Source organism: Schistocerca americana, chromosome 8 (assembly GCF_021461395.2).
Source record: "Schistocerca americana isolate TAMUIC-IGC-003095 chromosome 8, iqSchAmer2.1, whole genome shotgun sequence".
In the NCBI taxonomy this organism is placed as follows: domain Eukaryota; kingdom Metazoa; phylum Arthropoda; class Insecta; order Orthoptera; family Acrididae; genus Schistocerca; species Schistocerca americana.
In genome coordinates, this window is record NC_060126.1 from 121,248,788 (window position 1) to 121,370,683 (window position 121,896).

The window sequence follows — 121,896 nt, forward strand, 5'->3', positions numbered from 1 at the left end:
AACATTACTGATCGCATTTTCACCTACATTGAGCAACTCTTCAAAATATTCCCTCCATCTGCCCAAGGCATCCACAGGATTCACCAGCAGATTTCCTGACCTGTCCAAAATACTTGTCATTTCCTTCTTACCTCCCTTTCGAAGACTGCTAATTACACTCCAGAATGGTTTTCCAGCAGCTTGACCCATAGTCTCCAACCTGTTTCCAAAGTCTTCCCAAGATTTCTTCTTGGATGCTGCAATTATCTGTTTGGCTTTGTTTCTTTCTTCAACATAACTTTCTCTATCTACCTGAGTTCTAGTAGATAGCCATTTTTGATACGCCTCCTTTTTCCTTTTACAGGCTGCCTTGACTGTGTCATTCCACCAAGCTGTTTGCTTCATCCTACTTTTACACACTACTGTTCCAAGGCATTCTTTAGCCACTTCTAGTACTGTGTCCCTGTACCTTGTCCATTCCTTTTCCAATGACTGTAATTGACTACATTAAACTAACTGGTATCTTTCTGAGGTCGCTGTTATGTACTTGTGCCTGATTTCCTTATCCTGAAGTTTCTCCACTCTTATCCTCCTACATATGGACCTGACCTCCTGCACTTTCGGCCTCACAATCCCAATTTCACTGCAGATTAAATAATGATCAGTGCCACAAAGAATCCCCTGAATACACGTGTGTCCCTCACAGCCTTTGTTAAATTGCTATTTCACTTCATTTACGACGCAGCAACGTATTTAAAAACTTAAAAACTGTGTCGGCGACTGCTGCGCAAACACCGTTTTCACATACGCGTACACCATAACTATTCTACCACGCACACAGTGGGGTTACACTCATCTGGTGTGAGACGTTCCCGGGGGGTTCCACTGGGGCCGAACCACACAATAACCCTGTGTTCGGTGTGGGGCTGCAGTGAGGTGGGTGGACTGCTGTGCCTGTTGTGGGGTTGTGAACCACTGAGGGCTAAGGCGGGAAGAAGCCTCACCGTCGTTTCTAGGTCCCCGGTTTAATACATCCTACGATTGTAATATCAATGAGCCACAGTTGCAATTGGTCAACCCATTCAAATACCTGAGTGTAAAAATTTGTAGGGACGTGAAATGGAATGATGACACAGGGCAAAAAATCACATACACACTTCAAATTCACACTAGCACCATACAGAAGATGGAAAAGGAACTAGAAGAACTACAATATGCACTACAAATACAGCGTAAACAGTCTACAAAACAGTCGTTCGATTCATCCTAGAATATTGTTCAGTTGTGTAGAACCCGTAACATGTAGGACTCACAAAAGATAATGAACGTATACAGAGACGGGCAACACGAATGTTTACAGGCTTGTTCGATCCATCGGGAAGAGTCACGAAGAGGCTGAAAGAACTGGACTGACAGACGCTTGAAGATAGACGCACACTATTCTGTGAGGACCTACACAGATAGTTTTTAGAACCAGCTTTCAGTGATGGATCTAGGAATACGTATCTCTACCATATGGTTTAAGAAGACAAGGTTAGACTAAGCACAGTACTCACAGAAGCATTTAAGCAATCATTCTTCCTGTGGTCCATATGTGAATGGAACGGTAAAAAGCCCTAGTAACTGATGCAGAGGGATTTACCCTCTGCATACACGTCACAGCGGTTCGCGGTAAATAGATGGAAGTGTAAAAGATATTAAACTTGATTATTTTTTCTTTTATAGAAAACGTAATATACGTAACTACCGTCGATCACATTGCATTCAGTAATGTCGTAGGTAAAAATAAAGCCCCAAATCAATGATGTATTTATAAAAACTTCCACAGGACACTACCGAAGGCTTGTTTCTGTAAAATTATACTCGTAACAAGTCGAGTGGGAAGAGAGCGATTAGATACTCAGTATAAGTTTTTCCCAGCCAAATAAAAAAGTACGATTTGAGACCTAAAAATTAATTTTACGCTACTAAGACCGTCAGATCTCTCGGAGCCTTCAACAAATTGACGGTAATTTGTACAGTTACACCTTATGTAACCACTGGGGTCGTTATGACGCTGGCTCGCAACGCAGGTGTGGCGAAGAATGCGACGAGAATTGGATTAGCCGTAGGCTGTGGGCTGTTGCCCTAACAAAGCTTTTAGACAAAATAGCTGCCACTCTGTTTCACACAAATTCTATGAAGCTATTCAGCCCTTGTCTGCTATTTCTGTCGAAATATCTACACATCAGAAATGTTTAAACCTTCTGGACATATTCAACCGCGTCACATAATAACAAAAAGAAAATACTTATATGACTGGAAATGAGGAAAGTATTAACACTTCCTTTAAGGCAGATCTTATCACACCAAAACCATGAAGATGGAACTTATTCAGACTTACTGGTGGTTCAAAAATGGCTCTGAGCACTACGAGACTTAACATCTGAGGTCATCAGTCCCCTAGAACTTAGAACTACTTAAACCTAACTAACCTAAGGACATCACACACATCCATGCCCGAGGCAGGATTCGAATCTACGACCGTAGCGGTCGCGAGGTTCCAGATTGAAGCGCCTAGAACCGCTCGGTCACACAGACCTGCTGACTGGTGATACTAGCACTAAGTATTTATAGTAATGGAAGAAAGAAGCTGAACGTCAACTTACTACTTCTGCCAACTGATTACGGCCTGACCTACGACATACAATCTTCTATACTGTCGTATTCAGTTGGTTCAAATGGCTCTGAGAACTATGGGACTTAACTTCTCAGGTCATCAGTCCCCTAGAACCTAGAACTACTTAAACCTAACTAACCTAAGGACATCACACACATCCATGCCCGAGGCAGGATTCGAACCTGCGACCGTAGCGGTCGCGAGGTTCCAGATTGTAGCGCCTAGTGTCGTATTCAGTTCTTCCCCTAAATAGTACGGAAGTTCGATACTGATTTACACATTACTTTTTTCCATCATTCATGGTGTGCCATTTGATTCATCACTGCAGTTGCAAATATGTAGTATTTTGGTTTAACCGTAGGCAGCAGCACCAACACTAGATGTATAATATCTGCAACTGCTGTCATTGCGTGAGCGGACAACTTCCAATGTGATCATCAAGGGCAGAGCTGAACGGCATGGTTTCTGTGAAAGGAGGTTTTAAAAAGTGCGGATATTCACAGGCGACTGGTGGCAGTGCGCACCGTCACGAGAAGAGCTCTTGCGACACGACAATGCTCTTCCCCATTGTTGTTGTGGTCTTCAGTCCTGAGACTGGTTTGATGCAGCTCTCCATGCTACTCTATCCTGTGCAAGCTTCTTCATCTCCCAGTACCTACTGCAGCCTACATCCTTCTGAATCTGCTTAGTATATTCATCTCTTGGTCTCCCTCTACGATTTTTACCCTCCAAGCTGCCCTCCAATGCTAAATTTGTGATCCCTTAATGCCTCAGAACGTGTCCTACCAAGCGATCTCTTCTTCTAGTCAAGTTGTGCCACAAATTTCTCTTCTCCCCAATCCTATTCAATACCTCCTCATTAGTTACGTGATCTACCCATCTAATCTTCAGCATTCTTCTGTAGTACCACATTTCAAAAGCTTCTATTCTCCTCTTGTCCAAACTATTTATCCTGAATGTTTCACTTCCATACATGGCTACACTCCATACAAATACTTTCAGAAACGACTCCCTGACTCTTAAATCTATATTCGATGTTAACAAATTTCTCTTCTTCAGAAACGCTTTCCTTGCCATTGCCAGTCTACATTTTATATCCTCTCTACTTCGACCATCGTCAGTTATTTTGCTCCCCAAATAGCAAAACTCCTTTACTACTTTAAGTGTCTCATTTCCTAATCTAATTCCCTCAGCTTCACTCGACTTAATTTGACTACATTCCATTATCCTAGTTTTGCTTTTGTTGATGTTCATCTTACATCCTCCTTTCAAGACACTGTCCATTCCATTCAACTGCTCTTCCAAATCCTTTGCTGTCTCTGACAGAATTACAATGTCATTGGCGAACCTCAAAGTTTTTACTTCTTCTCCATGAATTTTAATACCTACTCCGAATTTTTCTTTTGTTTCCTTTACTGCTTGCTCAATATACAGATTGAATAACATCGGGGAGAGGCTACAACCCTGTCTCACTCTTCCCCATATGAGTTGGAAAATCCCGGCTGCTATCGCTGAAATGACGTTCCGTGTAATGCCACAACAACCGCATTGTCCTGATATTGCCCCTTCTGATTACCATCTATTCGGTGCTATGAAGAAACCTCTGCACGGACATCATTTCGCAGACTTCCAGGAACTGCAAGCAACTGTCCTGCGGTGGGTGGAACAGACGAGAACATTAGTCCGAGTGAGGCCTGTAGAAGTTAAAGGAACCAAGTTAGTAGAATACGGTGGGCGGGGCAGTATCTGAAAACCCATTGCGGTGATGGCAGCAGTGGTTCTCTGCCTCTCACGGGGACGAGCGTGGCCGTGTTGCAAGAGCACTTTACGTGGCGGTGCACTCTCATCGTGCACTGACACCAAATACCTGTGACTATCCATCCTGTTTACACTGAGGTAACAGAAGTCATGGGATAGCAGTATGCACATATACAGAGGGCAGTAGTATCGTGTACAAAATGTGTAAAAGGGCAATGCATTAGCGAAGGTGTCATTCGTACTCATGTCATTCATGTGAAGTGGCTTCCGACGTGATTATGGCCGCCCGGCGGGAATCAGCACACTTTGAACGCGGAATGGTAGTTGGACCTAGACAAATAGGACATTCCATTTCGGAAATCGTTAGGGAATTCAATATTTCGATGGTTCAAATGGCTCTGAGCACTATGGGACTCAACTGCTGAGGTCATTAGTCCCCTAGAACTTAGAACTAGTTAAACCTAAGTAACCTAAGGACATCACAAACATCCATGCCCGAGGCAGGATTCGAATCTGCGACCGTAGCGGTCTTGCGGTTCCAGACTGCAGCGCCTTTAACCGCACGGCCACTTCGGCCGGCTCAATGTTTCGAAATCCACAGTGTAGACTGTACCGAGAATACCAAATTTCAGGCATAGCCTCTCACCATAGGCAATGCAGTTGCCGACGGCCTTCACTTAATGATCTAGAGTTGCGGCGTTTGCATAGAGCTGTCAGTGTTAATATACAACCAACACTGTGCAGAATAAAAGCAGAAATCAATGTGGGACGTAGGACGACAGTGCGATGAAATTCTGCGTTAACTGGCTATCCTATGCTAACAGCACGACATCGCCTGCAGCGCCTCTTATGGATTCGTGACCCTTTCGGTTGGACCCTAGGCGACTGCATAAACCGTGGCCTTGTCAGATGAGCCCCGATTTTACTTGGTAAGATCTGACGGTAGGGTTCGACTATGGCGCAAACCACACATACCCACGGACCCAAGTAGTCAAAAAGGCACTGTGCAAGCTGATGGTGACTCCATAATGGTATGGGTTGTGTTTTCGTGGAATGTATTGGGTCCTGTGGCTCAACTGAACTGATCATTGGCTGGAAATGTTTATATACGGCTACTCGGAGACCATTCGCAGCCATTCATGGACTTCCCGAACAACGCTGAAGTTTTTATGTATGACAATGAGCCATGTCACAGGATCACAATTGTTCTCAATTGGTTTGAAGAACATTGTGGACAATTCGTGCGAATGATTTGGCCATCTACCTCGCCCTACATGAATCCCATGGAACATTTGTAGGGCGTAATCGAGAGATCAGTTCGTGCATAAAATCATGCACCAGCAACACATTCGCTATTATGGACGGCTATAGAGGCAACATTGCTGATACCATGTATCACGGAAGTTATTCTCTGATTTCTTAAAACATGTCACATGATCCTGTCCCTTATGCTTGTCGGTGTTTTCGGTATACTCCTTTCATCGCTGATTCTCCGGAGAACATCCGGATTCCTTATCAGTCCACCTAATTTTCTACATTCTTCTGTAAAACCACGTCTCAAAGGCCTCGATTCTCTTCTGTTTCAGTTCTCCCACAGTCAATGACTCACTAACATTCAATGCTGTGCTCCAGATGTACAATGTTGCAGCCCTGTCAGCAACTGTGATAAAATAATATGTCAAAAATCCGCCTCAGTTGCGAAATGTTTCTGGTCTTTACCCAGGTTTCAGCTAGAGTAATCTAGCCTTCTTCACGGTCAAACATAAAAAGCTAAAGTACCGTGGTACTACGTCAAGCTACGTTACTTAGCTGAGGAACAGCCGCGGCCCACTGCGTGGAAAGCAGTCGGCTAGCCGCGGACGCTACTTTGGAGCTGACTGTGGCACGTGGATATGTGCCGAGCAAGACAGCGGATCACGCGCATGCGCGCGCGGAAAGTCAAAGGTGCCTCCCATTAGCTGTCTTTATTTTATGTACTGGGAGATTACCTACAATGTTAAACCGTAAGTTTGTGAGAGAACAAGGCACTAAGTAGATAGAATTCCTACGAACGTTAACTGTAGACCGAGACCTTATTAACCGATAAGAAATTTACTTAGACGTTAAGTTCAGCTTGTTAGATTAAAAACCACATATGATCACAGCTATGTTGTATGATTCTGCACAATATCATACGGGGGATGAACAAGGTTACATGTCCGTAACGCGAGAACTTCTCAGGGTTATGAGGAGGTGAAAATAAAATAATTTCCATTATACATGGAGTAATACGTCAATTTGTTAACTGGAAATCTGACTAACGTTGTTATGTTTTGGCACTACAATACCACTCGTTACGAACATATAACCTTGTTCATCCCCTGCATGAGATCGTGGGACCATACAACATAGCGGTGATCGTATGTGGTTTTTAATCTAACAAGTTGAACTTAACGTCTCAGTAAATTTCTTATCAGCAAATTGGGCTCGGTTTACAGTCAACGCGCATCAGGATTCTATCTACTTAGTACCTTGTTCTCTCACAAATTTACGGTTTAACGTTATAGGTAATTTCCCAGTACATAACATAAAGACAGCCAATGTCAGGCACCTTTGACTTCCCGTCTTCCCGTGCGCGCATGCTCTTGATGCTCCGTCTTGTCCGGTACATGTCCGCGTGCCACAGTCAGCTCCAACATAGCGTCCGCGGCTAACCGACCGCTTTCCATGAAGTGGGGCCGGGCCTGTTGCTCAGCTAAGTAACGTAGCTTGACATGGTAACACGGTACTTTAGCTTTTTATGTTGGACCGTGACTTATTCTGGCATGTATTAGTTTCTTTTATGCTTCGGAAGAAGGCTAGATTACTCTAGCTGAAACCTGGGTAAAGACCAGAAACAATTCGCAACTGAGGCGGATTTTTGACATATTCTCATAAATTTCTTCCTCAGATTAAGACTTAGTTTAGATACTAGCCTACTTCTCTTGGCCACGAATGCCCTTTTTGTTATTGTCAGTTTGCTTATTCCTCCTTGTTCCGTCCGTCATCGGTTATCTTGCTGCCTAGGTAGCAGAATTACTTAACGTCGTCAACTTTGTGATCACCAAATGTTCTGATAAGCTTCTCGCTGCTCTCATGTCTCCCACTTCTCATTATTTGCCGCACTACACCGGGAAAACCAGTTCTAAAGCTAGAGAAGTGTAACGAAAAGAAGCGACCATGGCACGTCCCGTGAAGTGATGTGGAGAACCCATAAAGTACCTAAGTCACAATGAGCTGACAAAAATACGTCTCCTGGTAAATACTGATTCAGTGCCTTATGCACAGTACCATTAGCTCGATCGAAAGCACGGAGAAAGTCAGTCGATAGCTGAGAAAGTGTACGCCAAACTATCGGCGAACAAACTGGCAGCTCACCGACAGATAAAATGAAAACTTTAACTGGCACTTACGTTAGAGACAGCCAATGAGTCACTGAATGCTAGTTGCAAGAGCTGGTGAAAGTCGTGAATAGGAGGGCGGCCTTTAAGCCTGCAGGATCTGATTACATTTCGTCTGATTGCATTTGTCTGATTACATTCGTCGAGGAGATGTTAACGACGTACCGATGAGGTGATCTGCTGCAACGCAGAGTGAGTCCCGCCTGCAATCCTTGGGGCGTTTCCTTCCCGCAGTCGCTGTCAAATCTGCACAGAGCTCTCATTTCTCATTTCCCCCATTACTAAAATATCCTGAAGCGCTACACACGCACAAAATAAAAAAAAATTGCAGCATCCGTTACCTCGTCACTTAATGTATGATGAGATAGTCATTAGACAAACATTATTCTCACTATTATTATTATAACTATTATTATTATTTTAATGTTCTGGCACTTGACTTTTTGTTATTCGCCTTCTTAACTCCAAACACAATTTTGCTAAACCTGAATTAGAGTCACTAAATTTTGTACACTCTTTTAAAAGTTCTTCGTTCATGATCGAGTCAATCTTGTGACACAGAACACATATTGGAGATGGCAGGATCGAGATCTTATGCAGATGGGTAGCTTAACAGTGTGGCAACAGCTTCTCTTCTTCGTCCACGAGGTACTACCGAGTCGTCCATGAGGGTTTTCCAGATCCTTCCCTCACATGAAATTTTATTGGGTCGTTTTAATTCTTCTTGAAGTGTCTTGTTAACAATGCGTTTTCCTGCAAAACACGGCATGTTAGGCGTTCAGTGTGATTCTTGTGCCATTTTTGTCTAGAAAACCTGGCTCCTCTTTACCCTGTAATCCACCGTAAGATGGTAGCCACCGGGTAGTACTTGTCTAGTTTTTATGTTGTAGACATGAAATTGTTTCTTGGACTTTTTTCACTTGAAAGATTTTTGGAACCTGTGTGTTGATAACTTCTCTGCCGAATGTGTGCTCATAGATAGTTAGCTGATTTCTTGCAGTTCTAATGGCTTCAACTTCACTTCAAAATTTGAGTTATGTGGATCGAAACACTGACAGAAAAAAAATAGTCGTACGTCAACGTGTCTCTCTGCTTCCATTAATGAACCATTTATGTAGATGTAGAACCACTGATCTTCAGGATATGAAAGATTTATTGTTTCCCTTGCTGTAGCTCTCATTATATCGAGCTGCTATTGCAACTGAGGATGCAGAGATGGAGACAATGGGAAAATAAATGTTTCAGCGCCGACTTTCGGCAGTTGACATTGTGATCTTATGTCTTCTTTTACTTTTTGGATGAAACAAATTTGTGTTTTCTACTGTATTCTATTACTGTTATATGAAACATTTAATATGATTGAATAGACGAATCAGATTCTCGTACTCAAGGACTACTAACGTTTGGATAGTTATTTCTGTAGGTTCTAATCCAGAATGAAATTTTTACCCTGCTTAGTAATGCGCGGCGATACGAAACTTCTTGGAACACTAAAACTGAGTTATGTCTCGGTCGGGCACACAAAATTTTAATCTGCACATTCGTTTGCAGAATGAAAATTTTATTCTGGAAAGATCCTCCAGACTGTCACTCAGCGAGTGCTATCTAAAACTAAACTCCATTCGAACAGGCCTTGGAAGGCCCAACGGTACCGACCGGCTTCCGTGTCATCCTCAGCTTACAAGGGTCACTGGATGCGGATATGGAGGGGCTTGTAATCAACACACGGCTCTCCCAGCCGTGTGTGAGTTTACGAGATCGGAGCCGCTACTTCTCAATCAAGTGGCTCCTCAGTTTGCCTAGCAAGGGCTGAGTGCACCCCGCTTGTCAACAGGTGTCCGTATAATGGACGAGATCGATGGAAGATCATAACGTATAGTAATCCACAGCAATTGGCGGAAAAAAGTGAAGTTAAAAATTGGCCAACATTGGAAACCCAGCCTAATGCCGATAACAAACTATTTCAAGGTGCAAACTCGTTTTACACAGGCATTTCTGTATCAGGGCTTGAACCTAAAAACAACTCTAAAATCAAAGCGACAGACCCGTCATTTATGTAAAAAAGTGTAGTTTATATTTTTCAAATAGGAAGGGTAAAGTTGCATTCAAAATAATGGACTTACTTACAGCACGTCTGCTCTTCAACTCTATTTATATGTAAAAAGTTGAAAGAGAGGATAGCAAGAAGACATTAAGCACCGTAGAGTGTTGGATTTCCAATGGAGAGCCGAGGCCTTAAAAGATCGGTGGCCGTCTTTCTCTTCCACAATGTTTGGTACAGAGTTGGAGAGTGAAGACCTAAGCTTATCTGAGCAGTGATCAGCCGCAGTCTTTTTGATGATAGGAATTTTTCACATCGTCGGTCGTGTCACTGTGAAATATTTAGCGTCAGTTCAGTGGGTAATTAGAGATAATCTGCAGTGGTCAGGACTTCTATTTCTGCCACTTGTTCAGAAGAACTACCATTTTGGCAGCACTTGAAGCCGCGTTAGAGTTTGTTACGCTGAGACTGATTCTCAAGTCAGCTTTCCAGTGGGAACTTTAATTATTTTTCGTAACTGATTTGCACTAAGGGTTAACACACCGTGTGTCAATTAGAATACCATTTACTCCTGTTAGTGTGGAATTCAGCTACGCTTAATTTTAGCTGTGAACACCACTTCTGTTTTCCAGCTATTTACAATTTATTTTATTTGGTTACTATTTTCGCCAACCGCTGTATTGGGGACTCGAGTTCAGTTCACTTAATCACGTAGCAGTTTATCATCAGTCTACGAACTTTTTTGTGACTTGATCAACAATAAGCTTTATTCGTTAAACTTTATTGTAGTTAGGTATATTCCCTCTTGACTTGAAACAGAAACTTGTACACTTATACTTCGCCAAGGATCTTTCCATCATTTCCAGTCAGATCAGCTGTCTTACTTGGCTAGCACTTGGATGGGTAACCGTCGGGATCCCCGAGAACTGTTCGCAAGCGGGGTGCGTTCAGCTCTTGTGAACACAACTGAGGAGCTACTTAACCGAGAAGTAGCGGCTCCAGTGGTGAAAACTGCCAAGGGCCGGGAGCGACTTGTGCTGACCACATGCCCCTCCATATCCGAATCCAGTGACGTCTCTTGGCTGAGGATGACACTGCAAACGGTCGGTACCGTTGGACCTCTCGAGGCCTTTTCGGAAGGACACTTATCCTCCCAATTATTGATTACAGCGATGTTATTCCGCAAGACCTTTCTCAGGAAAGGTCACGCTGCCTAGAACTGGTTATTAATGCCTATCTTCATTATACCTGCGATGATGGGACTCTTTGATCATATTTCACAATCATATGCACAGCTATCCTGACTGCATGTTGACAAGCGTAGAGATTTCCATGCCCTCGTCTTCTCTACTTTTGTATCACGGAACACTTCCGCTAATCTCTCTCCTCACCCTAAACGCTCTAACTGGAACAACACGAGAGAAACACCCATTCCCAACAGACCAAATCCTTTCAGTCCCAATCCATTGTTCAGCCTCTTTCCTGAAGTCCTTCTCAATAGCAGGAACCTAACTCTGGAATAACCTTCTGCATTATATGAGAGAAGTGATTAACATCTCCAGTACAGGTACTGCCAGTATTAACTTTATTATTCCCCCCCCCCCCCCCCCATGAACCATAGACCTTCTCGTTTGTGGGGAGGCTTGCGTGCCTCAACGATACAGATAGCCGTACTGTAGGTGCAACCACAACGGAGGGGTATCTGTTGAGAAGCCAGACAAACGTGTGGTTCCTGAAGAGGGGCAGCAGCCTTCTCAGTAGTTGCAGGGGCAACAGTCTGGATGATTGACTGATCTGGCCTTGAAACACTAACCAAAATGGTCTTGCTGTTCTGGTACTGCGAACGGCTGAAAGCAAGGGGAAACTACAGCCGTAATTTTTCCCGAGGGCACGCAGCTTTACTGTATGATTAAATGATGATGGCCTCCTCTTGGGCAAAGTATTCCGGAGGTAAAATAGTCCCCCATTCGGATCTCCGGATGGGGATTACTCAAGGGGACGTCGTTATCAGGAGAAAGAAAACTGGTGTTCTACGAACCGGAGCGTGGAATGTCAGATCCCTTAATCGGGCAGGTAGGTTAGAAAATTTAAAAAGGGAAATGGATAGATTAAAGTTAGATATAGTGGGAATTAGTGAAGTTCCGTGGCAGGAGGAACAAGACTTTTGGTCAGGTGAATACAGGGTTGTAAATACAAAATCAAATAGGGGTAATGCAGGAGTAGGTTTAATAATGAATAAAAAACAGGAGTACGGGTAAGCTACTACAAACAGCATAGTGAACGCATTATTGTGGCCAAGATAGACACGAAGACCACGCCTACTACAGTAGTACAAGTTTATATGCGAACTAGCTCTGCGGATGACAAAGAAATTTGATGAAATGTATGATGAAATAAAAGAAATTATTCAGATAGTGAAGGGAGACGAAAATTTAATAACCATGGGTGACTGGAATTCGAGAGTAGGAAAAGGGAGAGAAGGAAACATAGTAGATGAATATGGATTGGGGCTAAGAAATGGAAGAGGAAGCCGCCTGGTAGAATTTTGCGCAGAGCATACTTAATCATAGCTAACACTTGGTTCCAGAATCATGAAAGAAGGTTGTATACATGGAAGAACCCCGGAGATACTAGAAGATATCAGATACATTATATAATGGTAAGACAGAGATTTAGGAACCAGGTTTTAAATTGTAAGACATTTCCAGGGGCAGATGTGAACTTGGACCACAATCTATTGGTTACGAACTGTAGACTAAAACTGAATAAACTGCAAAAAGGTAGGAATTTAAGGAGATGGGATTGGATAAACTGAAAGAACCAGAGATTGTACAGGATTTCAGGGAGAGCATAAGGGAACAATTGTCAGGAATGGGGGAAAGAAATACAGTAAAAGAAGAATGGGTAGCTTTGAGGGATGAAGTAGTGAAGGCATTAGAGGAATAAATAGGTAAAAAGACGAGGGCTAGTAGAAACCCTTAGGTAACAGGAGAAATATTGAATTTAATTGATGAAAGGAGAAAATATAAAAATGCAGTAAATGAAGCAGGCAGAAAGGAATACAAACGTCTCAAAAATGAGATCGACAGTAAGCGCAAAATGGCTAAGCAGGGATGGCTAGAGGACAATTGTAAGGATGTAGAGCCTTATCTCACTAGGGGTAAGATAGATACTGCCTACAGTAAAATTAAAGAGACCTTTGGAGAAAGGAGAACCACTTGCATGAATATCAAGAGCTTTGATGGAAACCCAGTTCTAAGCAAAGAAGGGAAAGCAGAAAGGTGGAAGGAGTATATAGAGGGTCTATACAAGGGCGGTGTACTTGACGGCAATCTTATGGAAATGGAAGAGGAGGTAGATGAAGTTGAAATCGGAGATATGATACTGTGTGAAGAGTTTGACAGAGCACTGAAAGATCTGAGTCAAAACAAGGCCCCCGGATTAGACAACATTCCATTAGAACTACTGAGAGGCTTGGAAGAGCCAGTCCTGACAAAACTCTACCATCTGGTGACCAAGACGTATGAGACAGGCGAAATACCCTCAGACTTCAAGAAAAATATAATGATTCCAATCCCAAAGAAAGCAGGTGTTGACAGATGTGAAAATTACCGAACTACCAGTTTAATAAGTCACAGCTGCAAAATACTAACGCGAATTCTTTACAGACGAATGGAAAAACTGATGGAAGCCGACCTCGGGGAAGATCAGTTTGGATTCCGTAGAAATGTTGGAACACGTGAGGCAATACTGACCCTACGACTTATCTTAGAAGAAAGATTAAGGAAAGGCAAACCTAGGTTTCTAGCATTTGTAGACTTAGAGAAAGCTTTTGACAATGTTGATTGGAATACTCTCTTTCAAATTCTGAAGGGGGCAGGCGTAAAATACAGGGAGCGAAAGGCTATTTACAATTTGTACGGAAAGCAGATGGCAGTTATAAGAGTCGAGGGGTATGAAAAGCAGTGGTTGGGAAGGGAGTGAGACAGGCTTGTAGCCTATCCCCGATGTTATTCAATCTGTTTATTGAGCAAGCAGTAAAGGAAACAAAAGAAAAGTTCGTTGTAGGTATTAAAATCCATGGAGAAGAAATAAAAACTTTGAGGTTCGCCGATGACATTGTAATTCTGTCAGAGACAGCAAAGGACTTGGAAAAGCAGTTGAACGGAATGGACAGTGTCTTGAAAGGAAGGTATAAGATGAACATCAACAAAAGCAAAACGAGGATAATGGAATGTAGTCGAATTAAGTCTGGTAATGCTGAGGGAATTAGATTAGGAAATGAGACACTTACATTTAAGGAGTTTTGCTATTTGGGGAGCAAAATAACAGATGATGGTAAAAGTAGAGATGATATAAAATGTAGACTGGCAATGGAAAGGAAAGCGTTTCTGAAGAAGAAAAATTTGTTAACATCGAGTGTAGATTTAAATGTCAGGAAGCCGTTTCTGAAAGTATTTGTATGGAGTGTAGCCATGTATGGAAGTGAAACGTGGACGATAAATAGTTTAGACAAGAAGAGAATAGAAGCTTTCGAAATGTGGTGCTACAGAAGAATGGTGAAGATTAGATGGATAGATCACATAACTAATGGGGAGGTATTGATTAGAATTGCGGAGAAGAGGAGCTTGTGGCACAACTTGACTAGAAGAAAGGATCGGTTGATAGGATATGTTCTGAGTCATCGAGGGTCACCAATTTAGAATTGGCGGGCAGCGTGGAGGATAAAAATCGAAGAGGGAGACCAAGACATGAATACACTAAGCAGATTCAGAAGGATGTAGGCTGCAGTAGGTACTGGGAGATGAAGAGGCTTGCACAGGATAGACTAGCATGGAGAGCTGCATCAAACCAGTCTCAGGACTGAAGACCACAACAATAACATCAACAACAGTTCACTATCAGTAATATGTAGTCACACTGGCACTTCAGACGCTAAAATCATTTTAATACTATTTATCAAATTAAAATTGAAGGAAATTATTAGGTAAAAACGGTAAAACTCCCGTCTGACGTAAGAGAGGACTTGCTTGGCCAAGCAAGATCAGGTTAAATAAATAAATAAATAAATGAAATGAAAATATTATTTAGAGTTTCAGCACCTACGACCATTTTTAGGATGTTTTAGCTCTGATTACAACATCAGACGCCATTTTATTATTTTATTTTTTTAAGTGACAATAATTGGAAAAGTATAATCATCTGCATGATAGACAATGACGCTTTCAGTCAGTCATTTTTCTTTTATTGTCGCAACCTGCCAGTACACAAATAGATCTTTGGATTAAAGTATCAATATTTCAACAAATAATGCCGTGGTCGGTCTGACTGGGGTGCATTTTGTGGAGTTCTTAACCAGTTGAAGATTTGTCGTTGATGATGATGTACCATTTATATTTGACAACGGACGTGAGGTAAACGATGTGTACGTTTCTCCAGATAATGTTCCAGTTCAATCGAGGAGGTTACAATGGGCTGTTGACTTCAGGATATTGTAAATGTCACTGTTGGTCAGTAATTTGGTTTGCCCACTTTTCTGTTTTTATAACTTAACTCATCGTAATATCGCCTGGTTTTCTGATATAAAATGTCAATTATAGCAAGGTTTATCGGTTGGGTGGTTCTATCTTTCTGTTTCACTACCAGATTTAGGAATGGTCTTGGATTTTGCCTTCTACTTCTTCATGGGATAATTGCACTACATTGGAAGCATCAGTGCGTTAGGACTGTAAGTGAATACATACAAATTAGGACACCTGGGAAGACGTCGATTTTGATACTATGACGGCATATGCCACCTGGGGGATAGTAAATGTATTGATAATGGCTTCAACGTTGTCCACCAACACATAGCGTAGTGGCATAGCTATCAGAGCGCCATCTAACTTTTCACAGGTAACGCTTACAACCAGAAGTGTCATTGGGGTGCAAACGTGTGTACTAAGCACGCAACCATGCCATGGAGATGCATTCGTGTTTGCTACAGTCAACTGAGTGAGTTTGAAACGTGTCAAGTTGTGGACTTCCGAGTGGCAGGATGGTCTTTTCGGAAGATTGCCACACAAGTTGGACATGCTGCGTCAGCTGTGCAACGATACTGTTATCAGTGTTCATGTGAACATTCTCACAACCACAGATGAGATTCTGCACACGCAGCACAGACGGCCGGCAGGATCATCATAATGTAGGGGTAACTGAAATTATACAGCTACCACAGCAGAGATACGAGGCCCATTTGTGTCAACGCGAACTACTGCAAGCCATTTATTGTCAGTGGGACTAGGGGCACGAACATCTCTGACTCATCTTCCACTGACGCCACAGCATCGACGTGCACGGCTCGAAATCCCTTGGGCTGACGCACTGTGGTCTTCAGCGATGAAAGCAGATTCTGCCTGCACACAAGTGATGGTCGTTTGCACGTACATCATAGACCTGGTAAGTACTGTCGCCTAGAGCACATTCGTCCAAGACACACTGGTCCTTAAGGTTTTGCGATAAGCTACAACTCTTGTACACCTGAAGGGGATGCTAACCAGCACTCGTTGCTTGCAGAATGTTGTTAGACCCTTTCCTTTGTCGTTCTTGCAACAGGAAGGTGATGAGTTGTGCCAACAAGAGAATGTTCGCCCACACACTGCCAGTGAAACTCACCGTGCTCTATAAGACGCGCAGCAGCTTCCCTGGTCAGCACGATCTCCGGATTTGTCTCCAGTCGAGCACATGTGGGGTATGACTGGCCGAGTATTAGCTACCTCTACGATCGACTGGATGCCACAGTCGGCGCCTACATTGCCATCCATGAAGGTTACGCCACGTTCCTCGTACCTCAGAACCATTTGTGCTGTTGATTTTAAACGTAATCATTTCATGTACTCTATACGCACTGTTGCATCCATTAACCTTGAGTGAACAGGAAACATCTAGAAGGGCGTACCAATATTTTTCCTTCAGTGCAGGTAAAACAGAGTGATGTTGAGCGATCGTAGTGGGGATATAGGAAAAACCTCAACAACAAAAATTGGAGAGAGTACTAAATAGTGGAAAAGTTTAAATATCGAGGTTCGATAATAACAGCAGATATTCAAGTAAAGATGGTAAGTGGAAATCGGTGTTATTAGTTCTTGTAGAATATATTCAAGTCCAGAGCACAAAAACTCAAATATAATTCACTACAGAGTAATGTATGGGTAGGAAGGCTGGGTATGACCACAAAAGAAGGAAGGCTGATTATGGAGATGGGAAAGGAAGATTTTGAGAAAGATATTTGGGGCTGATAGAAATGAAGGGAGTTGGAGAGTAATGACAAACACAGAGGTACAGACAGTTTTTGAACAGACAAATACTCTAGTGAAAAGCAAGGGGGCAAGAATAAGATGGGCTTGTCGAGTATAAAGAATGACAGATAGGCGGCGTGTTAAGAGTTGGCCCGAAGGGAGAAGGAAAAGAGGAAGACGCAGGAAAAGATGGCTTCACGATAAGGAGGAGGACCTCAAAGCAGTGGGGGTCAGGAATAGGAGAAGGAAAGTGATCGACAGAGAAGAATAGAGCCGGGTGACAAAGGAGGCCAAGCGTCACATCACTCTCGATAATAACGATCACGACAGCTTGGACAGCTTATTTCTGCGTTGTCATGGCTCCACGTCGATCTACGTCACTGCGCTTTTTCTATACAACCGACTGGCAGCACTTCACTGTCATGAGTTACGTCACCAGTAGAGGGTTATATGACTGCCTTGTACTAGTTACACGCAATCTTAAGCGCTTCAGAGACCAGTGAGGTCTTTTAAAGGGGTAACGAATGTTTTGATAGGTGAGCTTATAAGTGGAGCTATAATTTGATATAATTCTTCCACTTTCCAATAAATCCAAGATACACTATATGATCAAAGGTATCCGGACACCCGGCTGAAAACGACTTACAACTTCGTGGCGCCCTCCATCGGTAATGCTCGAATTCAGTATGGTGTTGGCCCACCCTTAGCCTTGATGACAGCTTCCACTCTCGTAGGCACAAGGTGAATCAGGTGCTGGAAGGTTTCTTGGGGAATGGCAGCCCATTCTACACGGAGTGCTGCACTGAGGAGAGGTATCGACGTCGGCCGGTGAGGCCTGGCAGAAGTCGGCGATGCGAAACATCACAAAGCTGAAACTTCATGGCAGATTAAAACTGTGTGCAGGACCGAGACTCGAACTCAGGACCTTTGCCTTTCGTGGGCAAGTGCTCTACCATCTGAGCTACCCAAGAACGACTCACGCCCCGTCCTCATAGCTTAACCTCTGCCAGTACATCGTCTCCTACCTTACAAACTTTACAGACGCTCTCCTGTGAACCTTGCAGAGCTAGAGAACTTGCCCGCGAAAGGCAAAGTTCCCGAGTTCGAGTCTCGGTCCGGCATACAGTTTTAATCTGCCAGGAAGTTTCATAACAGCGCACACTCCGTCGCAGAGTGAAAATCTCATTCTGGAAACATCCCCTAGGCTGTGGCTAAGCCATGTCTCCGCAATACGCTGTCTTTCAGGAGTGCTAGTTCTGTAAGATTCGCAGGAGAGCTTCTGTAAAGTTTGGAAGGTATGAGACGAAGTACTGACAGAAGTAAAGCTGTGAGGACCGGGCGTGAGTCGTGCTTGGGTAACTCAGGTGGTAGAGCACTTGCCCGCGAAAGGCGAAGGTCCCGAGTTAGAGTCTCGGTCGGGCACACAGTTTTAATATGCCAGGAAGTTTCATATCAGCGTACACTCCACTGCAGAGTGAAAATCTCATTCTGATCACAAAGCTGTTCTATAGGAGTCAAGTGAGGAGTGTGCAGACCAATCTATTACAGGGATGTTATTGTCGTCTAACCACCTCGCCGCAGGCCGTGCATTACGAACAGGTGCTCGATCATGTTGAAAGATGCAGTCGACATCCTCGAATTGCTCTTCAACAATCGAAGCAAGAAGGTGTTTAAAACATCAATGTAGGCCTTTGCTGTGATAGTTCCACGCAAAACAACAAGGATTGCAAGCCACCTCCATGAATAACACGACCACAACATATCACCACCACCTCCGAATTTTATTTTTGGCAGATGACGTTCATCGGGCATTCGCCATACCCACACCCTGCCATCGGATCGCCACATTGTATACCGTGATTCGTAACTCCACACAGCGTTTTTCCGCTGTTCAATCGTCCAATGTTTACCATCCTTACACCAAGCAAGGCGTCGTCTGGCATTTACCAGCGTGATGTGTGGCTTATGAGCAGCCGCTCGACCATGAAATGCAGGATTTCTCACCTCCCGCCTAATTGTCATAGTACTTGCACTGGATCCTGATGCAGTTTGGAATTCCTGTGTGATGGTCTGGGTAAATGTCTCTCTATTACATATTACGACCTCTTCAACTGCCAGCAGTCTGTCTCAATCAACGGACGAGGTCGGCCTCTATGCTTTTGTGCTGTACGTGTCCCTTCATGTTTCCACTTCACATTGGAAACAGTGGACCTAGGGATGTTTAGGAGTGTGGAAATCTCGCGTACAGATGTATGACACAAGTGACACCCAATCACCTCACCACGTTTGAAATCCGTGAGCTCCGCAGAGTGCCCCATTCTGCTGCATGTCGATGTCTGATGACGACTGAGGTCGCTGATGTGTAGTACCTGGCAGTAGGGGCAGCACAATGCGCCTAATATGAAGAACGTATGTTTTTAGTGGTGTCCGGATCCTTTTGATCAAGTAGACTCTGGACCAAGAGGCACATATTACAATCCGCCATTCTACCTACCACATTTGTTATCTAAGACGTCATGGCTTCCTGACTTTCATTGCTTACATATTCTGCTGTCACAATCATATTCCGCACATCAAGACGCTTCATTCGAACCCAAACTCGATAAGATAAAGTTAGTGTTGTATGAATTCATGTAGACGATACGCAAATAATAAGTAAGTAGACCATGGTTGAAATACTTGAGGCTGGCATACATACATACATTCCAGACACGACGGTCACAGGGGCTTATAGTTCGAGAGAGGCAGACTGCATGCCAGGAGGCCGGTCCCTTCAGAGGACGAGTCAACCTTGGCCGCCTGTGGAGCGGATGACGTTTGCCCAAGTGAAAGGGGAGAACAACACCGTGTTAGGCTTAAAAGCAAATTCCGCTACATTGTGTGGGAGCGCCCAGCCTACGCGTTCTTTACAAACATAGCACGCAGTTTCAGAGGTTTTCACAGGGAGACAGCAAACGCCAAACGCCGATGCTACAGATTTCTGGATTGGTCGCCTTAAACGAAACGTCATTCTGCCGTTTTAGAAGAGCAATGCTGATTGACAGACGATATTCCTGACGCCTTGAGCTGAAGGAGTACCTAGCAACATTCTAACGGATAATTATTGAAGTTGAGTAGGCACGGCTCTCAGCCATTCTGCCAAGTCAATAACAATCTTAAACTCTGTATAGAAATTTCATTAGCGAATCCTATCCTTAAGAGGTAACTTCACATTCCGAAAAGAACCCAGAAATAACTTGTTCAGTTCATAACTAAAAGTGCCATTGTGATTTCTCAAAATTCTTGCAAAATAAATAATAATTTTCGTTGGTGTCATGTTTTTCGTACACTAACTAGTACTACTCCAGTACCCAAGTATCCCACTAGTTACGTAAGAAATTTTGTGAATTTTTGTGCCATTTCCTTACAGCGGGCGACTCCAGAAGATATTTATTGCTGAAATTTTTTCAGGCATTTCTCTTTAGAACGTTAGGAGCGTCTGACTTCTGTAATAGTGTGGGGGTGGAAATTGCATCTTGCGGGAGCCACAGGGTAAAGGGTACATTGCAGATCAATCCGTTTTGCAGAATGACAGAGTAGCACCCACACGCTCACAGTTATTGCTTACTTATTCTGAAAGAAGTGATTCAGACGCCTTCTGACTGCAATTACATACCACTGGATGCTTATTGTGAAGGCCTTTCTGGGCTACGAATATCCAATGGGAACTAACGGAGCGACCCCATGCACTGGAAAATTTACAGTGAGTACTGAAAGATATTTGACACTCACTTGTCGAATTACAAGGGTCATTGGACTGTACCCCTATCTGAAATCATAACAACAATCAACGAACAAAGCTGAGTCAATAAACTGAGGAAGTAAACACAATATGTTCCACCACTTTGATAAGCTATTAACTTTAACTCAATTTCCTTTGTTGCCTACTCACATCCAAAATCCGCAATCAATTTTCAGAGAATTATATAAAATCGAGAGAGCTTCGGAAAAGGAGGAAATTCCAGATTCCTGCTTCCCGATTAATAGATTTCGTAAAATGGTGTATACATATTTAAGGTTGCGTATTGTCAGAGGCGCAGCTCAAATGTGTACACGTGCCGTACGGCCAGAGTGGGTCACGAGCCATAGGGCAACAACACGCGTAACAAAGCATTCTAATTTGGTTCGCGCAAGTGCTGCTTGTATAGTAAATTGCCTGTAACGCAAGGTAGCAGCAGGAGAAAAGGATTCTTTTGAAACTCTGTGGCCATAAACATGAGAGGCCGTACCGCACCTGTGCTGCGAACTGATAAATGTTGGGGGACCACCATGCGGGTGCTGGCCCCTTGCGTCGCCGTAATGTCCGTGCTGGTACAAGTCGCTCTGTCAGTAAGAAAGCCATGTTCTGATGAAATGAACGTAAAATATCGAAGAACACTCCAGTCTTACGTATAATGCAAGAAAAGCGTATGTTAACGGGACATATTAACATCGAATATAAATTTAATTCTTTTCTGAATGAATTTGTCTGAAATGTAAAGGGGTTGGACAAAAAATATACAGACACCCCAAGAAATTCATGCTAGAACGTATATACAGATGTTAGCCAAGCCTGTAGGTTGTGCTGTTGTATTTGACCACGAACGGCACTTGTGCAGCGTCCTCAACACGTTGCAAATGTCTGTCATGGTCAGAATAGTGTTGTGTGCAGTTATAAGTTCACCATGACGGAGATAATTAGAACGTGGGGAAATGGTTAGGGCTTCTGTAACTACACTACTGGCCATTAAAACTTCTACACCACGAAGATGACGTGATACAGACGCGAAATTTAACCGACAGGAAAAAGATGCTGTGATATGTAACTCATTAGCTTTTCAGAGCATTCACACAAGGTTGGCACCGGTGGTGACACCTACAACGTGATGACATGAGGAAAGTTTCCAACCGATTTCTCATACACAAACAGCAGTTGACCGGCGTTGCCTGGTGAAACGTTGTGATGCCTCGTGTAAGGAGGAGAAATGCGTTCCATCACGTTTCCGACTTTGATAAAGGTCGGATTGTAGCCTATCGCGATTGCGGTTTATCGTGGTCGTGCACCCACGTCTCGATCCCTGAGTCAACAGATGTAGACATTTGCGAGACAACAACCATTTGCACAAACAGCTCGACGATGTTTGCAGCACCATGGACCATCAGCTCGGAGACCGTGGTTGCGGTTACCCTTGACGCTGCATCACAGACAAATGAGTCTGCCATGGTGTTGTCAACCACGAACCTGGGTGAACGAATGGCAAAACGTCATTTTTTCGGATGAATCCAGGTTCTGTTTACAGCATCATGATGGTCGCATCCGTGTTTGGCGACATCGCGGTGAACGCACATTGGAAGCGTGTATTCGTCATCGCCATACTGGCGTATCATCCGGCGTGATGGTATGGTGTGCCATTGGTTACACGTCTCGGTCACCTCTTGTTCGCATTGACGGTACTTTGAACAGTGGACGTTACATTTCAGATGTGTTACGACCCGTGGCTCTACCCTTCTTTCGATCGCTGCAAAACCCTACATTTCAGCTGGATAATGCACGAACGCATGTTGCAGGTTCTGTACGGTCCTTTTTTCTGTATACAGAAAATGTTCGACTGCTGCCCTGGGCACCACATTCTCCAGATCTCTCACCAATTGAAAACGTCTGGTCAATGGTGGCCGAGCAACTGGCTCGTCGCAATACGCCAGTCAATACTATTGATGAACCGTGGTTTCGTGTTGAAGCTGCATGGGCAGCTGTACCTATACACCCCATCCAAGCTCTGTTTGACTCAATGCCCAGGCGTATCAAGGCCGTTATTACGGCCAAAGGTGGTTGTTCTGGGTACTGATTTCTCAGGATCTATGCACCCAAATTGCGTGAAAATGTAATCACATGTCAGTTCTAGAATAATATATTTGTCCAATGAATACGCGTTTATCATCTGCATTTCTTCTTGTAGCAATTTTAATGGCCAGTAGTGTAGGATAGAGGAAGTGTTTGGTACTTCAAGAAAGATTTATACCGAGTTCAGGGACAGTGGAAAACACTACTAAGTCACAATGCAGACTAAAGTGTGTGTTCAGTGTTTGGTATGTATGATCACTGAAGACGGTTGTGACGAAAAAAGAGAAAGTCACTGACAGAGCTGAATGTCACACTCGCGTACCCTGTCAGTACCAAAGGAGCACCAAAACAGGGAGTCGCAGGGCTAGCTGGGATTTCAAAATCTCTCATCAGTGATGCAAATGACCGTAACAGGAAAACATTATGCTTAAGCCATAAGATCTAGACTATGGAGCAAAGGAGGAAAGTCGTTTGTTCCGACGAGTCTTGTCTCACACTGTTTCCAACTTCTGACCAATTTTACATCCCAAGAGGGAAACACGGCGGAGGTTCCATGATGATTTGCGTAGTCATATCATGGTTCCATGGTTATCAAGATTACTCTGCTTCGTCAGATTACTGCCAGGTATTATGCGATCACTTTGGTTGATCAGATCCATCCCAGAGTACAGTGTTTTGTTACCCAATGGTGATGCTATGTTCCAAGAAGACAGGGCCTCTGTTCACACAGCTCTAATAGTCCAGTACTGGTTTTTTGAGAATGAGGATCAGTTGTCACATCTCCTCTGGCCATTGCAGTTACCAGATCTCAATACTATTGAACCTTTGTGAGGTACTTTGAGAGAAGGGTGCGTGATCGCTATGCACCTGAACTTGCCACTATTTTGCAGAACGAAAGGTGCAACATTCGCTTGAACTTTATGCTGAAATATGAATAAAGTCATTTCGGGAGCACTAACAAACTACACACTAAAATTTCTACGCTCTGCTGCACGGTTGTACTAAATATATATGCTTCTTCAATAATAATATCCGAACAGATACCAGATTATGTAACTTGCACAGGCCATCTCGTAATCTAGCAAAAAAATGGTTCAAATGGCTCTGAGCACTATGGGACTTAACATCTGAGGTCATCAGTCCCCTAGAACTTAGAACTATTTAAACCTAACTGAACTAACGACATCACACACATTCATGCCCGAAGCAGGATTCGAACCTGCGACCGTAGTGGTCGCAGGGTTCCAGACTGAAGCGCCTAGAGCCGCTCGGCCACACCGTCTGGCGTAATCTAGCACTTTGACTGATCAACTCTGATGCGTGAATCAAACAAGATATCAGGATCAAGCCGAATGTCTGACCCAACATAAATTTTGAAGCGAAATTCATAAATGTTTGCACATGATGAATAAGCCGGAGAATTACTAAAGTGGTTGCAATAGGCAGCATTACTTCGAAACTAAAACACAATTGAAACTGTCGTTTCAATCGCCTTTGAAGCATGGCTCGTTATAGGGACTACATCTCTGGTTTTTGTTCTTTCTGTCGTCATTCTATTCCCTCGCTCAACAGATCGAGGGAGAGCTGGCCGCTCTTCAGTAGAAAGTATTAATAGACATACAGACACGGTTTCAATACAGATATTAAAAATATAAAATATGGAGATTCCTTGCATTTACTAAAACGGGATGGCTGTAAATTGCAGATTTTATGTAAAACGTTGCTGCCTTCTTAAAATACAATCAGTTAACAGTAGTCTTCACATAAACGGAGCATTTCCCTTTACTGGAGTCGCATGCAATGACCGGTAGGGTTACTGAAGGAAGAGTGTTTTGGAAGGGATGTGGGATAGAAGATTTGTAGAGGGTGGCACCGAAACAAGCATTTGTAAAGGGAGGGATGGATGTGAGAAGGGATGGGGATGGAGGTGGAGAGGAGCGTTGATATGTGGAGAGAGTGTTCAGTTAGATCTGGAAGGATGGTTAGATCCCTTGGCAGATATCTTTATCAGGTAGGAGCAAAGTGGCTGAAGTTTCATTGACATAGGATGTGAAGAGCGTGTAGGTGTAGGATTCGGAAGATCTGTTGGTGAAAGCGTGGCACGATACGAGGGCTAATAAAGGGGCATCAAATGATACTATGGTTCAGTCTTGCGGAAGGCCGATTTGGCGGTGTTTACGCCACAACAGTTTTAACACATTTCTCCAATACTTTAACGCAAAGTTCAACATTATCAAGCATTATGCCACTTTACGCGTGTTTCCTAGAGTTTTTAACGTCCTTAATAAAAGCACAACGACACATTTTTTTAAAAAAAACGTACTGATTCTGGTTTAAACGATCAATCGTGCACCATTGTGTGCCGCTCTGTGGAGATACTATCATGTGCCGAAAACCCGATTTCGATATCTTGAGCCAGTCGCTAATTACAAGGGATGTTACGTCTTACCTGACTCACGCTACACGTGGAAGAATACGTTGTCATCACCTTCTTAATAGCACAATGGTCCATCTTTGCAACGCAATACATCATCACATGGATTTATCATGTTCTTGGAAAATTTCCAGTGGTATTTCACATCTGATTATTACACATAGGTGACGCAGTTCCAGAAAATTGCGGTCGATGTTTTGTAGAAGCGGAGCCGGCGAAAGATAGCGCCCTAGTTGTATTGCATCGGGTTCAGATCATTCGAATTTCGTGATCAAGCTATCAACTCACGTCCACTGTCACGCTCCACAACACATTGTACCACGATTCTGACCTTCTTACGTGGGTTGTCAGCCTGCTGGAAAATGCCAGTGCCATCGGAGAACACAAGTGTGAAGGGAGGAGGTGATTCCCAGTGATGTTCATGTAGTCCGTAACTGATACAGCGCCCTCAGTTAGAAGGTCAGGCCCCTTGCAAGTGCGGGTGGGCACTGCCAAGGTACCGAGTGATCAAAAAGACAGTGCAAGTTTGGAAACTGAATAAATCACGGAATAATGTAGATAGAGAGGTACAAATTCACACGCCTGCTTGGAATGACATGGGGTTTCATTAGAACACAAAAAATACAAAGTTCAAAAAATGTCCGACAGATGATGCTTCATCTGGTCAGAATAGCAATAATTAGCATAACAAAGTAAGACAAAGCAAAGATGATGTTCTTTACAGGAAATGTTCAATATGTCCACCATCATTCCTCAACAATAGCTGTAGTCGAGGACTAATGTTGTGAACAGCACTGTAAAGCATGTCCGGAGTTATGGTGAGGCATTGGCGTCGGATTTAGAGCATCCCTAGAGATGTCGGTCGATCACGATACACTTGCGACTTCGGCTAACCCCAAAGCCAATAATCGCACGGACTGAGGTCTGGGGACCTGGGAGGCCAAGCATGACGAAAGTGGCGGCTGAGCACACGATCATCACCAAACGACGCGTTCAAGGGATCTTTCACGCGTCTGGCAATATGGGGTGGAGCGCCATCCTGCATAAACATCGTACGTTCCAGCAGGTGTTTATCAGCCAGGCTGGAGATGATGCGATTCTGTAACAGCAGTTTTGCTGTCCAGCGCCATCTGTCGGACATTTTGTGAACCTTCTTTTGGTTCTAATAAAGCTCCATGTCATTCCAAGCATGTGTGTCAATTTGTACCTCTCTATCTACATTATTCCGTGGTTTGTTAAGTTTTCAAATTCATACTGACTTTTTGATCACCCGGTATAATGCTGTCTACGTCGTGGCGCGGTGAATGTTTTGAACAGCCGTTTGTCTGGATGCTGGCGTATCTGGACACGACTATCAACCTGGCGTAACATGAAACGAGAGTTATACGAACAGACGACACGTTTCCACTGGTCTGGACAATCCAGTGTCTACTGCAGTCGTTGATGTAGTTTTCATTGGGTCTTCGTGGAAACACGCAGGCGTCGTCTGTTGCGGAGCCCTGTCTTGAACAATGTGTGCTGTACAGTGTGCTCCGAGACACTTGTACCTAGACCAGCATTAAGCTCCGTCGTCAGATCTGTCACGCACCGCTCACTGTACCTCTTTACGGAGCAGTCAAGCCTCCGAAATCCAAATTGCGTGTTGGGGTGTCAACGTCCAACATCTCACCTTACTTCAGTTTCGATAGATTCTCACGATGGTTGTACGCGAATAGCCGATTAGTTTCACGCAATTTCCAGGCATCGATCCATAATAGTCTGTCCTTTGTCAAAGACGTTTATGTCAGTGGACTCCATTTGCCGTCCGTATTGTTGCTAGAATGATTTTCCGTTCGTGATATCTGGCGTTCCGCAAGGTAGTGTCATAGGCCCTCTGCTGTTCCTGATTTACATAAATGATCTAGGTGATAATCTGAGCAGCCCCCTTAGATTGTTTGCAGATGCTGCTGTAATTTACCGTCTAGTAAAATCATGAGACGATCAAGTCCAATTACAAAATGATCTACAGAGAATTTCTGTATGGTGGCAATTGGCAATTGGCACTAAACAAAGAAAAGTGCGAGGTCATCCACATGGGTACTAAACGAAATCCGATAAATTTTGGGTATAAGATAAATCGCACAAATCTAAGGGTTGTCAATTCGACTAAATACCTAGGAATTACAATTACGAGCAACTTAAACTGGAAAGACCACATAGATAATATTGTGGGGAAGGCGAAACGAAGACTACGCTTTGCTGGTAGAGCGCTTAGAAGATACGACAAACCCACTAAAGAGACAGCCTACATTACACTTGTCCGTCCTATGCTGGAATATTGCTGCACAGTTTGGGATCCTTACCAGTTAGGACCGACGAAGGATATCGAAAAGGTGTAAAGAAGGGCAGCCCGTTTCGTGTTATCGCGCAATATGGAAGAGATGGGCAACATATTACTACCGCCCACATATATCTCGCGTAATGATCACAACGAAAAGATCCGAGAAATTAGAGCAAATAGGGAGACTTACAAGCAGTCGTTCTTCCCACGCACAATTCGTGAATGGAACAGGGAAGGGGGGATCAGATAGTGGTACAATAAGTACCCTCCGCCACACACCGTAAGGTGGCTCGCGGAGTATAGATGTAGATGTAGATGTAGTGTGACACTGACATGATACGCGAGTTGGGGTGGCAGTCACTCAAACAAAGGCGGTTTTCTTTGCGGCGAGATCTATTTACGAAATTTCAAACTTTCTCTTCCGAAGGCTACAATGTTTTGTTGACACCCATCTACGTAGGGAGAAACGATCATCATAATAAAAAGATAAATCAGGCTCGAATGGAAAGATTTAGGTGTTCCTTTTTACCACGCGCCATTCGAGAGTGGAATGGTAGAGAAGTAATATGAAAATGGTTCGGTGAACCCTCTTCCAGGCACTTAAGTGTGAATTGCAGAGTAACCATGTAGATATAGATATAGATGTCTCTGCTCCGCTTATATCCTTACCACCGCCCGTGTCCGCAAAGTCACCAGGTGGTATTAAATCTACTTTTTAGCCCATTAATGTGTAAAGGCAGTAGATACTTTTTGTTGAAAGCTGTTTCTAGTATCTCTTGATTTAGCCGAGTTGTGGACTGTAGGACTATTATTTCACTTACTTTACTGTTATGTCTTTCGCAGATTTTATGTTTAATAAGTCGCTCTCTAGCATCCTGCTACTTTTGGCAACTTTCGTTTCTATATACCGTAACTCATCCTCGAAACATATCTTGAGCGAAATGGGTTATCCACTCGTCATTTCTGACATGACTTCCTTACTCACACTATCTGCTGTAGGTGATGCGTCATCCATGAACATCAGCGTTAATATCTGGCCCACTTTGCCCCATCCTCTTTTTCACATTGATTCTTTTTCTGGATCTTCTTTTCCACTCCATTTTTTCTTTGGCCTGGAACATATAAGTGGTGAGAAGTTTCAATATGTCTTACAATACCTATGACACAAACACGCATTTATCGTAGTTCCATCCCTGTTACTCCCACTTGATAGCGGATGACATGGACAACTAATGGTTTCTGTATCTCACCCTACTCTAAGGTTTCTGTTGTGTCCTGCGTTCGGCAGAACTAACAGTCAATTTGAACACACTTTATTATAATTAAAGAAGAAAACGCCTTCTTGGCATACACTTAGTTTTAAACGCAAGAATGACAAAAAAACACACAACTCTTGTGGTAAAAACCAAATAAGGAAATAAGACAATGAAAGAAAAGTACTAACCAAAATCTATTCTACACAATACGAAATACAACATGCTACTACAATGCTACAGCGAGTGAATACAATGCTAGGCCGGCGTAAGTACTGGCCGGAGCTGTTCGTAAGTGTTGGTAAACATTGCCGGTCTGACGGTCTAGGAGTGCGTATAAAGCCAGGTCGGCGGAGGGCTACATCAGTCATATGAGTTCCGATTGGTGGAACACTGTCACATGTTGCCTGGCCAAGTAGTCCCGTGTTTATTTGGAAAGTCTGTTATTGTTTCTGTCCGCTGGTGATGTTTCTCTCTGCGCTCCTGAAAGGGGAGTCAGCAACCCATCTTGCGGATCGGTTCTGCGGGCCCTCTAACAATAAGAGGCTGCTAGGACAGTTTCCATCATCTTATTCAGCTTAAATTTTATAGCGACTTTTCTTCAGCTACAAATACCATCAAAGTATCCAGATTTGCCTTTATATGTCAGTCATATTACCAAGTACGAGTTAACATTATTATGTTCCTGGCTTTTCTGAAGGCAATCTTCATATTTCCTCCAGCCTGCTTCACTCAATTGCAATGTTACCATTTGTCAGTTCGTACCTTCTTTGGTAATGTGATAACTCTTCATGTGTTTTCAGTGGATTTTATAGTTCACTTAAGGCGAATGTTGGGGTGACGCGACGAATTCCTCCTTCGATTCTCGTCCAGTCCTACAACATGTTTCGTTTCTCAAGAGATCGGTGCCGAATGTACGACAGTCTCGCAGATTCGTTCTAACAGGCTATCGTAAAACTGGAAAATGTAATGTTCTTACTACAAAAGTTCTATTTCCGCACGTCGCTGTAAATACATTTACAGACAACTAGTTTCGGCATTTGAAATTGCCATATTCAGATCATCTACATACATCAACCATTGTGTCACTCAGTATAGGGAACTGAGCATACACATATTTGGGAGTAACTCGTTGAAGACGACGGCAGTGTAATGTCACAGTAAGCAATCCCTGTGAACTAAATATATTTTAGCACAAGTATGCTTTTACTGTATATATGACGTTACAACGGTGAGTCTTCTTCAGCAAAATGCTCTCAAATATGTTTATGACTACATTGAGTGGCGCAATGGGTGTTCTGTGCTCATGGTCTGAAGACTGGAATTTAAATTTCCGAAACTACTTGTCTGCATATATATTTACTCCAGTGTGAGCAAATAAAACTTCTCTAGTAAGAACATTATATTTTTCAAATTCAGAGAGCGCCCTCCTGCTGACAATGAAAGGTAACCATACCATAAAACCACCAGTAACGTCTGAATATTATGTTTTCATTCTATCTCATTACTTGAAAATATTTGTGAGGCAGTCGTAGTGTAGAACATAGCCGCAGTTATGTTTCATCTTTATCGCTGCAGTCCGTTAACCCCAGCCTCACATACCTCATGTCACACTCACGTTGATAGCGCTTCATTCCTTCTTTATCGTTCAGCGAACTAGTACCATAAATCTTGTTACAGCTCAGGTATGGAAAAGGAGTTCTTCGTTTACTATCACTACCGGTTTCATAAGTTTCACCCATACGTCCTTTTTAGTGTCCTCGATTTCTCAAACGTGTTCGTCGAGGTAATGTAAATTCACGGAATTAACGAGTAAAAATCGAAAGCTGACTAAACAGTATCAGTAGCGATAAAATGTGTAGTTTATACGATATTTTTGACAATATTAACTGACAAAAAACTACAATTTTCGCTAATAACGAAACCAATCCCGTCTTAGAAAGTGGCTCAGGAGAGATCCATCTATACGAAGACAAACATTACCGTTTCTCTTCTTTTTTTTTTTTTTCTCTTCAAGATTTGATGTCGCTGGCTGGAAGATAAACAGCGACTTGTATTGTTTTACTGCGATCGAGATTATTAAATTTTTAATAACTCAAATTATTAATTAGTTCTGAAAAACAATAAAAACCTGGATGTCTCTCTCTCAGATATTTTCGTTGCAGTGAATTGATCTAGATGGTCCAGTAAAGAAAACTACCAGCAGTTGGTAATATTTGTCTACATTTTTCCCCAAACACAGCTAGGCAGTTTCAGCCTTTATGAAACATCAATGAATATTCTGAAAATCACAATTCAAACAATTGTTTAGGAAGATCGTGGCTTTAATTCTTTTATTTGCCTTTGCAATTACCAGTTACAATGTGCAACAAACTTTCATTGAAATTTTGTAGAACACTTAAATTTAGGATTTCTGCATTTATATGATGAAAAATAACCAGTAAAATAACTACTTATCTCTGGCTTCAGATATATTATTTTAAGTAGGAATATACCCAAGTATCATTCAGTATAAGAAATTTGTAAATAATTGTGAATCCCTGATATACAAAATCAGCCGGATGATGTTAAATGCCTTGTAGTGGTAAACAATGATTAACATCAACTCACAGAATCCCTAATTTAAACCAAAACTAACTAATAACTTTCCGTTTTTTTATGGTTTCTTATAGAATTTGCTAAATAGGTACAAACAGTCCATTAATTCATAATGAAGAGAGTCCCACTAGAGCACATATTCAGTAATATAAACACTTTTACCGTTATCAGTATTGTAACCTAATATTTTGAAGAGCTTTTGAACTAACTATAAATTATTTCTGCGTTTCCGCTTGACTTGCGCTTAAGAGCTACGTGTGGAGCACCCCAGGCAACAGCCCAGGCCTAGTCTGTCAAGACTGCATGACTGCAAATATTCTAAAGAAATCGCTCGTCCAGTTCGTCAGAACGTGCTGCGCTATTTTCAGTCGAGGTGGGTCTGAAGGAATAGTATTCTCACACACATTGCAGAAAGACTTTCAAAACATGACAACAGTTCACTCACAAGCTACTTATAATTTTATACTCTCTTATTTCGTAATAAATTGAAAGTGACGTTTTTAAAACTTTCCTAGGTAGACTTCTCATCGCCATGTAACATTTGAGCAAACTGCTTTTCAGTGAAAAACTTTCGAATCTGTGGACCATGAAGATACGTTCTTCAACCTTTGATTCACTCACTTTTGTGAATTTTCCTTCAGTTACTTTTATGCTTCGCATCCATGGTTCATTTTCTTTAAAAAAGAAGAAAAACACAGTTGGGTAAAAATCCCTTTAGAACTAATCTTAAGGACAAATTACAATCACTTTTCTGTGCAATTAAGGTATTGAAATGATATGACCAGAGGTTATTTGATTGTTTCGCTCTTGTCCTATGTAACAGTTACACGAGTGCTGGAAACTAAGTTTTTATATTTTTCACCGTAAATCAAAAACCGGAGCTAAGTTCCAGTTTTCCTTCTGATATTTGTAGTCAGCACAGTGGAATGCATGAGAATCAGCTAGTTTAATGTATTTTCACTGTTGCACGATGTTGTTAGTCTTTCACACACAGCATCGAGTGGAATAATGCAGCGTTTAACAGCTTGGCAGTGGTGAACATTTCTGGAGGATTTGTTGTTGCGTCATTGTTGTTCAGCCAATGCAGGTAGCGTCCCTCCCGGCGATCGAGTCAATCTTTCCTGCACAGACAATCGCGTTCCGGACTGGTAGCCGATTATTTGCAATAATCTTTCATATTTACAACAACTTAAGACCATTCAAAAAGTTATACGGGACGAAGAACCTAAGACAGGCGACCCCATATACGAGTGCACTGGTGATCTAAAACATTACGAGAAATTGCTTAACAGTGCACCTTAGGAAGGCAATAGAACAGTAATTCTGTATGGTATGGACTCTACAAAACTTTGATAGGTTTTCGGAGATATGTTGCATCAGACGTGGACACATAGGTCGCACAATTCCCATAAATTCCCGGCCAGTGGATTGTAGGAACGGGATTGCTGCTTGGCAGCTCAAATCAAATGGTTCAAATGGCTCTAAGCACTATGGGACTTAACATCTGAGGTCATCAGCCCCTAGACTTAGTACTTAAACCTAACTAAACTAAAGACATCAGACACATCCATGCCCGAGGTAGGATTCGAACCTGCGACCGTAGCAGCATCGCTGTTCCGGACTGAAGCGCCTAGAACCGCTCGGCCACAGAAGCCGGCCTGCTTGGCAGCGTCCCAGGTGTTCCATTGGGTTCAGATTGGGTGATACAGGTGGCCAAAACATCGATGTGACTGTAATTATCCTGAAACCCTTTTAACACGAATCTGGCCTTGTGACACGAACAGTTACTGCGTGGCACTATTGTTGTTGAGGAAGGCGCCTAGGATGAAGGAATGCAGCTGGCCCACAGTAATGTTCATGTAGTCCACAGAGGTCATGGTGCCTTCTATCACTACTATAATATCCTCCATAATATAACTCCACCCCAACGGACCTGCGGCCGTAGCATGGTCCGGTTTCGAGCAGCTTTTCGCCTGGGTAATAGTGTATCCGGTCTTGACCATCGATCAGGCAACACATTTCCATTGATCCAAGGTCCAGTCTCGATGATCCTGCACAAATCGCTATCAGAACTGACGATATCAGTAGGTCATCATAGGTGCACATAGAGGTCCTGTGTGCGGACAACAAAGTGCACTGAATGACGTGCTCCGAAACACTTGTTCCTGTACCAGCATTGCACGCTGTCAACAGATCTACCACAGATCGCCACCTATCGTACTTTACAAACCAGACAAGCCTCCAATCTGTGACGAGATGTGGACATGTGGTTTCATGGTCCTTCAACCACTTCCTACAGATGCTCAAATCCGCTTATACCGATGGATTTCTCCATTTTCTGCCTGTATCGTAGCTAGGCGCCAATGGCCTAGCCTCAGTGGTGACAACTGTTCCAGTCAGATCACCAAATCGGACACGGCTAGCACTTGGATGGGTGGCAGTCTGGGTCCGCTGAGCGCTGTTGGCAAGGGGGATGCGCTCAGCCCTTCTGAGGCCAACTGAGAAGCTATTTGATTGAGGAGTAGCGGCTCCAGTCACGAAAACTGACAATGGCAGGATGAGCAGTGTGTTGACCACACACTACCCCTCCATCTCCCCATTCAGTGACGCCTATCAGGTGAGTATGACACGGCGGTCGGTCGTTACCGTTGGGAATTATGAGGCCTACTCGGACGTAATATTTTAGAGTTTTATCGTAGCAAGTATGATTCGTTATTCGTCCCTGCTTCGCTTATACAGCGTGATACGCAAAACTTAAGAACGCAAGTGACTCGCATGATGTGTCGCTACCAGGTAACATAGATCGATGAAACACGGACCATATACAGAACTGTTACAGGATAGTACAGTAGCGGAAAGAAATAAGCACTAAGACGAACAGAAATGATACGTTTATTCAAAGACAGTCATTACCCTTATGTCATCCTGAGTTGTGATGGTCCCATGGATAGTACGTGGTTCCTAATAAGATTTGTGATGAGCACAGACGGCATTGCATGTTCTGTAACCTGGTCCCATACTGACCACAAGGTTGGTAAGAAATTCTTGTGGTAGGGCGTTCCATTCCTCCACCAGCGTTGTTGACAACTCCTCGTAGCTCGTTGCTGTATATGGACATGCTGCAGTATGTCTCCCAAGAGGATCAAATTACACACAGGGGAAGGAGTACAGTGTCACGATAACATTAACTGGCGAGTGCACTCGGTACAAGGATCTGGAGGTCAGCACGACCACGGAACGTTAGTCTCCGCACACCATAACACCTGCACCACCCAAAAGATCATGCTCGACAGTGCTGGACTTACCCTCACATTTGCGAAAGGTGGTAACACATAATATACAGTGGAAAATTCTCAAACATGATTGTTTTCGTGGTACGGGTGTTACAGTGTGGGGAAATATAACACTGCAGCTTCATTTCAGGGACATTCGCCGTAAATGAAAAGCATATCAACGCATTCCGTTGTCATATCTATTGTGAAATGATAGCTTCTCAAGCAGTCTGATCGCTACAATAGTAAAACATGGATTGATGGCCAAAAGCACACATGTAAACACACAGATCTTACGTGAGTTACAGGACAGTTTATTGTGGCACTGTTATCTTGTTATTTGATCACGTATCATACAAGTAACATCGCTCCTCTTCCAAACCTCTTTCACAACACCGTAGAAAAAACCTATGATTCCAATAAAAAAAGCAAAGTCACTCTCTAAATCCGGTAGCTATAAAGATTAAAAATTACTGGTACGCTTCATAAAATTTGTCGCATGGTTCACGATAGCTAAGCAAAAATTGCACCACGATATATGTATTCTCTTTGGATATCTCAGCCTCTATAACGTGTACACAGTTAACAGAAGACAATGGAAATCATACAGCCAACCACTTGGACGTCGAACGTTTATTCAGACCTTTACTTAGGTTTCGACAGCTATAAACAGTGTTCGCTAAAGAACAATAGAAAGGAATTAGTGAACTGACATCCCTATCTTATTTTGAGTATAAAGAGCGACAAAATTAACTTCAGAATCCTTCGTAACTAAATTTGTTCACATAACACTACCCCTGGTTGATACGGCTTACCGCCAAGCACACATATTGGCCGTTTTCCATTCTAATTTTCATCATGCTTTGCTTACTCCGCTACCCCGTGAGAATTTTCGGGAAGAGATAAATCTGATTAAAACTACAGCCAATAATAACCGCAATTAGTAAACCGAATATTGGATAATAAAATTGCTAAAAAATAGTCCACTCTAGGAGGCTACAAATTGGGAAATAGAGGTAAAGAGATAGGGAATTTCTTTTCCATACCGTGTGTAGGGAACATTTCATACAAGATTAGCCGCCTTCTTACTAAGAAATGTACCTGTCATGTTTCGTTTCCAACAAACAAAACTCCTGGAAAAAATTTATTCACGCCTTAAAGCGTATTGACGAACTACTTCTCATTATGGCGTCTATAAAATAAGGTGCAGTGACTGTGCTTGTTTCTATATAAAGCAGATAGGAAGAGCAGTAAAAGTTAGATTGGCAGAACATTTAATGGGTAAATGAGGTGGTGGCGTTCATGGGTCTACTTATGCTCATGGCTTTACAATGTACTCATTCCACTATTAAACTGGAAGACACGGTCATTTTGCGTAGGGAAGAGAAGGATTGTAGGTTGGACGTGCTGGCAGAATTTCGAATTTTTAAGCACGATTTCAGTTATAGCGGCTTTATTCTTAATGATCAATTAGAGTTTGAAAACAGAAAGTTTTTTGATGGCTTTCGGCCCGTTCTTAAGTTGCCACAGCAGCTGCACCGCGTTTTCCACGCTGTTTCCAGATGTTATCTTACTCAAAAATGCCACCTGCCATCATCCTACTTTAATGTTCGTCGCAAATATGATCCCGTTTGCGTAGACTTATATTCTTTTTTGTAAGTTTTATTGTGTTACTCTTTCTGTATTGATATTTTATGTAATTTTATTAACATATCAGGTGTTTTTTGTGGTCGGCACCGCTTCTTATATGAGCCCACATGAGCATAAGTTTCCGGCGGGCTTGTCCCTTTTGTTTTGTTAGTTGACTGTTGATATGTATGATGCACATTTGTCTTAGATTGTACGTGGATCATTTTTTAGTGTTGACTAAGCCTTATGGCTATGCCACACTATTTGTATAGATACTTTTTACTGTTGGCTAAGCCTTTCGACTTCGTTTCTCTTTTCACGCAATATGTGACACGGAAACGTATTTCCAATGTACGTAATTTTTAGCTTTCATTTAGCTGCACACGTGACTTACATGTACTGCTTGTAATGCATCCTATTTTTAGGTGCTATTACTTCTTCTGAGGAAGACAGGTCTATATTCATCGAAACCTACGTAAAGGCTTGAACGAACTTTTGATGTGTGAATGGTTAACTGTAAGATTCCCATTGTATCTTATAATACTACACTTTCTGACGGCTGCGAAGTTCAAGATTTTAAATTAATGGGATATTGTGAGATTGTCGACTTCTTAAAACTATATATTGCACGTTGTATGTTCTTTAATTAAGATTTTACACAAGATCTGAGCTACTGATTGAAGAGGGAGAGACAAGAGACGAGATCTATGTAAGATTTTGTTGAGAGGGATGGAGAAAACAAAAAATAAAAAAAATAAAAATTCAAATTTATGAAGAACTGCGTTTCGGATCTCCGAGATTTAACATTGAACATATATAAAGCGCCACACAAGTATTCGGAACTGATCTTTCTTCAAATGGTTGAAATGGCTCTGAGCACTATGGGACTTAACTTCTTCTGATGTCATCAGTCCCCTAAAACTTAAAACTACTTAAACCTAACTAACCTAAGGACATCACACCTATCCATGTCCGAGGCAGATTGTAGCACCTAGAACCGCTCGGCCACTTCGGCCGGCTTATCTTTCTTACCTGTGAAAAATGACGCCAGTGCGCAGATGGGAAACGCAGCGTTTATTGTCTCATACTTAGCATCTCATGTATCGATGGACGGATGATTGAAACTCCGTTGTTAAAGTGTTGCCAGTCATTGTGAAAAATACAGAAAACGCACCTACAGGAAACGCAAACGACAAAAAAATTAAGTGCCTCATGCTGTTGTTGTTGTTGTTCTTGTTGTCTTCAGTCCTGAGACTGGTTTGATGCAACTCTCCATGCTACTCTATCCTCTGCAAGCTTCTTCATCTCCCAGTACCCACTGCAACCGACATCCTTCTGAATCAGCTTAGTGTATTCATCTCTTGGTCTCCCTCTACGAGTTTTACCCTTCACACTGACCTTCAGTACTAAATTGGTGATTCCTTGATGCCTCAGAACATGTCCTACCAACCGGTCCCTTCTTGTCAAGTTGTCCCACAAATTCCTCCTCTCCCCAATTCCGTTCAGTAACTCCCCATTAGTTACGTGATCTACCCATCTAATCTTCAGCAATCTTTTGTAGCACTACATTTCGAAAGTTTGTATTCTCTTCATGTCCAAACTATTTATCGTCCATGTTTCACCTCCATACATGGCTACTCTCCATACAAATACTTTCAGAAAAGACTTACTGAAGCTTAAATCTATACTCGATGTTAACAAATTTCTCATCTTCAGAAAAGCTTTCCTTGCCATTGCCAGTCTACATTTTATATCCTCTCTACTTCGACCATCATCAGTTATTTTGCTCCCCAAATAGCAAAACTCCTTTACTACTTTAAGTGTCTCATTTCCTAATCTAATTCCCTTAGCATCACCTAATTTAATTCGACTACATTCCATTATCCTCATTGGTTTTGTTGATGTTCATCGTATATCCTCCTTCCAAGACACTGTCCATTCCGTTCAACTGCTCTTCCAAGTCCTTCGCCGTCTCTGACAGAATTACAAAGTCATCGGTAAACCTCAATGTTTTTATTTCTTCTCCATGAATTTTAATTCCTACTCCAAATTTTTCTTTTGATTCCTTTACTGCTAGCTCTATATGTAGATTGAATAGCATCGTGTATAGGGTACAACCCCGTCTCACTCCCTTCACAACCACTGCTTCTTTCATGCCCCTCGACTCTCATAAATGCCGTCTGGTTTCCGTAAAAATTATAATAGCCTTTCGCTCCCTGTATTGGACCCCTGCCACCTTCAGAATTTGAAAGAGAGTGTTTCAGACAACATTGTCAAAAGCCTTCTTTAAGTCTACAAATGCTAGAAACGTAGGTTTCCCTTTCCTTAATCTATTTTCTAAGATAAGTCGTAGTGTCAATATTGCCTCATGTGTTGTTACATTTCTAGGGAATCCAAACTGATCTTCCCCGAGGTCGGCTTCTACCAGTTTTTCCATTCGTCTGTAAAGAATTTGTGTTAGAATTTTGTAGCAGTGACTTATTAAACTGATAGTTCGATAATTTTCACATCTGTCAACACCTGCTTCCTTTGGGATTGGAATTATTATATTCTTCTTGAAGTCTGAGGGTATTTCGCCTGTGCCATACATCTTGCTCACCAGATGATAGAGTTTTGTCAGGGCTGGCTCCCCCAAGGCTATCGGTAGTTCTAATGGAATGTTCTCTACTCCTGGGGCCTTGTTTCGACTTAGATCTTTCAGTGCTCTGTCAAACTCTTCACGTAGTATCATATCTCCTATTTCATCTTCATCTACGTCCTCTTCCATTTCCATAAGATTGTCGTCAAGTACATCGTCCTTGTATAGACCCTCTAAAAGCTCCTTCGACCTTTCTGCTTTCCCTTCTTTGGTTAGAACTGGTTTTCCCCACTGAGCTCTTGATATTCATACAAGTGGTTTTCTTTTTTCCAAAGATCTCTTTAATTTTTATGTAGGCAGTATCTATCTTACCCCTAGTGATATACGCCTCTTCGTTCTTACATTTGGCCTCTAGCCATCCCTGCTTAGTCAGTTTGCACGTCAAGTCCATCTCATTTTTGAGACGTTTGTATTCCTTTTTGTCTGCTTCATTTACTCCATTTTTATATTTTCTCCTTTCATCAATTAAATTCAATATCTCATCTGTTACCCAAGGACTACTACTAGCCCTTGTCTTTGTTCCTACTTGATCCTGGGCTGCCTGACCTAATTCATGTCTCAAAGCTACACACTCTTCTTCTACTATATTACTTTCGTCCATTTTTGTTAGTCGTTCCCTAACGCTCTATCGGAAACTCTCCTCAACCTCTGGTTCTTTCGGTTTATCCATATCCCATTTCCTTAAATTACCGACTTTTTGCAGTTCATCAGTTTTAATCTACTGTTCATAACCAATAGAATTTGGTCAGAGTCTACATCCGCCACTGGATATGTCTTACAGTTTAAAACCTGGTTCCTAAATCTCTGTCTTGCCATTAATCAATCTGTCTGAAACCTTCCAGTGTCTCCAGGTCCCTTCCATGTATACAATCTTCTTTCATGATTCTCAAACCAAGTGTTAGCTATGATTAAGTTATGCTCTGTGCAAAATTCCACTAGGCGGCTTCCTCTTTCATTCCTTACCCTCATTCCGTATTCACCTACTACTTTTCCTTCTCCTCATTTTCCTACTATCGAATTCCAGTCACCCACGACTATTAAATTTTTGTTTCCCTTCACTATCTGAATAATTTCTTTTACCTCATCGTACATTTCTTCAATCTCTTCATCTGCGGAGCTAGTTGGCATACAAAGTTGTACAACTGTCGCAGGCGTGGGCTTCGTGTATATCTTGCCTATAATAATGCGTTCGCTATGCTCCTATTTTTTTATTCATTATTAAACCTACTCCTGCATTACCCCTATTTGATTTTGTATTTATAACCCTATATTCACCTGACCATTAGGCTTGTTCCCCCAAGCCATCGAACTGCGCTACTTCCCAATATATCTAATTGTAACTTATCCATTTCCCTTTTTAAATTTTCTAACCAACCTGCCCGATTAAGGGATCTGACATTCCACGCTCCGATCCGTAGAACGCCAGTTTTGTTTCTCCAGACAACGACGTCGTCCTGAGTAGTCCCTGCTCGGAGATCCGATTGGAGGATTTCATATTATCTCCCAGGATTTCTCGGCCTTACTGATTGACAGGTATACAGCAACTTTGTCGTTTCCCTCTTTTTTGCCCAATATTTCGACGACAACCCAGTAGTGTTCTTAGGCTGCTGAGAATTGCATCGTTGTGTGTACTCGTTGCCTGGCTGCAGTCCAGTCAGCAGGTTCGAATAACGCCAAAACTCGCCACGCCTGTGTCGTCGAAATAGGGTGCAAAACAAGGAAACAACAACTCGGCTGTTACCAAAAACACACTAATAAATGTCATTTAACTTGTCTAGTGCTCACCTAGCTTTTTCCTAGTTATTTTAACGTCTAAATGAATAACAAATTCTTGAAGAATGTGTTTATTGATCGTTAGAGGAGACGCTTATGATGTCGATATCCTGTTGTAGTGTCCAATGTCCAGAGCAGAAGAAGCAGCTGCGAAGGTTAACATTCCTGAAGTTGTAGCGAACTGCAACAGAACTTTGCCCATTACACGGGGTAAGTACAGTTTCTGCACAGTGTAAATTTGAATCAGCCAATGTTGGCCCAAAATTTATGATGTAGTTAATTACGGTAATGGTCCAAAAAGTCTTACCTCAACGTAAACACTACAAAACTAGTCAGATTAAGAACATATTCCTTTTTTTGACCGAAGCAGGTCCTATGTAGTATTAGCAGCACTAAGTATGTATGCTATTACTTTAAATATATGAGGAATAAGTTTATAAATAAAAATCCGTAAATGGCAAAGAAATGATAAAGTTCTACTTTTTTGTTTTTTTACATTAATGGGCACATGATAAAAGAAACTGTCACGGAATAATACACTTGTATTTTGACCACTCAGTTTTAACGAACAGTAATGATGCTGATATATTCAATTACTGACATAATTAAAGATACGACACTAAAGTCGATGAAAATTGCAACACTGAGACAAAGTCATTTAACTGAAACGACCTTTATACTACAGATTAAAAGAAGAAGAAATATACATAAGGACTAGATTCAGGGAGAAAGCCTGAAGATAATATAAAAGAAAAAAAGAAGTGAATGAAGATGAAATGGAGGTTGTGATACTAAGTGAATAACTTGACTGAGACCTGCATCCAAACAAGACGTCGGGAACAGACGACACACATTCGGCATTATTAAGGTCCTCAGCAGAACCAACCACGACAGAGCTTCCTACTAGGTATACGTGATATATGGGATAGGAGAAACAACAGTCAGACTTTAACAAGAATGCAATAATCCAAATACCAAAAAAATCGTGTTTTGCGGTGTTTTACCGAATCATCAGGTTAATAAGTCATGGTGTAAAATCCCGTGGGATTAATAATGTGGAAACAGAATAATGATTCTTTGAATCCAATAAGCCTTTATTGCAAGTAATTCATACGTTGAGATTCGTTCCGTTCCACAAATAGAGATTCAAATGAAATGAAAGCTAACTAAAAATTAATGTACTGCAGCAGACGATGTTGTAAATGGAAAACATACGTTTCAAGCTCGTTTAAAAGTTCATTGACCACGAAATTCGAAAGCATAAACTTAAAGTCCTACAGCACAGTTTCTCAATATAAATTGCAACATTCAACTCAATTACATTATCCCACATAATCACTGTGCAAACAAGCAAGCACGTCCATCAAATAAGATTGTCAGTAGAAAATGCAGCAAAATAGTTAAACTTCTCAGCTGCTTCAGTTCCCATACAAATGAAGTTAAGGTTCGTATTGGCACTCAGACACAGAAAGTGCCATCAAATATTCTGTCCAGTGAATAGCTTAAGTAAGAGCCTGTACTCAACCAAAAATAAGTCCTACCTACACTCTTCAATGTTACTTTATGTCCAATGATAGACAGCTATCCATATTTTTTAGCTGTCTCCACTGCCGCTGAATAAACTCCAGATACAGCCTCAAACGGACAAACACCACCGACCACATATGAAAGACGAAAGACCACATTGACATTACTGCTCGCCATTAAATACTTTCTGATACCTTACACATTACTGAATCAATGTGAAATATTAAAACAACGACCAACACCACAACGAACGTTAATTTCACATTTATACATATTACTAGAGTATATTTACAATTATTATGATCATTTTCCACTGTCTCATTACAAATACAACACAGAATTACTTAAGTTATTAGCGATATTCATAAATACGTTAAAACTATCAAATACAAGGTGTGGTCAAAAAGTAAGGGTAATTTTTGCTTTTCTTAAAAAATTTTCATTTATTCAGCAACTTTGTCCCCTTCAAAGTAATTCATCAGCGATTCAGCTTTTGTCTCATCAGTGGTGGCAAAACAATGTCCTTTCATGGTTCTCTTCAGGAGGCCCCTTGTGGCCCCGTCCGGCAAATACTGTAGCTGAGACAACATAACTGTTTTGTCTTTTGCCAAAAGATTACGAACAAACATACAGATATGAGCGGAAGCATTCCATGATCCAGTTTCCACGAGTGGATTTGCAACAATTCTGGTCATTTTCTTCGAATTGGTTCACGCAAACGGCTCTTAACTTCCATGAAGCAATCCTTTTTGACCGTACGGCCATAAGGTAGGAACTTTTGACGCACTATCCTACTGTAATCGAAGATGACAGTGAGAAGAACCTTTACACACTACGGAACTTGTCGACTTTTTTTTTTTTTTTTTTTTTTTTTTTTTTTTTTTTTTTTTTTTTTTTTGTCTTGGCCCTTCAGGCACTTTCCATTGCGAAGTTTGGGCCTTGGTTTCGAAGTTATAATCGTACACCCACGTTCCGTAACTTGTTATAATCTTCTTTCCAAGTTCTGAATCGTTGTCGACTTCACGTGGAAATTTCTGAGTGATGTCTACGCAACGTCGTTTTTAGTCGGAATCCAACAATTTTCGAACAAACTTTACTGCTACACGTTTCATGCCCAAAATATCAGAAAACATAGCTTTGCATGAGCCCAAGGATATGTTCACATCATCAACATCTTCTCTGATGGCGATTCGGTAATTTTCCAGAACCATTTTCTTTACTTCTACCACATAGTCATCAGTAATTGATGTGCTGGGGCGTTCAGGGCTCTTGTTGTGTTCATCGTCTTCACGACCCTCTTTGAAACGTTTATACCACGCACGAACTCTTGTCTTACTCATAGCAGATTCGTCAAAAGTAGCAGTCAACATTTCAAATGCTGTGCTGCACTTTATTCCAGTTTTCAATTTAATGCAAACTCTTTGATCCATCTTTTTCAAAGGTAAAAATTCGCCGAGCACTCGAAAACACTTATAACTTTTCGACTGTCAACAATAAACTAAATATTCAAAACAGCTAAAAATGCCAACATACATCAAGAACATATGAACCAAAAAGATAAAATATCTTGATAATCGGATATATAAAGCCCGCGAAATAAAAAAAATCCTCATTACTCTTTGATCACACCAGATACATATTGCCAGCTTGAAGAAGGAGCGTCGTTTCGTCCTCTAGATACCTATACTTTTGTTCTTGTATTTTACTTTTTATTATTTGCACCTTCTTAGTTATTTAATATAACATTTATTACTGGTCGCTTACATAAATAATCACTTAAATTATATCTATAAGTTAAGTGTACGTACTCATAGTCTGGGACGATTAGGTGAGGAAGTAGGTAACTCATACTTCCTTCAGACTGTGTGTCGCTTGTGGAGGATGTGTGGCTGTAGCACATTTGCATATCTAACTTTTATAAAATCATTTGCTCATGTCTGTACATACATGTGCAGAATTTGAAATGTCGCCTATTGTGGTGTTTGTTCATACCATCAGCTTTCATTCTATACTTCATACAATGTGATCGCTCCAGTGGTATAATCGTTATTAACTTCTATTCCCAGGTTTAATATTTACAATTCAATACAGTTTTCAATTTATTGCAAACTATTTGATCCATCTTTTTCAAAGGTAAAAATCCGCCGAGCACTCGAAAACATGTATAACTTTTCAAAACAGTTGTTACTTTTTGAATATTTGTTGTAGAATCACGTTTACATCTGCAAAGAGGTCGTGTCATTGTAATAACTTTTGTGATGTGTTTGGTTTTATTGTGTCACGTTTGTAAGGTCTGCAACGTGGTTTCTCTGAAAACGCAATATTCATCTTGTAATTCGTTCACTGTAGGTCGCCGTTATGTCTTCTGCAACCACTGTCCTCACAGTTAGCTAAATAACAAAAATTTCTAATGGCGAAAAATAATCTATTGATGTTAAAATAAAAGTTTTCGTACAAAATATGTTCCGTTCACTTGACAGTAATTTTGAAAATCTATTCTGCTTGTGCTGACGGTGTTTTGCTATATTCAGTGTACATGTCCTACTCAAAATTATTTGAAAATATGGTTTCTCTTTACTAAAGAATATTTCCTCTTTTTGAGGTGGCTTGAGAACAACATAATTAATTCTTCTGTGGAAAATATCACTATAAAAGCTTCATAATATCAGCTGATATATTACAAATCCCTGGTGTTAGAATACATAACACACTATTTTAAGGTATTTGGGAGATGTCAGACACAGCTTAATTACAGCAAACTTATTGTGATATGCTCTTCTTAGTTGTATGTCATTACCTGACAATCTGTTCAACCCTAAATTATATGGAACTCTCAGAGAAACATTACTGAATGTGTCTGCAAGTTCAGGCTGATCTGTAATCCGTTTATCATTTTTTATTTCCCAGATTTCTTTTCCAGTAGTATTTTTATTATATTTGCAGCAGTTTTGTTTTGTTGGTAGAGGAGTTAAGATTTCTGCGAAAGACGTAATTTTCGATACTGTGATTTATATATTCAAATTCTATAATACATTTTGTAATGTTATCTAGACCTGTGATAAAAATGTACATTAATGTCGAAACCGACTCTACTAAGTTTGCATGGCGTCATGGTACCTTTCGTAGCCCATAATTTAGGATCTTTTAATTGACTTAAAACTATGTGTTTCAAATAAGAAACAGCATACGACTGTTACATAATGTACTATATTTTTCATTCACATTGGCCTTTTGCATACCTCTCTCCAGTCATTATTTTTTTTCTATTATGTACATCTAACACTTCTCAGTTGCTGTTTGCTTTGTTTTTTTCTCTTCTCATTGTTTTAATGTCATATTTCATGATATTAAATTTCATTATTTGAACATAATGATCAGTGGGACTGTTATGTATGTGATTGATACCATAATTTTTCAATGTAAGTGGTATCATTAACAATGTGTACGATTGTGATAGCACTGGTCACGATTTGTAAACAGATACAATGAAATGGCAAGGGAGATTTGTATGATTGAAATAACTATGGCCTATAAAAACTTAAAATATGATCTATTTAGAAGTTAAGCAAAAGTATTAATAAAGCATTCATTTCTTTCACCAGTAGCTCAAAATTACTAACAGAATCCTTGTGGTGCGTTTCTGTGAAGTTCTTCAAAATGCCGATCACTGAAAGACTCCAGTATAACAATGCTTTTTAAATTCATCCCTAATATGAATAATAATGCCTTCTCTATTCATGTTTGATCTAAAGTAAATAGAAGCAAAGCTATTTCCACCCACTTTCAGCATCCTGTTTCAGTTTTTATACAGTTTTAAAAAAGTAGTTACATACCTGTATCATTCGCAGGCTGCACTTAATCTAAACAAAGCAGTTTATTTAAGTTGTTTCAAATCTTTTACATTTTGGTGCCCTAGATTTATTTTATCCTTACTTTTATTTTCACGGATTTTATACTGAAAATTTTCACTAATACTATCTTCTCGATATCGACAGTCTGAAGTTTGTCCTAATAGGGACATAGTATAATACGATTGATCATAGGGTTAATCTAGTCAGTAGCGGTTACCTCCATTAAAGATACGAGACATAAGATTCGGTGGCGAAATGAGCTTTAGAGATCCATTAATTCCGTGTGATGGTGGAAAGCAGAGCTAGAAGCATGGTAGGAGCTCACACATCTAACTTACTGGTAGATGGTAATGTCAGAGGAGGATTGACGCGATAGGAATATGCAGATTGCGTGATTTAGACCGTTATTATGATTGTTAAAGCAGTGATTCTTTTTAAGCCAGAAATTCTGACCAACAGAAAAGATAGCTCACAAATAGTGTTCAGAGTCTATAGCTTCAGAAGCTCATGTGTAGCAATGAAGAAGGAGAGACATTTTACAAAGGTCTAAATTGCTGGAGGATAATACTAATTAGCAAGTCCAAATTTAAGAGGAATTTAACTGCGAGAAACTGGTGTGCACATGCAAAATCTGTCATCACTACCTTATTTGGCATTCTTCACTGGACTCAGAACGGAACGTAGATAAAAATGTTTAGAATCCAAGCAACTTGCATAGTGGATTATCTTAAAGTAAGTCATGTGTGAGGTTATCACTTATTAGCTAAAGAACTTCAGGCGTAAGAATTTTTGGAGTGTGCCACATCGAAAAGATCGTTACTCTTACCGTATTTAATTTACAGATATAATAAATTTTAGTAATGTATGGACAGCACATAAATAATTACATGAAGGACAAGGAAAAACTTAAGAAAAGAGATACAGAGCTGATGAACGGCTGTTGTGGAACTGCATCAAGAGGGAAAGGCTTACGTGCTTCGTCGGTAGTCGGAGGCTAAGCTAAATGTATAAGATGTGGGTTTTTCAGCAGATGAGTGTGGTCGAAGCATCCTCTCTGTCGGCTTGCGAATAGGCTGTCGATATGTGTTAACTTACCAGAAAATTTGTCGTTCACAGCAGCAACTTTTGAATAACGTTCACGAAACGTGTTTTAACGCGTGGCGGAAACGGTTGGACAGCCACATTCACCATGTGATGAGCATTTACTTAACGTATGACAGTTAAATACTTCTGCTGTATTGCAGTGATACTTCCAATCATAAATTAACCTAACACATTAAATGTAAGAGTTTCTGCAAATACACTACTGCCCATTAAAATTGCTACATCACGAAGATGACGTGCTACAGATGCGAAATTCAATCGACAGGAAGAAGATGCTGTGATATGCAAATTATTAGCTTTTCAGAGCATTAACACGAGGTTGACGCCGGTAGCTACACCTACAACGTGCTGACATGAGGAAAGTTTCCAACCGATTTCTCATACACAAACAGCAGTTGACCGGCGTTGCCTGGTGAAACGTTGTTGTGATGCCTCGTGTAAGGAGGAGAAATGCGTACCATCACGTTTCCGACTTTGATAAAGGTCGCATTGTAGCCTATCGCGACTGCGGTATATCGTATCGCTACATTGCTGCTCACGTTGGTCGAGATCCAATGACTGTTAGCAGAATATGGAATCGGTGGGTTCAGGAGGGTAATACGGAACGCCGTGCTGGATCCTAATTGCCTCGTATCACTAGCAGTCGAGATGACAGGCATCTTATCCGCATGGCTGTAACGGATCGTGCAGCCACGTCTTGATCCCTGAGTCAACAGATGGGGACGTTCGCAAGACAACAACCATCTGCACGAACAGTTCGACGACGCTTACAGCAGCATGGACTATCAGCTCGGAGACCGTGGCTGTGGTTACCCTTGACGCTGCATCACAGACAGGAGCGCCTGCGATGGTGTACTCAACCTGCGTGCACGAATGGCAAAACGTAATTTTCTCGGATGAATCCAGGTTGCGTTTACAGAATCATGATGGTCGCATCCGTGTTTGGCGACATCGCGGTGAACGCACATTGGAAGCGTATATTCGTCATCGCCATACTGGCGTATCACCCGGAGTGATGGTATGGGGTACCATTGCTTATACGTCTCGGTCACCTCTGTTCGGATTGACGGCACTTTGAACAGTGGACGTTACATTTCAGATGTGTTACGACCCGTGGCTCTACCCTTCCTTCGATCCCTGCGAAACCCTACATTTCAGCAGGATAATGCACGACCGCATGTTGCAGGTCCTTTACGGGCCTTTCTGGATACAGAAAATGTTCGACTGCTACCCTGGCCAGCACATTCTCCAATCTCTCACCAATTGAAAACGTCTGGTCAATGGTGGCCGGGCAACTGGCTCGTCACAATACGCCAGTCACTACTCTTGATGAACTGTGGTATCGTGTTGAAGGTGCATGGGCAGCTGTACATGTACACGCCATCCAAGCTCTGACTCAATGCCCAAGCGTATCAAGCGCGTTATTACGGCCAGAGGTGGTTGTTCTGGGTACTGGTTTCTCAGGATCTATGCACCCAAATTTCGTGAAAATGTAATCATATGTCAATTCTAGTATAATATATTTGTCCAATGAATACCCGTTTATCATGTGCATTTCTTCTTGGTGTATCAATTTTAATGGCCAGTATTGTATTCTCTGCAGTGCAATAAAAAGATTTGTAGTAGGGTAAAAAGGGTTGCCTCTTATTTTCATCTGAACTGAAATTTCAATAACAACTACAGTTAGATCTTAAACTGAATTTTGTACCATGTGGCTAACGTATTCATCGCCAAATTTCAGGAGTGAAAGTGAGTCAGGATGAAAGTGAGTCCTTCAGACATTTTTTTCCGGAGACCTTAATTCTTCCCAAACGGGTGTATTTACATGTTTATAGAAGTAGCGTACTAAACTAACTTTAATCTCTTGCCATGGAAAACATACCCTACAGAAATCTGCTATAAATCTAGTCAATTCACTTTCCTCCTTGAAGTTACTACTGATATATACACACACACTCCGTCTTCAGGCCACAAGTGGCCCATCGGGACCATTCGACCGCTGTGTCATCCTCAATGAGGATGCGGATAGGAGGGGCGTGTGGTCAGCACACCGCTCTTCTGGTCGTTATGATGGTTTTCTTTGACCGAAGCCGCTACTAATCGGTCGAGTAGCTCCTCAGTTGGCATCACGAGGCTGAGTGCTCCCCGAAAATTGGCAACAGTGCATGGCAGCCTGGATGGTCACCCATCCAAGTGCCGGCCAAGCCCGACAGTGCTTAACTTCGGTGGTCTGACGGGAACCGGTGTATCCACTGCGGCAAGGCCGTTGCCTGCTACAGAGATATATAGAAATATAAATAGTAAGTATGCCTGTATTTCTGTGTTTATTAATCAGGATATAAGGATGCAGCCACTTGCCATATACAGGTCCTTCAGATAGATCCTACATTGTTCCTAGGTTTTCCTGTTATTAGGCAGGCTATATGGACACTACTTTGTTCTCTTCTCACGCTTTGAATTTTTTTCTCGATTTCGATCACCTTGTTCTCATTCCAGATGAACCTGACTTGTGTGGCAGAGCGTACGGCCTTCTCAGTTGCTTGGTTACACAGGTCAGTTCATTGTTATTTGTTTTCATAATTAAACTGCTGAGCGTAATGGTAGGATCAGAAATGACAGAGCTCTGTAGTCACATCTAGTGTTCGGCCTACTGTACGTTTATATGGAAAAAGTATCAGAATATTGTAACCCATGTTTAGTAGAATTTTAAGACGTTCTTCACCAAAACATTGATTTTTGAGTTCCGTGTGTTGTTTTCTTCAATGAATGAACAGAGTCGAGCTAGAAAGTAGTACCTCCGTAGTCTCTATCTGAAAACTCTCAAAGCTTTTTAAGTAAAACAGCCGTTATTAAAATCCTACTCTCTATCCTTCTTGTTTACATGTTTATTTCTCAACACAGTCACCCAGACCAGAGGCCCATTTCTGCCAATGAAAGACGTTTGTTAATACAGTCACCGTAGAATGCTTGATTTTGCTGACAGAACCGCAACCTCACCTCTGCTTGCAACCGCCACTATCAAGTCATCCAAGGTGTCCTTTAAGTTTTGGAAACAAGATGATCGATAACAGTGAACCCCAGACGACGGAGTGGTCGCGTGTGCCCCTGACATTGTCACGTGAAGGATAGGGTACTCCATGTGTCGACGAACTCTTCGGAACTCAATTACAGCCCATTATTTGTCATGCACCGACATATTTATGTTAAGGGGAAACGTTATGGAAACAAAAAAAAAAAGATTTAACAAAAATTTTACCAGTAGATGGCGCTGTTTGCACCACAATATGCCAAATAAAAGACGCGGGGTACACGGCTGTTCCTTACTTTTTTCGAGGAGATGGGTCGTACTGATCACGTTGCCTGACTGGTAAACGCTATAAGAATCTGTTGCGCACTAACGTCATTCCAGCCCTTAAACAGCGTGGATGTGGAAAGTTATAATTATCAGCCGTCATTGTCTTACAGCCTGGTCGTCCAGATAACCTGATCTCAATCCGTGTGACATCTGGCTGTGAGGTTATCTGAAAGATGCTGTGTTCCGTGCTCCGATTACAAATGTAGCTGAATTAAGGGCACGCAACGCGCAGCGTATTCTGAACGTGTCACCTGGGACATTCCGATCTGTTGCGGAACAAGTTCTTTCTGGATTTCAGCTTGTGGCAGAAAGCAGTGGACGACATACTGCAAATATCTTGTGCCAGTATCACGACAGTTAAAAACCGATTTCACTGTTGCTTTTTATGTCATTTTGGCCTCAGGACAACCAGCAATCGATATCATTGTTGATTTTGTGGGTTTTTGAAGTCAGGACAATTCAAAACTTATTTTTGCCATCCAATTTGTACGCCTTTGCCGTGTCGAATGAGTTTACCTAACTTACAGTACCACAACTGCTGAATGGCAAATCCTCTCAAACGGCAGAAGTTGCGACTTGTGTCAGCGAAGCGCAACTGTCGATCGCATAATATGTATATCAATCGTTATTGAGAACAGAATTAAAAACTTGGTGGCATTACCTTTCACCACCCTCCCGCCCCCCCCCCCCCCCCACCCCACCCCGGTATATACAGACCATGTCTTCGTAGTTCAGTCTGACGTCTGACATTCCTAAGCCACCGATTTAATTTGACACGAACTCTTTTCTTATTATCTACATCTGTTTCAACTTTTTCCAAAGTCTAAAGAAGATATAAACGCTGGGGGAGTTGTTAATGCACTGGAAGACGAGAATAAAACGTATTAGTATAGCTATCAGTTTAACGTACAGCTACAAGTACCAACAAAAGAAGTATGTGACTGCCCTAAACAACGTTATTCAATGCAATATTACGTATTGAAGCTACCTAGTTTTAGATAGTAGATACTTCCGATTAATAGTGAACTTACTTACGATAAACTGAAACGCTTAAATCGCAATGACGATTACTTATTTGGTTTAAATACCACTGGTTTCACATTAAACGGTATTTCTTATCTCTAATTTTTTTACTGTGCATCGTGTGACAGAACTGTATAAAATATTTTCTGGTACAAAATCGACTTATGCAAGTCTATCGCTACCTTTCTTTCTTTCTTTTGATTCGTGATTCTCTTCAAGTGCTTCAGACAATCTATCTTCCTGTGACCATTCTGTGATAGGCTATAATCGCACCACTGCTTTTCACATCGAATTTCAGTGATATGTATGTATTAATCTTACCAATGAAATGTTGCTCTAAGGCAAGCGCTGTGACTACAGTTTCCATCTAACATGATGTGTTGTGCATATTCCAGAAATTAGTGAGACTTGAAGGTGCCATCGAGGACAGGATCCACTGTTAGAAACGACACACGGGCGCAGTTCACTATTGCACTCTTGTATTGCAGCATGATACGTAACATTCAACTTCACCAGTAACTTAACTGCTAACCATTGAGATTAATACTCTTAGGTCACTGTACTTAAATTTCGAAGTAAATAAATTGAACCATTTATGCGCACGTTAAAAAGGGAAGTGAATCATCCGGCCAAGACTTTATTTATTTCTTTATGTAGTGAAGGATATCAGTTCACAAGAAAAGATGCAAGTCCTCAAATATTCTAAGTACTTACGCTCTAAGATCAACAGGCACTAGAAGTTTCTGCAACACTCTCACTGCATCTGCAACTCCTTGCCTTCGATCTTCGTAGTAATAACCGGGTAAATATTTCCAAAAGAAATATAGTGTTGCTTGAGTGTGCTCAGAGTGGTAGCGGGAAGCCCTTTCCATCACTGAAAGGAAAAAGTATGTAATGATGGAACCTCTTCAGTCCGTAGTAGGACACAGATTTTTCCCTTGGATGTACTGTTTTAGCACTAATAACGTCCCAGGAATAAGTACAAGAAAGTAATACACACATCCCGATGGATGTAAAGTAACATCGTGAAATAGTTGACTCATCACTACATAAACTGCATCATTTAATTGCCACATCTACTGAAGTTTATCTTATTGTAGCACGTTCGGCACTTAAAATCACGGTAACATGACATAATATCCATTAAATGACGATCGCTCGGTCTTCTCGTTTGACCCGATGACAGAGTTCCTGATTCGTGAATTGTTGACAGGTGTTCCTCCACACTCCGATAGAGTACCGAGAGAGATGGTGGTGTGGTTATGTCATCGGGCTTGCCATCAAGTTGAAACCCGTTTGAGATACTCCACAGGTTTTCAGAGATTTCCAAAAATCGATTAAGGTGAATGGATACTGCCGATTCCTTTCCCTATATCTGCCCGACTGTTGCTCCGTCTGTGATGACCTGCCTCTCGATGGCTACTTAGTAATCGTCCTACGTTACCAATACTGTTGTTGCATGTACACGCCGTGTCTTTAGTCATTGTCTCTAAAACGATAGCGGGTTTTTTTTCTGGCCTTCTGCTGGGAAATACTTTTTTATTATGAGTAATCAGCTGTTGGTGTATGACAATTGGGCCGTTAGGTACGTGTTCCGTAGATCGTTTGTATTATCACTTTTATCGCAAAGTTGGCACATAAAAAATTATCAAGGAACGTAACACCCAGGTAATGAGGAAGAGGTCAGAGCTTCTCAAGAGGTCTTCACTGGAAGAGAAAGCCATTAAAACCTCCTCCCTCGGGCCTCTCAACCACCTACATTGTATGGTCTTCCAAAGGTTCACAAGAAGAACAAACCTCTAAGTCGGCGACTTACAGACTCTGGAAACATGTGGCCAGTCTACTTATTCCGCGTCGGTGAAATTTAATGCCTGCGTCTTGGAGAAGGAGATATTATGATCAGCTTTGATGTGGTGCTGTTATCAACATGTGTTCCCATCTAGGTTTCCATAAATCTGCTCTCCAACTTAATTTGATGACACTGTTGTCGATTTATTTAAACATACTCTGACGTCACTCTGTTTTTTGTGTAATGGAGAGCCCATTAGTTCCAGTTATAGCCAGCGTGTTTATGGAGCGCTTTGTGGACATTGCCATGGAAACAGCTCCTGCAAGTTGCTTTTTTCGTTACGTCGATGACACGTTCGTTGTCTGATCCCATGGAGGAGAAAAGCTGAGAGAATTCTTGGACCACATCAACAACATCCGTAGCAACATCATTTTCGCGATGGAGGTAGGGACCGATGCTGCCTTGCCTTTCTTGACGTCCTCGTCTGCCATAAAGCAAAGGAGTGTCTCAGCCCACAGCCGACACGGACCGCTATCTGCACGCTAACTGCTAACACCGTCCGTCACTGAAACGTTCTGTTCTGAGGTCCCTCGATTACCGAGAGAAAGCCTCCTCAGACGCTGAAAACCTGACAAAGAAACTGAGCAGTTACGGAAAGTATTCAACGAAACCGGCAATGACAACGAGCAGATTTCGCAAGCCTTCTTTCCAAAAACACAAAGCGGAAGGACCCAGAGGACGACTCGAAGAAGCTGGCGTTTTTCCCGTCCTGTGGCTCAGTAGCAGGAAAGATTAACCGGCTCCTAAAGAGGCATAAATCGATTTTGTCTTCAGGGCTCCAACAAAAATTCAACAACACATGAAGCCTGTAAAAGACAATGTAGGCCTCAGAACGCCAGGAGTACATAACATACCGTGTGGGTGTGGACAATTTTAGGTTGGACACACTGTGAGTACTATTGAACAACGCCATGTACAACTAGAGATATGCTTTCGCCTCCGGTACCCCGAGAAATCGGCAGTAGCGGAGCATGCTTTAGAAGACGGACATCGTATTGCATTCTAAAAAATATCATTTATACTGACTAGCAGTTTCTGAGATAAAGCAATTTAAGAACCGATCGAGAGCAAAATCTGTGACAACATCCGCACTAAATACAGCGGCCTACACCAAAAAGTACGGCTTGGGACCCAGCCATCGGAAGACTGAAGCGGGCGAGGCATGCGCGCAACGAAAACATTACCCTGTATTACGGCATTGGAACAGGCACAAGTGACATCAAAGAAGGCAGCGCGGCTATATAAGGAAGATAGCAGCAACCTATAAACAGTCGCCACTTGACAATGGCCGAAGAGTACTCCGCCGAAAACTTGTGGATTTTAAACCACTTGATGTGGCTGGAAACTTGAGAGAATTTTATCAAAATAAAGACTGTCGCTTCCCTTCTGAACGAGCCAGAATTTCTCTAGCATTGTGGCCGTTGGAGAAATAGTGTGTTTTCTGACTCATTAGGGAACGTGTGCTCTCCGATTTTTGAAGGTAAGTGTTTTGAAGGCGATCCCTATCATGTGTGAATAGGCCAATGAATATGAGACTCGCATCTGCCTTCTCCATGGTGACATTTATTTGATTGTGGCAACTTAAAACACTCTGGAAAGAAACTTTTAGATACCTGTAGTTGTAACTGATTCCAGTCACTGACAGTTTTGTCAAGGTTTTCGGATCTCTTCATCTGTTTTGCGCATTACATTACATTTATTGATTTGTAGGATTAACTGGCAATCTCTGCTCAAGACATACATAACCTGGAAGTCTTTCTCCATAGACAAAGAAATTCTAGCTATGAAAACATATTGTAAAACACATATAATTTGGGTATGGTACAATACTTCGTGTTATCAATGAAAGATCAGATACCGAAGTAACACTGTGACAGATATTAAACAGCCGGAAAGTTAAGATCAAGAAATTAATTGAATTGAAATTGTCAAAATGGAGCTTTAAAGATCCGCTTATATAACGTCAAGCGTAATCTAGTGATGGGATTGTCGCCACAACGGACGTCAGAAGTTTTAGCTCATTTCCTAACAATGCTTTTCCATTTTTCTCTACTTTTCTAAGATATTCGTCAAAGACACAAAAGACACTTAAGTTTTATGTCTGCTGTAGCATGTACTGCATAGTAACACTGTTAATTCAATGCCTGCGAGACCTACAGCTCGTGTAAAGCAATGGACAGGTACAGTTAGTTACACACACAGTATGTGTTTTTGTCTGGGATACAATGACGCAGAAATAAATTTAAAATAAATCTAATCCACTGACTCCGATCAAGATTTTGGGAATTTTTTTTCTTGGATGTAGGGAGAATCCTAAAAACGGAAATGTTTTGAAGAGCATTGCTAATTAGGAAAACAGGTGCCAGTCCTAGTGCACTGGGATCTGACAGACTATCTGAGCACTTATTGGACCGAGCTCTGAAACAGTGCGCCTTGGCCATTAAGTCAAGAAATTGACCTGACGAAGATGCCAAAGCACTGGTTTATAAACATTATGCAACTTCACTATATCGAGGCTGATCCAGTTTCTCCCTTCACAACTTGTGAACTGCGGACAGGGGTAAACTGGGGTCATGTGAACGGCGGACAGGGGAGTAGTCAGCCGGTTAGCATTACCCTGGAGACACCACGAGGAGATTGGCTGGTTGTCTCTCATAGAACGCCAATCAAAAATAAGTCGTACGGTTTCTTCTTCTTCAATTCTTGGGGCAAAAATTTGAAGTTAACTCTTAACAAAACCGAACCGCTCGATGATTCCTTTCCTCAAGTCTTCCATCTGCTTCCGTAAAAACTCTTCTTCCTTCTCTGTACTTTCCCGATGTAGAACACGATGAAGCGCGAATGTGACACACCTGCACGAATTGAAAATAAATGAAAGTGAATAAAAGTGAGTGCATGAGCAGAACTACGTGTTTCGCGAACGTGAGTAAATGACTTCCGTAGTTCACAAGTTTCGACAGCGACAGTCCAGGGCCGATTAACGGATTAGCCGATAAGGCGATTAGCTGATTAGCCGTCTCGGTCCGCAGTTCACATGCATCGTTCTATTTCTTATAGTTTAAATAAGTAAGTTGATAACTTTCTTCTCTCCAATTTGCAACAGACACTACGAATGGAACTAATGGAATTCCTTCGGCCAGTAGCTGTTGAGAGAAGTATACTGATCACTGAAGAAAGCCGTTATCGATTACGCAAAGTCACATCTACATTTTAATTATGTGTTGCGTGGATTACTGATGCCGTTCCCCGTTTCCTATCCCATTCGCCGTTCTTACGTCTACAAATGTCCGACTCTATCTAATCTAACAAACATCATTATTACATTAATTTGATTTAGGAAGAACTGTACGGTTTTTGACTCGTATCTTTTTTACTCGTATTACGACAGTTTCTGCCTGCAAAGTGACTTGCTTACACTTCCTGCCATTGAAAGCATCAGAAAATTACTGTACCGCTATCGCTCTAACTTAACAAACCTGCGACGATTCGAGCGAGTTTTCTCTGAATTTCTCCCCATTCTTCAGCCTAAGTTTTCAATGACGACTCATTGCGTCATGACTTCTAGTACAGCTGCTGTTTCAAACAAGCTGTAACTGCGGAACCTGAAATGAATTGATTAAATGTTAGCTAAATGTAATAACAGTATAAACAGAGGTGAAAAGAATGAAACCGAAATGCAAAGATAGACGACCTATGTATAACATTCACGGAAATGAAAGTAAAATAAATGTAGTGTCTTAAGTAATTCGTTCATACTGTAAAGGGTTTAAAGAAAGTTTAACCTTATTGAAAATTCTGTTCAATGTCTATATCTAAGAGGACATGATAGAAATGAACGAAACCTTCTCAACGGGAGCAAAAGTTATTGTTAACACATAACAGTAACGCCAAGGTCCGATACCGTACACCCTTATCGCCAAAATTAAATTAGGGGTAAAAAGCTACACAAGAGCGATGTACACCTCGATTAAGACAGAATTTGTGTTAAGAACAACAAAATATCAAACTTATGTGGAATAAAAATATAACGATAAACACGGCCTGTTAAACAACAAATTTGGGAAATGTCTGTAGTTCTGCGCCTAAGAGGAAAAAGGGTGTAGATATGTGGACGATCGAGGAGCAGATTGAAGAAACGGTAAAAGAATTCGTCAACAGTGAGAACTGCTATTATCAAAAGCACACAGATAAAATAAGAAGTTTCCGATTCCAAACATATATCTCCTACCATTGTGGGAAATTGAATCCTGCATAGTAAAAACACCAAAAGAAGAAGGAATTTGTTTTCGTTACAATGAAAACATAGTTATGTGAATAGATAAATACGAAATTAATATGCATTAGAACGAATAGCCAATGCAAAAAGGGTACAGAAGGCTTTCTCTAAAAGAAGGGACCTGCTAGTTGGACGCGTGATATGATATTCCGGTATTGGTAATCGTCACCTGATTCGGCGTTGAAGGGGAATAGTTGTAGGAATGACAAATATTGAAATACCATTGAGAATGCGGATATTAGCGCAGGAAGAATCGGTCGACATATTTATGGCTGTCCCGGAAGGAGAAAATTAGGTGCTTTGCCTTCTTTCATTTATTCATTCTGATTGGCAGATAAATACTAGCTACTCATTCTGATTAGCAGATAAATAGTAGTTACTAGTTCCTTATTGGTTTAGCAACAGTTATAAATGCCTATGTTTCCGGAAACGAACTTCAAGATAGTATTGTAGAAAAAGAAAAGGAACAAGATGACGACGATATGGGAAACACGATATTTCGAGAAGAATTTAACAGAGCACTGAAAGACACATGTGGGAATACCGGTACCTAATTCCAAACAACGCAGCTGGAGTAGACGGTATTCCCTTAGAATTATTTAGATCCTTAGGAGAACCAGCCAAGACAAAACTATTTTATCTTGTATGCAAAATGTGTGAGACTGGCGAAATAATCTTCATCAAGGAGAATATAATCATTCCTATTCCAAAGAAGACAAGTGCGAATATTTCCGAGCTATCAGTTTAAAAGGAATGATTTCAAAATACCGACAGGATACAGAAAAACTGTAGAAGCCTAACTCGGGCAGATCACTTTCGCTTCCGGAGAAATCTAGGAAAACCAAGGAAATAACGATCTTACGACTTATAGTAAAAAGGTCGAAGAGGGGCAAGCTTACATTTATAGCAATTGCACATATAGAGGAAGCTGATTTGAATGCAGTTTTTGAAACTGTGGTAAAAGACGGGGAACTAAGGATTGTCCACAACTTCTACAGAGTCAAGATTGCTGTTATGAAAGTCGAAGGACATAAAAAAGAGAAGCAGTAGCCGAGAAGCAAGTGAGATAGTGTTGTAGCCTATCACCTATTCAGGCAATTAAGACACTGAGCAAGCAGTAAAGGAAACCAAGGAGAACTTTGTAAAAGGAATGAAAGATCAGGGAGAAGAAATAAAAAATCAAATGAAACTATATTGTTCCAGAGACCTTAAGTCTCAAACATCTATGTTGTGTATACGCATATATGCATATTCGTATATGGCCCCAGAAACCTTTTCATATCTTAGACATCTGTGCATAACCAGAAACCTTGTCAGATCTTAGACATCTGTGCATATAAGCATATTCGTATATATTTTGGAGACCTTTTCAAGTCTCAGAAATATTCACAATACAGACGTTTGAGAATTGAAAACGTCTCTGGAACGGTATAGTTTCATTTGATTAAAGCACGCCCCCCCCCCCCCCCCCCCCTTCTTCCTCTGTTCCGTTCGATGGTGAGGTGCTATTCCCATACAATACAATGGGAGAGCCTCTGGAATGCTGTTCAAGTTTAGGGGGAACACCAGATCGGTTGAGGCGTGAAAGGGAAATTGGATTCACGGGGATAGGCGTGCTAGATAGCCCGTGCGCTGTGCAAAGCAACAGTGCTTAGCACATCTACCTACTGAGCAGTAGGCCTGGGTTCGAATCCTGCCGGCACGGTTGCTCAGCACATTCGGTCAGAGGGTTAGTTGCCCTCTTTAATAACAAAATAACTGAGTTTAATGGATCAATGATGAACTTGAACAAGCGTCATTAGACGTCCGCTCGGAACAAATAAAACAGAAAAAAATGAGATAAAAAAATCCCAGTCGTGATATAAATTTTCATTTGTCACTTCATTCTGCATATATACAACAAAGAAATAAAAACTTTGAGATTTTCTAGTAACATCTCAACCTAATCAGAGATAGCAAAAGACTCGGAAGATCAAATGGCTCTGAGCACTAAGCGACTTAACTTCTGAGGTCATCAGTCGCCTAGAACTTAGAACTAATTAAACCTAACTAACCTAAGGACATCACACACATCCATGCCCGAGGCAGGATTCGAACCTGCGACCGCAGCGGTCACGTGGTTCCAGACTGAAGCGCCTTTAACCGCACGGCCACACCGGCCGCCCTCGGAAGATCAGTTTAACGAAATGGAAAATGTCTTAGGAAGAGTTTACCATCAGCACAATGTAGGTGAATTAAATCAGGTGGTGATGATAGAATCATATTAGGTAAGACACCAAAAGTAGTAGATTAGTCCTTTTATTTGGACAGCAAAATAACAGAGGGGATAGAATGCACAGACTGAAAGTAGCAAAAGAAGAATATCTGGAAAAGAAAACATGAAATTAAGGTTGAGGAATTCTTTTCTGAAAGCGGTAACGGTCGGGATTTATGGGCAGTACATTCGCTTTTTTATTCCTCTGGTAAAATAACCTAAAATAAAAAGCTAGGACGATGTGTTAAAAGTGTTTGCTAAGTGGTGGGATAAGGGCTGCAAGATCGGGAAAAGTCATTTTATTACTTATGTTTTTGAAAATCTGGAATATGTTGATTTACGAGGCTCCGCGCTACATCACAACCCGGAAGGCGAGTATCTGGGCGAAGAATGCCTAAGCTGTGGAGGCGAGAAAGCAGTGAGTGGCATAGGACAGACTCCATGGATGCAATCGCCGCGCCAAAAGAATATTTGATTAAAACTTTGTACACGCCAGTCACAGTTTCGTGCTCGTCACCGACTGACGTAAAACTTTTATTGCACCAGGTCAGAATAATTTGTGTTGATATTGCCTGACTTGCATTTAAAGATAGTTAACTATTTGCACGGGGACAGTGAATATATTGTTATTGGGAGAATGTACACAGAATTTTGTGTTCAGCACTTTTCTTTTGCATATTGAGAGGATTTGCGTTACAATATTTTGAGTTATTTTCAATTAATTGCAGTGCAGTGCAATTTTCTGTTTATTTAATGCTTGATGTGTGTAGTAGGAAGAATAATTTCTTTGAATTGATGTGGATTACTCGTTAGAATTGTTTCACGTTCCGAGCGTTGGAATTTTACTGTTGTAGGGAGTTCGATCACATAAACGCAGTCAGATCACATGTTTTAGGTCCCCAGTACCACTTCCTACAGTGACAATATTCGGGAACTTTTTTTGTTAGGTCCCAATTACGATCGGTTCACCCGAGCAAGATTAGCAGAACTGATGTTATTACGGAACATTAGTGCTCGGCAACTGAAGGTTGGCATTCCTACAGTTAAACCCAATCATTCACAATAAATAACAGAACTGCAGGAAGATATAGCCTTGTACGGAAAGGAAACGTTGACGACATACAGCTCACACAAGAAGAGGACAGAAGCTTTTGAAGTGTGGTGCTACAGAAGAATGTTGAACGTGAGATGGGTAGATCGAATAACAAATCAGGTGTTACTGAATAGAACTGGAGAAACAAAACTTTATGGCAAAACTTTACGAAAGGAGTGATCAAGGCTTCATCGCAGTAAGCGCGTTCAGATGGCTGTTGGTTGCAATAGTTATTCAGAGGTGAAGAGACTTGTGCTGGATATACTAACATTGGAGATCTCCATCAAACCAGTCTTCGAACTCATGGTCAAAACAACAATATGTTTTATTGATTGGCGACTCCATGGAGTGCTGTGTGCACCACGACCATATATGTTATATTAAAAGGAAGGTCAGCGTTGGCCGTAATATTGATGTTTTATTGTTTATTGAATGTGTACAGCACCGAAGATGATCACTGTGTGACCGAAAATCGATTCTGCTATCAATAAAACATCAATATTGCGACCAACGCTGACCTTCCTTTTAATATGTTTTATGTCTTACATTTGCAGAACAGGTACAAATTACATATTGCTTACGTCCTACAACGACCATGCCGTGCCCTACCCTGTCCAGAGCCGATGGTCCCACAGTCCTGTTCCCGGTCTTACCTGTGACCCGAGTGCTTCCCTCCTCACACAGTTGTAGCAGAGCGTCTGCAGTGTCTGCGAACATGCCCAGACTTTCTGCTGATATATGCCGTTGCCGACGCCGTATGGTGGGGGTAAATAGCAGGTAAATTTCGAGGATGGCCTTCGCAACCCATTACCAGACTTTTTGTAAGAGGACGAGTAACAAAGTTATTCGTCATCGTCTACTGCTCTAGCATTGCGAATAGGGCTATTTCCGTATCGTGTTTCCCAGCATACGTGACACAAAAGTAGCTAAACGACGCAGTTCTAGTCATGCGACGGCGATTTGGGTGGCAATTTTGTAAAGACTGGCGCAACGGAAGCTCTCTGAACAGCGCCGACAGATAATCAGTGGGAACGACTAGTGCCTGCGCGGGCAGATATCCTTCAAATAAAGGATGCACCTCCACGGATTTCCTATTGTTTGGGGACGACGGGACGTTAGGACGCTACCATGACATTTTCTGTCCGATTCTTTACAGTTACTCTGCTGTTGGGTGCAGTCGTATTCGTAAGTATTTTTGAGACTTTATTCCATATGCGATAGATTGCATATATTCTATTGTTTCAGTGTGCAACTACACCGAAGAGCCAAAGAAACTGACAGATCTGTGTAGGGGCCCCCGCGAGTATGCAGAAGTGCCACAACATGACGTGTCATGGACTTGACTCATGTCTGAAGTAGTGCTGGAGGGAATTGACACCATGAATCCTGCAGGATTATGCATAAATTCGTCAGAGTAAGATGGGGTGGAGATATATTCTGAGCAGGACGTTGCAAGACATCACATATATGTTCAATAAAGTTCATATCTGTGGTGGCCAACGGAAGCGTTGAACCTCAGAAGAGTGTTCCTAGAGCCACTTTGTAGCAATTCTGGACTTTTAGGTTGTCACATTGTCTTGCTGAAATTGCCCAATGGCAAAAGACATGAATGGATGCAGGCGATCAGACAGGATGCTTACGTGCGTTTCACCTATCAGAGTCGTATCTAGACTTATCATGGATCCCAATTCACTCCAACTACACACTGCTCATACCATTACAGAGCCTCCACCACCTTGATCACTCCCCTGCTGACATGCAGGGTCCACGGATTCATGAGGTTGTCTCCATACCCGTACACGTCCATCCGCTCGATACAACGCGAAACGAGACTTTTCCGACCAGGCAACATGTTTCCAGTTATCAACAGTCCAACGTCGGTGTCGACGGGCCCAGGAGAGGCGTAAAGCTTTGTGTCGTGTAAGAGGTACACGAGTGGGCCTTCAGTTCCGAAAGCCCGTATCTATGATGTTCCGTTGGATGGTTCGCACGCTTTTTTGTTGGTGGACTAGCACTGAAATCTGCAGCAATTTACTGAAGGGTTGCACTTCTGTCAAATTGAAAGATTCTCTTTAGTTGTCGTTGGCCCCGTTCTTGGAGGATCTTCTTCTGGCCGCAGCGATGCCAGAGATTTGATGTTTTACCGGATTGCTGATATTCACGGTACACTAGTGAAATGGTCCTACGGGAAAATCCCCACTTTATCGCTACCTCGGAGATGCTATGTCCCATCGCTCGTGCGCCGACTGTAACACCACGTTCAAACTCACTGCCATTGTAGCAGCAGTAACCGATCCAACAATTGCGCCAGACACTTGTTGTCTTGTATAGGCGTTGCCGACCACAGCGCCGTATTCGCCTGTTTCCATATCTCAGTAATTGAGTACGCATGCCTACGAGTATACCAGTTTCTTTGGCGCTTCACTGTATTACACGTCTTACGAGGTGTCTTTAATCAGAAAAATGTATACATACTTAAAACATCATTTGCGCAGAAGAGTGCGCCGCTATAAATAAGGATTGAACAAAAACGTGGGACCACCGCAAGGAATTCCTGTTTGAACATAAATATAAATGCAGATGATATTGGGGACCAGGACAGTGTTCTGTGTCGCGTTGGCTGCATGTCTCGGAGCTACATGAATTCGAACGTGGGCACACTGTTGGCGCTCGTGTGATGGGTGCTTCCGTAACCAAGGTAGACAAAGCGTTCCGTGTTTCAAGAGGCATACCAGGGGAGCACTCAGTCACAACGCGGATGCAAGTGTGTGTTGAGTGATCGGGACAAATGGTCGTTGAAGAGGATTGTGACGAAAACTGAGAGGACGATGGCAGCAAAAGTCACTACAGAACAGAATGTCACACCCTCGAACCATGTCGGCTCCAAAACAACACAAAGGGAGCACCGTAAACAGGGTATTGCAGGGCGAGCTGGAACTGTAGCCATAGAAAAATATTTCTCTTATTATTATTGCTAGTATAAGACAATACGTGTCGTTTACACATTTTTATAATTCATCTGTGTGAATCCCGATGCCTTTAATGGTTCCGAAATTTTTTAATGTTAACACCTTAAACGACTATTTACAGCCGGAGTGGACGAGCGATTCTAGGCACTTCAGTCTGGAACCGCGAGACCGCTACGGTCGCAGGTTCGAATCCTGCCTCGGGCATGGATGTTTGTCCTGTCCTTAGGTGAGTTAGGTTTAAGTAGTTCTAAGTTCTATGGGATTGATGACCTCAGAAGTTGTCCCATAGTGCTCAGAGCCATTTGAACCTTTTTTTTTTTAATTTTTTTAATTTACAAACACATAGAGGAAAGTCTTTTTTGGCGTAGGGCGTAGCAGAATATTTTGTAGAGATGTTGTTGTTGTGGTCTTCAGTCCGAAGACTGGGTTCGTACAGCTACCCATGCTAGTCCATCCTGCGGAAGCCGCTTCAATCTACAAGCATTTGAATCTGTTTACTCCATTCAGTGCTTCCGCTCTCTCTCTCTCTCTCTCTCTCTCTCTCTCTCTCTCTCTCTCTCTCTCTCTCTCTCAATAATTTTTAACACCCACAATTCCCTCTATCACGAAGCTAACGATCACTTTATGCCTTTATTCCTCTTATGTGTACCATCAACGGATGCCTTCTTTTACTCAAGATGGTGTAGCACAAAGTTCTTTTTTCCTCAGTTCGATTCAGTATCGACCCACTAGCTGCTCGAACTTCCCACCTAAACTCCCTAGTGGATGAGAGGGGAGTGAGACAGACGATTTTATTAAATCTGTACATTGAGCAAGTAGTATAAGAAACCAAAGCGAATGCCGGCCGCGGTGGCCGAGCGGTTCTAGGCGCTTCAGTCCGGAACCGCGCGACTGCTACGGTCAAAGGTTCTAATCCTGCCTCGGGCATGGATGTGTGTGATGTCCTTAGGTTAGTTAGGTTTAAGTAGTTCTAAGTTCTAGGAGACTGATGACCTCAGCTGTTAAGTCCCATAGTGCTGCCATTTGAACCATTTGAAATCAAAGCGAAATTTGGTGAGGGAACTAAAATTCAGGAAAAACAGAAGAAACTTAGAGATTGGTAATGATACTGCAGTTCTGTCAGATACAGAAATGGTCATGGTAGGTGAGTTGAATGGAGTGGACAGTGTTTTCAAAAGAATTTACAAGACGGAAATCAACAAAACGAAAAGAAAGATAACTGTAAACAGTCCAATTAAATCAGACGATAGGGAGGAAATACGATTAGACAATGAGACACTGAGAGCAGTCGATGAATTTTGTTCCTTGGGCAGCAATATTACTGACATTGGCGGAAAAATATAAAATGCCTGTGGCACAAAAATCATATCCGAAAAACGTCGAACATAAATTTAGGGATTAGGAAGTTTTTTCTGAAGGTATCTGTATAGAGCGTAGACTTATACACAAGTGAAACGTGGACCATAAGTACTTCAGACACGGAATGAGCAGAGGCTTTTGAAATGCTATGGTACTGAATAATGCAGTGTATATGTGATTTGCATGACGAATCTCCATTGTCGATTTTATCGATAACATACTAAGATAGCTTGATAATCTGACAGTCTGTGTTCAACGTTATGCATAAGCGTGTGGCGAATAGAGCAGCTGAAACTGATTATTAGATACAGGATCAGGCAGAAAAGACAGGCTATACCAAGTACACGAATCAAAAAAGTTTTGCATCACCTCGGTTCCCAGATAGACGAAGATAGACGTTGAATGTGAATATTGTATCACAGACACAGTCCCTTTGACTGTTCAGAAATGTCACTAAATCCGCCCAGTGATGTAAACAACCATGCATGAGCAGCGCTATTAGACCAGATCTGACAGCCGATCAGTTCCAGTCATTCCACCAGGAAGGACGTACACTGCTCGTGTTGTCTGTAGTTCAACCATGCCTAGACGGTCAATACCGCGGTTCGATCGCGTCCGCATTGTTACTTTTTGCCAGGACGGGCTCTCGACAAGGGAAGAGTCCGGGCGTCTCGGAGTGAACCAAAGTAATGTTGTTCGGACATGGAGGAGGTACAGAGAGACAGGAACTGTATATGACATACCTCGCTCAGGCCGCCCAAGAGCTACTACTGCGGTGGATGACCACCAACTACGGATTGTGGCTCGGAGGCACCCTGACAGCAACGCCACCATTTTGAATAATGCTTTTCGTGCAGCCACAGGAAATCGTGTTACGACTCAAACTGTGGGCAAAAGGCTGCATGATGCGCAACTTCACTCCCGACGTTCACAGCGAGGTCCATCTTTGCAACCATGACACCATGCAGCGCTGTACAGATGGGAACAACATGCTGAATGGACCGCTCAGGATTGGCATCACGTTCTCTTAACCGATGAGTGTCGAATATGCTTTCAACGAGACAATCGTCAGAGACGTGGATGGAGACAATCCGGTCAGGCTGAGCCGGCCGGAGTGGCCGAGCGGTTCTGGGCGCCACAGTCTGGAACCGCGCGACCGCTACGGTCGCAGGTTCGAATCCTGCCTCGGGCATGGATGTATGTGATGTCTTTAGGTTAGTTAGGTTTAAGTAGTTCTAAGTTCTAGGGGGCTTATGACGACAGCAGTTGAGTCCCATAGTGCTCAGAGCCATTTGAACCGGTCAGGCTGAAAGCCTTAGACACACTGTCCAGCGAGTGCAACAAGCTGGTGGTTCCATGACGTTGTGGGGTGGCGATATGTGGGGCTGACGTACGCCGCTGGTGGTCAAGCCGTAACGGCATTACGATATGTGAATGCCATCCTCCGACCGATTGTGCAACCTTATCGGCAGCATATTGCCGAATCATTCGTCTTCATGGACGACAATTCGCACGCCTTGTGAATGCGGTCCTTCAGGATAACGACATCGCTCGACTAGAGTGGCCAGACATGAACCCTATCAAACAGGCCTGGGATAGATGGAAAAGGGCTGTTTATGGACGACGTGAGCTACCAACCACTCTGAAGGATCTACGCGGAATCACCGTTGAGGAGTGGGACAATTTGGACCAACAGTGCCTTGATGAAGTTGTGGATAGTGTGCCATGACGAATACAGGCATGCATCAGTGCAAGAGGACCTGCAACTGGGTACTGGAGGTACCGCTGTGTACAGCAATCTGGAGCACAACCTCTGAAGGTCTCGCTGTGAGGTGGTACAACATGCAATGTGTCGTTTTCATGAGCAATAAAAGGGTCGGAAATGATGTTTATGTTGATCTCTATTCCAATGTTCTGTACAGGTTCCGGAACTCTCGGAAACGAGGTGATGCAAAACCTTTTTTGATGTGTGTATATCGTTACATTTTAGCAGATAATATGTCATATTTTATGACGTCTCCAAATAATTTTAATAGTTACAGCTGCCGATTCGACGTGGCATTTTTTGTAATGGAACATATTTTCGAAGAAGACTTTAGTGACATAACGTGTGTGGAGCTTCTACATCTACATGGATACTCTGCAAATCACATTTAAGTGCCTGACAGAGGGTTCATAGAACCACTTTCACAATTCTCTATTATTCCAATCTCGTATAGCGTGCGGAAAGAATTAACACCTGTATCTTTCCGTACGAGCTCCGATTTCCCTTATTTTATTTTGGTGATCGTTCCTCCATATGTACGTCGGTGTCAACGCAATATTTTTGCATTCGGAGGAGAAAGTTGGTGATTGCAGTTTCGTGAGAAGATTCCGTCGCAACGAAAAATGCCTTTCTGTTAATGATGTCCAGCCCAAATCCTGTATCATTTCTGTGACACCCTCTCCCATATTTCGCGATAATACAAAACGTGCTGCCCTTCTTTGAACTTATTCGATGTACTTAGTCAGTCCTATCTGATAAGGATACCACACCGCGCAGCAGTATCTTAAAAGAGGATGGACAAGCGTAGTGTAGGCAGTCTCCTTAGTAGGTCTGTTACATTTTCTAAGTGTCCTGCCAATAAAACGCAGTCTTTAGTTAGCCTACCCCACAATATTTTCTACGTGTTCCTTCCAATTTAAGTTGTTCGTTATTGTAATATCTAGGTATTTACTTGAATTTACGGCTTTTAGATTAGACTGATTTATCGTGTAAGCGAAGTTTAACGAGATCCTTCTAGCTCTCATGTGGATGGCCTCACACTTTTCGTTACTTAGGGTCAACTGCCACTTTTCGCACCATTCCGATATTTCTTCTAAATCGTTTTGTAGTTTGTTTTGGTCTTCTGATGACTCAATTAGTCGATAAACGACAGCGTCATCCGCAAACAACCTAAGACGGCTGCTCAGATTGTCTCCAAAATCGTTTATATAGATAAGGAAAAGCAAAGGGCCTATAACACTACCTTGGGGAACGCCAGAGAGCACTTCTGTTTTACTCGATGACTTTCCGTCAGTTGCTACGAACTGTGACCTCTCTGATAGGAAATCACAAATTCAGTCACATTCAGTCAAAAGACTTCCGGAAATCCAGAAATACGGAATCGATCCGAAATCCCTTGTCAATAGCACTTAACACTTCATGTGAATTAAGATAGTTGTGTTTCACAAGAACGATGTTTTCTAAACCCATGCTGACTGTGTGTCAATACATCGTTTTCTTCGAGGTAATTCATAGTGTTCGAACACAATATATGTTTTAAAATTCTGCTGCATATCGACGTTAACGATATTGCCTGTAATTTAGTGGATTATCCCTACTACCTTTCTTGAATATTGGTGTGACCTGTGCAATTTTCCAGTCTTTGGGTACGGATCTTTCGTCGAGCGAACGGTTGTATATGATTGTTAAGTATGGAGCTAATGCATCGTATTACTCCTAAAGGAACCTAATTGCTATACAGTCTGGACCAGAAGACTTGCTTTTATTAAGTGATTTAAGTTGCTTCACTTCTCCGAGGACATTTACTTCTACGTTACTCATGTTGGCAGCTGTTATCGATTCGAATTCTGGAATATTTACTTCGTCTTCTTTTGTGAAGGAATTTCGGAAGGTTGTGTTTAGTAACTCTGCTTTGGCAGCACTGTCTCCGATAGTATCTCCACTGCTATCGTGCAGAGAAGGCATTGATTGTTTCGTGCCGCTAACATACTTCACATACGCCCAGAATCTCTCTGGATTTTCTACCAGGTTTCGAAACAAAGTTTCGTTGTGGATACTGTTATAGGCATATCGCATTGAAGTCCGCGATAAATTTCGTGCTTCTGTAAAAAATCGCCAATGTTGGAGATTTTGCGTCTGTTTTCGTCTGGTTGACATTTGTATTGCAGACATAACTAAGAAATAATGATTTAGTATAGGTTCTTTCGAAATATGGCCAGTTTCAAAACATTCAATTTGAAAGCTGGTCCAGTACGTACAAGAGTCAGTGTTACAATGGCATCAGGTCAGTGCAGTTGTTTATTAGAGTTTCAGTCCCAGATCTGGTTGCATGTCACATGTTATCACCTCAGAACAGAATTCTATGTGTCGTTTGTGTAACGAGCCAGCGTACCTTCGCGAAAATTGTCCGCAGTGGGTCTTTGTTTTGAACAATATACTAAAACAGCGTACCAGACAACAACTACAAGATATGAGACCTGCCGTTAATGTACAGGATAATAGAGGAGCCACGAAAATTGAGTGTCTTATTTGACGACTTCCCTCCTTTGAGTAAAGAAACAAGAAAAGCATCACTAGATGAAGAGACTGGTAGTGACGTAAGTGGAAAGCACACTTAGTACCAACCCGTAACTACTACCTAAGAAAACAGTATAACAGTGGTTGACGCGGGAATTTGTCGAAAAGTTAGTGGCCCAGAAACTGGAATGTAGTATCATCTCACTACAAACAATCCTCAGAAGAAGAAAACGCGACCACTGGGAAAGGAAACTTTGAACTCAGAAGAAGGAGAAGGTGGTGGAAAACCATCACAATCCCCGAGAAAGTAGAAGTCTGATATAGTAATGAATTTACTGACCGTACTTGAGATGGAAGCAATAAATCAAGTGCAAGCTGTGGTATAACATTCACATCAACCACATGTAACAGACCACCTGAATCCAACGCCACAACAAATTGAATAACTCATCATGCTACATAGCAACGACAGTCGACTGAAACTTCAACAGTTCTGAATGAAAATGAAAACAACATCCAAGGAAGCCAAGTGAAATACACTCATAAATACTCTTACTGTTAGTAATGAACCAGCTGAGCACACTATTAGGGACAGTGGGAAAATCTCCGGCAGTCAGAAGTCACTCAAACACCAAAGTGGAGCAAAATCGTCAAAATTGAAGGCCAAACCAAATTAACTGTGAAGTTGGGTTATACGAGGGTTGCCCAGAAAGTAATGCACCGCATTTTGTTCTTCAGCAATTCTTTATTGAACATAATGAGAATTACACACACGAAAGAATGGTGTTTTATCTACACATCCTATTTTTCCACGTAATCACCATCCCGTTGTATGACCTTTCCCCAGTGTGAAACAAGGGCGTGTATGCCCTGTCGGTACAAATCTTTGTCCTGTAGGCGGAGCTAGTGCTTCATTGTGTGAATCACCTTCCAATAGTCCTCAAAATGTCTTCTACGAATGGCATCCTTCAATGGCCCAAACAAGTGGAAGTCCGAGGGGGCTAGGTCAGGTGTGTCGGGTGTGACAGCCGTGGATGGTCTCCCCGACCGCTGCAAATCGTGGAGCTCGGTCGAACCACCTTCTGATGGCCTCAACCTCCGTTCCCAGCGACTAACTGTAATTTTGTCGACATCAGATGCTCCATAGACTTTGCACATGCGTTTGTGAATATTCCCCACAGTTTCTTTCTCTGCAGTGAGAGATTCAATGACGGCACGTTGCTTGTAACGTGCATCACCTACAGACGCCATTTTGAAACTGTCCTGCAGCTACGCCGTCTGTCTGAAGTGAAGGAAACTTGTCGCGCTCACTCAGGAGACTTGAAATAATACACTCCTGGAAATTGAAATAAGAACACCGTGAATTCATTGTCCCAGGAAGGGGAAACTTTATTGACACATTCCTGGAGTCAGATACATCACATGATCACACTGACAGAACCACAGGCACATAGACACAGACAACAGAGCATGCACAATGTCGGCACTAGTACAGTGTATATCCACCTTTCGCAGCAATGCAGGCTGCTATTCTCCCATGGAGACGATCGTAGAGATGCTGGATGTAGTCCTGTGGAACGGCTTGCCATGCCATTTCCACCTGGCGCCTCAGTTGGACCAGCGTTCGTGCTGGACGTGCAGACCGCGTGAGACGACGCTTCATCCAGTCCCAAACATGCTCAATGGGGGACAGATCCGGAGATCTTGCTGGCACGATGTTGGGGCGTGAGCGGAAGACGGCCTAACGGTGTGCAGGACCGTAGCCCAGCTTCATGGAGACGGTTGCGAATGGTCCTCGCCGATACCCCAGGAGCAACAGTGTCCCTAATTTGCTGGGAAGTGGCGGTGCGGTCCCCTACGGCACTGCGTAGGATCCTACGGTCTTGGCGTGCATCCGTGCGTCGCTGCGGTCCGGTCCCAGGTCGACGGGCACGTGCACCTTCCGCCGACCACTGGCGACAACATCGATGTACTGTGGAGACCTCACGCCCCACGTGTTGAGCAATTCGGCGGTACGTCCACCCGGCCTCCCGCATGCCCACTATACGCCCTCGCTCAAAGTCCGTCAACTGCACATACGGTTCACGTCCACGCTGTCGCGGCATGCTACCAGTGTTAAAGACTGCGATGGAGCTCCGTATGCCACGGCAAACTGGATGACACTGACGGCGGCGGTGCACAAATGCTGCGCAGCTAGCGCCATTCGACGGCCAACACCGCGGTTCCTGGTGTGTCCACTGTGCCGTGCGTGTGATCATTGCTTGTACAGCCCTCTCGCAGTGTCCGGAGCAAGTATGGTGGGTCTGACACACCGGTGTCAATGTGTTCTTTTTTCCATTTCCAGGAGTGTATGTATGTATTAGCATGGAATCACAAGAGTGCTTACTTTTGTAACGTTAAATACTTGTGGAATTAAAAAATATGAACATTTTGGTGAAACTTCTTAGAAAAATTACATTGATATTGCCTTTTTGCAGTAAGTCGTCTGTGTAGAGGTCTTCGTCTTCTTTCCATTTTACTTAACTCGCCCCCACTATAGAGAAAATGTGAAAGAGAAAATTTCTCACCATTTGTACATCTTGTTTAAAAGTTTCATTCAAAGTAAATGTAAAAGTTTTGTAATACCTCTTCCTGAATAAAAACATATATTTAAAAAAATGTGGTTTTGTGGTAGACTGTTCGCCTGACACGTAGGCTGGGTTCGATTTCCAGTTCCAGTTTCAAATTTGCGTACGAGTTCTACGAGTATTTATTTGAAGCATAAACTACATACACATGAAAAAATTAAGTTGTAATGTTTTCTTTATTTAAATGATCTTAATTTATAAAAATCGTTTAAGAATTTTAGTTTTCAATGAAAACTGAAGTTTTGTGTGCGATACGTATTTAGAAATAACAAACATGCATTTCCAAACTAATGACAGATATTTGTTAATTAGCATATATTTGATGAATGTTGTACTTTAACGAAGCTCGTCCAGCGATTACCAGCCTGGAGCGCTACCAGCATTTTTTCATGTACTTTACGATTCACGGAGATGTTCGTAGTACATGTACCTCTGTTTAAAAATTTAAGTCCGCCTGGTATGAAACGCAGTCTACCCACATTACAAGAGAGCACTCTATCAAAGAGGCACTCTGCTCATCAAAGACGCTAGATTATTTTAGCTCATTAAAAAAGGTCCGAAAACTTTGAAGTCGACTTTCTCGAGAATTTTTGACAGTTGTATCGAAACGCTCTGAAAGATTGATATTTCAGTCCTGAATCCTGCGTCCCATAAATCTAAAATGTTACAAAAGTCCGATTTTACAATGTTACTTTTAATCCATCTTGCAGATCTAAAAGTGATTCTAGAGGAACCGAAACCGGTCATGCGAATAAACATTTTGCAATCAAAACGGATTATAACCAACATTGTAAAACCACTGATTGCGGTTATCCCATCAGACATTATGTCTGTTTTTGCAAAAAGTCCGATAGGCATATGGTCTCCATGTTAGAACTTGATTGTTCAACGAATGATGTGTACACTCTTTTTATTGGTGCACACGCGACGGTGCGAGATACCAATATGTTCCAAAACGCCGTGCATGGAAACGCCATTTTTCCGCGGGTTCATACCCCGGGCTCTGTTGGTGACATAAACGTAGGCTCAATTGCTTTGGATAGTCCTTGTATCAGCGACCATTTGTATTCCCACCATTAGGATCGTCTTACTGTAACCATCCTACAGTAGAAAGTCAAATTATGAATATTACACACTTCCTCCAGCTTAGACAACTGGAGCAGATCAGTTGGTTCTTTTTGCATTTGATGTGGTCTACAGTGCTCCTTAAGAGGTCTTATGCATGCACCATTTAGTTCACTGGCGATTCCCCAGAAAATGCGGAATACATAATTCCGAGATACAGGGGTTCAGCCTTAACTTACTGGTACACGTAAGATACGCACGTTAAATCCGCTATGAGGCAAACACGTAGTTCATGAAGTGACGTAGCACAGGGAAAAATGTTGTAAAATGTCTCCATCATCATCAGAAGGGTTTTTGGAAGCTTACATTTCTGCTGTATTGATGCACATGCAATATTTTTGTGCACATAAAATCCGGTCTGAGGTGTGAGATCATAATATAGTCTTCCGTTATTTCAGTTTCACAAAAGAAAATCGTCAAAATATTACTGACCCATTAAGTTCTTTTCATATGGGTGGGATGCCCTGTTGTAGAAGGGAAAAGAAAGGAACCAGAGGAAAAAATGCACTGTGGGAACAAAAAAAGGGGATTACACTCCTGATTATTAAAAAACTCTTTCTCAAAAGTAGTGTACCAACTGTCTCATTTTACCTTCCTCAGCAACTTTAAAATTTTCTCAAAACATGTGAACATATTCGCACTTTTTTATATGCTGAGAGAAAAGGAGACAGACGAAAAAGTATTTGTTGTTGTTGTTGTTGTGGTCTTCTGTCCTGAGACTGGTTTGATGCAACTCTCCATGCTACTCTATCCTGTGCAAGCTTCTTCATCTCCCAGTACCTACTGCAGCCTACATCCTTCTGAATCTGCTTAGTGTATTCATCTCTTGGTCTCCCTCTACGATTTTTACCCTCCACGATGACCTCCAATACTAAATTGGTGATCCCTCGATGTCTCAGAACATGTCCTACCGACTGATCCCTTCTTCTAGTCAAGTTGTGTCACAAGCTCCTCTTCTCCCCAATTCTATTCAATACCTCCTCATTAGTTATGTGATCTACCCATCTAATCTTCAGCATTCTTCTGTAGCATCACATTTCGAAAGCTTCTATTCTCTTCTTGTCTAAACTATTTATTGTCCATGTTTCACCTCCATACATGGCGACACTCCATACAAATACTTTTAGAAACGACTTCCTGAAACTTAAATCAATACTCGATGTTAACAAATTGCTCTTCTTCAGAAACGCTTTCCTTGCCATTCTCTCTACTTCGACCATCATCAGTTATTTTGCTATCAAAATAGCAAAACTCCTTTACTACTTTAAGTGTCTCATTTCCTAATCTAATTCCCTAAGCATCACCCGACTTAATTCGACTACATTCCATTATCCTCGTTTTGCTTTTGTTGATGTTCATCTTATACTCTCCTTTCAAGACACTGTCCATTCCGTTCAACTCCTCTTCCAAGCCCTTTGCTGTCTCTGACAGAATTACAATGTCATCGGCGAACCTCAAAGTTTTTTATTTCTTCTCCGTGGATTTTAATACCTACTCCGAACTTTTCTTTTGTTTCCCTTATTGCTTGCTCAATCTACAGATTGCATAACGTCGGGGATAGGCTACATCCCTGTCTCACTCCCTTCCCAACCACTGCTTCCCTTTCATACCCCTCGACTCTTATAACTGCCATCTGGTTTCTGTACAAATTGTAAATAGCCTTTCGCTCCCTGTATTTTACCCCTGCCACCTTCAGAATTTGAAAGAGAGTATTCCAATCAACATTGTCAAAAGCTTTCTCTAAGTCTACAAATGCTAGAAACGTAGGTTTGCCTTCCCTTAATCTTTCTTCTAAGATAAGTCGTAGGGTCAGTATTGCCTCACGTGTTCCAACATTTCTACGGAATCCAAACTGATCTTCCCCGAGGTCGGCTTCTATCAGTTTTTCCATTCGTCTGTAAAGAATTCGCGTTAGTATGTGTGACTTATTAAACTGACAGTTCGGTAATGTTCACATCTGTCAACACCTGCTTCCTTTGGGGTTGGAATTATTATATTCTTCTTGAAGTCTGAGGGTTTTTGTCCTGTCTCATACATCTTGCTCACCAGATGGTAGAGTTTTGCCAGGACTGGCTCTCCCAAGGCTGTCAGTAGTTCTAATGGAATGTTGTCTACTCCGGGGGCCTTGTTTCGACTCAGGTCTTTCAGTGCTCTGTCAAACTCTTCACGCAGTATCATATCTCCCACTTCATCTTCATATTATTCCATAATATTGTCCTCACGTACATCGCCCTTGTATAGACCCTCTATATACTCCTTCCACCTTTCTGCTTTCCGTTCTTTGCTTAGAACTGGGTTTGCATCAATGCTCTTGATATTCATGCAAGTGGTTCTCCTTTCCCCAAAGGTTTCTTTAATTTTCCTGTAGGCAGTATCTATCTTACCCCCTAGTGAGATAAGCCTCTACATCCTTACATTTGTCCTCTAGCCATCCCTGCTTAGCCATTTCCACTTCCTGTCGAAATCATTTTTGAGACGTTTGATTCCTTTTTGCCTGCTTCATTTACTGCATTTTTATATTTTCTCCTTTCATTAATTAAATTCAATATTTCTTCTGTTACCCAAGGGTTTCTACTAGCCCTCGTCTTTTTACCTACTTGATCCTCTGCTGCCTTCACTACTTCATCCCTCAAAGCTACCCATTCTTCTTCTACTGTATTTCTTTCCCCCATTCCTGTCAATTGTTCCCTTATGCTCTCCCTGAAACTCTGCACAACCTCTGGTTTAGTCAGTTTATCCAGGTCCCATCTCCTTAAATTCCCACCGTTTTGCAGTTTCTTCAGTTTTAATCTACAGTTCATAACCAATAGATTGTGGTCAGAGTCCACATCTGCCCCTGGAAGTGTCTTACAATTTAAAACCTGGTTCCTAAATCTCTGCCTTACCATTATGTAACGTATCTGATATGTTCTAGTATCTCCAGGGTTCTTCCATGTATACAACCTTCTTTCATGATTCTTAAACCAAGTGTTAGCTATGATTAAGTTATGCTCTGTGGAAAATTCTACCAGGCGGCTTCCTCTTTCATTTCTTAGCCCCAATCCATATTCACCTGCTACCTTTTCTTCTCTCCCTTTTCCTACTGTCGAATTCCAGTCACCCATGACTATTAAATTTTCATCTCCCTTCACTACCTGAATAATTTCTTTTATCTAATCATACATTTCACCAATTTCTTCATCGTCTGCAGAGCTAGTTGGCATATAAACTTGTACTACTGTAGCAGGCGTGGGCTTCGTGTCTATCTCGCTCACAATAATGCTTTCACTATGCTGTTTGTAGTAGCTTACCGGTACTCCTATTTTTTTATTCATTATTAAACCTACTCCTGCATTACCCCTATTTGGTTTTGTATTTATAACACTGTATTCACCTGACCACCGAACTTCACTAATTCCCACTATATCTAACTTTAACCTATCCATTTCCCTTTTTAAATTTTCTAACCTACCTGCCCGGTTAAGGGATCTGACATTCCACGCTCCGATCCGTAGAACGCCAGTTTTCTTTCTCCTGATAACAACGCCCTCTTGAGTAGTCCCCGCCCGGAGATCCGAATGGGGGTCTAGTTTACCTCCGGAGTATTTTGCTCAAGAGGACGCCATCATCATTTAATCATACAGTAAAGCTGCATGCTCTCAGGAAAAATTACGGCTGTAGTTTCCCCTTGCTTTCAGCCGTTCGCAGTACCAGAACAGCAAGGCTATTTTGGTTAGTGTTACAAGGGCAGATCAATCAATCATCCAGACTGTTGCCCTGCAACTACTGAAAAGGCTGCTGCCCCTCTTCAGGAACCACACATTTGTCTGGACTCTCAACAGATACCCCTCCGTTGTCGTTGCACCTACGCTACGGCTATCTGTATCATTGAAGCACGGAAGACTCCACACCAACGGCAAGGTCCGTGGTTCATAGGGGTAATAAATAATGGAAAAAAGTAGACAGTTATAGTGGTATAGAAAGGAGAGACAATGGCAGTGAGAGAGAAAGAGGACACAGTGGCAGTCGGACATAGTTCACAGCGACAGAAAGGAAAAGAGTGAAGGAGTGAAGGTCAGTAGGAGAGAGATAAAATTTGGAAATTTGTGGTAGGTTCTATGGGGCCAAACTGCTGAGGTCATCGGGACCTAAACTTACACACTACATAATCTAACTTAAACAAAGTTACGCTAAGGACTACACACACACACACACACACACACACACACACACACACACACACATATGCCCGAGGGAGGATTCGAACCTCCGACGGGGGGAGCCGAGCGGACGGTGACAAGGAGCCCAGACCGTGCGGCGAGAGAAGTAAAGGGACAGAGTAAGAGGAAGTAGGTGAAAGCGAATGATAATGAGAGACAGAGTCTATAATAATGACAACAAGGAAGAGAGCGATAGTGACAGCAAAAAGAGACAGAAGCAGTGGAAGGAATAAATGAAATAGTAGCAGTAAGAGAGAGCAAGAGGGAGACAGTAACAGTCAGCTGAGACAGTATGAGAAGGACAGAACGAAGAAGATGTGACTGTGAAACAGGGCACAGTCACAGAGAGACACAAAGAGATAATGACAATGAGTTCGGCTCAATGAGTGAGTGAGAATGGGCAGGTGGGAGTGGATGAGTATAAGCGACTTACAGCAGTGGGCTAATGGGTGTGCGGGAGTGAGAAGTGAGTTGCGTGTTAAAAAGAGCAGGAATATGTTCGCATGCCAGACTTTTGGCGAAATTTTTAAAGGTGCAGAGGATGGTTGAATGAGGCAGCTGGAACCCCACTTTTCAGTCAATGTCTTTTAATAAACAGGAGCCTATTCGCCTTTTTTATGCTCGTACAGAAGAATTTTTCGGCTGGTATTGTACGTATTGTAAGTAGATATAACTTTTTTACTAACAGTATTTTTCTGTCTGTTTTAGATCTGAAGATGATTGCTAGCACAATCGAAACAAGTCATGTCATTTTATAACCCACGATCTAGACAAATAAAGTTATTTAGAAAATTAAGATCGCTTTTCGACATTATTGGCCATGTAAGGCCTTAATAACTACACTTGAGGCAAAATCACATCTCAGGTCAATGAATGAACTAATAAATTACTCTTTTTTGGTCACTTAGCCCTTTTTTTCATTCTTTACTCCTTATTGACGTGTTTCGATCTCAGCATCATCAAATCGTAATGAATACTTACCATACAGTCAACTGTAAACATTCTTCCTTAACATCAGTGGCCAAAATGATGTTACGAAAAAACATTTACAATTAACTAGACAACACAAGAATCGTGGCTCGGCGACAAGCCGCATTTTCATCCACAAAAATTACATCGTTGTTTGGGAACAAGGCCATGAATGCCTGCAAATTGTCTCCAAGTAGCCGAACATAACCATTTGCAGCCAACGATCGGTTCAGTTGGACGAGAGGACGCAGCACATTCCATGTAACCACAACCTACCCCATAATGGAGCCGACACCAGCTTGCATAGTGTCTTGTTGACAACTTCGGTTCATGGCTTCCTGGGGTCTGCACTACACTCGAACCCTACCATCAGCTCTTACCAAATGATCTGACCAGGTCACGGTTTTCTACTCGTATAGGTTCCAACCGATACGGTCACGAACCAAGGAGAAGCGTTATAGACCACATCGTGTTGTTAGCAAAGAGTTTCGCAATCGGTCGTCTGCTGCCATAGCCCATTAAAGCCAAATTTCGCACGTTGTCCTAACGGATACGTTCGTCGTACGTCCTGCATTGGTTTCTGCGGTTGTTTCACGCAGTGTTGTTTGTCTGCTAGCACTGACAACTCTACCTATACGGCGCTGAATGTCAGTCGTTAACTGAAGGTCATCGGCTACTGTGCTGTCCGTGGTGAGAGATAATACCTGAAATTTGGTATTCTCGACACACTTCTCACATTGTGGATCTCGGAATATTTGATTCCCTAACAATTTCCAAAATGGAATGTCCCGTGCGTGTAGCCCCAACTGCCATTCCGAGTTCAACGCCCGCAAATTTCCGTCGTGCGGTCATAATCCCGTCGGGAAACTTTTCGCATGAATCATCTGAGTGCAAATGAGAGGTCCGCCAATGCACTGCCCTTTTATACCCTTTGTACGCGAAACTACTGCCATCTGTATATGTGTATCTCGCTGTCCCATGACTTTTGTGACCTCAATGTACTGAATGCGCAGAGTTAGAGACCAGTATCGTTGATGTCCTACCGTTCCAGTACCTTAGAGCGTATTGTAAGCTCAGAAATTACGACACCCTGGAGACAAAACATCTTGCAAATCACAGGTCGTTGTGAACAGGTCGATTGCGTCTTCGTATATGTTCGACGCTGTACCTCACATTACTACGATCGCCACAATTACTCAGATCTGTTGTTGACTGGAGGGATGCTTCATTAACAGAGTCCAGTACGCTTTATTGGACTGCGAATGTTCCACAGGGAAGGAAAAGGTGTGCAGTACGACTTTTACGTTAAAATGCGGTGAATAGAAACAATGGGGTGAATAGTAACGACACTTACAGTTGAGTTATTTCCTACGGAGTCGGAAGGCAAATGGGAATATCATTCAAAGACTTGTTTGTCTAGTTTGGTAGTGAACAAATCTAATGAGGAGATTGTGAATATCAAACTTGACGACACTACAAGTCGACGTTTTTTGTACTATATGACAAACGTCAGATAGGGTGCTGACTTTGCTTACTTCGAACTTTATCTGTAAGTACCAATCTAAATGGCCTTGTTTTAAGTACGTGGAAAGCAAATTTGCAATTCCGTTTCACTAAGCAAACGTTTACTTTTGAAGTACACTTCATTTTGACTTGTGTTTCGGCTAATGTGGGGTAGTGTTTCCGTAATTTGTGGGGTGAACAGAAACCGTAATCGTCGCTGTTTCTTCAGAAGAAGGCGAAGAATTTGATGGAAACGAAGAACCATCTGGCATTTTTCTCAATCCAGGAGATTACGCTATGGCCAAAGCATGTGCAAAAAGTTAGCAGTCATTTCGATTTTTCGGTATGAAATTTGTTATTTATATGGTAAAGGTTATGTTGATATTTTTTTAAAAAATCATGGCCGACTAAATACGTTTATTCCAACGGATGAGAAGTCATTTATTATTTAAGGAGATGATGTTCGAAAGCCCTTCATTTCTTCTAGGGGTACGACTTGTAGATTCAAAGAGATAATTTTTAAACATGATGTCACTGACTTAAAGTATGAACAAACAAATCAAGTTCATAAATTTAATATTACAACAATGTAAATATAGACATAACTTTGTTTAAAAAACGAGTAGAAACAACAATTCACTCAATATTATTTCCTATTGCATTAAATAAAAAGCTTTTTCAAACAGATAAGTTTTGTTTCTTATTCTCCTAGGTCCAAAACAGTTATTGATATGGCCCTATTCACCCCAAAGGCAATAAACAGAAAAAAATAATAGCATTAATACTGTTGTACCTATTCATCGCTCTCAGCAGGATGAATAGGAATACGGAGTTTTTATTTTTTGTGTTCTGAAAGCATAAATCAGGTCTCAAATGTAACTACGAGTTTACAATTAGGTACACATAATTTTTCTTCTCATGCTTATTTTAAAAATTGTTAATTGAATACTGTTTCTACTCAAACCATTTTACGGTAACATTCACAATAGACATAAGCGATTTTCCACATAGGATGAGCAGCACCATAAGTTTACCAGCTGATGGAACTGCACTGGGGAGTATCGTCGTTGTACGAAAGTAAAGAATTGCAGAAAGATATTAACAAAATTTCGACTTGATGATTGTGATAGGCATCTCTCATCAAACGTGGATAAATGGGTCATATAACAAAAAAACAGAACCTGATCTTATCCAATAATAAGATTAGTGGTGAACTTGAGCACGTTAAACTGAATATGTATCTATGGACAAAACCAAGAAGAGATATTGAATGGGGTGACGACGTAAATCTGTAGTAGGAAAGGCGAATAGAAATCTTTCTCTTTATTTCTCTGGAAAAATCCACTGCATTCGAGAAAGTAGTACGGTCAATTCTATTGTTCCATTGTTTAGAATCCTTATCAAGTTGGCATGACAACAGACAAAGAACAAATTCTGAGATGCGCTACAAGGATAGTAACAGGTTGGGATATTTCCCATGAATAATAGAGGTGTTGAGGAAATTTAAATGAGAATGCCTGGAAGACAGAAGGCCTAGTTCTCGCTAAACCCTGTTGTGTACCTTTAGGGAATATATATATATATATATATATATATATATATATATATATATATATATATATATGAGGATCATGAGAACGAGAGAGAGTACGAGACGTAATAAATGCACATAACAGTGATCTTCCTCTGATTCATAAGGCAAATGGAATAGGAAAGAAAATCAATAATACTGGTGCGATGTACCCCCGCCAAGCATTGTACAGTTTCTTCATGAGTATATATGTAGTTGATATAGAGCTAACATCTCACCATACGAGCAAACTGGACGCGTCTAGCACGGCAGGACCACGGAATTAGTGCCACAGTCTCATTTACTTGAAAATTACGGCCGTGCTGTAGCGCTCGCCGCCACTCTTTTAATGTATGCAAACTCTCTCTCTCCGAATTAAAATACGGGCGGCATTACTTACTACGTAAAATAGTTCCCGCGAGGCCTGAAAGCGACCAGTGTCCGTTTACGTTATATATTTTTTATTACGTCTCAATTTTGCTTTATGTTGCTCTTATTAGTTTGTAACTAATTATTTTTGGATGCCCTGGTAAATTAATGTATATTTATTGAATACATACCACGTAAAATTTGATGAATAAGAATTGTATTTCACTGGAACAAGTGCCCAGTATACGCGTCTGTAATTGCCACTGCCGACAGCCAATTCCACGGCTCATCAACCCTGTTATCCAGATTTGAATTATTATGGTTGTTTCATCTTTGTGAATTTCAGATTGCTCGATTACGAGAAACTGACGTCGGATAAAGAAATTATAGCCTACTCCTACATTGCAAAAATCAAAAAATCAGAAATATTGAAAAGTTTAATTAATAAAAAAATGTTGTGGGTATCTAACACAAACGTTACTGAGAAATTTTAATTTTGTACACATGTTTTAAAAATTGTAGAAGGAAATTAGTTAATTTTCCTCGTTTTTCTTAGTCCGAGAGGGTAACCTCGAGCTCTGAGTATTCCTGAAATTGTCATTACACGAAATTTTAACATTTCCGGTACTCCATTAACACAGAAAGTTGAATTTTACATATGCTGCAGAGAATTACTAATTTTTCTTTACATGAGTTTCCACTAACAACTGTTTACTAACGATTATTCTTCACATATTTGATAGAAAACAGCAAATATGTTATTATAATTACCAACAATAACGTGAATATGCTCCTTATTGAAAGACTCTGAAAGACGGATTACCAGCTGCGTCATTCTAACTTCCTCAGCACCTTTAAAAATGATGCCAAAACTTTTGGCCTGTGAACGAATTAGCATTCTTTTTAACATGCAACTCACGTCTCACTCCCACAAATTCCCCTAACTGTAGCTCCCTCTCTGATGATTACGGAGATCCTTTACAGAACATTTCTCCATGCTACGTCACTTTGTAAACTACGTTTTGGCATCACCCCAGATTTTACGTGTACAGGTAGGGTAAATTTGCAGCTCCATATCTCGGAAACGCATAAAAACGTCGAGAAAATTTTCAAGTTTGTTCGACATCGGGATCTTAAGAATATGTTGTAAAAACTACATCCATTCACTGTGCGTAGTGATCTTGGATACTGCGGCTCAGTTTTGGTACGAAAAAGTGGCAAAACGCGCTTTCTTTGGTGTTTCTGTGGTACTGCCAATGAACTAATCGTACCTCTATATGTCCCGTAAGACCCACTGTATATCACAATGTGATTTGCTCCATTTGTCTAAGCAGGTAGAAGTGTTAATTAAATGAAACAACAAGTTTACTGTTACCAGTCAATGTCTATTTATCTCCACGACGCTTTTCAAAGATTTAAACCTCCATTATCAGGTGGATTTACGTTTGCTAGTATGACATTTGTGTGTGCTGTGTTACGAATTTTTTGTAGGAACTTGTGGTACTGTCTTAAGCGGTCACAGGTTCCTTTCACTGTCGTAACACACCACATGTACACTGTCATACATGTGATGTGCTACGACAGTGAAAGGAACCTGTGACCACTGGAGACAGTGCCACAAGTTCCTACAAAAAAAAAAAAGTCGTATTACAACACACACAAATGTCATACTAACAAATGTAAATCCATCTGATGATGGAAGTTTAAACCTTTGAAACGCGCCGTGGAGATAAATAGACATTGACTGGTAACAGTAAACTTGTTGTTTAGTTTAATGTAAATAACAGTCACGGTAAAGCCTGAACTAAAATGTTTGCAATTAAAGGTAGAAGTGTGTAATATTCATACTTTGACCCTGTACTGCAGCATAGTGACACTGAGACGGTTCTTCTGTTGGTATGCAAATGGTCCTTATCCCAAGGGCTGTATAAAGCACTTGACCCTACCTATCTATAACCAATAGAACACGACGTGACAGCCCCGGAAGAATCCCGTTTCCTTATCTATATAAACGATTTGGGAGACAATCTGAGCAGCCGTCTTCGGTTGTTTGCAGATGACACTGTCGTTTATCGACTAATAAAGTCATCATAAGATCAAAACAAACTGCAAAACGATTTAGAAAAAATATCTGAATGGTGAGAAAAGTGGCAGTTGACCCTAAATAACGAAAAGTGTGACGTCATCCACATGAGTACAGAAAGGAACTCGTGAAACTTCGGTTACACGATAAATCAATCTAATCTAAAAGTCGTAAATTCAACTAAATTACAATTACGAACAACTTAAACTGGAAACAACACATAGAAAATGTTGTGGGGAAGGCTAACCAAACGCTGCGTTTTATTGGCAGGACACTTAGAAAATGTAAGACCTACAAAGGAGACTAGCAACACTACTCTTGTCCGTCCTCTTTTAGGATACTGCTGCGCGGTGTGGGATCCTTACCAGGTAGGACTGACGGAGTACATCGAAAAAGTTCAAAGAAAGGGAGCACGTTTTGTATTATCGCGAAATATTGGAGAGAGTGTCACAGAAATGATAAGGGATTTGGGCTGGAAATCATTAAAAGAAAGGCGTTTTTCGTTGGGACGGAATCTTTTCACGAAATTACAGTCACGAACTTTCTCCTCCGAATGCGAAAATATTTTGTTGACACCGACCTACATAGGGCGGAACGATCACCACGATAAAATAAGGGAAATCAGAGCTCGTACGGAAAGATATAGGTGTTTATTCTTTCCGCGCGTTATACGAGATTGGAATATAAAGAGAATTGTGAAGGTGGTTCGATGAACCCTCTGCCAGGCACTTAAATGTGATTTGCAGAGTATCCATGTAGATGAAGATACACGGCGTTTTGGAACGTAATAAGTAGTATATTCTGTCGCTTGTGTACCGATTATCTACCTGGAGATGAGCTCCATCTATGTCTCTAAATATGAAATTGTTTATTTTATACCACAGAAGCGTTTTATTTATGAAGCTTCCTCTGTGCCTGTAATACATCTTTGTTATACTCTGACGGAAAGAAATCGCAACCAAGAAGGAGTTGGTAGGCGTGTCTCTACATTTGAAAGATGAAGTGTATTCACATTTTGAGCCACCTGCATCAGAGTGGCGCTAGTAGCGCCATTACGAGTACGTAAATCAGGTTTGCTTTAAATACACGCCGTAACGGTCGTGAGTGTTTGTTATATTTGAGATTCGACGAGGTGAGTTGATGTTTGCGAAGAATTCCTTTAAGGCTATAAGGACGCCATTATCCGTATCTCACTGAGTTTGAAAGAGGTCGTGTTATAGGACTATGAGAAGCTGGATATTTCTTTGAAGATATTGCAGAAAGACTTGGCAGGAATGTAGCCACTGTAAATCATTGCTGGCAGAGGTGGTCACGGGAATGTGCAGTCGCAAGAAGACCGAGCTTCGGACGGTAACGTGGCATTATCGAGAGGAGAGATCATCGAGTTCGATGTATGGCTCCGGGTCATCGTACTGGTACTGCGTCTGCAGCAGCAGTTTGAGCAGCAGTTGGTACCACAATGATATGAAGAACAGGTCCCTGTAGCGTGCCTTATACTGAATGCCAATTGCGACGGCATTCCAGGCACCTTATTCCAGTGTCAAGTGAGAGATCATTGGAGGGCAGGGTGGAGGTCTGTTCCGTTTTCTGATCAAAGCTGTTTCTACCTTGGTGCCAGTGATGGCCCTGTGTTGGATGCGAAGAGTTCCGTTGAGGTCATGCCACCAACCTATCTACACACTGGACCTATACCTAGATTTATGGTTTGGGGTGCGATTTCGTATGACAGCAGGAGCACTCTCGGGCTTATCCCACGCATCCTGACTACAAATCTGTGCGTCAGTCTGGTAATTACATCTCTTGTGCGGCCATTCACGAACGGCATTCCAGGCACCTTATTCCAAAAGGATAACGCTCGCCCACTTACTGCTGTTGTAACCGAATACGCTCTACAGACTGTCGAAATGTTGCCTTGGCTTGCTCGATCATCAGATTTGTCTCAAATCGAGAAGATATGGGACATCACCGTACAACTACAGCGTCATCCACAAACACATTAACCGCCCCTGTATTGACTGAACAAGCGTAACAGATATGGAGCTCGATTCCAGAAGCTGACATCCGGCACCTGTACAACACAACCCATGCAGGTCTGCATTCTTGCATTCAACATCCTGGCGGTTACATCAGGTATTAATGTACCAGCATAACACATTTGCAATGGCTTATCTCGTGCTTACATTAATCTATGATCTTGCAATATTAACAACTTAAATATGTCAGCTAGACAAATGTATTCCTGCAATTTCATTGCTCTACATTATTTTTTTGTTATTGCGATTCTCCGCGCGGAGTAGCGGCGCGGTTTGAGGTGCCTTGGCAATGAATTGAACGGCCCATCCCGCAGGAGGTTCGAGTCCTCCCTCGGGCGTAGGTGTGTGTGTTGTTCTTAGCATAAATTAGGTTAAGTTAGTTTAAGTAGTGTGTAAGTCTAGGGACCGATGACCTCAGCAGTTTTGGTCCCTTAGAAATTCACACATATTTGAAGATTTTGTATTGCGATTCCTTCCGCCAATGTATTTATAGTGTAATATGATTTGTAATATTTCCAGGTATCTTACTTCATTACAGTCTTCCCGTTATTCTCTAAGTGTCAGGTGTGAAACAAGTTTTTGGAGCATAAGTTGCGAAAGGTCCTACTTACGATTTTTGAGACCGTATTATCTGACGACACACAGATTCATTTACAGGCTTCACTTTCGCATTGCTTTGTTTCAAATTTTTTACCCTCGTGGTCTAGGGGTAGCGTCTTTGATCACTAATCAAAACGTCCTCGTGTCCCGGGTTCGAATCGCGTCACTGCTTAAATTTTGATTAATAATCAGCATTGGCGACCGAATACTCCCGGCGTAAGAAGTCACCCTCACTCTGCCAACGGCCTTATCAAGAGGTCGGAGGAGTGGACAGAAGTTCAGGGCACTCTCTTGTCCTATGAGTGGGAAATTGCCCCTAAAGGTGGTAGAATCAGCAATGATCAACGGCATGAGGATGCAAAAGGCAACGGAAATCACTGCATTAAAGACACGTGACGTGTATCCACAGGACATGTGGCCTGTAATTGAAGAAGTGTCATGATGATGATCTCTCCATTAGCAAAAGATTCCGGAATAGTCCCCCTTCGGATCTCCGGGAACGTATTGCCAAAGGGCAGGTGACCATGAGAAGAAGACTGAAAAATCAACGAAAGAATAACGTTCCACGAGTCGGGGCATGGAATGTCAGAAGATTGAATATGGTAGCGAAACTAGAAAATCTGAAAAGGGAAATGCAAAGGCTCAATCAAGATATAGTAGGGATCAGGAAAGTGCAATGGAAAGAAGACAAGGATTTCTGGTCAGATGAATATATTTTAATATCAACAGCGGCAGAAAATGGTATAACGGTAGAGGACTCGTTATGAACGGGAATGTAGGGCAGAGAGTGTGTTACTGTGAACAGTTCAGTGGTAGGGTTGTTCTTATCAGAATCGACAGCAAACCAATACCGACAACGATACCTCAGTTATACATGCCGACGCCGCAAGTTGAATATGAAGAGACAGAGAAAGTATATGAAGATATTGAAAGGATAACACGGTATGTAAAGGGAGATGAAAATCTAATAGTCATGGGAGACTGTAATGCAGTTGTAGGGGAAGAAGAAAAGGTTACAGAGAATATGGGCTTGGGACAAGGAATGAGAGAGAAAGACTAATTGAGTTCTGTAATAAAATTCAGCGAGTAATAGCGATTACTGTGTTCAAGAATCACAAGAGGCGGAGGTGTACTTGGAAAGAGCCGGGTCGATACGGAAAGATTTCAGCTACACTCCTGGAAATGGAAAAAAGAACACATTGACACCGGTGTGTCAGACCCACCATACTTGCTCCGGACACTGCGAGAGGGCTGTACAAGCAATGATCACACGCACGGCACAGCGGACACACCAGGAACCGCGGTGTTGGCCGTCGAATGGCGCTAGCTGCGCAGCATTTGTGCACCACCGCCGTCAGTGTCAGCCAGTTTGCCGTGGCATACGGAGCTCCATCGCAGTCTTTAACACTGGTAGCATGCCGCGACAGCGTGGACGTGAACCGTATGTGCAGTTGACGGACTTTGAGCGAGGGCGTATAGTGGGCATGCGGGAGGCCGGGTGGACGTACCGCCGAATTGCTCAACACGTGGGGCGTGAGGTCTCCACAGTACATCGATGTTGTCGCCAGTGGTCGGCGGAAGGTGCACGTGCCCGTCGACCTGGGACCGGACCGCAGCGACGCACGGATGCACGTCAAGACCGTAGGATCCTACGCAGTGCCGTGGGGGACCGCACCGCCACTTCCCAGCAAATTAGGGACACTGTTGCTCCTGGGGTATCGGCGAGGACCATTCGCAACCGTCTCCATGAAGCTGGGCTACGGTCCCGCACACCGTTAGGCCGTCTTCCGCTCACGCCCCAACATCGTGCAGATCGCCTCCAGTGGTGTCGCGACAGGCGTGAATGGAGGGACGAATGGAGACGTGTCGTCTTCAGCGATGAGAGTCGCTTCTGCCTTGGTGTCAATGATGGTCGTATGCGTGTTTGGCGCCGTGCAGGTGAGCGCCACAATCAGGACTGCATACGACCGAGGCACACAGGGCCAACACCCGGCATCATGGTGTGGGGAGCGATCTCCTACACTGGCCGTACACCACTGGCGATCGTCGAGGGGACACTGAATAGTGCACGGTACATCCAAACCGTCATCGAACCCATCGTTCTACCATTCCTAGACCGGCAAGGGAACTTGTTGTTCCAACAGGACAATGCACGTCCGCGTGTATCCCGTGCCACCCAACGTGCTCTAGAAGGTGTAAGTCAACTACCCTGGCCAGCAAGATCTCCGGATCTGTCCCCCATTGAGCATGTTTGGGACTGGATGAAGCGTCGTCTCACGCGGTCTGCACGTCCAGCACGAACGCTGGTCCAACTGAGGCGCCAGGTGGAAATGGCATGGCAAGCCGTTCCACAGGACTACATCCAGCATCTCTACGATCGTCTCCATGGGAGAATAGCAGCCTGCATTGCTGCGAAAGGTGGATATACACTGTACTAGTGCCGACATTGTGCATGCTCTGTTGCCTGTGTCTATGTGCCTGTGGTTCTGTCAGTGTGATCATGTGATGTATCTGACCCCAGGAATGTGTCAATAAAGTTTCCCCTTCCTGTGACAATGAATTCACGGTGTTCTTATTTCAATTTCCAGGAGTGTAGATTACATCATGGTCAGACAGAGATCCCGAAATCAGATACCGGATTGTAAGGAGTACCCAGGAGCAGATATAGATTCAGATAACAATACAGTAGTGATGAAGAGTAGGCTGAAGTTTAAAACATTAATCAGGAACAATCAATACGCAAATAATCGGGATACGGAAGTACTAAGGAATGACGGATACGCTATAAGTTCTCTAAGGCTATAGATACAGCAAAAAGGAATAGCTCAGTAGGCAGTAGAGTTGAAGAGGAATGGACATCCCTAAAAAGGGCCATCACAGAAGTTGGAAAGAAAACTATAGGAACAAGGAAGGTAACTGCGAAGAAACCATGGGTAACAGAAGAAATACTTCAGTTGATCAATGGAAGAAGGAAGTAGAAAAATGTTCCAGGAAACTCATGAATGTAGAAATACAAGTCATTGAGGAATGAAATAAATAGGAAGTGCAGCGAAGCTAAGATGAAATGGCTGCAGGAAAAATGTGAAGACATCGAAAAGAAATGATTGTCAGAAGGACAGACTCAGCATACACGAAAGTCAAAACAACCTTCAGTGACATTAAAACGAAGGTTGATAAGAGTGCAACGGGAATTCCAGTGTTAAATGCAGAGGAGAGAGCGGATAGGTGGAAAGAATACAGTGAAAGCCTCTGTGAGGGGGAAGATTTGATGTGATAGAAGACAGAGGAGTCGATTTAGAAGAGATAGGGGATCCACTATTAGAATCAGAATTTAAAAGTACTTTCGAAGATTTAAGGTCAAATAAGGCAGAATGAATAGATAACACTCAATCAGAATTTCTAAAATCATTGGGGGAAGTGGCAACAAAGCAACCACGTTGTATGAGTCCGGCAACATACCATACGACTTTCCAAAAAAATATCATCGACTCAGTCTTCGGGACTGAGAGACCTGACAAGTGCGAGAATTATTGCAAAATCAGCTAAACAGCTCATACGGCCAAGTTGAAGGATGTAAAAGAAAACTGAGGATGTGCTAGATGACGATTAATTTGGCTTTAGAAAACGTGAAGACACGAGTGAGGCAATTCTGACCATGCGACTGATAATGGAAGCAAGACTAAAGAAAAATCAAGACACGGTCATAGAATTTATCGACCTAGAAATAGCGCTCGTCAATGTAAAACGGTGCAAGATGTTATGAGTTCTGAGAAAAAAGGGGTAAGATGTAGGGAGAGACTGGTAATATACAATATGTACGAAAACCAAGAGGGAATAATAATAGCGGACGACCAAGAACGAAGTGCTCGGATTAAAAATGGTGTAAGACAAGGATTTAGTCTTTCGCCCCTGCTGTTCAGTGTGTACATCGAAGAAGCAACGATGGAAATAAAAGAAAGATTCAGGAATGGAATTAAAATTCAAGATGGAAAGGGTATCAATGATACGATTCACTGACGAAATTGCTATCCTGAGTGAAAGTGAAGAAGAATTACATAATCTGCTGAATGGAATGAACAATATAATGAGTACAGAAAATTGATTGAGATTAAATAGAAGAAATATGATAGTAATGAGAAGTAGCAGAAATGAGAACAGCATTGATGGTCTCGAAGTAGATGAAGTTAAGGAATACTGCTACCTAGGTACTAAAATAACGAATGACGGACGGATGTCTGGTTTGTGCGGAGCTCAACTTCGTGGTCATCAACGCCCGTACGAAGTCCCAGTTCTTATACAGTCCAATTTTTTACGCAGTCCACTGTCACAAATGATGATGGTGATGATTATGATGATGAAATAATGAGGACAACACAAACCAGTCCAATTTTCTACACAGTCCACTGTCACAAATGATGATGGTGATGATTATGATGATGAAATAATGAGGACAACACAAACCAGTCCAATTTTCTACACAGTCCACTGTCACAAATGATGATGGTGATGATTATGATGATGAAATGATGAGGACAACACAAACATCAAGTCCCCGGCCAGAAAAAATCCCCAACCCGGACGGGAATCGAACCCGGTACTCCGTGGTCCAGAGGCGGCAGCGCTAGCCACAAGATCACGAGCCGCGTGACGGCCGGAGTAAGGATGACGTCAAAAGCATACTAGCAATAGTAAAAGGTCATTCCTGGCCCAGAGAAAATCAAACATAGACCTTAATTTGAGGAAGAAATTTCTGAGACTGGACGCCTAGAGTACAGCATTATATCGTAGTGAAACATGAATTGTGGGGAAAACCGGAACTGAGGAGAATTGAAGCATTTGAAATGTGGTGCTACAGACGAATTTTGAAAGTTAGTTGGACTGATAAGCTAAGAGGAGGTTCTGCGCAGAGTCGGAGAGGAAAAGAATATGTGTAAAACACTGACAAAGAGAAGAGACAAAATAATAGGACATCTGTTAAGACATGAGGGAATGACATTCGTGGTAGCAGAGGGAGCTGTAGAGGTCAAAAACTGTAGAGGAATACAGAGAATGGAATATGTCCAGCTAATAATTGAGGACGTAGGTTGCATGTGCTGCTCTGAGATGAAGAGGTTGGCACAGGAGCGGGTTTCGTGACGGTCCGCATCAAACCACTCAGAAGACTGATGACAAAAATAAAAAAGGACATATATTAGTTGTGTGTTAGTGAAGTGTTTTTAGTGTTCACATTGTTGACAACCGCAGCTGTGTGTAGTCGTGTTTTGTTTGCTTCCCGTGTCGTTATGCAGTATGATATAAAAACAAACTGCCTTTTATTTAGTTTTGCAGAAGGAGCAGATCCCGTTTATTTAGTTTTGCAGAAGGAGCAGACCTCCAAGAACTCATTAACTAATTAGCCAAAGAAAACACAATGACTTAATGGAGAGACGCAGGTCGTAAGCTAAGGCAAACTTTTTTTTTGTCCATTGACGTTTTAACTTTGTTATGCTCCAATGAAAGCTGTAAGTTCATCATTTCGAAACACTTCAGCGTCCTGTACAATAACTAAACTGTACTTCTCCGGTTGACATTTCAGGATGGCATTTGTAGAGCAGGAGAGACTTTCACCAAAAACCAGCTAAAGGCGGCCGTGAACGAGTGCAACGACACGTACTTCTTATCTCAGAGTAAGTACGCTTACAATAATCTAGCTAAAGCTCTTCGAACCCATAATCTCCCAGCTTAAGGCTAAACGGGATTACTTCCTGAAAATACCATTTTTTTGTGTCACTCTTCCTAGTCTTTTGCTGAGAGCTCCTTCAATTGAAAACAAACTTTCAGAATCCATTTACTATCGGAAATGACACAGAAAGAGCTAAATTATTTTTAACATTAAAAGCACTTATGATGGGGACACAATGAATTGACTAACATAAAGGCCCTACAGAGATTTGGTGATAGACTCTACGTGAATTAGTGTAGACGCTCACAAGATTATTTTTGTGTTACCAATTGCACTACCGGTACGCGCTCCACTGTTCATGTTCGTCTCAAATTTCGGTTGTCCCTTGTTTGTTACCATACTTTGAAAGCTCAACAGGTGCTCTAGCGGTAGCTTGCAGGAGTGTGGAAGTTACTGAGAGATGTAAGTGACAAATTGTAACTTTTAGTGAATCCCTGAGGTGTGCGCGGATTGTGTTATTGTACTGTAATGTCCGCAGAAAGCAGATATGTTGATCTGAGTTCAAGTCTGTCATACAATTTTAATCTGCAGTAGATCATATAAAACGCTATTTACTTACTTGTAATCTTTGCAAACCATTCCATAGTATTAAAACGTGCAGTTCACCTTAGAGTTTTTGTATGCCAGAGTCTAGCTACACATCAGTGGACCCTAATAGAGGATCCGGCAAAAGCAATCTTTAAATTATAATGCAACAAGTTTTTAAACGTATTACATATACAGACTAAGCTCCTTTCCGTAAGGAAATTGCGTGTTAGGCTTTAAGGTTATAATTGTAAAGATAACAGTAGTAATTTTGTTTTACATTACAGAAAGCTGGGACAGCGTGGTCACCACTGGCTCTCTTGACGACGAGAAAGATCTGGTGGCGAAGGTGAGTTTCTCTTTTAGCTGTTTCGTCTGAGAGTCACAGACTAGTGGCCAGCATATTTCACGAATAAACTTGAGGTTTCCTTCTTTTCCAGTGCTTCTTCGAGTGCGTGCTACTGCAGACAGGCGCGGTAAGTGAATAGCAAATGTCTTTTTTTTTTCTTTTTCTTTTTGCACGAATTCCTTTCCTGTGCCAACGTCTTCATCTCAGAGAAGCACTTGCAGTCTACGTACTCAATTATTTGCTGGATGTATTCCAGTCTCCGTCTTCCTCTACATTTTTTGCCCTATGCAGCTCCCTCTAGTGCTAGGGAAGTCATTAACCGATGCCTTAACGGATGTCCTATCATCCCATCTCTTGTCGTTGTCACTATTTTGCACATATTCTCCTCTCAGATACTGCGCAGAACCTCCTCATTCTCACCTTATCAGTCCATCTAATTTTTAACATTTAAAATGCTTCGATTATCTTCTGTTCCGGCTTTCCCACAGTCCATATTTCACTACCATAGAATGCAGGCCGGCCAGGGTGGCCGAGCGGTTCTAGGCGCTACAGTCCGGAACCGCGCGACCGCTACGGTCGCAGGTTCGAATCCTGCCTCGGGCATGGATGTGTGTGATGTCCTTAGGTTAGTTAGGTTTAAGTAGTTCTAAGTTCTAGGGGACTGATGACCTCAGCAGCTACGTCCCATAGTGCTCAGAGCCATAGAATGCAGTGTTCCAAATGTAAGTTCTCAGAAATTTCTTCCTCAAATGAAGGCCTCTTAACCATGAATGCGCTTTTTGCTAGCGCTAGTCTGCTTTTGATGTTCTCCATGCAGTGTACGACATTGGTTATATTGCAGCCTTGATAGTAGAATTCCTTAACTTCATCTACTTCCTGACCCTAAATCATGATGTTAAGTTTTTCGCTGTTCTCATTTCTGCCATTTCCTATTACTTTCGTCTAACTTATATTTATTCTCATTAGACTGTTCATTCCATTTAACAGATTATGTAATTCTTGTTCACGATCACTCAGAATTGCAATGTCACCAGCGAATCATATACTGGTATCATTTCACCTTGGATTTTGATTCCACTCCTGAACCTTTCTTTTATTATCATCATTGCTTTTTCGATGTGCAGCTTGAAGTCCTCTTGGCTTTGTACATATTTTATATTACCAATCTCTCTCTATAGCTTACTGTTCCTTATTGCTGTATCTATAGCCTTCGAGAACTTCAAGTGTATCTCGTCATTTCTTAGTACTTGCGTATCCCACTTCTTATGTATTCATTAAGGAAATCTGCTTAACAACTAAAAAAATTCGTATAAACATGAATTTTATTTCATGGTGCATGTATAGGACAAAACTTCCGATGAGGTAGCTGTATTCTGCAGTAGACCCCAAAAATCGTCAGTGGTTTCAAGAAAGTCTTCTGAATACAGGAGACAAATCAAATGAAATTTCTCATGACTTTCATGAAGTTAGGAAAGTCAATAACTGTTTATCACTGTAATATCAATTGGTATTGCGATATCTATTGAGGTGATGTCCTGATGCTATTAGCTTCTTTCTGTTCAGTGCTTATCATTGTAATATCAGATTATATTGCTAGCACTATTGAGGAGATGTCGTGATTCTTAATTTTTTCCGGTCCAATGTTTGTCATTGTAATATCAAATGGTAGTGCAATCTGTGCTGAGGTGATGTTGTGATGCTATTAGCTTCCTCTGACCCAATGTTTATATTTTAATATAAAATAATATCGCTAGCACTATTGAGCTGATGTAGCGCTATCAGCTTCTACTGGCCCAGTGTTTATCACTGTAATATCAAATGCTACTGCAACCACTAATGAGGTGAAGTCATGATGGTATTAACTTCTGTTAGTCCAGTGTTCATCACTACATCTACATTTACAAAGTACTTCGGAAGCCACCTTACAGTGCGTGGCAGAGGGTACCCTGTACCAACACTAGTCATTTCCTTTTCCGTTCCACCCGCAAATAGAGCAAGGGAAAAATGGCTGTCTATATGCCTTCGCATGAGCCCTAATTTCTCGAATCTTCAGGGCCTTTGTGCGCAGTGTGTGTTGGCGGCAGCAGAATCATTCGTCAGTCAGCTTCAAGTGCCGGTTCTCTAATTTTTCTCAACAGTGTTTCACAGAAAGAACGTCGCCTTCCCTCCAGAGAGTCCCATTTGAGTTCCTGAAGCATCTGGTAACAAATCTAGCAGCCTGCCTCTGAATTGCTTCGATGTCTTCCTACAATGCGACCTGGTACGGTTTCCAAACACTCGAGCGGTACTCACAAATGTCAAATGGTACTGCTGTAAATATTGAGGTGATATATTAGTTTTTGCTGGTCCACGTTTGTCACTGTAATACTAAATGGAGTTGCTGTCACTATTGAAATGATGTCGTGATGCTATTAGTTTCTTCCAGTGCAGTGGTTATCACTGTAATATCAAACTGTATCGGAATACCTATTGAGGTGTGTCGTGGTGCTATTAGCTTGTATCAGTCCAATGTTTATCTTTCTAATATCAAACGGTATTACAAATACAACTGTAGCCTTGATCTCCCTCTATACTTTATAACTCCACCACACTTACTTCTATCGCCAAATCAGTTCCTTTAATATCCGTCACAAGTGGAATAACAGTCATCTCTTTGTGGTGACTAGTTTCGGACAATCACGTCCATTTTCAGACCATGACTTAAGACGTAATTGTAATCGTACAGTTCCCACCAATATACATGTGAGTAACGAGATAAGCATTATCCCTCACTATAATCATTATTACATAGATTGGATACACCTCGTACGAACATACAATGTGAATTCTTTCCAATAGGACGCAGTAAACATATATGAACCTTAATAATGTCCAGGACTAACTGAAAGATCAAGTAACTTCAGCCACGAATTTAGAACGCTGCAATACAGATTTCAGGAAGTAGACACAAGTTTCCGTCATCTTCCGGATGTCATATTCTAATTACTCAGTCTATATCAACATTCGACCAATGAGAAATTTCTGCTGTGTTACGGTTGGTCAAAGCCTAGCTTATAATGGCTCGCATTTCACAGACAGCTACTCATAGATATGTAAATTACACAAATAACATTCAAATACACAGGTGTAAGAACAGAACTCCCAAAAGAGGCAAGAAAACACATACAATGACAATCAAGAATAGAAGCAAAATATTCGGACACGTATGGCTGTTAACAACACGAAAATGTTTGATATTTGTACATCTACTCCAAAGTAAAAGTTCAAACCACAAAATATTTCTCTTTAAATACAAAATACAAAAAAAATAATTTTGAATTACTACATTTTAATAGTAAATTATGTAAAAGATTGGAATGGGAATTTCAAGAGTATGTAAAACATGAATACTGGAACCAGAAATGTGTAGGACGATTGATTCAGTCACTACTAAAGGAAATTTATTGCAAAATAATGATCTGGTAAATACTTTAAAACAGAAATACAATATCGGATTCGCAGTTTCTCGTCATCCCTATGTAATGCGGGGTAGACCACTAAATGACACGAGCGGCGGACCCCGCGGAGTAAAAGGAAGTGAAAAATATTGTGTTGTTAGCAGAGAAGCAATAGCACATAGAATCAATCAAGACAGCTCAGTGACTTTGAACGTTGACTAGTCGTTGGATTTCATCTGAGTGACAAATCCATCATGGACGTTTAAACGCTTCTAAAACCACCTATTTCGACTGTTGGTGGTGTGATTGTGGGGACGCAGAGGAATAAGCATAGCTAAAGGAAGACTAGACATCGTGTACTGACGGACGGGGATCGTAAAGCAGTGCGGAGGGTGGTTAGTAAAATCATATGAAATCAAGTGAACGAATCATTCGTGAGTTCCAAATGTAGCAGTCCAGCTACGACAATGGCTGTACATAGGGAGCTAGATAGTGGTAAATAATCGAGCACATTTCTGTACTCAGTGCCAAGAAACACTCGAAGTGCTGTAAAGAACGAAATCACTGCACAGTGGGTGACTGGGAACGTGTGATTTGGAACGATGAATAGCGCTGGACCCTGTGTGAAAGGGTTTGTGTTTGGCGAACGCGTGGAGAACATTACCTGCTACCATGTGTAGTGCCAACAGTACAGGGGAGGTCGTGTCACTGTATGACTGTCTTTTTCGTGATTACGGGGAGGTCACCCTATTGCTCTGAAAAATAAATAAATAAATAAATAAAAAACGCTGAATACTGCATTTTGAACGTGGATATTATTCAGCAACCGTATACTAATTTCAGCGTAGGATTAAACAGCCAACAGGTTACAAGTAAATAGTAGGTACATTGACCTAGATTTCCACACCTACTAGGAGGGTCTTCATTAGAATAAATGTTGCTAAATCCTATAAAATAATACATAGGAAATGAGGTATGACGAAAAACACATTAAACAACACGACAATTTTTATGACGCACGAAGGTTACTTTCGACACATTACTTTGATAAAAAGCGATAGTCAGAATTTGCAGCAGCTATGCTTCTGTAAAAGGTAAAATACAACGTTCTAGCCTTTGCCATGTGTGCCCAGCTGGGAACGACATCAGACCGATCGGCCAATGTGACTTACGCTGCTGCCGGCCGCCGTGGCCGAGCTGTTCTAGGCGCTTCAGACTGGAACCGCGCGACCGCTACGGTCGCAGGTTCGAATCTTGCCACGGGTATGGATGTTTGTGATGTCCTTAGGTTAGTTAGTTTTAATTAGTTCTAAGTTCTAGGGGATTGATGACCTCAGATGTTGAGTCCCATAGTGCTTCCATGAAAACAATACAACTTGCGCCGCCTATCAGAACATGTAACATGAGCTCATTTGAAACATTGTAACAGAAATAGTTTTAAAAAAGGCAGTTAATTTTAAAAACAAAATATAAAGAGAGCTGAATGTCTTTTTGAAAGTACACAGTAGTCAGATTGAGTATAACAGAGGCTTTAAATAAAATTACTATTACGTCAAGGGCAGAATGACACAGAAAAATTTTACAAACTGTTCTATAATCCAGAAAACATATGCATGAAGTTTACTTCAGCAGCACATATCTATGAGATTAGGTGAAAATAATGTTTCGACACCAGAAGCAGGGAAAATATAGTAAAAATAGAAAAATCAACATTTCCCGAATAGTGGATTGAAACCATTGAAAAAATTTGTGTTACGTAGTTGTAACTGCCCATCGTTCTTAGAAACAGGCTTGAAAATCTCTAGCTCTTCGAGTCTATGACCTTTCTTTTTTCTATGTAAAATTGAAATATGTTCAACGCGTTTCGGTTTATGTCCGAAAATTAGCAGATGATCAGCAAAAGTGGAGTTGTGTACACAACAGATGTTCCTTGTTTCCAGAATGAAACTTCCTGGCAGATTAAAACTGTGTGCCAGACCGAGACTCGAACTCGGAACCTTTGCCTTTCGCGGGCAAGTGCTCTACCACCTGAGCCACCCAAGCAGACTCACGCCCCGTACTCACACCTTCACTTCTGCCAGTACCTCGTCTCCTACCTTCCAAACTTTACAGAAGCTCTCCTGCGAACCTTGCAGAACTAGCACTCCTGGAAGAAAGGATATTGCGGAGACATGGCTAAGCCACAGCCTGACACTAAACGACTTTCCAGTTTGTTCTACATAATAAACGGGACACGCATCACAAGCGATTTTATATGGTTCAAATGGCTCTGAGCACTATGGGACTTAACATCTATGGTCATCAGTCCCCTAGAACTTAGAACTACTTAAACCTAACCAACCTAAGGACATCATACAACACCCAGTCATCACGAGGCAGAGAAAATCCCTGACCCCGCCGGGAATCGAACCCGGAAACCCGGGCGCGGGAAGCAAGAATGCTACCGCACGACCACGGGCTGCGGACGGTGATTTTATACACACCTGAATTGCGTATCGGAGCAACTGCGGTCTTGAGATAGAGCATGAGACGTTCTTTGCAAGTTACTGTTCGTGGACAGGGCAACTTTGAATCCATATTTTTTAATCATAAGACGACGAATTTTGTACGAAATGGGGCCCAGAAATGTTATCGAGAAAACATTTTTACTCTCGTTACTGTCAGGAATAGCACTGCTGCCGAAAGTGATCACTTTAGCGTCAGTTTTAACTTTGAAGATCACCTCGAATTTCTTGTCTACTATTGTGGGATCATACTCGTTATCAACTATAATAGTTTTTTTATGGTCATCTCTTCATTAAGGTTGTCACGTGACAAAGGTACAGAGACTTCACGATGAAAAATGCTTCCTCATTCCCATAATAATTTCTATTATAATGTTTCAAATGGGCACACGCTACTGTCATTGCCCGATAGGCGGCGCAAGTCGTATTGTTTTCGTGACAGCAATGTAAGCCACTGGGCCGATCCGTCTGATGTCGTTCCCAGCTGGGCACGCATGGCAAAGGCTAGAACGTTATATTTTACTTTTTACAGGAGCATAGCTGCTGCAAATTCTGTCTATTGCTTTCCAGTTATGCAATTTTATGTAAGTAACCTTTGAACATAATGAAAATTGTCGTCATGGATAAGGTGTTTTTAGTCATACCTCATTTCCCATGTATTATTTTATAGGATTTAGCAACTTTTATTCTAATGAAGACACCCCTAGTAGGTGCGGAAACCTAGCTCAATGTACCTACCGTTAATGTGCAACCGGTTGGCTGTTTAATCCTATGTTCAAAGGCTAAATGCTCAGGATGTGAACACATCTCAGAGCACTGTGTACTGCATGTAGTGGAGGAACAGTACGGAGATGATGACTGATTGTATCAGCTGACAGTGCTCTCTCTCACAAAGCAGTATCAGTGAGACACTGGTTTGTAGACAATAGCATTACTGAAATAGATTACGGTCCCCACTGTCCCAGCCTGAAGCAAATGGAACATGTTTCGGAGGAGATTGAACGTCGACTTCGCTCTCGAGCCCACCGTCAAAATCCCTACCTTCTCTGGTGTCGGTTGTTGATTCCTCCACAGATTTTAGAGACTTCATTTAAAGTATCCCCGCGGAGTCTGAGCCGTCATAGAGGTGAGGGGTGGAAACACGCCATATTAATATCTACTAATAAGTGACCGGATACGCATGACCAGGTACATAAAAAAAATGAAACTGTTCATTAATTTTGCTGAGGGAGAGCTTTCTGACCGTCCAAAGTATAAATTTATTTAGCCGTGCATGCTGAATGATGTCTTCCAGCAATTTCTGCTGCTAGGCGGTGGCGGTGACGGCATAGCACGCACATAAATATTCAAGTACAGGTATTACATACCTCATGACGATAGTAGGTACTTGTGCCTGCTTATACTGAATTCATGCTGGCTGTAAGCAACGACGCTCGTCGTTCGTTTATGTCAGACTCAAAAATTGCAATGTTTCCGACACATTACACTATTACTTTGGCTACTCTCATGCTTTTAGTGCTTGCAGAATAACATTAGCCTGCAGAATACTATACGCGAGACACCAGTTTACTTCCTCGCGTGGGTGGCACCAGACAAGACATTGCGCCTTGGTGCATTCCTCTCATAAAGAGGAATATATGCTATACTCGCTATACTCGCATCTTCGACGACTTTTGAGATGCAATGACAAGGAAGAATATGAATTTTATTGCTGGCCTCTTAGGTTCCAGCCTAACCACATACGCGGTAATCGCCACATATTCGGATATAAAGATGTAAATATTTATTTCGTCCTTCGTTTTCCAATAAGACAGAAATGTAAATAACATCGAATATACTAGTACTACATTCATAAGGAAGTCGCAGAATGTGTTAAAAACGCTAAGACGAAAAAAATTAGCATATAGTGAAATGCGAAATACTTCCTTTGAGCCTGCAATTCATATCTTTATCCGCTTCGCTACCGAAAAGACATGTGTTTTTCGTTTCTCATGTCGACTGTGATAGAACTTCATGAAGGTTAATATCGTCGAAGCATCATTAACTGACATTTAATTATAAGGGTAACGTGCCTGCGATAAATCTTCAATGCGCCGCTGCCTTGAAACAGCGTACTGGTAGACTCTGGGGCCTTTGAAACAGTATACTGCCATGAAACGCAAATCAATATGGAGTTTCAAAAGTTGTCGGAGATACCAGTACAGCAAAGACCATAAGCGGAAATATGCTCCTCTTTGTGGAAGGAGTGCATCAGGACCAAACGTCTACTCGCGCCAGCACGTTACTATCACATCTTTCTCCACACGCTCCTTATTGTCCGACTCATGACTATGGATATTTTACCGTAGTTTCTCTCTCAAAGAGCCGTTTTATGTACATATTACATTTGCTATTAATATTGTGGAGATTTACATGAAAAGACAACTCCGTGCACCACGTGTCAGAGCTCGTGAAAAGTAATGTGCCACTTGCACACATCGTCGCCCTGAGTACTACGAGGGTCCACCCCTGTGATCCGAAGGCGCAGCGCCGCCATTTAACTGCGCCTGCCGACCTGCGCACTTCTAACGTGATGTTTGCTATCTCTTCTTTTTCACGGTTGTCAAAAACAGTCCGAAAAGCTTCGCTGAAATCGTTCAAATGGCTCTGAGCACTACCGGACCTAACATCTGAGGTCATCAGTCCCTTAGAACTTAGAACTACTTAAACCTAACTAACCTAAGGACATCACACACATCCATGCCCGAGGCAGGATTCGAACCTGCGATCGTAGCGGTCGCGCGGTTCCAGACTGAAGCGCCTAGAACCGAAAAGATTGTAACGCTGTTAAAGGATAAGTTGTGCTGAGAAATAATTGTTAAAAATGAAATTCGATACGTTACGCTGTTTCCGAATTAAATAGCACTGACATTTTTATTAACAACTATTTCTCAGTAGAATCTACCCTGCAATACCCTTACAAGCGTTCTAGACTGTTTCTGATCACCCTGTATAGGGTAGTGAGCTCCACAGACTTCACGTTCAGACAAATGCGATTACACAAGGTGATTCTGTGGTGATGTTATAAATTTTCAGGAATGCTGGCGTAGCATAAATGTATCAATTTGAGGTAATGTGTTTAACACAATTGCTCAGCAATTAAAAAGATGAAAAATAATTATACCGTACATCAAAAATTTTGTTGCTGGCGATGTGTTTCCACCAAGAAATCGAGCACGGAGTGTGGACAAGTAGTCCATTTCACGCTGGGAAGTATCAATGACACTGTGGTACCAGCAATAACATTTATTTATCGAGTAAAGTATACAGGTATCTTCAGTGCTGCGGCCGTAGTCCATGCGTAAACGTGTGAACCGCAAAGAAGTGTTGATGACTCGTCATTAAGTCACGATGTCCCTCCGGCAGGTCAGTGACACTGCCGCGTGCTGTGCTTGCAGTAGTGGAGGAGACGTTCCACGACCCAGTGCCACGACTTCCACCGCTGCGCCCTCAAAGAAGTCCTTTAGCACGACTGTGGCTCCGAATGTCGCATGTCGTGAAGGCTAGGCCCTGATCATCCACCATGGATCAGCCAAGACGGCAGGAGACGTTCACGGGTCGGCCAGGAGCCTGCAAGCACATGTCACGCCTCAAAATGGTCGCTTGCAGATCATCCGCGATCACCTGTAGGGTAGGAGGGTTGGCTGCACGCCAGTCTCCTCATCTGCAATGATCTAGGCTTTGATGTGCATCAGGTCGGCTGCATCTTGGCACTGAAGTCAGCAAGCATATAGCAGACTGGCCACAATCAATTGCCTTGCCATGGTTTCACTGAAACTCAATAGACTGTCATTCTCTCCGGTTATAGTGACATAGACAGAATGCTAGCACGACAGATCGTGTTGTTGAGCTCCAAAAGCCTCGCTACTTTTATTGGCAGGACCCTTAGAAAATGTAACAGATCTACTGAGGAGACTGCCTACACTACGCTTGTCCGTCCTCTTTTAGAATACTGCTGCGCGGTGTTAAATCCTCACCAGATAGAACTGACGGAGTACATCGAAAAAGTTCAAAGAAAGGCAGCACGTTTTGTATTATCGCGGAATATGGGAGAGAGTGTCACAGAACTGATACAGGATTTGGGCTGGACATTATTAAAAGAAAGGCGTTTTTCGTTGCGAGGGAATCTTCCCACGAAATACCAATCACCAACTTTCTCCTCCGACTGCGAAAATATTTTGTTCACACCGACCTACATGGGGAGGAACGAAGACACACTACTTGCCATTAAAATTGCTACACCACGAAGGTGACGTGCTACAGACGCGAAATTTAACCGACAGGAAGAAGATGCTGTGATATGCAAATGATCAGCATTTCAGAGCATTCACAAGGTTGGCCCCGGTGGCGACACCTACAACGTGCTGACATGAGGAAAGTTTCCAAACGATTTCTCGTACACAAACAGCAGTTGACCGGCGTTGCCTGGTGAAATGTTGTTGTGATGCCTCGTGTAAGGAGGAGAAATTCGTACCATCACGTTTCCGACTTTGATAAAGGTCGGATTGTAGCCTATCGCGATTTCGGTTTATCGTATCGCGACATTGTTGCTCGCGTTGGTCGAGATCCAATGGCTGTTAGCAGAATATGGAATCGGTGGGTTCAGGAGGGTAATACGGAACTTCGTGCTGGATCCCAACGGCCTCGTATCACTAGCAGTCGAGATGAAGACTGTAGCGCCAGAACCGCTCGGCCACCAGCGGCCGGCTGTAGCAATTTTAATGGCCAGTTGTGTAAAATAAGGGAAATCAGAGCTCGTGCGGAAAGATATAGGTGTTGATTCTTTCCGCGCCCTATACGAGATTGGAATAATAGAGAATTGTGGAGGTGGTTCGATGAACCCTCTGCCAGGCACTTAAATGTGATTTGCAGAGTATCCATGTAGATAGATGTAGATGTACTTAAAGGGCTGACCCCGCGCTTATGGCGTGGTAACTAAGTGCATGAGCTCATTTTCCCCTTTTCAACGGACCAGCGAACACTCGTCGCTGCAGTAATTCTATAATTATTATCGCCATGTTCGGCTCTTTCTGCCTTTGCAGCAGCGCTTGGGTGGTGACGTTAGTAACGTTATCTCACGGTGCCTTGTTATGTAGCACAGCAATGTTTGATGTCCTGCCTGCCTCAGCCTAAGGTAGTGTAGGGCTAATCGCCTCATGCCCTGATGTTTGTTACATTGGCGGTACGTCTTTTTCACACCCCGACTGGCACACTGGCCTAGAACTAACCTCCTCTGTCCTGAACTTGTCTGGTAGACCTTTTAAAAAATTTAAACGTGTACAGTGGAATTATTCCACTGCACAGTAATATGTTGACACACTGTAACTGCTAAACGTTTGTAATTTGATTTAAATTCTGTTATCAGTTGAGGCTTGTTAATTTTGACTGCACCTAAAAGTGGTCAAGTGATTTTCAGTAATAATTTTATGTAATTATAAAAATGTAATTTAATTAACAACTTCATTCCTATTGGTACATTGAATACAATAATTTTCAGGACATCGCTGGTGAAAGCAGATAGTTCATAGTCCTATTGCTCATTTACTGTTTATACAAAAACATTATGTAAAGAATAAACGTATGAATCACACAAGCACATTATTTTTATGCCGTATTTACAGAGGTTTTTGGTATGTACATCTCGAAGCTGCATCGTAATCGAACTAGAACCAAAATTTCAGAAATAATGACATTTTGTCCAGGCACAGAATGATACAAAAAACAATACTAATAATTCCTAATAAATAAATCCTATATTCCGTGCATAGCTGCTAGCTTATAAAAAAAAATTAATTTCTGCTCTTGTGGATCGATTACCAGTCTCACCTCTGAGACAAAATTTGCCACTAGACTGGGTATTACAGTATGAATTCCACAGTGACGCTATTTTCAGCAGCAGTGCCCATTTTCAGCACTTCCTACAGGATGTGGCTTCCTCACTACCACAGCTCCAAACACACTGACCTACTGCACGAATCAATGAAGCGATTCTTCCATTCTCCACTCTAGTTCCTATATTCCATGAAAACGTGGGCGATCTTCTAGATAGCCTTCGTGTGTACATAAATATTGTGTGACAGGTGTCATTTTTGTTCAGATGGACGACAAGGGAACCATCAACAGCGACGTGACTAAAGCTGTGTTCCTCGCCAGCCACGACGGCACAGCTGTAGACGGCCACGGTGAGCTGATCGACATGTGTGTCCCGGGAAGAGGTGAGTCTCCGACAGCACTCGTTTCTACAAATCGTATTATGCTTAGACCTCAACGAAAGTGTATGGTGGAAATGAAGATCGTTAATGGGGGAGACTTTTCAGCTATATCGGAATTGTGAGGTGAATTTAAATGGAAACACATAATGATTTCTGATCAGACGACTGTACGGTAATATCAACGGCAGCATAGAAGTGTGTAACAGGAGAAGGGGTCGTTATGAACAAAAGAAATGGCAGTGAGTAAATAACTGCGAACAGTTCAGTGATAGAATTACTCCCATCAGAATTGATAGCAGTTTGCACCAGCAACAGTGACACAGGTATCAGTGCTGACGTCTCAAGCAGAAGATGAAGAGACAGAGAGTATAAGATGAGATTGAACAAGTAATTTAGTATTAAAGGCAGATGAAAATCTTACAATCACGGGTGGCTGGAACGCTGTAGTATTACCTCGGTAGTAGGAATGAGAAAGAGAAAAGACTAACTGAATTTAGAAATGAAATGAAGTGATCGTATGGCATTGATGGCCAGTGCAAAACTGATGAACTAATGAGGAATGATAGGATCCGCTTGAAGGTCTCTAATTTGTAGTTGCTACGATAATGAATACCGCAGTAGATAACCCAGTTAAAGAGCGATGAACTGCTCTTAAAGGGTAATCACAGCCGTTTGAAACGTAGACGTAGCTACAAAAAAGGTAACTGCGAAGAAAGCATTTTTGACACAAGAAAAGAATTGATCCATGAAATAGGGAAGTACCAAAATATTTATGATAAGACAGGAATACAGAAATATAAGTCATTTTGGAATAAAATAGATAGAAACTACATGGAAGCCAAGGGCGAAATCGTTGCAAGAGAAATGCGAAGAAATCTAAAAAGAGAAGGTCGGTGGGAGGAGGGAGTCAGCAAATATAAAAGTCAAAACAACCATCAGCGAAATTAAAAACAAGTCCGGATAAGAGAAAAGGAAGACACAGAAGGCCTCTACGAGAGGAAGGACTCGTTACGTATAAGAAAGAATAGATATGGAAACATAAGAGATCTAGTATTAGAATCAGGGATTTGGAAGACTTTCGATCAGTCATTGGGGGAGATAGCGATTAACGACTATTCAAGATGGTTTGTGAACTAAGAGTCTGGAGACATACCATCATCCACACAACCACCGAAGACAGCAAGAGGTGATAAGTGTGAGAAGTATCGCACAATCAGCTTAACAGCTCATACGTCTAAGTTGCTGACAAGAATATTATACAGTAGAACGGAGAAGAAAACTGAGGATCCGTTTGACCACGATCACATCGACCTCAGAAAAGGTAATAGGTACGACAGATGGAGTTCTGACGTAGGGCTGGTAATGGATGCAACACACGTTCGTAAGATCTGTCGACATAGAAAAATCATTCGGGGATGTAAAACGGTGCAAAATGTTCGAAATTCTCAGAAAATAGATGCGAGCAGCAGGGAAAGACGAATAATATGCAATATATATAGGAACCAAGAGGGAACAATAAAATTGGAAGACCAAGAATGAAGTTTTCGGATTAAAAAGGGTGTAAGACAAGGATGCAGACTTTCACCCCTACTATTCAATCTATACATCGAAGAAGCAGTACGCAAATAAAAGGTAGGTTCAGGAATGGGAATGAAATGATAAGGTTCGCTGATGACATTTCTATCCTCAGTGAAAGTGAAGAAGAATTGCAGGACATTTTGAATGGAATGAATGAGCAGCGTAATGAGCGCAGTAAACCGAATAAAGATGAAAACGAGGAGTAGCAGAATTGAGACTAGCGATAAATTGAACATCAAAATTGAGACCAAGAATTTACCACAGGCAAAGAGAGCATTCCTAGACCAAAGAAGCCTAATCTCGAACGCGGAACTTAATTGGATGCACAAATTTTTTAGAACGTGCTTTTCGAGCAGAACATTATATGGAAGTGAATAATGGACAGTGATAACATAAGAAACCAAATGAGCCGAAGAGTTTGAGTTGGGGTGCTACAGCAGAATTTTGAAAATTGTGTAGACTGATGAGAAATGAAGAAATTTTCTGCAGAATCGGAGAGGAGAGGATGCTGTGGGAACGTTTATAAGAAAGGACAGGGTGAATGATTGTAAGATGTAGAGGAATAAATTCCGTGAAACTAAAGGGAGGTCTAGATGGTAAAAACTTTAGGGGAAGACAGAGATTGGAATACATCTTTCAAATAATGGAGGACGTTCGGTGCAAGTGCTACCTTTAGATGAAGACTTGAACACGGGAGAAGTTCTTGCGCACCGTACCAAACCAATAAGAAGACTGAAAATACGAAAAAGTTCCGGCTGGAGTGGCCGTGCGGTTCTAGGCGCTTCAGTCTGGAACCGCGTGACCGCTACGGTCGCAGGTTCGAATCCTGCCTCGGCCATGGATGTGTGTGATGTCCTTAGGTTAGTTAGGTTTACGTAGTTCTAAGTTCTAGGGGACTGATGACCACTGATGTTAAGTCCCATAGTTCTCAGAGCCATTTATTTGACCCACGAAAAAGTGGAATTTGATAGACCCACGCCCGGGTTCCCGTGTTTGATTCCCGGCGGGGTCAAGGATTTTCTCTGCCTCGTGATGACTGGGTGTTGTGTGATGTCCTTAGGTTAGTTAGGTTTAAGTAGTTCTAAGTTCTAGGGGACTGATGACCATAGCTGTTAAGTCCCATAGTGCTCAGAGCAATTGTTTTTTAACTTTGATAGAAGTTTGGGAGACAACGTATAAACCTGCTGGTCCTTTTTAGACAATCCGCAGTAGATCCGCTCTAGCTTAATCAGACTCTTAAGTTAATATACCGTCACCACATTGAATGAACTCAGAACGTGTGTGGCTAGCGCATGCCTACCTGGTAACAATTATATGGACTACAATAACAATAATGGTAATTTCTGGACGGGACGATACGTAGAATGAGGGAAAGGCAACCATACAAACGCACACTGCCGCCGCAGCAGCGAAACTGTTGCAAGACTGTATGTTTGCGTGTCTGTATAGTTATTTGTGTGATTGTGTGTACTTTTACCTGAAAAATAGCAATAGCTCTAAAATTGTTTTGTGTTATGATGCTCCACACATCAGTTCTCTGTAGGTGAATGGTTGCCTTTCCGTTATTTTACATGAGCTTTGATATTACACAGTTACGCCAGTTTCATCTAATTGTCGAATAAGAGCAAGTTTTATGCACAATACAACCATAAATTATACTTTTGTTTTTAACCACTTTCAACTGAAGACCATTATGAACTACAAATAAAATGCTATGTTCATTTACACATATGAATTAGCTAGCTGGAACTCGGTTCATTCAGGCAATGTGTCGACAACACGCTTTCTTTCCACATGAAATAGGAATTGATATTAAACATTATTTGAGTTCACATCTCAGTCTGATCTTCCCGATATAGATATCTTATTTATCATCTCGAAGGAAAGTCAGGATATCTGTCCCTTACAAATAATGACCTATGTTCCCAATTCAGCTGATCATTTACTCTTGACATTAAACTGAAGCTTTCAATTCTTGGAAGATAAAGTGTAACTCGTGTGTGTGTGTGTGTATGTGTGTGTGTGTGTGTGCGTGTGTGTGTGTGTGTGTGTGTGTGTGCTAGAATATTTTTTTTTATGGGAGTTATTCGGTATACGAGTAAACCCAAAGGCGTTTCCTCTTACGAAACTCAACTCAGGCCCCATTATATTTTAATGGAATCAAAATAGAGCATTTTTGTGCAACACTACTTACAATGTAACGCAGTCTGGTCTGTTTCATTTCGCTTTCTCACTGCTAATAGGTACTCGTTTCAGGTGCACTGTGTGTGTGTGTGTGTGTGTGTGTGTGTGTGTGTGTGTGTGTGTGTGTGTGTGCTAGAATATTTTTTTTATGGGAGTTATTCGGTATACGAGTAAACCCAAAGGCGTTTCCTCTTACGAAACTCAACTCAGGCCCCATTATATTTTAATGGAATCAAAATAGAGCATTTTTGTGCAACACTACTTACAATGTAACGCAGTCTGGTCTGTTTCATTTCGCTTTCTCACTGCTAATAGGTACTCGTTTCAGGTGCACTGATATTTCTTTGTAATTTTTCTTTGTATTGATGTTCTGACAGGAATAAAAATCTGTCGACAGTACTTGGTACCACCAGTAACATTAATAACATTAGAGCTCAATTCTGGGAAAGTGCTGGAGTTCGCTCTCTTCTCTGTGTTGCTTCGATAGCCTGTCATCAGTGCCTGTGGAAACCATTCCCGTGGTCTGTCTGACCATTAACATTGTGATTCTGAATGTTTCCATGTTTCGCAGAATTTCATTAAATAAATAACAAACCTCTTATTCATCTTATTCATTTTATTTGTAACAGTCTTATTCTGATTCCGATGGCATTGTGAAAACATTAGTGTACCCATAGTAACTCAAGCAATACATCATTAGCATTGCATTATTTACAAGATGCAAGTAAAATTTTGTAATTGTAAAATTAATTTGGCTCGTTGATACAGCAAGTCCAGACATTTCTCAACCGAGTTAAGTTATAAAGAAATTCATTTATTCTGAACAGTGACTACTGCAATTTAATTAATGTTCAGAACATTAACTAAGTTGCAGCAAACGCTGTGCGAAATAAACGAATCTCTCTACAACGTCCCCTCGTTAACATGAAGAGTAGTCGTTTTAACTACCATCTCGAAAAAATGAAGTTACGTTAGGTTACATAACTAACTTTCGGTTCCTGTTGATATTCATCATATGGTACAAATGGTTCAAATGGCTCTGAGCACTATGGGACTTAACTTCTGAGGTCATCAGTCCCCTAGAACTTGAAACTACTTAAACCTAACTAACCTAAGGACATCACACACATCCATGCCCGAGGCAGGATTCGAACCTGCGACCGTAGCGGTCGCGCGGTTCCAGACTGTAGCGCCTACAACCGCTTGGCCACCCCGGCCGGCCAAATTCATCATCAATGATAAAATCCTCTACAGCTGTAAAAACTGTAGCCAAAATATATGAAGACGCTTCCCACAGAAAAATGGAGTATCATGCAGTAATTCGTTTCCTGTATTTGAAGGGGATTTAGGTGAAGACTGTGGTAACAATGTACTGTCATATGATACAGTGCTTCGGTGGCCCAGACGGTTCCAACCTGGTCAAACAAATCTGAATGACGATGAAGTGACACACCATCTCTCTGTGAACTGACAACTGCAGTATAGGTAGAGGCCCTGGTGCTCGAAGCCCACCGGATCACAAGCAATGCGATAGTGGAAGAAGTGAAAATCATGTGTGGGTCAGCTTACAACAACTTGCACAACATTTTGAAAATATTAATCGTTGCCACCCACTGGGTTCTACAACTGCTCATGACACTTGAAAGCCTGCTGCCAGACTATACGTCTCGTATGCAAATCATAATTTGACTGATAATCAGTACTGTCTAAGCTAAATTCTCATCTTTGAATAAAAATAATGAACAGTTGTAATTAATTAAATCTGTGATTGGCATACGAAGCCACGTAACTCCATATTAATACCTTTTCTTGGTGGAGGTCTTGCATGAATTTCACTGCAGTTCATTTGAGAGCATGATGAACCAAATTGGATTGGCCAGCCCGACATGTTCGTCTTTGTAGTGTGTTATTTTATAGCGTCGGCTCCACCAGCGCTCTGCTACCTGCTGCCCCAACCTTTACCTGCCACTCCATACTCCATCCTTTTCCCTTCTGTTTTGACATGGTGAAAACTGCCACATAACTGGGCACAGATTGGGTCCGAAATGCAGTCGCAGTGCGCCCACACACAGTCCGACAGGTAGACGGCCGGCCAGAGTGGCCGTGCGGTTCTAGGCGCTACAGTCTGGAACCGCGAGACCGCTACGGTCGCAGGTTCGAATCCTGCCTCGGGCATGGGTGTGTGTGATGTCCTTAGGTTAGTTAGGTTTAAGTAGTTCTAAGTTCTAGGGGACTGATGACCTCAGAAGTTAAGTCCCATAGTGCTCAGAGCCATTTTGAACCATTTTTGAACAGGTAGACGACCCGCTTATCAGGAGAGGGCGGAGGTTGATGTGGATGAGCAGATTAAGGCACAGCGACCACCAGGAATCAGGTACTGGACACCAGACCCCGCTATTGTCAGGAACTGGCGACGACCAAACGCCTTACTGCCGGTTTTGCATAATGCTTTGCACCCTGAGTGACGTGGGTCCACGTCTGCAGTCACAGAAGTGCTTAATGTGATGTGTGAACACCTGCACTCAGTATGAAATCGCAGTTCTCACAAGGAAAGGCATGCAGGCCAAACAAACTTCAAAGGAATTATATGGTGAAGATCTGCTTTCCAGGAACGCTATGTGATGAGCAGTAACAGACTGATAAACATTTTCCCATGCTGAGGAAAGTCGCTTGCCTGCTTCGTGAAAAGAGATTTTCTTTTCCTTTACCTTCCTACCCGTCCTCGCCATATGCAAGGTGGATGACCCCTGGCCTAAAAGGTTATAAGAGACCTAAAATACATTCTCCCGAGTGAGTCCCAAGATGACAAATTTTAAGAAGTGCTTGTGTGGAGGAGACTGCGTTTACTGAAACATAGAAAAGCGCGGGCAGTGGGCGAAAAGAGCTGCAAGATCATGTGTGTAACGAGCGGTTACTCATATAAAAGTTTAGCACGGAGGGGAGATTGTTTATGTGCAAACAGATATACGCCTGGCTATTGGCGCTCTCCAATTGTGCATACTTGCAGAATAAAGAACGAATTCGGATATCGACAAAGAATAGAGAGGATGCTTGGAATCTGATCTCAGTTGAGGACAGACTTAAGTGATTCGTCGGGAATGACACACGACACGACATCAAGGTTGTCTATAGAAGGAAGATTTCAGTTCTCGACTGAGAACACTTGAATTAGACACTTCAACTGAAGTGTTGCATTCTGCAGCATATTATACAGCCCATCTTGCGTCACACTTCAGAGAGCTGAGCATGGTGAGCAAAAGTAGTGCTGGCGAACAGGGTGCGAGAATGCACGTACATTTCTCGACATGCTGTTAGGGATAGCAACATTTCATAATCCAATACTTTCGCGAGTTTCGACAGACTCATCACTACCAGTTAAATGTGTTAGCTGCGTGTGTCTTTCTTCCTTTCGGCAGACGTGGCCAATCAGTGAACGATCATTGAAGATTTAAATACTAATAAATCATGTGCAGATTCCAGCTTTATCCCATCCAACTGAATTATCCAATCCATGTCGAGGTATTCATGTGTCGGGTTTATAGTGACCCATGTCTACAATTAATATTTTTCTCATTATGTGTGTTGCTTGTAATCTAACTGATCCGATAATAACTTGTTATTCGTGTACGTCAGCAGAGAATATTGTAGTAAACGGGTTTAAACGCAGACCACAGTCTCATTTAATGGCTTTGCAAGATGAAAACAGCGTTTATTACCTTGTATGAGTTTTCTATGGCCACCCTTGCTTCATTACAAACATGTTTTGCGACACCTTTTCCACTACATGCATGTGAGTACACGGAGAGCAATCTGACTGTCTGTGAGGTCAACTGAAGCGAATCGTTCTGGCAGCCACAACTGTAACCTGACACTTACACAGATTCAAAGAAACCCACCGAAACAGGGCATCAGAGGAAGTTTCGCAGTTGTGTCAGGCGAGTCCAGACGACTTCTTTAGTCGCGTGAACACCATAGACGAGAGCTGGGTATATCACTATGAGCCTGAGATAAAGAAGCAAAGCAATGGACATGCGTGTATTCACCATTGTCGTAAAAGGTAAAGATACAACCATCATCGCGCAATTTGATGCTGCCGTGGTGTTATACTAACAGATGTTGCTCTTAAGGTGCAAACCACTACAGGAATGCAACTATCGAAATCTGACGAGGTTACAGGAGGTCCTCTGGTCGAGGAAGCTGTCCAAGAGGCAGTGTTTGTTCCACCGCAACACCTCGGCTCATTTTACACAGGATACATACATGTCGCTTCTTTGGGCTATCTAATTTTCTCTCATTCCTCGTGTTCTCCTGACAAGGCACCCTCTGACGAGGCAGTCAATTCCAGAAAGACGTTGAACACTTCCTGAGCCGGCCGGAGTGGCTCTGAGCACTATGGGACTTAACATCTATGGTCATCAGTCCCCTAGAACTTAGAACTACTTAAACCTAACTAACCTAAGGACAGCACACAACACCCAGCCATCACGAGGCAGAGAAAATCCCTGACCCCGCCGGGAATCGAACCCGGGCGTGGGAAGCGAGAACGCTATCGCACGACCACGAGATGCGGGCGGCCGGAGTGGCCGAGCGGCTAAAGGCGCTACAGTCTGGAACCGCACGACCTCTACGGTCGCAGGTTCGATTCCTGCCTCGGGCATGGATGTGTGTGATGTCCTTAGGTTAGTTAGGTTTAAGTAGTTCTAAGTTCTAGGGGACTTATGACCACAGCAATTGAGTCCCATAGTGCTCAGAGCCATTTGAACCGTTTGAACACTTCCTGAAGGGCTAAAATGCATACTTCTACAGCGAAAGTCTCCATCTTCGAGAAAAATATGTTACAATGAAGAGCAGATAATTAAAACCTCATGACTATCCTCATAGAGAGGTCTCACCCTAGAGTAGGGAGAGATATACTTGGAACAGTCACAGCCTCTGTGCTATACTTTCTAAAGTTACAATACGTACTGGCACAGTAATTACCCATTTTGCTCCCAGAAGAGGTTGCCACCGTTGTTTATTGTAAGTCCTGAAAAAAATGGAAAATCATTTGCTGTGTGGCAGGGTGCCCTTTTGAAATTTACTTACCCCAGAAGCGTGACATGAACCAGCAGTTGAATAACAAGAATGTGCTCTGTTTATTGTTGTTCCGTAAGGATTAAGTTTGTTTTAATATCATTATTTACTTCTTTTTTTCAGTTGAGACAGATACTTGCGAGAAGGCGTACGCACTTGTGAAGTGTGTTACAGTGGAGGTAAGTCACCATGTGATAGACTTTTCTTTTTACTTAACATAACATGTCCAAATAAAGACTATTATAACTACGCTTTATTTTTGCAGGCGGCTACAAAACCTTATTATGCTTTTGCGGTTGATTAGTTTAGAAACCAATTCAAAAATAAAAATTGTCCTCCCACGTTTCCTGTGACATACGAAATTTGAGAGTAGGGATTTCCATAGTAAAGCTTCTTGTCTGTCTGTTGTGTTGCCGAAGAATGTGGCGCTGTGACTAAGATGCTGGAACTTTACTCGGGAGGACAGGGGTTCAAATACCTGTCTGGCCGTACAGTTTTACGTTTTCCGTTGTTTCCCCAAATCGCTTCAGGTAACTAAATGAATGGTTCTTCGAATCGGACACTGTCGATTCCCTTACCATCTTCCCAGTTCCAGCACGTACCAGGTGACACAGAAAAACGGGAACATTTCCACAATCCAATAAAACTAAAAGTCGTGAAGGAAAGAAATTGCGTTCATAGTAATTGAAACCATAAAACTTTGCCATTTACGAAACATTGATGGCATTTATCACTTTTTTAAAAATTACGTCTCTTAGATGGCGTCCTCCTGTACGAATACATTCGTGAAATCCGTTGTTGTGATTCCTCATTGAACGCTGCAACATCTCAGCTGGGATGCTGTGAATTTCATCCCGAATTCTCTGTTTTAACTCATCCAGGGTTCTTGGTTGTGTAGACTTTGCTCTTGAGGTAGCTGCACAAGAAAAAATCACAAACAGATAAATCTGGCGATCTAAGGGGCCTGGGAATGTTACCTAATCGTGAGATCTGTTGCCAAACAATTCTCTCACATATGCCAATGATTGGCGTGCAGTGTGTAATATTGCTCCATTCTGTCGAAACCAGGCTTCTTCAACGTTTGGAAAGTTGTTCAATGCAGTTGTAACGAAAGTTCGTAACATCTCCTCGTAACGATCGACATTGATCGTTATTGTGTTTCCCTGTTCATTTGCGAAAAAATACAGTCCGATAATCCCATGTGATGGAACACCACACGATACTGTCACTTTATTAACGTGTAAAGGGCGCTTATGAACGTCATTAGGATTGTGTTTTCCCAGCAACCTCTGAGACGAAAATGTGCCACGTCTAACATCCACAAGTTGTTTAGAAATTCATCGTCACTGTTTATTTTTGTTGTCATTTGTTGACAGCATCCTAATCGTAACCGGCAATCTTTGTCCTTCAGTTGTTACACCATCTGTAGTTTGTACGGATGAAGTTTTAAATCAAGATGAAGAATTCTGCGAACACTCTCCCGGAGCATTCCAACCACTGCTGCTTGCTTACGAATTGAACGACGTGGGCTCCTTAAGACAGACCCACGTATAACATCAATGTTCACTGGAGAACGCGCACTTCTTGGTCGTCCTGTTAGTTTCTTCTTGGCTCTGAGCACTATGCGACTTAACTTCTGAGGTCATCAGTCGCCTAGAACTTAGAACTAATTAAATCTATCTAACCTAAGGACATCACACACATCCATGCCCGAGGCAGGATTCGAACCTGCGACCGTAGCGGTCGCTCGGCTCCAGACTGTAGCGCCTAGAACCGCATGGCCACTCCGGTCGGCGTTTCTTCTTGAGGGAAGATCCAATCTCTTCAAAGTTATTAATCCAACATTTCATCGCGTGTTTCAATCTCTTCAAAGTTATTAATCCAACATTTTATCGCGTGTGTCAATGGAACGGCATCATGTCGTCCTAAATTATAATAACGTCGAAACTCCCTGGGGGCCGCTACCAAACGCTGTTGTCCGTTCCACTGATCCATGATTGCCGACATAGCGGACTGTTTGCTCGCTAACTGTCACGAACCCGCAGTGCTGCCACCTGCCCATGGCTGACACTACTCATTTCAATCGATCCCGTTATTCTGTGTCGCCCTGTACGCTGTCTCTAATGAGCTGGCCATCGAAGTGACGTTAAATCCATATTCCTCCTTACAAGTTCAATTTCATAATTCCTTTCGTCTCCTATTAACAGTTTCACATCAGAAGACACCATTTACTTGAACAATCGTATTATTATTGTACTGTTGTTTCAGTCTACAAAGTGAGTTAGGATCTCCGCGGTATACTTGGAGGAACTATGCCTCTTGAAATTATTCTTTCTTCCGACGCAGAATCATGGAGTTACCTGCGCTCCTTTGTGAAGTGTAATGTACAGAGACACGTGTAGACAAGGCTACGCCCCAGCCAACTCAGTATTTGTGATAAATTTTATAAATGACCAAGAGTCCTCTTTGTCGGAAAACATCTGCTCATAGAGTTTCATTTAAGGAATAAAACTACCTTGAATAAAAGAAGTAGCTTAAAAAAAGTGAAATCAAATGAGTTGCGTATCAATATTTCAAATTCACAGTCTTTCTTTTATGAAAAATGACATACATTCGCCACAATTGCGTAAAAGAGATTTCTAATTCTTTAGGATATCTAAGGCTTGCGCCGGCCGGGTTGACCGGTCGGTTCTAGGCGCTACAGTCTGGAACCACGCGACCGCTACGGTCGCAGGTTCGAATCCTGCCTCGGGCATGGATGTATGTGATGTCGTTAGGTTAGTTAGGTTTAAGTAGTTCTAAGTTCTAAGGAACTTATGACCTTAGAAGTTAAGTGCCATAGTGCTCAGAGCCATTTGAACTATCTAAGGCTTGCACTGAATTAATACGAAAGAAGTAGCAGCCGCAGTGCATACCACGCTCCCACAGAAAGAGGTCTGGGAGTGTTAAAGAATTGATCGTGTTGACCATGTTCACAAAATCCCTAGTTGTTCCAATATCCTTGTACAAAGAGCATTTTGTATGTAGCACAAAAATTTACAAACTTTATGTATCTGGTTCGATATAGTTACGACTGTTTTGAGTTCCTCTTCTTTTAAACGTTATGTTACACTCAGTGACAATACACATAAACTTTTGATGTTTGATGTACTGATTGTGGCACTGAAATTGCAAATCAAGACATGTCCTATCAACCTGTCCTTTCTTCTTGTCAGTGTTTACCACTTCTTTCTTTATTCGCCGATTCTGCGGAAAACTCCCCACTCCTTATCTTATCAGAGTGTTTAGTCATCCATCTATACCATTTCCCCTTTTTTCCGGTTTCCTGTAGTCTTCGATTCACTACCATCCAATACTGTGATCCGAACATCATTCTTAAAAATTACTTCATCAAATCAAGGTCGATGTTTGATATTAGTAGATTTCTTTTGGTCAGGAATGCCCTCTTTGCATGTGCTAGTCTACTTTTGGCGTCTTCCTTGCTCCTTCCGTCGTATGCTCCCAAGGTATCAAGATTCCTTACCTTATATGTAAGGTGTAATAATCACTTCTGATACGTCACCTGAAACTTATACATGTTAAAATGTTTCAGGAGCTGTCACGACGCCAGGCACGTCAATCAAGAGAGGTCTCTTGAATGTCCGTCTGCTGCGAGTGAGTTCTAATGACAAGAGGAAAACGATGTAGCATGAAATCTCAGAAGTGAAAAACAATAGCTGAAGTACCAGTCAGTGCATTTATTCGTAGCAATAAAACGTTGCATTGAATCCTGCTTGTGCAGTTTTATTTCCTGACTCTAATCAATGCACGTGCATTACTACTACCTATCGACTTCTTCGTCATTAGAGAATAAGTGATAGCTCAGTTGCAGGACACTTTGAGACTTGAAATCGTCCAACAAACCATCTAAATATCTGCATGGCAGGGCTAAGCAGCTAGTAGCTTTCCCACACTTATTCGAAGTATTTTACAATTATAATAATTTCGTACTATTTGATGTGGCGCAGGAACAAATAGAAGTGATAAGTGGTTGAGGATTGTGGTTGCATAACTTCTGAACCAAATGTACACTGGTGTCCAGAATTAAAACAACAAACTGAATTTTGGAAGGTTGCTTTTATTTTGCCACAAAACAGTATAAACAGGTGAAAGCAAAGTAGAAATAATGTAATGAATACAGAACGCAAACAGCTGCAACATGCATAACAGTAGACGCAAACGTTCTTCGTTTTTTCAAACTTAAGAGATTTGCACACACAAACAGCTGCAACATGCATAACAGTAGACGCAAACGTTCTTCGTTTTTTCAAACTTAAGAGATTTGTACACACATTCCAACAACTGATTAATGGGGTGCGACCATTTCTGGCAGCAATACAGGTCTGACAACGACGGAGCATGCAGTGAATAATGTCATCAATGTAATGGTGCGGCAATAACACACATATAGCGGCAATAACACCCAGTCTTCATACAGAGCTACTCTCAAGTCATGGAGAGTGGTTGGTGGATGTTGACTTGATGCATCCCGTCTCCTTAGTGCATCCCAGACGTTCGCTATGGGACTCAAATCGGAAGAGTGAGCAGGCCACGCCATGCGTGCAGTAACTTCCGTTTCCAAGAAAACATCAACCACTCGTGCTCTAGGAGATCGAGCATTATCGTCCATCAGTACGAAGTCTGAGCGCACTGCATCTCGTAACAATCGTACACGAGGTCCCAAGATCTTGTCAGACGCCGTACAAATTCATGATGAGGTGTTAGAGTGGTCAAAATAACCCATGTCCACGCCACTAGCGATCCTCCTCGATATCGGTCTCTTTCAACAATGTTCGAGTCTCGAAATCGTGTTTCACATTCGCTTTAGATACGAAACCGTCGAGGATCACTCCCCAGACCAAATTCAGCACTCATCTGTGAAAAGAAAATTGGCCCACTGTTCAATTGTCCAGGTGGCATGTTGACAACTCCACTTTAGACGTCCCCTTCAGAGGCACACATATAACGGGTCTCTGACAATAAAGGTCATTCTGTCGAAGCCTTCTCTACACCGTTTGCCTAGATACATGTCCAGTGGATGCTGCGAGGTCAGATCCCAGTTGCTGCGCAGCACTAAGGTGGTACCGTCGTGCCCTTACAGCCCAATAACAGTCCTCTCTTTCTGATATCACACTTCGTCGACCCTGTCTTGGTCTTCGGGACACAGTTTTGGTCTCTCTCAACTGTCGCCACATCCGAGACAACAGAACGATACATGTAAAGCCATCCTTCCATGATTTTGCGACTGTCTTGCTTCCATTCATCCTTCTGCCCTCCCTCGCGGAGAATCTGATATGCGTCTTCTCTGTGGTATACTGCACCGTCTGTAACTGTGTACACAGTGATTGTGGATGTGGCCAACACTACTCCGTTTGATAGGTGCCCCAAGGTCATCGTTGGCGTTGTTTCCCGTTGACCGAAGTGTCATCTTCCGCGCACAACACGAAATCTGTTGACAATTTATATGATTATAATGTCAATTAGACACAGGTCGGGGAAACAGCATCTTGTTGCTTTAATTTTGCACAACAGTGTATTTCAATTTATTAAAAAGAACAAACAATTCAGACCACATGCAGAATAAGCAACGACCAAAGAACTTACCACTTCCAGTTAACTAGTAAGCAGTATCAAAGACGAAAAAAATATGCACCACGAAGGAATTATCCGAATGGGACGGAGATTGGTAGACAGGTACAAACAAATGATTACAATTTCAGAAAAATTGGATGATTTATTGAGTACAAAGAGCTCGATAAATTGAGCAAGTCATCAAGACATTGATCCAAATCTGTCGATTATGCAAGCGATTATTCGATCTGGTATGTCACTGACTAGAACAGAAATGTCTTCAGTGATGAGTCCCGTTTCGAACTGAGCCCCGACGGCCAGCGAAGACGTGTCTGGAGACGGTCTGAACAGTGGCAGCATACCAATCTGACTGTCACCAACCATACGGCCCGACAACTACGACTGATGGTCCGGGATGCCATTTCTTTTTCATCGCAAGATCCCCGTTGGTTGTCATCCGCGGTATCCTTACAGCATAGTGGTTCGTCGACGATATTCTACGCCTCGTTTTGTTGCCGTTCATGGCAAACCCGTCTGGGCTTTCATTTCAGCAAGATAAGCCCGCCCGCAGACTGCGAGAGTTTCTATTGCTGGTCTTCGTGCTTGCCAAACCGTTCGTAAGCCAGCAAGGTTGCCGGACTTCTCCCCACTTAAGAGAGTGAGGAGCATTATGGGCAGGGCCCTCCTACCATCTAGTGATTTTGACAGTCTAACGCGTCAATGTTTCATGTTCCACGTTTCACATCGACTGTGGGAAAACCTGAAGAGAAGAGAGTCGAAGCATTTGAAGTGTGGTGCTGCCAAGGAATGTTGAAAATTAGCTGGTAAAGGTAAAGAATGAGGAGGCTATGCGCAGAATCGGAGAGGAAAGGAATACGTGGAAAACACTGACAAGGAGAAGGGACAGAATGATAGGACATCTGTTAAGACATCGAGAATGGTTTCCACAGTACTAGGGCAAAAATTGTAGAAGAAGACAGAGATTAGAATACATTCAGGAAATAATTAAGGACGTAATTTGCAAGTGCTACTCTGAGGTGAAGAGGCTGGAACAGAAAGGAATTCGTGGCGGCCCGCACAAACCAGTCAGAAAACTGATGACACAAAAAAAAAAACAGTCATATATCTCACAAGAGGACATCCATCAACTTTGTCGGTCAATACCAAACCGAATAGCTGCTTGCATAAGGGCTAGAGGTGGACCAACGCGTTATTGACTTGCCCTGTTTGCGAAGATCTTCCTCATGAATAAATCATCTAGTTTTTCTGAATTCGTAATCATTCATTTGTCTGTACACGTACGTCACATCTACAGATTTCCGACCTGTTTACGTAATTCCTTCGTGTTACGTCGTTTCCCCTCCCCCTGCCCCCTCTAGAGTGTATAAACAACCCAGAGAAAATGCAGAATAAACAAATACCAAATAACTCAGCGCTCAGAAGAGAAAATATGAGTTACAAAGTAAAACAGGTAATGCAATTTTAGTAAATATGCCCCAACAGAATCAGCGTAGCAAAAACATGGCGTAAATCAGTATACAGTTACTAGCACACTAGTTCTAATGCAATAGGCAGAATGTCAAAAAATTTGAGTTCATTCTGGCTACTCACAAGGGCCTGAATTAAGATACAAAGAGAGCGACGAATACAACACAAAAAAACGAAATTCGCAATGTTGTTCACTATCTTTACACTCTGCTGGCTACAGAATATCAGAACGGTAAAGGAATGAA

General features: G+C 42.0%; 1 protein-coding gene and 1 pseudogene across 1 annotated transcript; one reads left to right on the plus strand and one right to left on the minus strand.

The window, feature by feature from the left end:
• Positions 1 to 49,545: 49,545 nt before the first annotated feature.
• LOC124546088 lies at positions 49,546 to 49,663 on the minus strand (annotated as a pseudogene).
• A 12,652-nt stretch (positions 49,664 to 62,315) lies between these two features.
• On the plus strand, positions 62,316 to 118,325 carry LOC124545405. The gene is made up of 7 exons (XM_047124320.1): positions 62,316 to 62,427; positions 92,506 to 92,596; positions 93,465 to 93,526; positions 93,618 to 93,653; positions 105,604 to 105,721; positions 114,677 to 114,732; positions 118,146 to 118,325. Exons 1-7 carry the CDS (start codon positions 62,371 to 62,373, stop codon positions 118,188 to 118,190), a joined length of 465 nt encoding a protein of 154 aa, XP_046980276.1. The 5' UTR covers positions 62,316 to 62,370; the 3' UTR covers positions 118,191 to 118,325.
• The last annotated feature ends 3,571 nt before the right edge of the window (positions 118,326 to 121,896 follow it).

Coding starts and splice junctions, on each gene's coding strand:
- LOC124545405 (XM_047124320.1), top strand. CDS start 62,371: ATGACATTTTCTGTCCGATTCTTTACAGTTACTCTGCTGTTGGGTGCA. Junction 93,527..93,617: donor AGAAAGATCTGGTGGCGAAG/GTGAGTTTCTCT, acceptor CTTCTTTTCCAG/TGCTTCTTCGAGTGCGTGCT. Junction 105,722..114,676: donor CATGTGTGTCCCGGGAAGAG/GTGAGTCTCCGA, acceptor TCTTTTTTTCAG/TTGAGACAGATACTTGCGAG.